Source organism: Canis lupus, chromosome 22 (assembly GCF_048164855.1).
Source record: "Canis lupus baileyi chromosome 22, mCanLup2.hap1, whole genome shotgun sequence".
Taxonomy (NCBI): Eukaryota; Metazoa; Chordata; class Mammalia; order Carnivora; family Canidae; genus Canis; species Canis lupus.
Genome location: NC_132859.1, coordinates 50,274,173 through 50,418,351, shown reverse-complemented (window position 1 = coordinate 50,418,351; position 144,179 = coordinate 50,274,173). Strand labels below are relative to the sequence as shown.

The following is a 144,179-nucleotide window of genomic DNA, read 5'->3' as shown; positions in this document are numbered from 1 at the left end:
CTTGAGCTTTCTCCAAACCTGACGAGGTCCATGGAACTCTACTTGCAGTCACCCAAAAGTGCAAGGGGGCTAATGCCTCTGGAGGACAGGGACTTAGGAACAATTGTGCAGCTTTTCACAGAAGGCAGATTCCATATGGTTCCCCAGAAGGTCCCAAGTAGGACTGAAACCACCCATCCACAGTAGTAACCTCCTCATTAATGCACTCTTTATTGCCAATTTCTGTTTCCTACTACTTCACTCCTGCTTCTTAGCACTCTACAAATAAACTATTCTCAAACAGACCTTGCCTCAGAGTTTGCTTCTTGAGGAGCTCAGAATACATCTGAAAAGCTGAGTGCTCTTGGTGGTCAGTACTTCTTGGGGATCAGAGTGAGAGCACCCTAAAATAGGGTGACACTCCAGGGTACAGGATTAAAATTCCTTTCAGGGTAAAACTCAGATGGTGCCAGATTTTTCATAAGAGAGGCTGGGTTGCTCAACACATTCTATTGTAAAGTCTCTCTCTCTCTCTTTTTAATCACAGGAAGCTCTCATTTATTCCCAGGTCTCTGGCCACATAGTGGTTAGCCTCTTGGCCTTACTCACACTGGCAGTGTTTTCCAACCTTTTAAAACTCCAAACTATTTATTAACCACCAAACTTCTCAGAATCTGCCACCTGTCCCAAGACTTTGTTACTTAAGAGTTATCAACTTGGGAATCACTGCTTTGTTTTCTGTGTATGGCAAACACATTTTCCTAAGTTTTTCTTTCTATACTCATATTCTAAAAAAGCAGTATGCTCTAGCTCCATGTGATATTATATCACAATGTTTCCATACCAGTTGTCTTCCCCCTGGAGATCATTCTTCCACTTCCTACACTTGAGAAATGCTACATTAGAAATATGGTGACAAGTGTGGATTTTTCCCCCTTCATCCCCTTCCTTCCTTCCCTTGGTCTTACTGCCAATAGAAAGCAGTCTTTGATAAAATAGTGAAGAGGCAAATAATTCTATTAGCCTAAGAATCCTGTAACTCTTTCTGTTAGTGTCCCAGGTCCCCCTGCTCTTACCACCCTGCCATCAGACTTCCAGCTTCCAGCATCTACATTTTGTCACCTGAGGACTTAGTCTGGTGGCAGAAGACATTTTCCTAACCATGGACTCACCAGAGGCTCCAGGGAATTAACAGACCCTGGGAGTAGGCTTCAAGTACAAATAACTCCAATTCTTTCAAGTGTTCGTTCTACACCAGCTCTGAGTATATTTGGGGGTGGCATTAAGCTCTGGTGGCCTCCAGGGGTAAACAAGCTCGATAAAGAACACTTCCATGTCCTACTTCTTCATTCTCCTAGCCACTGGAAACAGTGATGCAGTATTCCTGGACACATATCTCATGGAAACTGATGGAGACATAGTGGAAAACTTAAAGTACTGTATTCAAATCTTCTAATTATAAGAATGACTCCTTCCTGGAAGTGGACTGGACCTATGTCTAAAGAGAAGTTATCCCCCATGTCTATGTGTGGATTTATAGCTCCCTCCATATCTGTGACAGAGTTGGTTGATGACGACAGAAATGTATTGGAGATCTCTTTCTAACTGGAATTTCAGGGCTTCCTAATTTCCTTCCCTTTCTGTTAGTTAAATCTGCAACATAGTCGAAAACAAGCATAAGTTCTTGTTCCCTAAAGTCTCTCCTGAGATCTACTGCAAAGGAGCAAGCTTTTGCTTAGGTGCCTGTAGGGAATGAATAGATTAAATTTCTTTCATTATTAGCTATTTTGATGCTGGTATGTATATTTTTTATTTCCCTGAGTTTTGATCCAAATGGAGACAATTGTGTGTGAAACAAGAAGCCTAAGAAATGTGCAGGTGGAATATTTCTGAACAGAATTAACCAAGAATATTGGATGGAGGTGGAGATGTTCCCCTTCTGATGTCAAGAAACTCCAAAGGACTTCTCTCTGCAGGACATATCCATGCCAAACATCTCCAAGGGGCAGCTTGTGTGTTTTTTTTCCGTTACTATTTGATGTAATAAATTTCATCTTTAGGGACTGTGCATGATGGGTAGCTCATAGTCCTAGAATATTTATAAATAATCATGGATTTAAAAAATCAAATTTATGCAGTATGGTTCATTTGAGGGCTTTAATCCTTGAGGTACATCATTCTTTGTGAAGCATCAGATTTTCAAGCTGTTTTTTTGCCTTTGACAGGCAAAGAGGCAGCATTCTCTGATCCTCTGAATGTCTCTGGGAGCTTAGGGCAGAGGTAGGCAGAGGGGTGTCCTAGGGAAACCTCTCTTTGAGAAACTATGATTTAAAGGAACAAAGTGAGAGTCCAAATATGACCTTTATTGGAATGACCAGCGTCCCAGCTTAAAAAAGAATCTCAAAGCCTAAAATCAGCCTCCTGGAGTGGGACTAAGGAGCTGCATTTAAAAAGCTCCTCCCTTCCCCGTGGCTCTCATCTAAAGGAAAGTTTGAGGCTTACTGCTCTAAATAGGAGAGGGTGCTGTGGGTGGACGAGAAAACCTCTTTTTAATTTTCTGATTCAAATATCCTGTCACATGTGTTCTGATTTCTTCTTTTTTTTTTTTCTTTTCTGAAAACACAAAGCAGCCTGTGGAATTAGAGGACACAAAAGCCAACAGCTTAAATAAAATCAAGGGGTTTTATATTGGAGGTCAGGAAATGTGACTCCTATTCAACATGTTGGCAGGGGTGTGGCCTCAATTCTATTTTTCTAAGATATGGATACATTATGGAGTAGAATTAAAAAAGCATATGAAAGTTGCAGCTGAAAGCAGAGTATTCAAAAGAAACTTGAAGCCTGGTGCAAGTGTGAGGGGAAGGAACGACCCATTTCCAGCTTTCCACTGTACAGCCAGGGGTATGCCCACTCTGCTCCTCAATCTGAGGTGCCTGCTGCAATAAAGAACAACAGTACAGGTTTGTTCATGGTGCAGCTTTAGTTTTGGTAGCTGAGGCAGGTTAGATTGAGGAAGCATAGTGGCTCTCATGTATGTGGGCAGGTTTCTCTTTGGGCAGCAAGAAGACACCATGAGCCTGCAGGGTGACAGACGAGATCGCCAACTGCAGGTTTTGTTTGATGCCTTATCTACTCCATGCAACTTCTTTGGGTTTTAGGGGAATTTTATTAGAAAAACTAATATAGAAGATAGAATCTTAGTGATCCATGTGAGGATTAAGAATTTGGTGGATGATCACCATAGCCAAACTGAATCCCAGATTAGGGGCTTTCTAGTTTAGGGAATGTACAAGCCACAAAATGTACAAAACTAAACCCATAGCCAAACACCACTCCATTCCCAGATATGTATTATATGTAAAAAGATATTAGATGTCATTAAAGTATTCCCTTACTTGGAACTTGGCATGCATCCTCATTCAATACTCCCTGGACCATTTGAAGTTGTGTTTTACATCAGGTTCTCTCCAAAGCAGATACAGAAACAAAGACTCAGGTGTTTTACTTAGGAGGTAATCCCAGGAAGCATGATGATAGTGTGGGGAAGTGAGACAGAGAAGGGAGGACAATGGACATGGTGGACGTGAATGTGCAGGTTACATAGTCGGCACCTAGGGCTCTAGCCCTATGGGGACCCTTTGAAGGAATCTCTGCCAGCCCCATCTTCACTGCTTTTGAAGACTTAACTCTTGGGTGCTTGCGGCCCATCCCACGTGTTCAGTTGAGTTCACTGTTGTGGCTGGAGGACACTGCGCTGGACTTTGTGAAATCATCCCTACGCAGCCTCCTGAGGATGCCACATGGCTATGAGTGGGATACTTACAGCATCAGCCATACTTCCATTTAAAAGGTGAGAAAACAGAGACTTTAAGGAAGCCATGGGCCTGCTCTGGTCCTAAACCTTGCACCTCTGTGGCATTCCTGGTGGCAGCACCCACTAGCAGGGGCCATCCCACAATAGCTTGTGTCTGCCCCACAGAGCTGGAGCCTAGAAGGGAATTAACTTCAGCATCCCCACACTTTTGATCTAGGACAAATGTCTCACATGCCTCAAAATACAGCAGTACCTTTTCAACTGTACCTCCTGGGCCACTCCTCCCTCCTCTGGGTCTCAAAACAGAAATGGTAGACCACTGACAGTGTGGAGGGGTTGTTACGGCAGCCAAACCAGGCCTGGGCAGTGAAGAGATCATAACAAAAGTGGACAAAGAACTGAAACTACAGACACGTGGCCAGCACCTATCACCCTCCAGCTCTATCATCATCCACAAGGCAGAGCTGGCTCCTCCCTGCTTCCACGTATACTTCCATCTGCTCTTCTGCCTCCATCTTCCTGGGCAAGGCAGTCCTACATGGTTACTTTCACAGCATTATGTGGATAAAAAAGCACTTACTGAGGAGTCACACAGATCTGGGTTCAGGTTGAAGCTTCATGGCATAGCAGCTGCTTGGACAGTTACTTAAGCTCAGTGATGGGAAACTGGAGTTTATCATGTGTATGGTACAGTGGTGCCTCGCAGGTCACATGAGCCAGGCATTCTCATATATTGAGTGTTCAATCAGTGTGAGCTGTTGTTATTATTGTAATCACTATTGAATTGCCGGGGGAAGGGAAAGGCCTGGTGTCCTTTGTCCAGTTGGCACTCAAGGATGGCCCACATCCACCCCCCCATACTCATGTGAACAGTTATGAATTATGCTAATTACTACACTGAACCACCAATAGCTGCACGGCCTCTGACCAATCCCTAGCAGGTCCGGCCAGGACACCTGGGTCCTCCATGTCTCTGAGGGTCTCAGATGTTAACATTGCCAATCTGGGATTTATGCTAACCGGTAGGTAAAGAAACCTCTAAAGATGTGCAGAAGCTGAAATGCACCGGGGTCAGGGAGGCATGCAGGTGGAGGCTGCTGTAGTATGAGCTCTTCCTCTGGCTCTTAAAAGCCAACTCCTTTCCCATGGTTTCCTTTTCTCCTTGGAGGTACTCTCCAGGCGGCACAGTGGGCCCTGCCTTCCCAGCCCCCATTCTTCTGCCACAGGGCCTGTGTGTGGCCCTGTGACCTCCCTGCAGCCCAAGCAGACTCTGGAAAGCTGAATGGGGCTGGGCATCGGTCCCCGGGCCGGCATCCCCACCCTGTGCCCCGGGCCCATTCTGAGCACCCATCTTGAGGTGAAATAGGTCACTCCAGAGGAAACTTCTGACCTTCCAGGAGGAGCTATAGCAGGTTGGTAGATCGTGGCACTCCTCACACACCTTTAAACCTCTTCATTGACTGCAAAGTGAAAGTCCTGGAGGACTCGGGCAGGTGTAGGAGCAGGAGCTCAGACCATGAGCTGGGGTGGCCTTCTTTCCCAGGAGCTGCCGCTAGCTGCACTGCATTCTCACAGGGTTTCTCTCTCTCCCTTCCCAAGGGTATTTTCTGTGTGACTTAGAATAAGTATTGGGTCATGTGGACGTTACCATGGCAACCAGTGTTTTAAATAAAAATAGTTCTACACCCCCGGTAGTCTGTCAGTGTGAAATACGCCTATAGGCAGTGAAAGGCTGTTGGCATCTGCATCCCTTCTATTCCCAGAAGCAGCCTCCTGGTTCCCCCAGGCCCAGGGGCAGAACTGCAGCTCGGTACACAGAGGCGGGTCTCCTGGTGGTTGAGGGGAGAAAGCTGCAGCCTTCCCACTTGGATTTCCCCAGCTGGCCCGGGGCTCTGCCTGGTGCTTCCTTCCCACACCTCTGCCAGCAGCGGAGGGGTGCTGCTGTTCTCCAAGTCTTTCTGGAAAGAAACTAACAGATGCAAAGATGGGCTTTGTCTTGAGGTGTACTTCTAGGGGAAACACACTGAGACAAGGATTTATGTGCAAGTAACTTGGTGATCCATGGAATCATCAGTAGAATGGGGAAGTGAGGTAGGGAAGGAGAAGCAGCTGGGAAAGGTGTGGGTTCAGAAATGACTGCTACAAAGGGTTGTACCCTGAGGAACTTTGGAGACTGTGTTACCCTCCCAAGGGGCAAGGAGGATGGTGGATTTGTCTAGCAAAGCCTCCTCTGTCCTTGGGTGAGTGCTCCTCCCAGGGACATTAACATTCTCCGCTTGACCTCTAAACATTCAGAACAAAAACAAGCAAAACCCCACAAGTCCTTAGGCAGAGAATCACAGGTGTTGGCAGGCAGCAGCCTTGAGTGTTTGAAGGTGAATCCCTACCTAGAGGATATGAATCCCTAGGGTGCCACATCTCCTGCTGTGGGTCTCCTGGCCCAGCTGTCAGGCTCTTGCACGTTAATGGATTTCCTGAGCTCTCAAAAGTGTTCTAGGGTTGGGATAAGGAGCTTAATCTGAAAAGTTAGAACAATGTGAAATAGCCTTTAAAGATCTTAATAAATCTTGAGACCTTTGAAAGGTTGCCAAAATTCCAGAGAGGATGCAGTTGGTGCTACCAAGAATGTCTTTCATCAGGATGGAGAGTGGAGGAAAGAATTGCATGGGGAAAGGATGTTTTTTGTTTTGTGCCCAAGATTGCGAATCCAAGAAACCACCAAGGAGCTGAAACCACCAAGGAGCAGACACCGATTCAAGCGCACGAGGGTTTATTTGCAAGCTCCAGCTTGGGTCCAAGTACACCCGACACAGCGGAGCAGGGACTTGGACCCCGAGGTGGGTTTCAGCTGGATTTTTATGGGCTGGTCTAGGGGATTTTCAGAAGGGGTGGAGGAATTCCTCAAGTTCTGTTTACATTCTGATATGGGGCTTTCAAGGGCATTGAGCTCTGTTCTCATTCTGATATGGGGCTTCCTGCCACTGGCTGGGCTCTGTTCTCATTCTAATATGGGGCTTTCTAGGACGTTAAGCTGTAAGCTGGTTTTTTTTTTTTTCCTGTAACTGAAGTACTGTAAATTTCAGCTCTTATTCACAGGGGCCTGGGATGGCTGTACTTGTGCTAACGCTGAACTTAAGGTGGAATGGTCTTAATTTTCTCGGCCTCCACATTTTTCTTTTGGAGGCAACCAAAATATTTCTTTTGAAATAACACCTACTTGACTGCTTATCTGATACTTTGGGGAGATGAAAATGTTAAGATTAGGTGCAATAATATGAAACCAAGAACCTCAAAACACTTAGGGAAGGAATGGATAGTGGTTGGGCAGGAGTGAACAGGTGGAGATATATTAGCAACGCATTGCTTTTGAGCTCTTGGCATGATTTGGGACAGGATGGGCATTGCTTCTTCTATTTGGTTCTATCAAAACTGACAGCCATCTGGCAGACCCTAGTGACACCTTGATCTTACTTTGGATGCAGTGTCAGTGGTTCTGTCCATCAGTAAAAAAATAGTTGCTTTGCAAGGTACCCCATCACCTCCTGCACCAATTACAAACCCCTGGAGTTTGTACTCTAAGTAGGATGTTATAAGAACTAAAATTTGACTGGAGCTATTGATATCAATAATAGTGTCCTGAAAAAAAAAAAAAGCTCATAATTCTAGGAGATTGTGAGCTGTTGGGTCCCCATCCTTTTGGAGCATGGTTCTTTATAGCTTTTCCTTAAATAACTGAGTATTCCATAGCATTTCAATAAATTCTTGTTCTTTTTCCTATTAACTAAGGTTGTTTCTATGGCTTTCAATGGAAGAGCCTGAGTGATCCTAATTTTTTTGGAGGGATCCCACCGGGTTAAAAGACTTGAGACCCTCAGATGGAACCCTGTGAAAATGTGTCTCTGTTGCTATTTTGTGTAAATTCAGAAATAAGACAGGAAGGGAAAGATGCCTTAGCACCATCTTTTGGGAGGATTCACCTGAGAGGGAAGTAGGAATAAGAGAGGTTTTGGGGGTGTGGGTGGGGAATGGAGAGACAATGCCAGTGAAGGGTACAAAGGGGAGGAAGTAGAATTGGGCAGCAGAACTTCCAGCTGCCATGTGTGTCTGATGGAGTCTCAGCTGGTCTAGTGGGGGGCTCCTGAGCAAAGACTTCCCCTCAAAGAAGGTCCATGTTGCAAGTAAGGGGCTGGCCTTAGGACTCTGCTGTGCTCAGTCATAGGCTGGGGGCTGCCTGAGCAGAAGTCTGCTCAGAGACTCAGGCACAGCTAAACGTGCTGTCGACCCACTCTACTCCTTGCCACAGAGCAGCAAGTTCTTTCTGGAAGCCAGAGCTGAGGAGTACATCTCCACAGCTGCCTCAAAAAGAAAAGCCGGCTGCCTTCTGCTGAGTGCCCACTGTGGGCCAGGTGTTTTTCTCACCTGATCTTCCTCGGGCCTCTCACCAGTCTGTGAGGCTGGTGATATTTCTAGTCCCACAGTTGATGACATGGAGACCTAGCCAGTTATCTACCCTGAGATGGCCCTGCTAGGGAGAGGCAGACAGAACTGGGATCTGACCAGGTCCGTGTGGCTTGAACACTCCTGGTTCCATGTTCTGAGGGGGGGTGGCCATTGCTTCAGCTGCTGTCATCCCTGTGATAAGGACTCGGGCTCTGCAGCTTCAGGGACTGCTCATTGTCCCCAAAGAATACATTCTATTTGGTGTGTGTGTGTGTGTGTGTGTGTGTGTGTGTGTATACACACACACACACACACACACATATATATATGCACCTAAGTCTGTCTTGGGTTCAAAACACAGTTGTTTATCTTATGTGCCTAGTTTGAGTCCCCTCAAAGGCAGATGCTGAGATGAGCAGTTTCTTTGAGAGGAGATCCCAGGAAGCAGGAGCTGACAGGCGGTGTTACAGAGAGGAGGAGTATGAGCCAGTAAAGGGGCATCAGTGAGCCAGTCTACATGTGCTTGAACCTGCTGGGGACTATGCAGAGGAACTATGCAGAATACAGGGACCATTTTGACTTCTATTCCTCATTGGTGGAAGACAGCCCCGGGGTGCTGGCTCCCTGCCATGTGCTGGCAGATGTGGCCTGCATAGAGGCTGAGCAGGCTCTGGGGACACCAGAAAGAGCCTCAGGTACAGAACTTGAGAAGGAATGCAGGCCGGGAACTGCTGATTATGGCCAGGGAACCAGAGTCCACCTGGATAATGTGTGGGTGTCCACAGCATCTGCCACACCAAGTATTCAAGGCTTGGAAACAATCAGCCTCCGGTTGCAGGGTATCTGATACCTGTGGCTCAGAACGCCAGAGAAACAGCATCAATCCCCACACCTGTGGGAGCAGCACATTAGTAGGCTCGGGCTGCCACAGCCAAGTGGCACACACTGGGGGCCTTAGACCACACAATTGTATTTCTTGCAGTTCTGTAGCCTGGAAGGCCAAGATCAAGGGGATGATATGTTTGGTTTCTTCTGGGGCCCTTCTACTTGGCTTATAGGGGGCCAGCTTTTTGCTGTGTCCTCACATCACCTTTCTTCTAGTGCATACTCAGGGAGGGAGAGATCCAGTATCTCTTCCTCTTCTTGTAAGGAGACTAGTCATATCAGATCAAGGCTCCACCCTTATGACCTCATTTCACTGTAATTACCTCCTTAAAGGACCTATCTCCAAATATCATCCCATTCTAAGATACCGGAGGTTAGGACTTTAACATATAAACTTTCAGGGAGACAATTCAGTTCATACCAAGGCATGAACAGCTAGCAAGAGGACCTGGATCTGAGCCGTACTTCCCCATCTTACTGGTCCCAGAGACAAGGAAGTGAACAATTTATGGTCCTGCAGCTTGAGTGGCACTGCAGTGCTGAGTCAGAAGCAAATCTGTCTTGCCAGGGTGACTCCCTGACCCAGAACTCCCAATACCCATGACCTTCTAGGCATTGTGCCCTCAAGGCCTTCAGGCTTGGCCCTCTCTTCTTGAGAATGCTTGGCACCTCCTCCTGCCTCCCGAGGCCCCTCAGACTCCCACATCCTGGTGCTTCTCTCTACCCCAAGGGTGCTCCAGGATGTGGCCCAACGCAGTGTGGAAGCTCGGGCTCCAGGGCTGGCTGAGCTGAGACTCTCGTGCAAGTGCTGCCTCTGTCCCCTCATCTGAAGAAAGAGGGGAATGGGTCAGGCTACTGTCTCTGTTTCCCCAGTCTTTTTGTCAGTGTTGGTGAAAAACTGGGGGAGAAAAGGGCACTGGTATCTGCTGGGGGGATGGTACATTGGAATAATCCATCCAGGAAGGCTATTTGGTAGGCCATCTTGAAGCTCTCAATACTGTGCATGTCCAAGGTTATTCCCTTATGATACATTCTGAGAAAGGGGCATGTTGAGCAAAGTTTAGCTACGAGGAGAGTCACCGGTGTTGGTTTGTCACACTGTACCCTTATAAACCTCGAAAGGCCCAACATGAAGGGGCTGCATAAACCATGGTCTCTAATTCAATGGAACACAGAGACATAAAATGTGATTCTGTAAAGACTATTTAATAATTTGGAAAGATTTTTCACCATTTCAAGTGAAAAGGTCATTATAAAGCAACCTATAGTATGGTTTTATCCATGTCAAAAAGATGCAACCAACTGGAACACATTGCTTTTGTAGTAAGAAAGCAGTTCTATAAAAAATAACTTTCATAGTTTTGGCAGATGCTATTGGCTAACTCTACAGCTCTTAGACCCACTCCTCCCTCACTGCTGCATCTTGTCCGCTCTCAGTAGGTGAATCCTCACCTTTCTAGGGGCTCCAGGTGGCCATGTGATGGAGTTCTAGCCAGTGAGATGTAAGTGGGAGGTGGCTGTGTGGAGGTTTCTGGGAAAGCTATGTGTCCTGATAAATAGAGGGATATTTCTGGCCATTCTGCCTCTCCTTTTTTCTTCGAGGAATGTGGAGGTGATGCCTTGAACAGTAGCAGCCTTCTTGTGACCACAAGGTGGTAAAACAGAAAGGTGAAGCCTGGGTTTTCGATGGCATCCTTAAATCACAGCATCAGTCCTGGACTCCCTACCTCCAGGCTTCTTGTTATGGGTGATAATTCTGATAGAACAGTTCTGGTTAGACAAATTATGAATGCTTTTGGCTGCAAGTCACAGTTTAGGTCTGTCCTCTAGGTCCTAGGTCACTCCTACCACTCCATGGAGAGAAATAGGAGCATCTTTACCAGGTCACTCTCTTCCCAAGCTGGTAGTACCATCCATTTGGCAGTCGTCTCTGAATTTGTTTTGTGGCTCTGGGAATAAAGAGGCACTGAATGTCTTTTGCAGAATGGGGAAAGTGTCAAGTATCCCTGTGTGCCAGAACAGAGCAAGGCACTACAGGAGACAGAGTCCGTCAAAACACCTACTATGTGCCGGGTATCGTCAGGTCTTGGGGAGCCTTACTTCTCCACTTCTGAAGCTTGCTGCTTGGTGGAGAAAGGATACTGCAAAACCAGTTCTTTAAGAGTGTAAAGGGTTTTAAAGTACAGGGTGCCATGTGAGTAATGGGGGAACTTGACCTAGTCTGGAGCTCAGGGAAGCTGTATTCTGTGTCCTTAAACTTGGCAAGATGCATCCAAAATTCCTGGGCTTGTCTATGACAGCCTCTGGTCACAATGCCCCACGAAAGTCATTCTTGCCTTTGCCAAGAGCCCTCTCCTGTGGGCTTTATCATCCTTATCAATAAAATGAGGGCACTGGAAACTTGAGTTTCCCAGAGCTTAAATGCCATGTGAATGCAGCGGAGAGGGAGCCATTTATGGGAGGGGCTGGGATGGAGAAGCTGGGGGCCAGCAGGAGAAGGGCTGTTACTCCTCGGCCTTGGCAAAGATGGGTCCCACATTTGCTCATCCGACAGACATGCGCTGAACACCTAGCGTGTATCCTGCACCGCGCTGGAGCTGTTATCAATGAACAGAGCTGACAATAATCCCTGCCTTCAGGGGGTTACATCTAGTGGGAGGAGACCAGATCACAGGTGAATTATATCAGAGTCTAAAGGTGATACATACGCCTTGGAGACAAGGCGGAGCAAGGTAGGGAGATGGGAGGGAAGGGTTGTGCTGTGGCCAGTGGCACACATTCAAAGGAAAGTTCAGGGTGGCCCTCAGGGGAGGAAGGGAGTCAACCTGACACCTGGAGGAAAGAAGTCTCTGCAGGGAAAGGTGGGTGAGAAGGCCTTAGGGGCAGGGAGTCTGAGGACTAGCAGGAAGGTGGAGTGAGGTTGTGGGGGTGGTGGCGGATCCCAGGGGACCCTGGGCAGTGAAGGTCAGAACCTCAAGACTGAGTGTTTCAAAACCACTACAAGTCAGCCCTTGCCTATTCTATTTACTCTGGGTCAAAAATCAAGGGCTCAATGGTGGGGAGACCTGGTAACTCATGTGGCAAGCTGTACACATGGATGTGGTCCTGTGCCTGCCAAGGATGACTGAGCAATGAAGCATGTGTTTACATTTATTATTTTATTTATTTATTTATTTATTTATTTATTTATTTATTTATTTAAAAATATTTTCTTTATTTATTCATGAGAGAGACACACACACAGAGAGGCAGAGACACAGGCAGAGGGAGAAGCAGGCTCCACCCAGGGAGCCCGATGTGGGACTCGATCCTGGGTTTCCAGGATCACACCCTGCGCTGAAGGCAGGGGCCAAACCGCTGAGCCACCCGGGCTGCCCTGTATTTACCTTTAATTCATTTTGATGTATTGTTAAAAGGGTATGGCTTTGGTAATCATTATAAAAAACAAACAAACGAAACAAAAAACCATTAAAAACTAAGTGGTTTTCTCTGGGGATAGGATTATAAGGAACTTTCATATCCTATCCTATACATCTATAATACTTTTGATTTCGAATGGTTTGGTGCTGGAACAATGTTTTGTTTTTTGTTATTTGTTTTGTGCCTCTAAAACACTGAAGGGTATTCCTGCAGGCAATGCACAGAAAGAGACGGTACAGGCAAAGACAGAAGAGAATTAAGGTGAGTTTCACAGTCAAAAAGCCAATTACACACACACACTCTTGTCCACTTGAGTGAGGCCTGAGAAAATCTGCATACAGGAGGTTCGCTACAGGAGGGCAGTGCTTTCTCTCCCCAAGCTCCAGTGTTTTAAGCTGTCAGCTGGAACATTTTTAAAAAAGATTTTATTTATTTGATAGAGTACACGTGTGTGTGCATAGCGGCAGGGGCGGGAGGAGAGGGAGAAGCAGGCTCCCTGTTGAGCAAGGGTCCCAATGTGGGGATGGATCCCAGGACCCTGGGATCAGGACCTGAACCAAAGGCAGCGGCTTAACCAACTGAGCCACCTGGGTGCCCCCAGCTGGAACATTCTGAAAGCAAGCAGTCCCAGGGTAAGGTGCGGTCTGTTGGTGGGGCAGGGGGAGAGCTGCCCAGGAAGGAGAAGGATGAAGCCCATCAGCAGGGTCGGAAGAAGTCCGACAGTCTGACAGTCCATTCACCAGCTGGGAGACCTTGAGCAAATTTCTTCACTCTTCTGAGACTGTTCCTCACCGGAAGAATGGGATTGACAGCACTGCTTCCCTTCCCAAAGCTGTCCTGTACCTAAATGAGATGACACAGCCAGTGCCTGCAGGCAGTCAACACCAGCTGGGGAGCTGGGTCACTGTGTTTGTTCTGGAGCAGAAAGCTCTGGCCATCATGGTTCTGGAAAGAGAGGGTGAGGCTGTATAGCCTAATGCTGGTTACCTGACTTTCCTGAACCTCCACTTTTCCAACTAAAAAAAATGGAGCTGTGATGGTTAAAATGTTCCACTTCGACTCTGTTTGGGAGGCCTGTGGACTCTTCAATTCCAGCAAAGGGTCTGTGCACAGCTTTCCTACAGACCATCTCACTGTAGTATGTGGAAACTTTTATCTTGTTACACAATGAACAGAAACCCTCAAATTACCTTTTTTTAAGCCTCTTCTCTGGGGTCGGACCTACTGAGAGACTGATGCATGGAGCTGGAAGTGTCTTTGGCTGTGGTTGCACAAGGAAAACGTAAAAGCCCATCCACGGGGCCTAGTGAGAACCAACAGCAAAACAAAACAAGAGAATCTACTCATCAAAAACATCTACAAAAACCAAAAGCAAACCAACCAACCAAAAAAAACCCACCTCAAGGTAAAATAATTTACCTTCCATGATTGCCTGGTATGTTTTGTCTTTATGGCATTTAGAGTCAAGATTTCCCCAAGTAAGCTGCCAATCATAAATAGCTCTCACGTGCTCAGACTCAGGGTGCTCTGACCTGGCACCACTAGCTTTCCTGGTCCCCAGTTGTTCTGTATGCAGGTAGCAAATCAAAAGCAGGTCTCAGCGCAGGCCTGAGGACACCATGGGGCTCCAGTCTGCGCCCTTGCTCTGCTTGAGCATGTCCGCGGCTCTACCCTCCTGGGGGGTGGGGGTGGGGATGGCGGGACAGGCCACTTAACCTCTCTTGCTTCTAGTTTCACTTCTTAAAATGGGTGGTCGTGAGTGCAGGTTAAAGAAATATAAAGCCTTTAAAATATGCCAGATACTGTGTTAAGAATTCAATACATTTTCAGTAATTGTGAAAAACAAAACAAAGCAAAACTGAAGTCTGTAGATTGGTGGAAAATAATACACCTTCCAACGTCCTTGTTGTGAGAAAAAAATGTTCTGGGCATGTTTATTCAGGTGAAGAAGGGAAGGGTCAGGTTTCCATAGTTCAGAACACCTGAGGATTTACTTTTAAAAATCAAGTGAGTTTAAAAACGTTATTATTCAACATATAGTAGATCCCCTATTCCTCACACTGTTGCTGACCGCAGGCACGGGCATTCCCTTATTGTGCCCTTTTATCACATGGCACCGAGAGGGGTTTTTCCCCCATCTTTCACTCTACTTTAATCGTCCTCAAATTTGGGGCACTTCAGAATGCCTGGAGGGCTGGTTCACACACAGACTGCCAGGCCTCAGTCCGGAGTTTCTGATTCAGCAGGGCTGGAGGGTGACTCTCTGTATGGCATTGCTGACAGGATGCAGAAGGAGATCACAGCCCTGGCCCCCAGCACCATGAAGATCAAGATTATTGCTCTCCCCGAGTGGAAGTACTCAGTCTGGATTGGAGGCTCCATCCAGGCATGTCAAGTTCCCAGGCAGAGCTGATGCTGCTCACACTTAGAACCACTGCTTTTCTTGTTAAGTATTTACTCAACAAAAGTCCTTTGTAAACCTAGCTTCCCCCAAAAGCACTGACCAAGGGTCAGCAGATGGTGACCAGCTTGAAAGATAAGATGGTGGGTGGAAAAGTATGTCTTCGATAAGCTCCATGCACCACCAAGGCTTTCGGTTGTCTGCAGTGGGACCCCTTGAGAGAATCTTGTACTTGGAAATGTGGTAGCTGCAAATGCAGGATCCCCAAGGTTAGGTGTGTGGTACAGATCGCTAAGCCAGGGTTTCAGAAGAGGGTGGGGGGTAGACACTTGAATTTCTTTCTGCTCAGGTGACATCAAGTCTACCTAAGTGGAGGGTCTGGGGTGTCCTGAATGAGGGCAGGCCCTTCTCAGTGAGGCAGGATGCATTTTGGAAATCATTCTGTGGGCAGAGGAGGGTGGCCCAGGCATGGGGCATTGCCTGGGGTTAAGCACTGTGCAGAGAGGCCCAGGGTTGTGCCTCCGGGGCTCGCTCTCAAAAGCACGTGGTTCTCTGAGTGCACACACTTGCCTTTGCAACCTCCCACCTCTGACGGGAACTGTGCAAACCTCCGGATGACTTCACTGGCTTAACAACAAAATTATGTAGAGCTTCCTCTGCTTCTTAAACAGTTCTCTCTCTCTGGACTTGACCCCATTTTTTATTTTATTAGGTTTTTTAATCAGGTTTCCCTATGAAGTGCTTTTAACAAGGTTAGAAACTAACCTTTCAGGAAGGCACAAACAGAATAGTGCCTGGTCTATCTGGCTAAGGAAACCAGATTGGAAGCTTCCGAGAATGGAGGAGGCTTTGTTGGGTTCCTGGGAGCAAGCCCCGGGGGCCTCCCACGCCAGCCTTGTCCCCTGCACTTTAGCTCCTCGGGGTGTGCAGCAGCGGCTCACGGCGGGGACCCTGGGGCCAGGCTACCTGGGTTTGAGTAACAACAGTGTGGATGGCGCGACCTCAGTACTTAGCTGATAAGATGGTCACGTGACCTGCCCATTATGGGGAAACCGAGGCTATAAGTGGCTAAATGGATACCATGTGCCCAGAGCAGTGCCTGGCCTACCGTCTGCATGCTGTAAGTGCCCGCTCTTATTATCATGTCACTGAAAGGAAAATAAACCTGGGGCTCCAATGGGCAAGAGGACTAGAGCGTGACCCTGAAAGGCCCTCACAGTCCGGGCTGTCCTCTTTCGTGTCTTGAACGACATACTGAGCTACTACCCAAGGCCGGACGTGGAGCTGGGCTGGAAGGCGCACAGTGAATGCAGCTGAACGCCCCTGCCCTCAGGGAGCCTAGAAACGGCCAGGGGCAGACGCACCCTCAGGGAGAGGCCCGTGGCTGGATGCGCAGTGGCTAAATGGAAAGGCAGAGTCCAGCTTGCAGCGCTCACTGCGCCGGGCACCTCACCGGGCACCTCACCGGGCCTCCGGGGTGGGGAGCCTGGGCTCGGGAACCGGCTGGACAGCACGGGGAGGATGGCGAGGGCCGGGGGCGTGCAGGCCGCGGAGCCGCACGAGGGCCTGCACCTGCGGGCGCTGCGGAAGGCCCCAGCCTCGCCCGCCCCGGGCTGAGACCGCTGCACCGGGGTGTGCTGTGCGGCCGGATCCCCCCTCTGCCCCCGGCCGCCCTGGGGGCCACGCAAGCCGCACTGGCTTCACCGTGCTGTGGTCAGGGCGCTGCTAGGGCATGGATTCTCCGAGGCGGGCGGCGCAGGTGTTTCCAGGAAAAGGCAGCAGGAACTTCCGAGAAACTAGGACTCTCAACTCTAAGATACCTGTCCCAGGCATAACTTGGTACAAACGTCAGACATGCCGTGGTTTGGGGTGGGTGAGGGGCGGCAGACTCCCCTCCCGGAACCCCAAGGGGACAGGGACCCAGGGCTGTTCTGCTTCTCTCAGGCTCTGTGCAACCTTGCTCGGTGCGTTTCCACCAGGCTGTCTTCCTCCGTCCCGCTGCTTCCTATGGGACAGTGGCACAGCATGGAGGTGACACAGAGCCTGGCTAATCAGAGTGGCTCTGGGTGCTCTCTGTGCCCCACAGACAGCCAGAGGTAGGCCTCTTTCTTTTCCTTAGAGCCTCAGAAAGGACACTGGCCGGCACAGCCACTCCATCTCTCAACTCCCTGCTTGGCTCTGAAATACGATGGTGTCCTGTGTAAGATTTAAGTCAGGCATGAGCTCTGGGGACCTTTGTTAGATTTCAATGCTGCCGGGCCCCTGGCTGTGAGGTCCTGTAGAAGAAAGCCCACCTGTCAGCACAGGTGACATATTACCAGGATGGGCCTGCCAGAGAAGTCAACCCTCTAGGGAGGGTCCCTTTGTTGGCTCTCATCCAGCCACGCTGGGACACAGGCCTCCCGGAGAGCTGTGGCACTCTCACACTCAAAGAAAGGCCTTTACTCTCCAGGGAACCTGTCCCCTGTCTGTGTGGCTACCAAAGGCCTCCATCTCTCCAGGGGTGTCCCCTGAGGCCACCACCTGTAACTAGGGCTTCCCTTCCTGCCACCTTGCCCTTTCCAAAGCTACCACCGCCACATATCAAAACCAAGACCCAAGTCCACCCTTTGGGTTTCTGGCATCTGGGAGGAAACACTCAGTTTAGTGGCACTTAACCCTTACAGGGGTGAAAGCTCCGTTTCACAGTGGGAAGGCCATAGCCAGGAGTGGTTTTTCTTTTATGAGTAGAGCTGTTTGTGCAGGAGGAGCCACAGCTGCATGCATGCTGGGCTTCCAGAGGGCATGGCTGTGTCCCTGAGATGAGCCGCTGCGCAGCCTTGACGGCAGCCGGTGCCTGTGATGGGGTGTGACCCTGGTGTTGTGAAGTAGCCGTTCTCTGATTGGCAACGGCCTGATTCACAACACCAGCTGCCCCACCACACCATGCCTGGAGGTCTCGGGTGGCTGGCAGGCATGCGGTCACCACCTTGCTGCTGCTGGCCTGTGGAGGGGGGACAGAGACAGCTGTGGGTTAGAACGGAATGCAAGCAGAATCGACATGTCATCTCCCTATCTTTATCCCACACTTTTCTTGTTTGTCGTGTCCTTTGCCAGCCTTGCCATCCTCCAGACTCATGGGTGGTATTAGTAGCTCCAAGGAGCCCAGGCCCCGCGACACAAACCTACCTGTGTACTGGTGCCTTTCTGGGAAGGGGCTCTACTGCCTTCAACAAATCCTCAAAGGGAAACATACCCCCCCCCCCCAAGCTTGCACATCTCTGCCCTGGGAGGTGCAATGGTAACCAAATCTTTCTAAGAAAAAGTTTTTTCTTCACTGAAATTTACATGGCAGGGATGCGGGGACTCCCATCACTCCATTGCCACACACAGAAACCAGAGACCATTCTCACTTCATGTTCTGAGGAGTAACTGCCAAGAACCCCCCCCCCCCCCACCTCCTCTCTTTCCATCTGTCCTCAGACCCTGAAGGCTGCACGGAGAGGTTCCCACACCTACTGAGGACAGCCAGAGTCCGAGTGGAATCCTCCAGGGATGGAGAGTATTTCTGGACTCATCCTCCAGAGGGTGGAAACACATCCCAAGCACAAAATCAGGGCCATCACTGAGGATCTGGGGCTGTCATGCAAACCAACAGAAGCCGAGGATGCCTGAAAGGAAATCAGGGGGTCAGTGTGAAAACGAGTCATCACCATGCTCTGCCTTTCCATCAGCAGGTGACCTGATCCAGCACTCAGATTCAGCTGGCAGATATGTGAGATATATGAGAGATATGTGAGAGATGTGAGATATATGAGAACTTAGCAGTTCTCATTTCAGTATTTGCTTATGTTTTATCACCATTATGAAATTCTGTAACATAAACTGACATGAAAATAGCATTTGAAGTTGAATCCCCACTTCCAGGTGTCGATAAATACTTAAATGAATAGCTTCTTTGGCTAAAAGTGGCTCCTGCCTGGCCGTGTAGCTCTTAGCTACCCAATCAAGAGAAATATTTTCCACTTTCTGCCATCCATCTTAGAACCTGCTTTATTTTAAGGACACCAAGTTGGCAGGTTCCTAGCACTGGATGTGACACAGAAGTTCCACCAAAGTTCTTGCCAGAATTGGGGGAGGCAGAAAGTTTGAGTAACTGATCAACCATAGCTGTGCCATGTAAATCACCATTGCTTTTGAGTTCAGAAACAATTGGATTTTTATGCCTACAATCAAAGAATCCTGCTGGGACATCAGGCCATAATGTCTATACTGAGGCCTCTGTGGTCCACAGCGCTGCTAACCTGAGGTGTCTACAACATGTGTGTTGCCTATGTTGGGCCCCAGGTTGACCCTGTCTCTTCCTGTGTTCCTAGGGCCTGTTGTAGAACTCTCTAGACCTCAGTTCTAATATCTGCAGAACAGTGTAGTAAGATTAGAAAACCCTGCCTACAGCAAATGCTTGATACATGTGTGTATTCAGTAAGTACTGGTGCTGAGTTATGTGGCTAGCTTTCTGAGCTTTGGGTAGGGAGAGACCTCGAAATTTTTCTTTCCGTTGGTGCTGGACTGTCTGGTAGATTGTCTTGTGGACTAACAATCACCTACTCTGAGAATGAGCAAGTCCTAGAAAGTGAGCTTAGCTCCTTGTAAAAAAAAAAAAAAAAAAAAGCAAGGGGGGACTATTAACTGCTACTGTTGAGTGGCCAGAGCCTTTAGCAAAGTTAATGCATTTTGGCTAACACCATGCACTTGGGAAGGCTGTAGTGGTGCCAAGTGACACCTGTACAGACTCCTATGAAGCCACAACACCATACCTAGGGACTCACACTGTCCCACTCCTATATCCGAGGGCCAAAAGGGGACTTGGGAATAAGTGAGAAGCTGGGGCCATGGATAGAGCTATCTACAGCTACCTCTTCTTGGTTCTATCTAGAACCTATCAGTGCTCAGAGTGTCAAAGAGAAATGAAGAAATGATTGTCTCAAAAGCCACAAGTGACCATGGTTTAACCTCAAATGCTTGGAAGCAGTTGGCACTATGCAAGGGCAGCCTGGCCCTCTTTTTCTCCTTATTCTTCACATTCCTCTTCCTCTCTGTACTCTTCTAACTTCTCTTTCCTGCCACAGGGCCTTTGCATAAGCCTCTTCACCTGAAATCCTCCCTCCCCACTTTGCATAGTTTAGTACCAACTCCTCCTTCAGACTTCCACTCCAAAGTCACTTCCTGGACTGACTCCCATCGCCCAGACCAGATTGGACTCCTCCATGACATGCTCTCCAGGCATCTGGTACTCTTCCTTCAAGGCACTTGTTATACAGTGTCCATGACGTCTCTTCTGCTCAGTTCTAAGCTTGCCATTGGGTCACTGGCATTGAAGTACATTCTTCATCTCCATGGCCACCCTGCACCCCCAGGAGACTCTCACCCTCATATCAGGTAACACAATACACACCCAGTTTGTCCCTTTGTGAGTCATTCTTTACTCTGCAGCTTGAGTGATCCTTTTAAAACATAAAATCAGAGCATGTCACTCTGCTATGTTAGGCCCTTATTCCCTTCCCATCACACCCAGAATGCAATCCAAATTCCTTGTGAGATCCCACAGGTCCTGGGGGCTCAGCTCCCTATACTGTCCACCATCACCACCTCTCCCTGTGGACTTGGCTGCATGCCCTTTCTTTTGGATCTTGGAACACAGGTCTAGACCATTAATGTCCTCTGCAATGTCAATGATTGGGCCTTTCCTGTGGATGGAGCCTTCTGTGAGCTCAAGAAGCTACCCCTCTCCCTATAACAGGGTGTTTGACCTGGCTGGTGGCCTTGGGCTTGGCTAGAGCCCCCACCTGCCCCAGGGCTGGGGGCTCCTGTATTGTTCATCCCTGTGGAGTACCCTGTCCTCTCCCACTGTGGGGCCGGCCTTCTTAGCTGCTTCTGCCCTCCTGAGGACCTGAACCACACAGGGGCATTTTAAGAGAATGTAAGATTTCTGGTGTTCTAAACTTCTGCACCGATTTTAACCCAAGCCTTTTACCGCATGATTCTCTACTCTGGCCTTGCTGGTGTCATTCCTTCACTACACACTTGGTGGGGTCAAGGCCACTAATTCGGTTTTGTTTTGTTTTGAGGAACATGATGACCACTTACTTGCCTTGGCAATCCCAAGTACATGGCACTTATCTAAGCTTTATAACATCAGAGGTCTCAAGTCAACTGTTTTCCTGCCTGCTACTTCTGGAAAAAGATGGCAGTGACAGAAATGCATGGTGTTTCCTCATCAGCCACCCCCCCGCCCCAACATGTTGAACAAGGGTCACCACAGACACCAGCCCCAGTCTGGCTGGCTCAGGGTTCCACTCCCGCTCTAGATCCTGCTTCAGCTGGTTTGGAACTGAAGCTCAGGAATCCAGTCCCCATCCCAGGGACTCCAATCTGATAAACCAGGTTTAAATCTAGGACTCTCTGAAAAACTGACATTCCTAATAAGCCTCAGAGCAGGAGGAATTGGATACAGCTCCAGCATCTTCAGAAGCAAATTAAATCTTGCATGTGGCAGACACGGTTGGTGTCCAGCATCACCATTCCCACATACAGGATGTGGTAGGCCTGGGGGCTACTTGGATCAGGAAGGAGAGCCGGAGTGTGTCAGCAGGATGTCAGGGAGTTAACATCCTCAAGCAGCCCCCACCAGTGACACACTGGAGCTTATGGATGACGCCTGCACCTGCCCCTCGAGGAGCAGAGGTCTCCACCCTCTCATAGCAGTAACCTGGTGGACAACACAATCTTGTTGTGTCGGGTGGCCCCCTCCCTTTGCACCTCCCTAAACCCAGTGGTGCATTGGTGTCTCTGGTCAGTGGATTTAAGTGCACCCATGTTTTGAACAGGTGTAGCTTATGTTGTTTCTATGTGTGCTTTCAGCAGGGCAAGGCCTGGGTGAGGGTTGTGAGTCACTTGCTCTCAGATGCTGACTCCACTCGCAGGGGCAGGATGGTGAGCACCTCCTAAAATTTGTGTCATCGACGGTCTCGTTTGTTCACCTTGCTCCCATCCTGATGTTCAAGAGAATCAGAATACACAAATCAGGCAAAAGAATCCACTCCAAGGAGGTGTTTTCTAGAGTGTTTTTGTACTTACATTTCTTCCTTGCTTTTTCATAGACAATAACCCTCTAGATGGAGGACCCCTTGGCATCAAAACTCCGAGGTACCGCGATCACCCTGCACAGCCAGTAGTCACAAATAACTGTTTCAGGCATGTAAGACAGGATGTCTACTCTAGGATAATGGCAAAAATAAACTCAAATGCAAGCTGTGAATGCTGCTTTCTTTAGTGCATCTTGGCTGATGCCTTCCAGGTGGGCTTCAAAATAAAAACTCCTGGTTCAAGGAGGATGGCTTGGCCTGCCGAGCACAGCCCAGAGTTTATTAGCACAGTTAATATTGCATGCAAATAGATTTCCCCGCTTCCGTCATGCCAGTCTATTAATTCAGTCCCTTGTCTGCTACATCTTTATCCTTGGCAGGTTAATCCTGCCAAATGCCTTTGCTGTAGCACGTGTCATGCTGTGCCTATGTCCAACAATGCAATTTTGCTAATCCTGTTGTATCAGCTTTGTGGCCCTGTCTGGTCAATCCAATGGTGGAAAAAAAGTGCATAGGAAGTTTTTTGCCAAGATCTTTCTCCTATTCTGGCATCTACTCCTTCCTCTTCCTCTTTTTTTTTTTTTTTTTTTGTATTTTAAATATGGTTTCAATTAAATGGCTTAAAAGTCAACCACAGTGTTTGGACAGCTGCCACTGCCAATGTCATTCAGACAAGAATGTCAAGACTCTCAGCAGGCCTCCAGACTCTTTCCAAAATCTGCTAAGCATGTCTTTCTCCTAGGCTCTCAGAGGCCTGAAGATGGCAGAATGGAGTGAACATATATCACCCACTATTTTTGATGCCAACCTCCTTACGGCTTTGTGGGATCATTAATGTGAATTATTGGAAGAGGTGTACCCCTTCCTGTAAGCACCTTTATCTGGTATGCACCTGACAAGGGGGAAAGTACCTCCTGTCCATGACCCAGAGGAGTTAGGAACATGGGCCTTATGATTTGCCCAGGTTCAAATCCTAGGACTGTTTTCTACCTCTGTAACATCTAAGGCACATTGCTTTACCTCTCTGGACTCAGTTTCCTCATCTGTAAGAAGGGCATAGCCACAGCACCCAATGCATGGCATTGCTGTGAAGATTCAGTGAGTTAATACATGTTAATCACTCTGAATGAGGCAGGCACTGGGTAGAGACAAATTAATCTTAGCATAGATTGTAGAATTTGTCAAAACTCACGATCATTTACAGCTTACTGTAGTCCAGATGCAAAGTCTGTGGTACAATTCCCCACGGGCATGTCTTTTAAGGTCTTCAGACATATACTCCACTCTGTCACCTGCTAATTACAGAAATCTGGGTATAAGGAGACATTTCTAGCATCTCTACCACGGGCCTCTGTGTTGTCCCTGGTAGCTCTGGTGGGTGAGAAGAGGCATTCCAGGGTAGAAAACAAGTATCTGTGCTGAGATTCATGGGAACCGAGTCCTGGGTCTGCCACCTCCTGATCTTGGACAAGGTACTCAACCTCTTAGACTCCTACAGACCTGATGTTAGAAATGGGAGACTTGGGGGATCCCTGGGTGGCTCTGCAGTTTAGTGCCTACCTTTGGCCCAGGGCGTGATCCCGGGGTCCTAGGATCAAGTCCCACATCAGGTTCCCTGCATGGAGCCTGCTTCTCCCTCTGCCTGTGTCTCTGCCTCTCTCTCTCTCTGTCTCTCATGAATAAATAAAAATCTTAAAAAAAAAGAAAAAGAAAAAGAAAAAGAAATGGGGGACTTGATTCTACACTACAGGGTGATTGAGGGTTATGTGCAAAAGCTGGAGGAGGCAGCTGACATGCTGCTCAACAGGAGCTCAGGGCATGGAGCCCTACTCACTGCTGTTAAGTGATAGACCAGCCTGGCTTATCTCTTACCCCAAAGGACCCCTAGAGTACCTTTTGCAGAGTTCGCTTCGATCTTTAGTCTGAGACCGCTAGGTGGGTTTTCTTTAGTTTTTTATCTGATGAAAAAATGTTTTTATCACATATGTATGTACCCCCCTAAAGCAGTATGTTATTTAAGTTGGTTTGCTTTTGAGCTTGATACAAATTGTATCATACTGGACTTAATCTTCTGCAACTTGCTATTTTCACTCAGAGTTGTTTCCGAGATTCATCCATGTGGTTGCATTTAGTGGTGGTTCACCCATTTCCCTGCCACATGACAGTCCACTGTGGGAATATGGCAGTTTCCTCATCAATTTTCCTGAGGATGTACAGCTAGGTCAGTTTCTTAGCTTGGTGATTAGGGCTGTTGTGTGCATTCTTGGGTACTCTCAAGCTCTTATGCAAGTGTCTTTCCAACCTGTATGCTTAGTTCATAGACTTGTGACTGTTTAACTTTCTAAGATAGCACCAGGCTGTTATTCTAAGTAGCGCTGTTTGAATTTCTTACTGAGCTTTATGAAAAATATGTCAATGCAGCTATGATTCAAAAGAAAAGGCAGGCAGGCAAGTAGGAAATAAGGGAGGAAGGGAGAGAGAGCAAAAAAAAAAAAAGAATTCCCCTATTTAGTTCAAGGCCATTACAGGAAAATACATGAATTTCCTCAGGTGGTTCCCCCCCCCTCAGGTGTTTTGCCTTCTCTAATGATCCAAATTCAACTGCTCCAGGGTGTTCAAAATGCTATTGGAAGATCAAACATTTACTAAGTCCAGTCAGTGTGCATATGAGGAGACTGGCACTTTCACTTACTGTTTATAGAGTGTTAACTGTCCTCTTTCTTGAAAATAATTTAGCAAAATGAAACAAAAGTCCTTAAAACCAGTATAACCGGCTTGACACTTCCTTTCATAGGATTCTAAGAAAGAAATATGCCAAGAAGTTTGTTTAAGTATGTTAACTGCAGTTACTGATAGCAAAAGGAAAGGAGAAATAATCTAAATGTCCAGAATTTACTGGTTAAATAACTATGCAGTAATTTAAAATGACAAAAGGATGTGTATATCATAGTGAGCAGGGAAAAAGCAGTTATATATGTACAGACCATCCTGTATATAGGAAAGAGCGGTTTCTGAGTGATGGTGTACATGCGTAGGTTTCAGATGGCCCCTATGTGTGGGCAGAGCTGAATGTGCATTCTGATGTGAGCATTTAGACACTTGTAGGATAACCTTGAGGGCAGAGTATTAAACCTGCTTGGTACTAATATTTCAAGACAGGATTTTGCTCTTGATTCAAGGAGGGTATTTTGCTCCTGGGAAGAGCTATATGCCTCCCTTGGCAACCTGGGAAGCAACTACCACCTATTTCTTCCAGATCTTGCTAGGTCTTCTGATAAATTAATCCCAATCATTAGTGGAGGTCTATGTACTTATTATTTCCAGACTTGATGCTTCACATTATCTGGTTGAATTCTGAATGAGGTGAGATAGTACTGTTTTATCCATTTCCCACCTTAAGAAAATGGAGAAATAAAAGTACTAAATAATTAAAATAAAATAAAATGGAAACTTGGAAATTACAACCAACTTACCCAGAGTTGTAGCTAGAAAGTCGCCACACAGCTATGCTTTGAGCCCAGACCTACTGGCTCTCCAGGCCTCAAGGCTACAAAACACATTGGTGGCATGATAACATTTCTTTTGCTGGCATCTGAATCCAGATAGACCTCCTGAATTACTAACTCTCTTTAGCATTTATTTGTTCCCAGTTACAGTGATACCAAATGCAGTATTTTCCTTTTCATTTTGGTTGTTCATAAATCCTACACTTAAGTTTTAAGGGGTGTGGAGAAAGGAGAATGTGACAAAAATGTCTACAAAACCCCAAGACTCTTTTTTTCTGCAAAAATTAGGAAATTCCAGCATCTAGCACCCTCCAGCGATTAGAAAAATCCTATATACCTCAAGTCTACAGCAGGGATCTTAATCCATTTTTCACCTGCCAGTCTCTTGAATAGAATGGGTTTGTTACACTTCATGTAATTAAAACATGATGGAATCATGCTATTTGCAAAATGAGTTCTGAATCTCTGGCCTCCATGGCTCAGGCATGTCCACTGAGGCACAACTGTGTGTTACCTTGGCAAGAATTCCTGCTGAGTGGGCAGTCCATCTAACTTGGGTCTTGAGAGAGTCGTGCTTACCTAGCAGAATGCAAACGTCTCTGAACCTTGCTTACTGAATAAAAGGCAGCTTTAGCTTCCCATTGCATATCCTCTGGCAGGATCAATCACACATCCCAGCCAGACACTCGTGGCCCCTGCTGGTGATTAATCTCACAGAGAAGCTCCTCCTTGCACTGAATTGCTGTATCTGAATGCAGCCTTGGGGTGGTGTGGGGAATAAAGGCTGGGAGCAAAATAATAAGCACATGACATGTTTGAGAAGCTGCTCTGTGCCATGTGCTCCAGGAAGCTTTTTTTAGTGGTTGATTCACCGCCAGAAAATTCATTTTTGCCATGAATGCTACCTAGCATCATGGATTTCTTCTTTTCTACGGTGAATGTGGTGCCTTAGTTAGTTGTGTGTGTGTGTGTGTGTGTGTGTTGTGTGTGTGTGTGTTTTCCTGTTTTCTTTTCAGCTAAATGAAAGTTGGCTACCTCCTGTCCCTTTGGTTGTTCTAGGGATATACTCAGCATTCACATGCAGTCAGAGGGATAGAAAGTGCTTAGGTTTCTCTACTCTGAAAGATTTAACTGATAATCATATGATTGAAAGAGGCCTGTTTTTACTTTGCTCCTGAGACTCTGCTTTTGTAATTCTTCACTGAGTTCGAAACTGCTCAAAAGCTGTTGCAGTTTTCAAAAACTAGGGTCATCTCAGTGGGTGTGGGAGGGAATGATCCAGGGAGGCGGAAGTCCCACATGCATTTATCAGAGGTGGATTAGACTTAGTTGAGGTACTAAGAGCTTCCAAAAGGGCTGTCAGCTCCTTGGCTTTCCTAAATGATGCTGTTTATTACTATTTTAGGATCCAAGCAAAATACAGAAAAACCTTGCTTTAAAGAAACCCAACATACAGAAACCTCTATTGATACAAAAACCTCCTAAGGAGTGACTTCTTCAACAGATCTACAACGCTACTGAAAAGGAAGTTTCTTCCATATCTTAAGTATCATGTTTGAGACACATTTTATTTTAGGGCCATGCCCCATTGTATAAAGAGAAGCTCATCTGCATTTATCTCTGAAAAGAGATTTCTTTTGAAAAAGCACCTCCCTCCTCTGCAAGCCCTGGAAGACATATTGACAACCGGAGGATTAAGACATAATGACAATAGGGGGATTATTTCCTAACCTGGTGTGTGACAAACGCCTATTAATAAATGAACAAGCCAGTCCTGTCTCCATTTTCTCTCCAACACAAAGCCCCATCGCCCAACGACTGGAGCTGAGGCAGCCACGGGGTTGCTGTCCTCTCCTCTCCTCTTTCTCCTTTCCTCTGTTCTCCGCTCCTCTCCTCTCCTCTCCTGCTGCCTGCTTAGGACTGGGGAGAGGCCCTCCCAACTCGCCTGAGCATCCCCAGCCCAGATGGAGGTGGCTGTGCTGAGAGCAAGCCCCTCCACCCCAGTCAGGTGGGCTGCTCTCTGCTCCTGTGTGCCCCTCCTATCTTGACCCCTGGCACTTCCATTGCAGACAAAACATACATTGGAGAAGCTTGATCAAGCAGCTCCTCTCAGGGAAGAACAGAAGTTGTTGTTTGAAGACCTTGACTGGCATTGAGACTTCAAAAGCCTTGCTGGGCAGTTCTGGTTCTCAGCACAGATCTATTTTTTTTTTTTTTTTTTTTTGTACAGGGAAGTCCTGTTCCCTCTCACAATTCCTGGCCTCTATCACACCAGGTTTGCATTCTCTTCTTTCCAGGACTTCGCCCAAGAAATGATCTCTTACAAAATGCAGCAACTTGAAGAAAAAAAAATCTTTTAATGAAATGTGATTTAACACAGGAGCAAGGGGAGGTTCTGTTGAACAGAATGAACTACCTCTACAACAGCACAAAACACTCCAGAAAAGATAATGGGAACAGGCTTCTGAGAATGAGTCACCACCCCTCCTGCACTCACAGCCCTGAGTTGGGGGAAATACTGGTGCACACACTCACACCTGTGCTCACCCACCTGCGATGGCTCGCTGCAATGTCATGTTCACAGTCTGTTAGGAGATTACTCAGCCATTATTTAGAGATCACTAGCAAAAGTGAAGGACAAATCACAAGTCTAAATCTTTCTGACAGTTTCTGGTGGCTGGGAGTAGTTGTCTCCTGGAAGGTGCGCTCCCCAGACTCTAGACCTAGGCACACCATTGACATGACTTTTACAGAATGTCATTATTGGAGGAGCTCAAGGACCCACCTCTGTTAGCTCCTAAACAAGCCCAAGATCAACTGGAGCTAGTGAATTCCTCTGGGACTCTGGCCATTTGCAGCACACTTCAAAAAATGCCTCTGAGTCCTGGGGGCAGGAGCAGCTTTCCTGCAAATGAATGGGCTCACATGCTTGGGGTAGGGAGTTATTCAGAGGAACAGGAAGGTGGGATGGACCAAGGCAGAGGGGAGAATTCAGGGGGTCCATGCACCTTCCTTGGTAACACTGTTTAAAAAAATTCTATGTGTAATAACTTACGGATGAAATGGAATAAGTAATACTTAGACAAATATCCCTGACACTTCAGATAAAGCACTTTTAAGATCCTAGGTATCTTAACATAAGTATTTAAAGATGATATTATGAGAAGAGGTCCATCTAGGACATAGAAAGACCAAGGACCCCTTCCCCATATGAATGTCAATGTGGTGGAAGGTGGACATCAGCACGGATATGAAGATGTGGCTCCTGCATTCAACAGCCTTAGAATATGTCCACATGCTTCCATTCACCCCATGCCTCAGTTTCCTTACTGCTAATATGGGAGCCTCAAAATCAGACAATGTGTGTCTTTGTCCATAGCCAGGCTGCAACCAACTCAGAATACCTCGTCATAAGGCACAAAGCCCTACTGACCGGCAGGTACCACACTGAGCTTCTCCATCCATTTTCTGGACACAACACAGGATGTCCAGCCTCCTTCATTCTACAAAAAATTCCAGAAACTGGTCACTCTTCTAGTCACTCAACATCAGACTCAGCCAAAGCAACCTTGGAACTCAGCTGAATGTCATGGGGGCGTGCTTTCTCTTCACCAAAGGAAGCCCACCTAATCACTGACCTGCTGTTTTAAGTCTGGGCTGAAAAAACTTGGGATGGGTGGTGGGCATGATTGCTGGGGAATTCTCTCCTGCACTTGTGTATTTTTTAAAGACATACCGATAAGGCACAGCTGACGTCACAGAACCTGTAAGTACCTCTTAGCTCTCGTTTCACGCAATGCTTCTACAGACATGCTTTCATGGGTCTTTTAAGCACAGATGGCAAGAGGATGAAGAGTTTCCTGTTTCAGGGTCCAGGAGTTCTGTTCCTTCCATCCTCCTTCCATTCTTCATTCTTAGAAAGAAAACAAAACCCAGGCTGGCTGGCGATACAGTGCTCTTTAGACAAAGCAGCAAGCACACCACCTAGCTGATGTTATTGCTTTGTCCTCTCACTCTCAGGCAACAGCTGCAGATCTGCGGGCTCAGGAGAAGTGGGCAGGGCTTTCAAAGGAAGCTGAAGAGAAAGGGCTATAAGGAGAAGACTCTCTGCAAAGCTTGTCTTCTCAGCCGAAGATAGACCTGACTTCCATCCCCCTTGTCCTCAAGAGGCACCAAAAAAGATCATGGTGTTGTTCCCATTTTGTAGATGGGGAAAACCAAGGCAGTGGGTCTCACAGTAAACTTTTCTGAGAGCAGCCAATTTAATCTTTATAAAAATTTGTGAGGGGCTAGATGTACTTTGTAAACATTTTTAACTTTCCTTTGGAGCAAATTTTGCTTCATAGTTAATGCTTTTTATTTCCTTTACTCCACAATGGCTTCAGACCAGTCTGCAAGGAAATGGTAATGAAGAGTGAGGTAGCTTATCCACAACACTGACTCACACTGAACTGGTGGGAAGCTCAGGGGAGCAGGTTGACTGCCAGAAGGGCACGGGGAGACATTTCCAAACACCACTTCTATTGCCTCCTCCAGTTTGAACGATTTGTTGATAGGACCATGGGCGGCTTCTGGAGGTGTCTGAGATTATGACCTTGCTTCTTCTGGGGAAGCTCTGTAGTCAGAAAATGAGACTTACCATCACTTACCCCTGAATGACCCTGAGGCACTGACTCATCTATCTCAAGCCTCATCTGCATCATGTAGAACAGGGGATTGCATTATCATAATTGAACTAGACAACATGTCCACGTGAGGCTTTGCCATTTATGAAATCCACCTTCCCGGGGCTGATGCTTCAGCACATTTAACTGTAAAACACTGCCCACCTTTTGTGGTTGCTTCTGAGGGTCTGACCACCTAGTACTCATCAAGTAGAGGGCAGTGTGGCTGGAGTTCAGAGAAGACTCCCACAGAGCCTGGTACCTGGGGTGGAAAGGTAAAGGGTAAAGGTCAGTGAGACAGACTGCCAATGATGAGCTGACAGTTTCTTTATCTGTAAAATAAGGACTATAACAACACTTTTCCTCCTAGGCTGTCAGAGGGAATAAAAGAGATAATCCACAGGCTCAGTAAATACTCACAGCCACCACCACCATCACCACCATCATCATCATTGTCACCGGCAGCTCGTTACAGAAATAACCCAAATGTCACATTGGGGAGGTCTTAAAAAGCTCTGTGTTGGGGATCCCTGAGGAGTGGTACACACTTTGGAACATTCCTTCTAAATAATGCTCAGAGTTCTTTATGCCAAAGCGTAACATGTTGGTAGAACCTATTATGTTCTTGGAAGTGTTTCCCTCCAATATCAAATATTAGGAAGAAAAATTAAAAAGGATCAAAGTAGAGGGACTCAGATGATTCACAGCCAACGTGGGCTACAGAGTGTTCAGGTGTTTATATAATGAAATCACAGAAAAATAATGGAAAAAGGAAACATACAATTAATGTCAGTAGGAGAGCTGGCTAGCAATATTGAGAAAACATTTTGATGCCCATTTGGTAACTACAACCTTGTCTCTGGAGACTAAGTTCTATCATTGGTTTCTGCCACACGGTGACCCCATCATCCCCACCAGCCTGCCCAGCCTACAGAGCCCGACCACCACAGAGCTCGTCAAGGCAGTTGGTGCCACCTCACTACATTTCTCAGAGCCTTAGCAGAGCATCCTCTGAGCCCTCTCTGGGGACGGTGAGGAAGTAGGTGTGCAGACTGCAGGTGATAAACCTACTCCAACCTCCCAGCCATCCTAGGCTTTTGCGTCCTTCCTTCTGCATTATCCCAGGAAAGTTCTAGAACCTTGCTACTGAATGTAGAACCACTGAGTTTAACTTATAGCCAATCAGCAAAGCAATCTTTTAGAGCCACTTCCAACTGCTTGAGCTAACACATGAATTCAGAATCTCTCTATTCCATCTTCCTTAGTCAAACACCCTTAGAATCCATTCCTGAACATTTCTCAGGCTTTCACCAGTATAATTTAGCAAAACCTTGCAATCCTTTTGGAGGAATGTCCCTCCTGGGCTCACCCTGTTACACTGCCCTGGGGACCAGACGTTACTCTGGCCACCCCATGGGGGTCAGGCCTTGGTGGAGGCAGGGCTCCTGGGCCCCAACTCTTTCTGCTCCTAGTTACCATCAGTGTTTCCACTTGTGGAGACAGTTCCTTAGGAAGCAAAATTTGCTGACTGAGGTGCTCAGTTCTATTTTGGTGTTTTGCCAGAGATCATTTTTGTTTTTTTTTAAGATTTTATTTATTTATTCATGAGAGACACAGAAAGAGAGAGGCAGAGATACAGGTTAGAGGGAGAAGCAGGCTCCATGCAGAGAGCCTGACATGGGACTCGATCCTGGGTCTCCAGGATCACGCCCTGGCTGAAGGCGGTGCTAAACCACTGAGCCACCTGGGCTGCCCTTGCCAGAGATTTTGATTTTGAAATTAAAGAGTCCTTCTGATCATGAAAGGGTTCCAGAGGCATGAGCCTGAGGCAATGCCCTGGAGTTCTCTGACCTGATGGCATTGCTGTTCAGAATTGCCTCTCAAACAGTCTTTGCAGGCTGGGCCCCAGTATTTACCTCCCAGCATGAGACATTCCTCTCTCTCTATTCCCTCCAAATGTCAAAAGATCTTGAATGGTTATCAAAGACAGACGGATTTTAGGTTTGCCGAGAAGGGACAGTGATGTGTGGGACAAGGTGGCAGCTTCTGGAATTCCCAAGTGTGCTGTGTGGTCCAGGTGCCCTCCACACCTCTCCAAGGCTCCCAGAGAGGGAGATATAACATTGCCCCCACGTTATGTGTGATGAAATGGAGACATGGCCTCACCCCTGTGCTCCCCCCACCTCTATATGTGCCCCCAGTGACAAGAGAGTATTGTTTTCACTCCCCAAATGAGGAGAAAACAATGCATGCTCTGGAGCTCAGAGGGGAGGGAGGGAAGGAGGAAGGGACTCCCGGTCAGTCATGGGGGAGAACCTGGGTCCTGGCCACAGTCCTCCAGCCCCCTGGTGTTGTCAGGAGGTGTGGTCTTTCCTCTTCTCGAAGGTTGGCAGTATACCTACTCTCCGCTGTTTCCCAAATTCTCTGGATGCAGAAGGGAGACCAACTCAAGCCATTCCATTTATTCGTGCTTTAGACACACCTCCTTAAACTGGAGTTTTGGAAAGCCTGGAATTGGCAGTAAAATGGGCCTTTTGGATTATCTAAGAATGTAAACACTGATGCTGCACTTGGGAAGGCACAGATTTCCTACAGGCAAAACAATCCTCCGTCTAACAGTCAGCTTGCGGACACCGTGCTTGACATCGACCCAAAGGAAACAAGGTTAAAACTTTTAAAACAATTCAGCACCAATACATAAACAAATGAGAGCTACTTCTTTTCTCAACTTTTTTTTTTTTTTTTTTTTTTTTTAAGCAAGTAAGCTGAATTCTGAGTTATAGTGGAAAATTTTTTTAAAAATGAGGCTTTGGTGGGAGAGCTGGGACCTGGGGTCAGACAGACCCAGAGGCCCGACCCCTCTCTCTGGGGTCGGGGGAAGCCATGTGGGCTCAGCCTCCTCAGAGTAAAACGGGATGGTGGACCCTTGGAGGATTGCAGTGGGGACTGATCCAGTTGAGCACGGGGTGTAAATGCTATCAGCTCCCGGTGAGAACAGTGGAGCCGAACACATGTTTTTACTCTCCTGGCCCTTGGGATGCATTCAGGTCTCAGGAAGAGAGTGTTTCCATATGTCCCAAGCATTCCTTCGAGAGTTCCTTTCCAATTCTAAAAAGACTGGGTTGGACACTACCAGATTTGGTCACCAGTGATTCAAAGAATGAACACAGAACATGTAAGCACCAAAGTCAAGTTAATCAGCTGGCCTTTGCTAGCCTTTTCTCTTGAAGGGAAAACCAATTTAACCTACTAGACTTGGAACACAGAGACTTCCTTCAAAAAGAATGCAGGACTGACCGAAGTGCTAACAGTTACCTACACAACCGTAAAATTAGTCAGCAACCTCCAGCTAAAGCTCGTATTCTGAACAATAAGGGGGTAAGTGAAAACCAAATCCTCCCAATCCAGCTGAAGAACAGGATGAGAGAAATAAGCCCGCTGCATATGCCAGTCAGGAGGAAGGTGAGGTTTTATTTAAATCCTTGGGTGACAGGATTTTGCTGGCACTTGTTTTCCTCTTGCTCTTCAAGTTCACCCCACACTGGGGGATTCAGGATGCAAAGTTGCAAGGGCAGTGACATGTGGGGAAAGGAGGTAAATATGACTCAGCCTGTGGGTTTTGCAGTGTCTGGTTTCTGTCAAGATGTAACCAAGGAGGAAGGGGACAGACTCAGGTGCAACTGTTAAGATTTGTGGGGAAGATAGGAGCTGCCCCCTTTCTTCCCACAGAAATAGAATCCGCCTGACAAAACATCCTAAATGCACAGAACTCCTCTGAGCAGACTCAGCTCTTGGAAATCATCTTTGATGCTTTGAGCCTCATTAACAACAAAGGGTCACCTTATCTTGGCCTGATTTTGTTTTTGGTTCACTTTCAATTTGGGTTGTCGTGAACCAAAGTAGTCAGAAAGGGATTATGGAACGATCTTCCCTGTCCCTTCTCTCCACACCCAGATAGCCCCTACCCCATCCCCCAATTCTTAGTGCTTGCTGCTGTGACTAAATCTATAAGCGTACAAGTGCCATTAACTGACATTCATCAAAACACTCTTCATTGTTCACAGACACAAGCGACCAAGAGGTGGAAATTACTTGGCATTTCATTTTAATCTGTATTGAAGATTTGCCTGACAAAACATATTAAGTGTAAGCATTGCTGGCTGGGGAATGAAGCTATGTTTATGGCATACCCATATTTTTCTTTCCTAAAGGAAGGGAAATGACACTTCCCCTGTCCTTCCCAACCTTGTGCAGCTTGCCAGCCCCCACCACAGCCCCACCATCTGTGAAACCTTAACGTTTAATTTTCCTTTGTGAGTGAAGCTTTTGTTAGCAGTGTCTATAAAATTATAATAAACACTCTGCGCTGCTGTCTGAGATTAATAACAAAAAAACCCGCCACCACCACCAAAACCCAGGCAACCCTGCCTTTAATACGGCACTGTCGCATTGTTGGCAGCATCTCCCTTGGGGAGGTCCATCTAACTGCAGACCATGTGAGCTGTGTGCTGCTCTGGAGGGAGGCTGTCACCAAATGCTTCTGACAAAGAAAGGATGCTGTGCTAATGGATGCGCATAATTACCAAGGGACAATGATTCTCCCTGCCAGGTTCTGTGGTCCCAGTGCCACAACAGTGCATGCACAGTGCCTGCCGTGGCCAGACCACGGTCCATTTGCTTTGGAGCCTCAGGTTAACACTTTAATCTTTCAGGAGACTTACACATTGCATCAAAAAAATAAAAATAAAGCTCTCGGAGATGGAAGATTGTTTATTTCTTCTTCTTCTTCTTCTTCTTCTTCTTCTTCTTCTTCTTTTTTTTTTTTTTTTTTTTTGGTTTTTGGTCTCTCTCTGGATTAGCTAGGAGGCTGCTTTGGGGTGAGGCACAACGTGAGTGGTCCATATTCTCTGTGCTGCGGCTGGCCCAGGTGAGGCACTGGGGTCCAGGAGGAGAAACAAATAGGCGCAGACCTAGGAGATGGAGGTTTGGAGGCAGATCCAGGTCAGCAGGGAACCAGAGGGACACTTGGCTTTGCTGAGAAACCTGATGCTGCAAAGTGGGCTGAGTGTAGGCAGGGCAGAGAAGCCCTATCTGTGTATTCTGTTGTGTGCTCCTGTGACTCAGCTTGCACCCTGGGCAATTTCAGAGTTCTGCTTCTTGATGAACTTTGTTTCCACGCCTGACCATCTGGCTTGGCTTTGCTGACCCTGGTGAGGGTTAGGTGGACCACAGGCTTTCTAGGGAGGCCTCTGTTGTCTCCCACCTTGGCTGGTGTTCATTTCAGCCCTTCTATTGGCCTCTGGCATTTCCAGGACTTTGGAATCAGGAGTTGAGAGCAGAGGAAAGGAAAGGAGAGCACTTCACATCCCCCCTTGTATCTTCAGCTGCTGTTTCCCTGAGGGGAAATAAACTTAAAACTGAAAATCCAGGGGCTTCTAGCCACAGCTCTTATGAGAGGGCAAGGCCACAGAAATCCTGAGGTTCATGCTGGGGGGAATGGGGACGCCTCCACCTTTGGTGAAAGCATGTGGGTTGGTGGCCCGGCTGGCTCTGATTGTTTGGTCTCATCACGAGCATTAGACAGGCCTTGCTTTCTCACCTCCCCGCTGCGCCCCCCCCCCCCCCAAACAAATTACCAAATGAGTGGCTGAGGTCAAGCTTGATGGAAGCACAGATACCCAAGACATGCTTGTTGAATGAAAGGGTGAATGAATGAATGGGAAGTGACATCTTTGTTCCACAGAGCTGCTCACTCTCTGCTTGCTCTCTGAAATACCCCTGGCTTTGCACAGAACGTATGTGAGGAATGGTTCATGTGTTTTTCCTTAATACACACCCCAGCACCGCTCACAGCTACATTTGTGACATGACCATCTCAGGCTGACACCAGAGGAGAAGAACCCATCAAGCTGGCCTGGAGGCTTATTACCAATCAAGCCTTGAACAGATGCAGCTCTTCCTGCTCCTCATTGCCGATACAGGCTACCCTACTTTAAAAATTCACACCTTAGTAGCCCAAAGGCATGACCTTTTTCACAAGATCTGAAAAAAATATCACCTACCTGGTTTCCAGTTGTAATTTCAGTCTGTAACCTTTTGATTTGCAAGATAAATACTATAAGAGAGACTTGCAATATGGCCCAATTTTCGGGGCAGCTGTGAACTGAATGGTAATTACTTGCTAAGAGTTGCAGAACATCATTTGAATGAACTCCGAGGTACAGTCACATCATGGCTAGAAAGCATAAGCAAGACAAATACCTATTCTAAATTTGTTGTATGTAGTTCTGATTCTTTTCCATATAAAAATTAGGTTAAACAAATAATAATGCCCTATTAGCTTCCCCTTGAACAAACTAAAATAAATTTTTTTTTCAGGAAATAATTGGTCAGATTATCAAATGAACTCTTTCTCAGTTCCTTGACCTAGTTCTGTGTAAGATGTACACAACTCTGTTTTGTTTCCTAGAAACTCCAAATGACTTAGCATCTCCTATAGATCATCAGCCAGGAGCTCTTGGGGCCCTGCTGGCATCTCCCCACATACTCATCTTGGATCTAGCCCAAGGGAAAAGATGGAGTAGGAAGGCAGTCTGGGCAGACAAGCACTAGGGTACAACCCACAGTCAGAGAGGACATTCCACAGGAGGAGCTGGGTGAGTGCCCTAACCATTTCCCACTCTTTCACATTAGCCTGTTTGATGAGCATTACAGCACTTGTCACCAGCTGTAATGATGTTCTCCTGGCTTTATTTACTAAGATGATGTGATGCATGGCTCTTCACTGGACACAAGCTCTGTGAGTAGGGACTCAGGTCTGAGCTGTTCACCTCTATGTGTCTAGCTCCAAGAACAGTGCCTGACAGATAATAGATACTCAAGACTTGATGTTGAATAAATGAGTGAATGGGAAGCAACAATCTACAGAGCTGCCCAATCTCCCCTTCACCTCTGTAGTATTCCTGGCTTTGCACAGAGTAGGTGTGAGGAAGCAGTTTAGGAGATTCTCATTAAAGCTGAAAAAGAACAGGTGAGAACCTAAGCTCAGAAGTGGGGCTAAGAGTTATAAAATCAGAAGGATGCACCAAGGTTCATGGTTAGAAACCCCAAGAACCTGGCATTACAGCCTAGAGACAACTGCCATGATGGTGTCGCAGGTCTTTATTTTTTAAGACCGGAAATAACTATAGAAAGACAGGAAGGAGAGGAAAAGAAGAAAGGAGAGGCAGAAAGGAGGGAAGTCAGGCACTAAGCAAAGAGCTCACAGAAAGAGGCTGAGAACAACTGTATGATCCTGTTCAGAATTTATAATGTGTCTGTGGGCCTGGGTGAAAATGGCCCATGGCAGCAGACATGGGGCAGCTGTGGAAGACAGACACAAACCTCTTTGGTTCCAAGGACGAGAAGCAGTGCTTTGACTGTCTCTTCTTCCAGATCCATCCGTGTGTAGACATAAACTCTGACACACATGTGCCACAGTTCCCACAAAGGCCTTTTTTCCTGACCTAACCTACCAGCAACAACCTGAGTGCGCAAGTGTCGACCTGAAGGCGGGCAGCCAACATGCTGAATTCAACGGGGCCTGAAGGGGGACGTTTCTTTTAACCTTGTTTACAAATTTCTTCACACTACCAGGGATGTTCACTCCTAATTCTCAGACCTTTAATTTTTCAGCCACCCTTTCTGTTTAAAATGTAACTTGCTAACTACCAGCAACGGAAGAACATTTGGGATAGCCTCAATGTTTTTCACGAATGTATGTGGCCTTTTGTTTTTATATCTCTGAAACACTTATAAAGGGGAGGGAAAATATAGGTTTCAGCTGAAATGGCTACTTCCTATTTTGGAATGAGACCCTGGATACTGTTAGCAAATGCCTACTGTGTGTTGAGCAGTGACACGAGATAGCGGAGGCCAGAGCCCTTGGCATGTGCTGTCTGGGCAGCCAAGGCTGTGAGGTCTGCTAGCCATCAGCTACTGGACAATCGCCTTAAGGACTTAGATTACTAAAAGAAGATTGCAATTATTGATTGAAAAATGTGTCTTCATTTTAATCAGGACAAAACCTCAAATGGGGAATCTTCTCTGTTCTCTTAAAACTGCCAATGCCAGGGAAGACAACCAGACTGAGGAACTCTTTCAGAATACAGAAGATCAAAGAGATGTAACAGCCAGACACAACAAGGACTACTGGACTGGATCCTGGATGGAGGGGAGAGACACTACTTCAAGGGTATCGTATCACTGAGGCAGATGGCACAATTTGAGTATGGACTATGACCCTGTATCAATACAATAGTTGTATTGACACAATGTTAAATCTCCTGAATTGGAGAACTGTATTTGGTTATGTTTTCAGGCAGAGGGAGAAGCGGGCTCCACGCAGGGAGCCTGACGTGGTACTCGATCCGGGTCTCCAGGATCATGCCCCGGGCCGCAGGCGGCACCAAACCACTGTGCCACTGGGGCTGCCCACAAATTAAAATATTTAAAGATAAACTAACTCTCAAATGGTTTGGGAGAACGTATGCAAGCATATATGTATATATGGGAGAGAAGAAGGGGGAGAGAAGTGGTAAAGCAATCAGTCTGGGTTCAGAGTACAGAGGACTTCATTGAACCATTCTTACAACTCTGCTTTAAATTTTAAATTATTTTGGAAGGAAGACATTTTTATTTATTTATTTTCACTTGTGATGTGTTTTCGTTTTTGTTTTTTTGAAGAGGCAGTAAAAAGTCGTATTTAAAGGAACTGACATCTTATTCAGTGTCAATTTATCTGTCATCGTATGTCTTTAAGTTCCACCATTATATGATCCCAATAATTACTTCATGTACAACATAAGCTTAAATTGTTTCTTAATTTGCTGTGTCTTGCTCAAAAGCTGCTTTGGGAGGAAAAATGAAATTTTTGTTTTTTATGGAAATGGGTAAAACAGATGGTTTATACTTTTCTTCTAATAGTATAATGTGGCTTAAATCACATCATGCCCTTTGGCTTTTCATCTAAGTCAGAACAAATAAATTCCTAGTAGTTGATCAGACCTTCTTTCTGTCCCGGCCCCTCCTTAGCCAGTGTGGCTAGAGGTCCTTGGGAAGCCTCATCTCTCATACATGTTTAGTCATTAAAGGGTACTCATTTTTAGCAAGCAAGGCCAACAAAAATGTGGCTTATTTGACACTAAAATATTCTTCCTTCCATTCAAATGGCAGATGATCAAAAGGATACAAGCAAGAATATTTTGCTTGGCACGTGGCCTAAAAGTTCTAAATTTATCTATTCTATTTTTGCTTCATATTCAGATTGGATTAGTTACTAGGCAACTGAAGTATTTAATTTCATTTGCTAATAGTTACATTTTAATAGAGGCAGCTAGTGTACATGACCAATGCTGCCAATACAAACACAGCCCAACACCCAATCTCTGCTGAGCAGTAGGGTTTACTACTACTTCATTCTTGTTGCAGACAAACACTGTTCATACTCTTATATTTTGTTTATTTGACTTTCACATACAGGGAAAGGGGATGTCTCTTTTGGAATTATTTATATTAAAGTATTTTGGTTATTTGTTTTCCTCACTTCAAAAGCTACCGGTTTGTGGCATGCTAAACTGTCTTTAAACTTGTGGTTCACAATGGCAGACCAAGCACTTAGGTCTTCCCACCACCAAGAAGGAAAATAAATCCTTAATAGCACTCAAAGGGCACCATCAGTGCCCCAGATATATTGATAGGTGGGGCAGGTCAATAGAAAAAATGAAAATAGTGAAAGCTGCTACCCAAAACAAATGTAGCAGTAGGCTTGGCAGAGGTAAGAGAATCTTCCCAGGGGTGCCCAGGTCGTCCAGTCAGTTAAGTGTCTGCCTTTGGCTCAGGGTCCTGGGATAGAGCCTCATGTCTAGCTTCCTGCTCAGTGGGGAGCCTGCTTCTTCCTCTGCACCTCTCCCTGCTTTTGCTCACTCGCTCTGTCAAATAAATAAATGACATCTTAAAAAAACAGAAAGACAAGAGAGTCTTCCCAATGACAAGCTGGAAAAAATCTGAGTTTGGAGAGAGGGCAGACTGTTGGGAGCACTTATGAGGGAAATTATTTACAAGATAGTCTCCACATACTCAGACCAATCTTACCCCTGTATGTAGAAGGCTGGATATGGTTTGCTATGGGAATGCCTCCGAAAGACTGCTGGAAGTTGGTCTAAGATGGGGTGAGGAGCTGTTTTCTTGGCTACTGAGTCTGGAACATTAGCCAGAGGACAGCACAGGTATCTCAACAGCCAAGAGCTGTGGGAAAGGAGGGGAAAAGAGAAACACAACTCTGCCCAGATGTGGGCTATGGGAAGCTGTTCCATCTCAGGGCAAAACTTCTCGGTGTGGCCCCCATGTGGGTCCCCAGCTGGCCTGGCTGCCTTCTTCCCCAGGCACCCCGAAGGTAAATATATTGTCACACCATTAATGGACATGTGCTTCTTAGCCATCTTTTCCTTCAGAGGAGAGATCTACAGTAGAAACCAAGCATATGATTGCTGAGGAAACACCAATCCACATATTTCTGCATTTAAAATGTGAGCAGACAAGTAAGAATTATGAGACCTTTGAGGAAACAGAGAAAGATGAAAATAACCTGAACTGGACTCCAATGCAGAGAATGGAATGTACAGAGAAACACACACACACACACACACACACACACATGCACGCGCTCTGGCTACCAGAGACATTGCAATGATGACACAAGAATAGGGTACTGTGAAAACAGGGCTATCAGAGAGCAAGAGAGAGTCCTTGGAAGTTAAACAGAGGTAAAAATGTGCTACAGATTTTGTCCTGTGAGGAGAGGAGGTTACAAATTCAGATTAAAATTATATTTCCCTGTCAATGATGAGAATTAAATGCTCTGCTTTAAACACCCAACAAGAATAGGATTTAGAACTTTCAAAGCACAAAAGGGAAAAAAGAAAATGTTATAACAATAAAGAAAATGGGGCAGCCCGGGGGGGGGGGGGGGGGCTCAGCGGTTTAGCGCCGCCTTCAGCCCAGGGCATGATCCTGGAGACCTGGGATTGAGTCCCACGTCGGGCTCCAGGCATGGAGCCTGCTTCTCCCTCTGCCTGTGTCTCTGCCTCTCTCTCTCTCTCTCTCATGTCTCTCATGAATAAATAAATAAAATCTTAAAAGAAAAAAACAATAAAGAAAAAGGAGATAGGGAGAGAAATGACGAGAAGCATGTGAAGTACACAATGAAAATAAATGACAGGAATGAGCCTAAATGTATAGATAATTATAATAAATATGAGCAGTTTAATTCTTTTAAAAGATAAACTTTCAGATGGGAAATATATAGAACTGAGCTGTATGTTAGTTAAAAAATATCTTGAAAGGCACAAAAGAGAATGGAGATAAACGTAGTAAATGTTACCAGAAAGAAAGCAAGAAGAAATGCAAACCAAAACCACAATGAGCTATCACTTCACACTTGTCAGAATGGCTACTATCAAAAAGACAAGAAAAGACAAGTGTTGGCGAAGATGTAGAGAAAAGGGAACCTTTATGGTGGGGATGTAAACTGGTGCAGCCACTCTGGAAAACAAGATGGAGGTTCTTCAAAAAGTTAAAAATAGAACTACCATATGATCCAGTAATTCTTTTTTTTTTTTTTTTTGATCCAGTAATTCTACTACGTAGTATTTACCCAAAGAAAATGAAAACGCTAATTCGAACAGATATATGCACCTCTATGTTTACTGCAGCATTATTTACAATAGCCAAGATATGGAAGCACCTAGGTGTCCACTGATAGGTAATGGATAAAGATGTGGTGTGTGTGTGTGTGTGTTTGCGTGCATGTGTGTATTTATAATGGAACGTTATTAAGCCAGAAAAAAGGGGATCTTTCCATTTGTGACAACACGGGTGGACCCACAAAGTACTATGCTAACTGAAATAAGTCAAACAGAGAAAAGCAAATACCATATGGCTTCACTCATATGTGGAATCCAAAAAGACAAAACAAATAAACAACCAAATAACAAAGTGCACACTGGTGACTGCCAGAGGCGAGGATGATGTGGGAGCAGGTGACACAGGTGAAGGAATTAAGAAGTACAAGCTTCCTGTTATAAGTCACAGGGATGAAAAGTATGACATAGGGAATATAGTCAATATATAATGCAATTATGTTGTGTGGTGATAGATCGTGACTACACTACTCATGGTGAGCACTGAGTAATGTATAGAATTACTGAATCAGTATGTTGTACATCTCCAACTAATACAACATTGTGTGTCAATTATTCTTTAATAATAAAAAAGCAAAAAATTCTGTATTAATATCAGACAAAAATAGAATACAAGGCCAAAAGCAAGGAATATTTTATATGCATTAAGGATACAAACCAGAGGATTATAATAGTCATAAACCTTTTTTACTGAACAACACAGCACGGATCTATGTAGTAAGTGTTAGAAATGCAAGCTAGAAACTATTAAATTCATGGTCATAGTGGGAAACTTTCACACCTCTTTCTCAAAAATTAACAGGTTGAGTAGACAAAAATATAGGTAAGGGTATAGACGATTTGAATACACAATCATCAAACTAATGAATTTCATATTAAACTCCATTCTCAACCAACAGAATACATGTTTAAATTTCCAGGGAACACTTAAAAAATCTGACCAAGTATCTGACCACAAATAAAATCTCAATAAAACCTTTAAAAGATAAATACTACAGGTCTCTTGGAACTCTGACCAAAGAGTAATTTATAAAAGAAAATCAAAGCTGAAATTAGCCTATAGCAATGAATCATAATGAGAGCACTCAGCTCAAAATCTACAAGGTGCATCAAAGAGGGACTCCAAGTTTAAAATGCATTTGGAAATCAAAGATTGAAAATGCATCAAATAATCATCTCAGTAATTTTTTTTTTAAAAGAGCTAAACAAAGAATACAGAGAATCAATAAAGACAAAAACAAGAACTGATGAAATAGAAAACAAGCAAGTCAGGTTTATTATTAAAACCAAAAGATGGGGATCCCTGGGTGGCGCAGCGGTTTGGCGCCTGCCTTTGGCCCAGGGTGGGATCCTGGAGACCCGGGATCGAATCCCACATCAGGCTCCCGGTGCATGGAGCCTGCTTCTCCCTCTGCCTATGTCTCTGCCTGCCTCTCTCTCTCTTTCTCTCTGTATGACTATCATAAATAAATAAAAATTAAAAAAAAAACCGAAAGATGTTTAAAGACCAAAGAAGAGAGATAAGTCTGATAAAAAAAGGTAAGCAGAACAAAATTAGGAATAATAGGGGATATAACTATAGACATAGATTTTATTTCAAAATTATTAGAGTATACATGAATTCCAATAAATTTGAAAACATTTTGAAACAAAATTGAAAGTAGAAATAATTTTCTAGGAACATATAAACTATTAGAATGACTCAACAAAAGGCAAAAAATCTGAAAAGACTAACTACTGGAAAAGAAAAATGGAAAATGTAGTCAAAGCCTCCACCTCTAACTCCTAGCAACCAGGTCCCAGGCCCAGATGTTTTTGCTACTTTTTTTTTTTAACTTTTAACAACCTTTAAAACTTAAAGTACATACTAATTCCTGTGCTAGATTTCTATAGAACATAGAAAATATGTAATGATTCTCAATTTATCCTATAAAGTTAGTATAACCTAAATACTGAAAGATGGGTAAGATGATGCTAAAATAGCAAAGTGCAGATCAGAGTTCAATAACTAAAAATGCCTATTAAAGCCAAGATATTTAATAGTACGAAATTTAATATTTACTAGGAAATCTGATAGAGTGACCATACGGAGTGGTCCATGGCAGTGTGGAGAACATATGTGCTATATAAAAGAGATCATCAGTTTGGTGTACGGCAGGGATTAGAAGTACAATTTTATTAATGCACACATAAGCAGAAATTCTAAATATAATAACAAATCAAAATTAGTAGTTTCTTAAAAGAATAATACACCATAACCAGGAGGAGTGTTCTGACCAATGCAAGGTGGACTCAATGCTAGAAAAATCTATCATTATACTTCAACTTGTTAATATATCAGAGGAGAAAAAACACATGATTGTCTTGATAAACTCAGTAAAGGCATTTAATAAAATTGCATATCCATTCCTAATAAAAATTCTTAATAAGCTAAGTTCAGAGAAAATATTGATAAAGGATATAAACAGAAGCCTACAAAACCATCTATTAACACTAAACAATTAGAAGCAAGAGAGGGATGCTTGCACATCATCATCATTGCTACTCCATATTACACCTTGGGCAAGGCAGTGATGTGAAAATAAAGTGAGGCATAAATATCAGGAAGGAAGAGCAAATATAGTTCTTTTCAAAGTACATGGCTGTTGTCATCCAAAATCCAAAATCATCAGCTTAAAAATGGCTAAAACTACTAAAATTGGTAAGGTGCCTTAATTAAAAAATATATCTTTTTATCTGTTCTATACCTCCACATCATAAAGATACAGATATGAAAAGCAGAGAGAAGAAAGATGACCAAGTTAATACAATATATAGCCCCTCTGGAGTTCTTGAATTTTCTAAATTATGTTTAATGGTTGAAACAAAATTCTAACACTGTCTGATGTAGTTGTAAGTTTGGTAGAGGAAATATTTAAGACAGGGAAGGAGAAAAGGTTGCAAAAGTAAGGTTTTTTATGCATCAAGCTGGTGCAATACTGATACCAACAGACCATGATAAATGATACATGCTTACATGTACACACATACACACATGCATACCTGTAATATCTAGACAAACACTTCAAAAACATACAGATTAAAAAAATGGAATTCTAAGAAATGTTTATGTAACCCAGAGGTAGACAGGAAAAAGAAAACAGGGAAATGAAAAAGAGAGAGAGTGCAAACAGAAAAGAAAAATAAAATGACTAAGTTAAGCCCTGGCATACCAATACTTAAATTAAATATACCAATTAAAATAAGTTGGCTGAGTAAATAAAGAAGCATGACCCAGCTATATACTGTCTATAGGAAATTCACTTCAAATATAATAATACAGATAGATTAAAAGTACAAGGATAGAAAAAGATATATCATACAATCAATCAAAAGCTAGTGGGAATGACTATATTGATATCAGATGAAGTAAGCTTCTTAGCAAAGAAAATTACCAGAGACAGAGATGGATATTACATAATGATAGGAGAGTCAATATATCAAGAAAACACAGCAAATCCTGAATGGGTATATACCAAACAATAGAGCTGCAAATATGAGAATCAAAAACTGATAGAACTAAAAGGAGAAACAGAGAAATCCATAATTATAGTTGGAGACTTAAACATCTCTTACTCAAAAGTTGATAGAGAAAACAGGCAGAAAAGCAGCAAGGAGAGAGGGACCTCAGCATCATCCCCCAACAGGTCTGAATCAACATTTATAGTACACTCTACCCGACAATAGCAGAATATACACTATTTTCAAATGTCTGTGGAACATATTCAAGGAAAAACAATACGCAGAGCCAAACCATACAACACATGCACACACACACGCGCGCGCGCACACACACACACACACACACACACACAGAGGAAACCAGATATAAATAACAGAAGGATAACTCTAAACACCTGTAACTAAACAAAAGGCTCCCGAGTGATACATGGTTGAAAGAGGAAGTCTCAAGGGAAATAAAACATGCTGTACTGAATTAAGATGAAAAAAACATGGGGATCCCTGGATGGCTCAGCGGTTGAGCATCTGCCTTTGGCCCAGGGCATGGTCCTGTGGAGTCCCAGGATCAAGTACCACATCGGGCTCTCTGCACGGAGCGTGCTTCTCTTTCTGCTTGTGTCTCTGCCTCTCTCTCTCTCTGTCTCTCATGAATAAATAAATAAAATCTTAAAAAAGAAAAAACAGCTAATGCAGGGCCAGGAGGGAAATTTATAGCACTAAAATGCTTATTTTAGAAAGGAGAAGTCCTAAATAATAATCACCTAAGCTTCTACCCCAAGAATTGAGAGGGACAAAATAAACGCAAAACAAGCAGAAGAAAGGCTATAATAAATAAGAGAAACCAGTGAAATTGAAAACAGAAAAATAAAAGAAGTAAGAAACAAAAATCTGGTTCTTTAAAAACAGCAGGAAAAAAAACAAACACAGCAGGAAAACGGATAAGTCTCTTAGGAAGGCCGACAAAGCAAAAAAAACAAAAACAAAAACAAAAAAAACACAAATTACCAGTATCATGAATTAAAACAGAGAATATTACTATATAATCTGAAAACTTCAAAGGGATAATAAGGTATTACTACAAATAACTATATACACATAAATATGACAACTCAGACAAAATGGACCAATTCCTCAAGAAACACCTACTACCACAAACTCACCCAATATGAAAGAGACAATTTATATAGTCCTATAAATGTTAAGTAAATTGAATTTGTAATTTTAAATTTATCAAAAAAGGAATTTCCTGGCCCACGCAACTTCTTAGAAGAAGTCTGCTAAACAAGAATTAATACCAATTGTATACTTTCTCTTCCAGCAAGCAGAAGAGGAGGAAACATTTCTTAATTTATCTTATGAAGCCAACATTATCCTAATAACAAAACCAGGCAGGGAGAGTATAAGAAAGAAAACTAGAAAATATCATCCTTCATAAAAATAGATGCAAAACTCCTTAACGAATATTAGCAAACAGAACTCAGCAATACATAAAAGGAATTACACACCATGACCAAGTGGGGTTTATTCTAGGGGTCTAGCTGGTAAATATTCAATTATCAGTCAATGTAATTCACCATATTAACAGGCTAAAGAAGAAAATTACATGACCATATCAATGCATAAAAAGTCTCTGACAACCTTCAATACCCATCATGATATAAACACTCAGAAAAATAAGGGAACTTCCTTAACTTGATGAAAAGCATCTATAAACTATTATACAGATAATATACTTCATGGTGAAAGACTGAATGCTTTCCCCCATAAAATGGGAAAGGCAAGGATGGCTGCTTTAACCACTCCTGTTCAACATAGTGCTGGAAGTTCTAGCCAGAGAAATAAGGCAAGAAAAAAATTTTTTAAAGAACAAAAAGGAAGAAATAAAACTGCCTCTATTTCTAGATATCATGAGATTGCATAGAAAATCCCAACAAATCTAAAAACAGAAACAAAAATGAACAAACAACTAAAACCTGTAAGAAAGCTCAGCAAGGTCACTGAATATTAGATAAACAAACATTCAAAAATCAATTGTATTTGTTGGTATGCTAGCAACGAACATTAGTGAATGCTAAATTTAAAATACAATACCATTTACAACTACTTGAAAATCTAATAAAACTTGTACAGAACTTGGATGCTGAAAAGCACAAAATGCTAATAAAAGAAATCAAAGATCTAAATAAATAAGAGACATACTTGTGTTCATGGATTTGAAAACTCAACACAGTGAAGATGTCAATTCTGCCCAAGTATATACTAGTTTAATGCAATTCTTTAAAAAAAATCCCTGAATTTTGTAGGTATAGACAAAGTTATTCTAAAATTCTTCTGTAAAGGCAAAGGTATTAAAATAGCCAAAACAATTCTCAAAATGAATCAAATGAGAAAAATCAATCTACCTGTTTCAAGATTTGGTATAGCCACAGTAATCCAACACTGTGTGGTACTGGTGGAGGAACAGATCATTGGAAAGAATAGAGAACTCAACTAATTCCATATTATTGCCCAGCTGATTTTTGACAAAGGTGCAACAGTTAATCAGTGGAGGAAGGACAGCCTTTTCAGCAAATGGTGCTGGAGTTATTGGACACCAATAGACAAAACCAAAATAAGCCTTAACTTAAACCTCATACCTTGTACAAAAATTAACTCAAAATGGATGATGGGCCTAATTACAAAACGTAAAGCCATAAAACTTAGGAAAAAAACCTAAGAGAAAACCTTTGAGATGTGGGGCTAGGCAAAGAATCCTTAGATGTGGCATGACACCATAAAAGAAAACAAGTTAATAATTGCACTTTAACAAAATAAAATCCTTCTATTATACAGGCTGGGAGAAAATACTTGGAAGCCACACATCCTACAAAGGATTATTATCCAGACTATACAAGGAACTCTCTAAGCTCAATATTAAAACAACAAGCAATCCAGGAAAAAAAAAATGGGCAAAAAGAATGAACAGACATTTCACTGAAGAAGATATATGGAGAGCAAATAAGCACATGAAAAAATGTTCAACGCAACTATTCATTGGGGAAATTCACATTGAGACCATGACAAGATATCACCCTATTAGTGCAGATAAAATAGGAATAGTGACAGCACAAAATGCTAGAGAGGATGTGGAGAAATCTTTCATACATTGCCTATGAGAATGTACAAATGGTGCAGCCACTCTGGAACACAGTCTGGCAGTTTCTTCAAAAAATAAACACATATTTGCTATACAGCTTAGCAATTGTACTCCCAGGCATCTGTCCCAGAAAAATTATTAAAAATTATGTTCACGCAAAAACCTGCACATAAATTGTTATAGCAATCTTCCTTGTAATAGCCTCAACTGGAAACAACCAAAATATCCCTCTAAAAGCACATGGTGAAACAAACTGTGGCACATTTATCCCATGGAATACTACTCAGCAATAAAAAGGAACAAGCTTTTGAAGCAACAATGTGGATGGATCTCAAGGGCATTATACTGAGTAAAAAAGCAATTAGAAAGTTCACATAATGAATGATACCATTTATATAACATTCTCAAAGTGACAAAATTACAGAGGTGGAGAACAGACTAGTAGTTGCCAGGGGTTAAAGATGGTTAAGGGGACCTGGGGTGTGTGTGACTACAGAGGAAGAGTACGGAGATCCTTGGGGTGACACATAGCTCCTGATCTTGACTGGTGATGGTTACACAAATCCACTATATGTGATTTTGTATGGCTGCTCTTGATAATGTACTATGGTTATGCAAGATGCAACCACAGGAGGGAGACTGAGGAAAGGATGCACAGGACCTCTCTGTATTATCTTTGCAGCTCTAAGTTAGTTTATAATTATTCCTAAATAAAAAGTTGTTTTTTTTTTTTTAAGTTACTAAAGGTTAGAATACAAACTATCTGAGACCAGGGACCTTACTGATTCCTGGGTGTTTTATCCTTAGCACCGAAAAAGTGACTTACCCATAGTAGGTGCTCAATTAACATTTGGCAGCTAGATGAATACTTCTGTAATAGAGTCCCATTTCTGTTTTCTAAGGACCATGATTATAAATGGTGAACATCTGGAAACATAAACACCACATGGTAAATGGTAGTTACTTCCAGAGATGCGACAAGATGGGAAGAGACAAAGTTGGGAGGTGGTGACAAAAGGGAGATCTTATGAACACTGCAGAAATACAGAGTAAAGGGTGAAAATTTTCATTCATTTCCCTCTCCATCATTCCAAAGGAGGATTTTCCTCATCTTAATGATTTTTAAAAACTGTAATACGTGCTTAGTCATGAGAAAAGAGCAAATATACATGTAGATAAGGGAATCCGCCTGTGTCTTGATTCTGCTGTACTGGAAGACAGCGAGTGGAGGAGGCTCGTAGCATAAATACCCGACGACAGTGAGTAAGTAAGCTGGCGACCACTGCACAGTTGTGCCACACACTCCCCAGGTTGTCTCTGCACAGACCTGCTGATCAACCACAGGATGGAAAATGCATGTTATGTAGGAAATAAGTCCAAGGGGCTTTCACAATTCTTCAGTTCTTAAAATAACTTATAAAAATTATATTATGTCAGTAATTCCTACCTATTTAAGAATCCTTTTCCCAACTTCTATTCCCTTTCTGTCATGAAGCACAGTGTAAGACATGTTTAAAACATCATCATGAACAACAGTGGTGTTTCAACCAATTAATTGCCCTCTGCAGGCGATGCCATCACAGGGAAGAAGCACTGCAAAGTTATCCATTTTATTATTAACTTCTCTTTAAACTTCTGATCTTTTGCTAGATCATGGCTTGAATGTGCCTATTTTAGTGCAGCCATCATACCCATGTACAAAAAGTCCACAGCAGATAGTGAAACCTTAATAACACTTTAGTCTTACATTATATCATATAGTGCTTTGGCCTTCTCAGGGTACCTCCACCTAGATCTCTTTAAAAGCATGTAATAGCCCTGTGAGGTAGGCAGCATTAAAAAATTCTCAAGAAATGAAATATTATACCTAACATTTCATGTTTAGACAGTAGATGAGTCAGAATTTAGACCAGAGATTTCTGCCTCCCATTATACCATACTTTTATGTGTTCTGGAAGGCATACTGGTGGAGAAATAAACACACTATTTGTTATAGTTTTATAAAAAGAATGCCTATTTGCAATGATGGCTATTTCACTTCGTTCTTCCTGCTTCACATAATTCCTCAACTCTACACATGTTCTCCTTAAATGTAAATTTAAAACATTGGCATATATTAATTAAGACCTGAGGGATCCCTGGGTGGCGCAGCGGTTTGGCGCCTGCCTTTGGCCCAGGGCGCGATCCTGGAGACCCGGGATCGAATCCCACGTCGGGCTCCCGGTGCATGGAGCCTGCTTCTCCCTCTGCCTGTGTCTCTGCGCCTCTCTCTCTCTCTCTGTGACTATCATAAATAAATAACAATTAAAAAAAATATTTAAAAAAAAAAAAAAAAAGACCTGAAGAGCTGAACTAACTTTCTAAAGAAATTCTGCTGGGAGAATTCTAGAATAAAGGAATCTTCTGGTCCCAAAGGCATCCTTAAAAGCCAGCAGATTTATGAAGTTGGAAGGGTGTAAGGTCATACAGTGCTTAAAGCTTTAAGCCATTTTCTTGGCAAGAAACAAGACTATCAAAGATCATATCAGCTGTGGAGGGGAAATGCAGCTGCAAAACGAAACGTGTCAAAAAAAAATCAATGGGAAAAGTATGGAAAACCTGGAGAGTCTACTAAATAAGTGGGGACTAGGATGGGGGCAGGTATCATTCTGAATGAAACCTTCCCCAAAGCTGTCTTGGGGAAGTTCTCTGAGATTGGTGCTTCTCAAACTTGACTGCACAACGGATTCTTGTGCACTGTTTAGGGAAAAGCACCAATGTCAGTGTCTCTCCCCCAGAGACACAATTTAACTGATGTGGGGCTCATTGGAGAAGAGGGGCTCTAAAAGCTCCCCCACCATGTAATTCTAACTGGCAGTGAGGTGTGAGCTCTCCCTGAGCTTGAGATCCTGTGGCTCCAGGGCTGTTCACACACCTTTCCTCCTGTGCCTGGTGACTGCAGGGATGTGAGGCCACGGGAGCTCGAGGGCCAGCTTTCCTGGGACGACTGAGACGTGCCATGCAGTACTGTGGGGCACCCTGCGCACCTGCTGCGCCCCAGGGGTTCAGGGTCCTCTTGTGCCTCTCGGTTCTATCTCAGCAGGCCTGAGGAAGAGGGAGCAGGAGCTTTTCTCTGTGTCTTAAGGGGGCCAACTGTGCCAAAAATGGGAGCCTTTTGGTCTCTTTGTGATTTTTTGATGGCCCCGTTCATGTTCTTTATCAAGAAAAAAAGAAAGAAAATTATAGTTGATAAGTATTAGCAACTTATCACTACCCAATCTGGATTTGGGGAAATCAGCCTTTATAGTTAATTGGCCAAGAATTACATTTTCCCATGGTGGCCTGGAGAGAACATCTCCAATATCACAGCTTAGACACCTTTCTTTTCAAAACCAAGTAAATTTGGATGAAGGGAGGAAATCTTTCTTCCCTCCTATCACCACATGGTAAGGGAATTCAGACACTTTTGGTTAAAGAAGCCAAAAGCTACACACCTTGAAAACTAAATGAAGAGGGCAGAAAGGGACGAGATGTGGAAGAAGGTGGTAAAAGCATCACAGCTCTCCACTGTGGCTGCTGGAAAAGGCTGCCTCTGGGTGCAGATAACCGTCAAACTTTTCAGGCCTCGCCCAAGGGGAGCAGATGAAGGTCAGGGAGAGACACAGGCACAAGCTCAGGAGTCACCTGAGATTGGCTCCACCTGACTTATTACCTAAGAGGGAGAATTAAACTGTTGACAAGGACCTTAGATACAGAGGCAGAAATCTCTCACACTTTTCTCCCTCCTGTCTTCTCTGGGGGTCATTAAAAAAACAGACAACTTGAGAATTGGTGGCAGCCAGAGATCCTAGCCATCCCCATTCTGGCTGGTGGGTGATTTGGGAGCAGCCCTCACGTTTGATCAGTTTGAGACACATAGAGCCCTTCACAACTTGCTTTGCGTCTGGAAGGTGACTTGTTGCACTTCACCACAGTTGGTTTTACCTCTTCCAATTAAGTATTTCTGTTGTAGTTCTTTCTGTGATACATTATTCATTGAGCATTAATCCCCTTAAAATTGGTCTTTGCAGGGAAACTTTGCTTTTTAAAAATCAGTAAGTGTTTAATAGAGGGAGCTGGTCTGGGCTCTGCTGATGGGCAAGCAGCTTCATAAAGGCAAAGCCCTGGCCTCCCTGCTCCTCTGTGCACACTCCCAGCCTCTGTCCCTGCCACTTGCTGAAATGCATTTTCTGCCTCTCTCTCAGCTAATAGACTCTCTTCAAAAATGGAAGTTAATCCTTGGGCAATGCGATGTTAAACCGCCTGAGGAAGAATTAAATATTTCAGAAGAGAACATGGTAAAAAATGGCAACTGCTATTTTAGATTCTTTGAAAATTTAAGTAGGAGAGCAAAAAATAGAAAGCAGCTTGTACTTGGTACAATGGATCTAAGTTCACTTTTGTGAGATTCTTGAGAATATGCAGGGAGACAGAGAAACAGCAAAATGCTTGGACACTGAGGTGACCTGGCCACTCTGGTCAGAGTTGCAGAGGCCCAGAGATGGTTCCAATCCCTCAGAAGTGAAAAGAACATGCAGTCTGAAAAAAGAAAATTGACCTATTTCCCTTCCCCTTGTCATAAGGTAGCGGGTAAGTAAAACTTGCACCTTTGCGAGGAGCAGGCTCTGGAGATGGGCACTTGGGTGGCAGGCCTGAGTCCCTGGGGACCGGCCCTTCGGCTTGGGAAACACTTGGCCTCGGTGCCCACAGGCCACTCCTCTGAAAAGCAGAAGTGCCAAGAGAGCCTGTGGGCAGGGCAGGTGTGAGTCTTGGTGAGTGGTGAGCAATCAATACACGCTGGACTATGAGGATATAATAATGAAACAGACTTAGGCTGGATACATTTTTACCACAGAAGTACAAAGAGAAAGCACTCTTTCCTCTATAGACAGAGGCAAACCAGGTAATTGTAAAAATGCTGCAATCATTTTTCTATCCTGTGCTTTTACGATCCAATTTATCGCCCTGCTCCTCACAGCTGCTTTCCAGAGCCCACAGACTGTGGTTAAAACATATTAACTGGAGTCAGAATAGCAGGTTCAAGTATTTATGTATTTATGGCTTGCCTCAAAGAGGCACAAGTGATGTGACTTCAATTGTTTTAATTTGCTATGCCTTGTCTCCCTCTGCCTCAAGGGGCTCTGCACATTCACACAGGCAGCCAGCAGGGAGAGACACCCCCTTGGGGGTCTGTGCCACTCAGACAAGGGTGTGTAGGTCCAAAGGCACCTCTAGTTCCAAAACCAAACCACCTGGGATGCGATGTGCGCTCGGAGCCTGATCCGGCCTGAAGACATCTCAATCACACATTATTAGGGGCAGCTCTTTGGCTATTCAGCCTTTGGTTTTGAGAGTTTTGAGACCAGTTTTGATTCCCCATGATGGGGGTCAACCATCATGAGGACCTACTCTGCTGCTGAGGGCACTGGGGAAGGATTGCATAACCCAGAATCCCTCAGCATGCCTGAAAATGCCAGAGGTGGCACTTGTCATTGAAGGAAAATGCCTTGACCCAAATCCTGGATCTGGGTGTTGTGAAGCACACAGGGGAGGGCACACAGTACCTCGTCCTACACTGGCACACTGACATTGTTAGTCTGTAGTGTTTTAATGTAGGGACGGCTTGAATTGGGGTCCTCTGAACTGCTCCTGAGCAGTTCTGGTTAGGGTGGAAACAGCTTGAGCTGGTGCTCACACTAGATGGCACAGTTAGGAATTAGGTGCTTAGCTGGATGGGTCTGACGCCACCATTTTCATCTGAGTGCCCCTCATCAAGAGTAACTGATCTGTATATGTGCCAGTCTCCTTTCTGAAGTGGGAATTGACCAACCCCCCACTTCACAGGCATCCAGCATGGCAGTGAGCTGCCGCATGTAGTCTGGTCCAGTCCTTGGAATACAGTATGTGCTCAGTAATGCTCATTCTCACTGGAATGCGCTGCGGATAGATACATTTGGACCTCTCTGAGGTGAGCCTGTCATCTCATAAGGAGTGAATCAAGTCTCCATAGTGAGCCAGGGATTATGGATGAAACTGTACTGCTTGGTGAGCTTGAGTGGAGAGAAAACAATCCAGAAAGAGAAAAGAAGATGACTAGAACCAGGGATATTCAGACCGTGTATGCTGATAAATGCCTCACTCTGCTTCTGAAAAATCCAGTTCAAGAAGAGGCAGTGGAATGGGGTGGGGCTGGAGTAGGTTGATTGGGTTTTTCCACCTCAGTGACCTTAATTTTCAGAGTAAACTGTCTCATGACAACTACATCCCTAGGTCTCAGCTCACCACCCAAAGATTACAGGTACATAACAGGTAACAAGGGAAAGGCAGGTCCCAGCTGAGAACCTTTGGAGGTGGAGAAGCCAGGACACTGCTTGGCTCACTCTTAGCCAGGGAGAGGCCTAAGTGGGGGTCTGAGAAGTCCCCCTCCTCAAACAGTCTGTGCTTTTCAGATCCAGAAGAACTCTGACAGCCCTCTTCAGGCAATGAGTGAAAAAGACACTGGGGGACTGCCTTTCTGACATGTACCAGGACAGCCAGAGTGACAGGGAGGCCAGCCTTGCAGGCAGCAAGGTTAAGGGGGCCTTTAAAGGGGCTTGTGAACTATCAGCCTTCATCTATGACTCAAATCACCCCAAGAAGTTGAGGGAGCCCACTTTTAGGGTGCACAGGGGGGCAGGAAGAGGGGAGTGGTGGTGAAACACCTCTAGCATACCATAGCATAGGAGCATAGGAGAACCATCTCAGGAAGATCAGCAAGCCCAGGGCTAATCTGTGGCACACTGATTACTAAGTTAACTTAAAATGTGCATGACAGGTTTTGTGTCCAGAAGCATCTGTTTTTGAACAGCACACTCTGTCTACCAGCAGAGAACATCTGAAGACATATTCAGAGAGTGATGCACTAAGAGGAGCAAGTGATCTCACTGCTTTGAGCTGCATTTCCTTTTTCTTTCTTTCCTTTTTTTTTTTGGGAAGGGGAGGGGGGTTTGTATAGATGTTTCTCACCCAGTTCTTATACTTGTGATCACCTAACTGCTGCTTCTTCCCCTGAATCCCCACTCAGGTCATTAGAAGAGGCCTTCCGTGGCCTGGCTGTGCCCAGTGGCTCCAGAGACCGCCAGCACCTGGCTGGGGAGCTGGTGGGAATGCAGACCCTCGGGCCCACCCTGGACCTACTGGATGGGGAGCCTGTGCTGAACAAGCTGAAGAAACCTGCTCTCAAGCAGATTTTGCTAACATGTCGATTCTGGTGAATTGAAAAGGAAGGGGAAGGGCTGATTCTTACCAGGCTACTAGTTCGAGAATATTATTCTCAAGCACCATGTAGGTCAGATTTTCTGAGGACAAAAATTAAGGGGAAGTAGAATTTGGAAATTCTGGTTTCTGCTAGTTTTGTAAAAACAAATCATAGGATACAAAGGCTCATCAATTGGTGGGTGTTCACTCTGTAATCATCATCATCATTACTCAGTTTTCATGGATTACTAAAATATTTTTTCTTTTTTACTATCATGCTTTTTCTGGAGGGAGGACTGACCAGAGATGTATACCTATGCCTGGTTATTGGACTCAAACCTGCCCCTTCCCATCGGGTTCCTCCCCATAATCTTCCATGCCCTCCCCTGCATAAGCACAGCCACCTGTCACCACTCAGGCTGCCCAGCGCCCACCTCCCTGCACCATCTCCGTCAGTCTGTTGTGGTGTCTGCATCATTTCTTGTCTCCCTCACCCTGCAGTGGGGGAGGTTGGCCTTCAGCAGACACTTTGGCAATGGTACCCATCTCTCTGGTGGGGAGAGGCAAGTGAGGCTGGGATGCGGCTGTCCCTGGGTTCACCTTTGGCTAGTCCCTCTCCATGTGGCCTCTCAGGTTACAACCCTCCTCCAGTCCCCTGTAGGCTGGCTGCCACAGCTCCCAGTCCCTAGACTGCACCTCTCCGTGTCTCCCCACCCCCTGCCCATATTTCTGTACTCTGCCCCTTAGTCAAACTCTCCTCAAATGACCCAACCTGAGTGGCCATCTGTCTCCTCCTCACCCCTGGCCACTGACACATGGCTCTACTATCCCGTATACCTCACATTCCTGAACATCCCCACAGCCTTATGAAAAATAAGCCCAAGGGTGGTTTCTTTCACCTTCAGCCTCTTTGCACTACGTCTGATAGTTCCCCAAACACCTCATGTTCAGAATGTCTACAGTAACTCCTTTCACTCTCCAAATTTCTCCCCCACCCTCTTCCAAGGACATCACCACTGCCCCCTCCATCCAGGCTTCTATCCTGCTTTCACTTCCAGAGTGGGGGATGAGGGATGGCCTCCCAGACTGCACAGGCCCCGTGCCCCTGCATACAATCTGGTGTCTCACCACCTCTCCACCTGAGGACACCCTGCAGCCTACTCTCGCCTGTGGAAATGAATCCTCTAGCAGAGCTCCAGTGCGATGCACACTGCCACTCAGACACCACGCCCTTTCTACCCCTTGCTCTTATTCATGCTGCTCTCATGTTGAGGATCAGTCCCAACCCCAGGCATCATTCTAGTTCAGATCTGGCTCAGGAAACCCTAAGGGGCTCTCCTTTTCTCTCATTTCCTACAGTCCCTTATTTTCTGTCCCATTTATCATTAAACAATTAATCACGTCCTACTTCTGGCTGCCTTGATCTGCTACAAAAGACACATGTTTAACTCTTCAGCTGCACCTGCCTAACTGCTCCAACCAGACCTGAAGCACTCTGGAGATGTGACTACTTATTTTGTGTATCTTGATGTCTCAGCATCTAGCAAAATGCGATGCGAACAGAAGGTGCTGGAAAGACAGAGTACAACCCTCCATTTTATGGCAAGGGATATCTGAAAAGATGGTAGAGGCTGTTTTGGGTTCTCCGAGTGCCCTGTGAAGCAGTGAAAGTGCAGGGACAATCACTTTAATCATGGTTGTGCTCCAAGCCACCTAAAATGAGGTTTCCAATTTCTGGTTTCTGTCTTCTATGTATGTCTGTTCTCATTACAACTGATTAAATATATCACAGAATTCTATTTTAATTTAAGTTATGACTTACAGATGTTTTTCCCCAAAGGTGCTGAGATGTTTCTGCATCCTGACCCTCATGTGAGACCCTCGTGTGACTGCTGACCCCACCCCTACTCAGGTACAAACCGCAGCTCCTGACCCTCACCCTGTCTAATCCATTCTTCCCACAGCAGCAAGAGAATGAAACAAAGCTGATCATGTCATTCTCTACCACCTCGACCTTCCAGTTCCCCAAGGCCGTCCCTGCCTGCTGTCCCTGCTGCCCATCAGGATACCTTGCCCTTCCCCCAGCTTCTGCGCAGCCCCCTCCCCCTGGCAGCTTCGTTAACCCATCCTTCGGCTTTGTGCCTAATGTCACTTAATATCTGTTCGCTCTCCCTCCTGCCCCTAAGACATAAACTAACAGGCAGCAAGTCTGGTCTGATGCCCTCTGCCTCCTGAGCACAGTAGGTCATCAAAATGTCAGTTTCACTTTCTGCAAGATGAAACTGTAACAGCGTGGGATTCAGGGATGCCAGTCATCCCAAGGAGTTACTCCTTGGATAGCCCAAAAAGTGTCATTCTTGTCTCAAATTAATCTGGGCTATAATACTCAGAGAGGCTTGTTCCATCCTTGCTGTGGAGTCCTCAGGTGGTATGGAGGTGACAGGCTGAGTGAGGTCCCCTGTGCCTGCAGTAGCAACAGATGCGTCTCCTACTCTCCACTGGCCTCACTGGAGACAGCTAACCACTGAGTGGTCTTGGAGAAGTTACTCAGGTGTTGGTGCTTGGTTTTCCTTCTTTATTTTTTATTGTAGTAAAATATACATAAAATTTACTAATCATTTTTAAGCGCATAGTTCTGTGGCATTAAGGACATTCATATTGCTGGGCAACCAGCACCACCATCTATCCCCAGAACATTTTCATCTTCCCAAAGTATAAACACTAACTCCTCCTTCTAGTACCCCTGGCAACCACCATATGATTTCTATGATTTTGGCTACTCTATGAATTGAATAGAAGAGGAACCATACAGTATTTGTCTTTCTGTCATTGGCTTATTCACTTAGCATAGTATCCTCAAAGTTCATACATATTGTAGCATGTGTCAGAATGTCCTACCTTTTTTAAGGCTGAATAATAATCCATTGTGTGGATAGACCACATTTTGCTTGTCTGCCCATCCTTCCATCTGTCCACGGACAGTTGGGTTGCTTCTACCTTTTGGTCTTCCTTCCTGTAAAAGTACAATTATAGTTTTGGTCTGCCTGAAAAGACAAAGCCAAGCACCCCTTCTCTAGACAACTGTAGCATGGGTGCTGATGCCCCGCCCATATTCCTGGGTACCAGCTGGTGCCACCCAAGGTTTCTTGCTCCAAGCTTGGATTCTCTCTGCCTGAAGCTACAGAGGGAAGGCTAGAAGTGCTGGTACATTAACAGCCCAGGAGCAGCCCTCAACCAGTAACCATGAGAGGTGGTGGGTGAATGTTTCACTGAGCTCCTTCACCCCTCGGTGGCTGTAGTCACGAACTTTTGAATGAATGCCTGCTATCCTGCCTTCCCCTCTGGCCTAACTATTGTTGCCTGGGCTCACCTTCCAGATACATTATTTGCACCTGAATCCTCTCAGTGCGGGCTTCTGGAGGAATCCAAATTAATGCCCACACCAAGCTCACCCCTGCACAGAGGCATTGATGGAGGAGGAGCAGACAGGCACATAATGTGTACTCTGCTGACTGAGAAGCCCATTATTCACTCACAGGGGCAATGGTCCCCATCTGTAGTCCAGGGGTACCCAGGGAAGATGGGTAGATCAGCTGGGGGATCCTGCCCTAAATTGTCCTGGAAAGACTCTTGGAAAATGAATGAGGAGGATCTTTTCTGACTGCTCCAGGCTTACGATGGCAGCTATATGCTCCTGCTAAAACAGGCCAAGTCACCCATCTGGATTGTGGCGGCCTCCCCTGCCCACTGTACCAAGTAGTATCTCCCCATACATGGTGATGCCACAACTATTCCAAGGCTAATGTCCCAGGCAGAGACCTCAGGGACAGTCAGGTCCCATGCAAATCTCACTCCTACAGACATAACACCTGCCTACTTTTGGTGGCTCAGTCAGCCCCTCAGTGCAAATGCAAGGGTGTATCATGTCTCATCATGCTTAGGCAGCCAGGGTAGAGGCACACCTTGAAGAGTTATGCATTCAGACTAAATACCCAGGCCACATGGGCACCCGCCTCCCCTACCATGGGAGCAGAGCACCAAGTGTTTCTTGGAGTCACCAGAGCCTCCCGGCTGCCTTCCCATCTCTTTTCTGTTGTGACACTTGTTCTGCCAAAATGACCCTTTCCTGCAAATTGTAGAAGATTTCATAACTTAGCCACACGGCTCTGGTAACATCAGAAAGGTGAGAGCCAGAGTGTGAGACGTTACTGGAGCAGGCATCCTCCACACCATCTGCTGTCACTGTGTCATCTAAGTGGACTTCATGTGGTTAATGAGGTCACAGGTCATCTTACCCTCCACCCTGATTCAGTGCCAGGTGACCAGAGGATGACTGCTTTTCAGCAATGCAGTTGGAAGTCCTCAGCTGGATTGGACCTGCTGTGGATGCAGGGCTCTGAAGTGTTAAGAAAGAGCTGTTGATTATAAAATGGAGCTCTCCAATTCCACTAGGCCAACTTCTTCTTCCTCTGCTCAGAGCGTGTTCTGATCTGCCCACCAAGGCTGGGAGTAATACCTGTATGTTCAACAAGTAGAGACTGATTGTTCCCCTCTCCCTGACCTGTGGCACTGGGGTCTGTGGCAACACAGAGAGCCCTGAGCCAGGGAGGGGCTGCCCTCTGGGTGCGTCCAGGCTAGCCAAGCCCCAACAGTGAGCGCTGTCTGCAACTATTTCAAGTGCCTTGTGTCCATTAACTTTTCAATCTTGCGGCAGCCCTTTGAGGAAGGTATTATCATCTGCATGTCACGGAATGAGGAAACAATAGAACTTCCCTGCCTCAATTCACCCAAAGTCACCAGGCTATCAAGCAGCAAGCCAGGATAGCAGGCCCCAGCACCCACATTTATTTTTTAAAAGATTCTATTTATTTGAGAGAGTGAGAGAAAGAGAGAGAGAGAGAGAACAAACAAACATGAGCAGGGAAAGGGAGAGGGAGCAGCAGGGAGCCTGATGTGGGGCTCAATCCCAGGACCCCAGGATCATGACCTGAGCTGAAGGCAGATGCTCAACCGGCCAAGCCACGCAGGCGCCCCAGCTCCCACACTCTTAACCACTGTGCCACATCAACTCCCCAGAAGCACAAACGAGGGTGATCTTTACATTTCCCATAATCACTACATCAGCTGTCACCCTTTCTGAGCCTCAGAGCAGTTGTCTCACTGTCACAGGGAATCCACAAGGAAAAACAAGTATCAATTCACCTTTCTGAACATGCCAAGCTCTGCTGACCCTTGTGCAGAGCAGTTTTGCATGAATAATAGCTAAAGTCAGGGTTTTGATGGAGAGAAACAAACCACGATGTCTTATGAAATGTTAATCAGGGTGGTGAGGGCTCTGAGTTGTGACAGAGGTTTCCCCTACTGCAGAGGGCAGCCTCTCATGAGGCTTTGCCATCCTGCTCCCAGGAGTCACTGAAACCACCTTAGCCCCGTCTGCTCTGCTGTGGTACAGATACTCCAAGGTGCGACGATCTCAACAGAATACGGCATGTACGCAGAGACATTTTTGCATGCAGACATGCAGACACACACGCTTTCCATCTGGGTTGTTTTAACACAGAGTCTGCACATCCCTATGGTGGTAAAGACAGGGACATTCGTGCCTAGCACTGTGCTGGGAACGACTCAAGGCTCTCGGAGTCTAATGAGAAAAACAGACCTGAAGAGCTTGCTTCAAGACACTATGATAACAGCACTGGTTACACAGACTCTGCCAGGAGTGGTGTGGGGCACCTGGGAGCCAGGGAAGGCTTCTCAGGAGAGGCGACGTATGGCTGAATCTCAAATACAAAGTAAGAATCACTTACAGTTCTACAAAAAACTAAGCAAGGCAATGGTGTGATGAGGAAGAGACACTTCCTGGTCAGAACTGTGGAGACAGGCTTTGGGTATGAGCTGGAGAGGCAGAAAGCCTAGATTTAGACCCTTGCCTTCTTGCTGGGCCTGAGACCTTGAGCCATTTATTGCTTCACATGTCTCCTTGCCTGTTGAATGGGGACTGCACTGTCTCATGTAAACCTCAATACCAAGAGCTTAGCCTACTCAGCATCTGTTCAACCAACTGCTTATTAAAATGGTTCATGGATAGAGTCAATACTTGGCTTGTTTTCTACTATGACCATGTCACTTTGGTCTCAAGATGGGGAAGTGCCCCCAATCCAGTGTCTCAGAGTTCTGCAGGGTCCTTGGCTCCTGGATTAGACCTTGAAACATGAATAAAAGAGGGTCTTTTGGTTTTTATTTATGAACTGCCCACGCTTCCTCACAGAATAATGTTGGAAAATACAGAATTGCCAATATGCTACCCTGAAGAGGCAGGGGATTGTCAACAGGCTCCAGGAGGGAACAGGAAAATATATCTTCTGTTTAGTACCTTTAGGGGCCTGCCATTTAAACGGTCATACCCTTTGCAGAAGGTATGGTGGGGTGGAGTGGGGTATGGAGGCTTGGCTTAGGGTAAAGGGAATTTTCCCCAAACTGACAGTTAACTGTGGTAAATTGCAGAGAACCGAGAAGCAAAGTCCCCCTTTCAGAAAACAACTCACAAATAAATTGCCAATCAATACAGCCCTAAGTCCACCACAAATTCCCCTTCAAGATAGCAAAGGAAAGGGGCCAGGGAAATTTATAATCTCTTTTCCTAGGCATGCATCAGCCTATATTTTTGACAGGCAGTAACAGAAAGCAGATTTCCTGCATGCTTCTATTCTCCTTGCTCTTGGTTCTTGAACTTGATTTCTGCTCCTCTCTGCTCTGGTAACATTAAATTTATTTTGTGATCCCGACAAGTCTAGTGACCCAGACTTGTATGAGCCTTGCACAGAATTTTAACTACAGTTCTCTTCTGGACTTTTCATGGTTTATATGTTTCTTCAATTTTCCTGGCCCTTGGTCCTTGGCAAGAGAGAACCTAGAACACAGCACTATGAGTGAGCTGCCATATTGACTATGGCAGGACCAGGGACCAGAACCATCTTCAAGACAGGCTTCACAAAAGGAACTGGGGGAGAATAACAGAGAAGGTACAGTAGAATAAGAATCGTTTTAAAGGGACAAAATTAGAGGCTTCTAGAAGCTACCTTAATAAAATCTACAGAAAATGGTGATGTGATGGGACACCAGCCTCTCTGTCCCCCAACAAAGATCACCAATCAGGCTGCTATCCACAAACAAGACCACTCTGGGAGAGCTCTAGAGTCTACTTGAGAAATTTTAGCAACACAGTGGAAAAAACCTGAGAAAACCTGCATAAGAGAGAAGGAAGTTTCATTTTGCATGCATTAGCCCATCCCTCAAGACAGCATTGATCATCACCAAGAGAGAACTTCCAAGCTACAAAGAGCTCCCCTCTCTAGGAAAGGAAGAGCAGATTGAACTAGCTTCTCCAGCTTTTTGGGGTAAGTGAAGGTCCTGCTTCGGCTTTGCCCTAGTTCCTTCTCAAAATTTAATGTGTACGTGAATTACCTGCAGGTCTGGGGGGTGGAGTCTCAAATTCTGTTTATAACAAGCCCCCATGGAACACAGTTTGCATGGCAAGATTCCAGATAACCTAATTCAACCATCTCATTTTCAGATGAAGACACGGGTCCAGAGTGAATGAGTAACTTGGGGAAGGAACTCAGAGTGAGAAATGAGTCTAAAATCTATGTCTGTGATTCCTGGCCAATAGTTCCCAAAGGAGCCTTCCCACCAGCTCTGCCCTTAGTCATCCAAGCCCACCAGGAATCTGAGATAGGAGCTCCACTTCCCCAGCTGATTCTAATGCTCAACCAGTTTTATTTATTTTTATTTATTTTTATTTTTAATTTTTATTTTTTTGCTCAACCAGTTTTAGAGGTCAACAGATGAGCTGACCTCTCAAACTACCTTTCAGCCTGGGATGGTGTCACCACTTGAGACAAGGCTGGAGACCAGGTTGCTCGTTGTACCACCTGGTAGCAAGGGGGATTACGGGTACGTTGCAGGAGGGTGAAACCAGGGCCGCTTCCCAGAGTTAACAAAGGGGTTATGAGAGTAGCAGGGGATCCCCACCCTCCATCTCTCTTTGAAGAGAATCAAAGCCACCATGATGAGGAAGGGACACCAATGAGCTACTGTCATTGTGAGGAGGATGATCTGGATGTCTCAGTATCTATCAGAGAAAGTAAGGAAAACTGAGGCTGTGGTCTCACTGTGAAGGGAGACACGTCTAGAAAAAAATATCCCTTTGAAGAGCTTTTGAGAATCAAATGAAAAATATCTGATGTGGGACAGTTTTTCTCTGAAATTGTGAGTGGCCTGCTGGGTGGCTTCTGTGCTGTGCAAGAGCATGGTTATGAGGATGGTGGATTTGGGGGTGGGGTGGGGTTTGGGGTTTAGGGTTTCCTCCTGCTTATAAGGAAGGAAGGACACAGAAAGAAGGTTCCACTAAATGAGCCTCCAGGGAGTGTGGGGCTGTGGTGCGGGCACTACTGAGCCAGATTCTGACCCTCCTTCCCCTTTGTTTGCCACACGGATTTGCAATTCTTCCCACTAAGGAGGGGAGGGGAGCCTGCCCCTTGACTTCGGGTTGGCTGCATAACTCAGTTTGGCCAGATCACCAGGGACCTGATGCATTTTTACTTGCTCCATCGCCCCTCCGCCATCACCCTGAACAGACTGACTACTGTGTTACTGGTTGGCGGTGTGAAGAGTGCAGCCACCAGTGGCCACCACCTGAAGCACAGAGGCGTCACCAAGCCGACCTTGGGCCAGCAGAAGCCCAGTGGCCCTGCAGACGTGGGCAACACAGAACTGTTGAAGTCCTGAGGCCGGGGCACTCCATGATATAGCTGCACCTTTGGCACAGGAGCGAGGAGACCAGCACTGGGCAGGAGTGCACTCCCAGGGCCCAGTCAGCGCTCTGCTCGGGGCCACCAGCTGTTCCAGAAGACTAACAGCTGAGCCGCTAATTGAGAGGACAGGACAACTTTAGTAACCGGTCATCACGGACTCCCAATTTCGTGATCCCTTCTGCATTTCAGACCTTTGCTCTCATTCCTACACATAATGAAAAGAAAAACCAGACTTTTAATCACGGTGGTTGGCTGCAAAAAGTGACACTTTTGCTAATAATAAACATGCGATCGTTAACGCTTTACCACATCACATGCCTTTGGCTCAGGTCTCCTGGTACTTCATAAACACGTCCTCATTCATCATTTGGAGGCCTGAGGTTTCTGCTCACTCCCATGGCGAAGAGAGGTAGCTAACTCCTGGCCTGGGGGACCTTTCCTGGGGTCCTGAGTTAATAGGATTCTCCGAGGGACGGAGGACAAGGAATTACCTATGGTCTTGTTGGAGAACACTGACTCTAAATAATTTCCTATCCATGCAACTGCTCACCATCTCAGTGCCTGACTTGGATTTTAATCTGGTTCAGCTTCTTCCTGACTGTTGTGACCTTAGGGAAATGAACTTTTCTGACCCTCTGCTCCCTCAACATAAAACCTTAAGAGTTGCTGTCAGGGTTCTAGATAATAACTACATAAGAAAAAAACTTCTGGTCTTATGCTTACATGTGTAGGTTCTTAAGGCTAGCTGTTTTCTTTATCAGAGCACACAGGAAGGAGGGTTGTCGTGTGTGAATGTATACGTTGTTAACTGCAAAAGACGCCTAGCCAAGGAGGCAAACAGGGCTGAAGTCCAATCCTTGTCTCCTCTGTGGCTTGTAGCTGTCCAGAAAAAAGGGTCCCTGTTCCTAACTTGCACTTGCACACAGGGTATAAGGCAGACCTGATGGCCCAGCACCCTGAGAGTCAAAATCACTTTTGTGTTGAAATGTCTCTGAAAGAAAGTGAAAACCCATCACTTGAGTAGCCTGCAAATAGTCATTCAGCTTTTTTTTTGATTGAGCACATCTGGGGAGACACCTTGGAATCTGTACTCAAACTCAATGTCTGGGAATGTCTGTCCACACCGAGCCTCATGAACCACTGTGATGTTTCTGGTCTCCTTGGCTCAGGCCTGGGCTCTTGAGAGATAACAGCAGGTCGAACAAACAAACAGGAAATAATCTACACCAGTTCAAGTTTAAATCCCAGGGTTAAAAATCCAGAAATACCCGCTGTGTCTTGTTAACAAGAGCTTCAGTCAGCAGGGCCTCCCAGAGCGCTTGGGGCAGGGAGAGGCCAGGCACAGAGGGGGCACGTGGCAGAGGGGCAGTTGGAAGGTGGCCGGGTCTCTGACAAGTAGCCTCTGATGTACACTAATGATAGGAAAGAGCTTGGCCACCGAAGGCAATTACAGAGGATGAGACACTGCGCACGCCAGCGAGTCAGGGGAGTGCAGGGGGATCTTATTATCTCTCTGTCTTGCTTAATAGGAGTTAATAGTTGGAAGGGAATAAAAGAATGGTGTGTGAAGTTTAGTGCCAATACGGTCTAATATACATGCTATGTTTTTATTTCAAAGAGGATAAAGGCCCAAATTTTATACTGAAAACAAATGTTAAAAATTAATTATAAAGAAGACACCAGAGGGCCTCGAGCATGTTCCCTGGGTGACTGATTAAATGCCTGCCTCATTTAGACTGGTATAAACCCAATCTCTTGGAGGAAGGCCAAAACTATTTGCCAACGTCCACAGAGACTCTCCAAGAAAATGATCCTGGTGCCAGGAAAGAGAAAAACATACTCACCACTGCTGCCTGGAGCCAGCCACAGCCATGGGGTGGGATCCAGTCACGGGCAGGAAAGGGAATGCTTCTGCTAGGTCAGTGTGGGTCAAGCGCATCCTTTACCACCTGAAACTGATCACTGAGGACCCAAACAAGTGACACTGCACAAATCTGTGATGAAGGTGTCCTTGAAGCTTGGGGGGGATGGGGGCTTTATTTTTTTAACCCCTAGATTTTGTTTGCTTTTAGAGAATATCTTCCCAATTCTCAGAGTGTGCAAACTCTAACTGAAAATTTAAGAAGTAGGAAATAAGCCAATGGCTCTGTTACCTTTTGAATTTTAAAATTATATTTTAATGGCAAGATAACATGTTCCTTGTTAAAACTAAAAGATTATCAAAAAAGCTGCCTTCGACACTCTGCATAGCCTCAAACCCTAATTTCTTTCTTTCCTCCTTCCTTCCTTCCTTTTGCCTCAAGTCTGGTGTGGGCTCTCTCTGACCCTCAGAGAGCACAAACACACAGAATCGTTCTGTGTAGTATCCTTCTACTGGTGTCATCACACAGGACATATTTTTCCACACCTCACATTTTCCATTCAATGACAGGGTTTGGAATTTAATTCACATTGGTACATATGCTAACCATGGCATAATATTCCAAAATATGGATACAATTACTTCACATTCAACATTTTGAAAAAAGGTCCAAGTTTCTTAGGTTGATATTTAGGGCTGTTCACAGTAAGATCCCAACCTTCTCTGATATTTAGGGCTGCTCACAGTATGACCCCAATATTCTCTATTTTCCACAGGTCCCCCTCTCCACTTCAAAGGAAACCAACCAAACCAGAGGAACCATTTGCAGTTTCTCACAAGGGAAGGGCAGCATTTCAATGGAGAGCTCTCCGTACCATCAGCTCTCCCCATCCTTGAAGGGCAGGCCCTGGAACCTTCCTCAGGAGGGCCAGTGTCCTTCACATGCCCCCTGTGTGGGGCCCTTACCACTCGTGCTGAGCATTCAAGTGACTAATGGACTATTCTCACTGTCCCTTTTCAGCAGCAAGCCCCTGAAGGGTAAGAGCATGGACCGGGATGTAGTAGCAGGTGCTCAACAAGTTTTTGTTGAATTAAGAAAAAAAAAGTAACAATGTCTTACCGATTCTTTATACTGCTATGGGAGGAGCAAAGGCCAAGCTAGAAGTTGGACTGTGGACACATTTTCCTCCCTGCCATCCATCCACTTATCCACCCATCTTTCTTTTTTATTCCTCCTTCTACCCCACCCTTCATTCTTTCTCTTTGGTGGCAGCCATGAAAACATGCCTTCAGATTTCTGACAGCACTGTAAAGCTGGGGTAGGATAACTAATGAGAAGCATGAGCCAGTGCTGGATATGTGGCCCCTCTTGTCACCATGGGGGTGTGGCAGGACTGACAACAGTGGCTCACACTGGCTGGGCTCCTTTGAGCTGCACCCCCAGGCTGCACTGATTCCTGGAGTCCCCATGCATTGGCAAGGGCCTCCCGTGTTTCACGGTGCATTCACTTTATCCTACTGCTACCGGGGATTTGACAACCCCTATTTTATTTTATTCATGAGAGACTCAGAGAGAGGGGCAGAGACACAGGCAGAGGGGAGCCCGATGTGGGACTTGATCCCAGGATCCCGGGACCATGACCTGAGCTGAAGGAAGACGCTCAACCACTGAGCCACCCAATGGCCCTGGGCAGCCCTTCTATTTTAGAGTGAGAGGAAGGGACTGCCAGAGAAACTAGTGGCTTGCCTGAGGGGCCACGCCCGGGCCCCCTTGAGCCAAGTCGGATGCTCAGACGCCAGGGGCAACTGCAGCCCGAGGCAGCGGGGGCTGAACAGTCAGGGCCCAAGAGGTGCTAGAACAAAACGAGTTCCATGATTCCTCTCACTTCCATCGGCTGTCTCTTGGTGAGGGAAGGTCTGATATGCCTAGGACACGCTAAAATGCTGACATTTGTTTCTTTAAAGCAGACTATGTCATTCAGGAGCCATGGGCTCTTCCTCACTTCTGATTTTCTAAATCCTGAGCTTCTGCAGCGAGTCTTCCAGTTCTCAACAAGCATGACGGCGGGGTCTGTGGGGTCAGCACAGGGCTTCCGCGGCAGCTCCCTGCTCCCCTGGGCCTGGAGGCTGCTGGCGGCCCCCACTCTGCCCCCCTGCGGCCCTGAGGCAGCTGTCCCTTCCAGTGGGCCCCTGGCAGCCGTGGCGCCCTCATGTCGGGGGCCCAAGGCGAGGTGCAGGGTAAGCCCTCACAAGACGGGCTGCCAGTGCCATATGGGGGCCTGGCTGAGCCCCCTCGGAGCCATCAGCTCTGCTGCCTCCTAGAACAGATGACAGGGACTGCCTTGTGTGTGTCCGCCAACCTCTCCTGACCTCTGGTAGCCCTTGTCTGGTAGCCCTACCTCTCCTTCCTCTCGGCTCGGGTTTGGGAAAACAGGCTTCTAAAAGCATTCCTGCTTGTCAGCATCCTATCAACCATTTTCTTGGCTGATTGATTCCTGTTTTCTACAATTCCAAAATTCATGTCCTGTGTGTCCTCACGGCTCACATTTCCTGGTGTCCTTCCTCTGTTCCTTCCCATCCTCTTACTGCCTCCTCCACACACCTGCCCCGCCTCAGACCTCTGGGCTTGTTTTGTCCAGACAGACAGGACTCCATGAGCAGCGCTCAGGTGCCACCATCCAGGTGGCAGCCCGCTGAGACGGGGACTGTGAGGATATGGCCCCAGGCACGGCAGAGCCCCTTGGCAGTTCTTAACACACCATCAGTTTTCAGAGATGCACTCAGCCTGTTTGGGCCAACAAGCAACCTGAGAGCCAGCGTGGGAGTTACTGGGCAGGAACCAGCAATCTGAAAGAGAAACAAATAAGGGCCACCCAGAGTGCTGAAGTGGACGGAACCAGCGGGTAGAGATAGTAGGTCTGGGTATGGAGAGCAATACTCATTTTCAATGTTGCTTCCTACGCCACCATCAGTGGGCAATGGATGCTGGCAGTGATGATGATGACAATACAAAAGAAAAAAGGTTACATCAGTGAATTTAACTTTCAAAAATCAGATGACTATATCTATATTCCTGTTTTAACGGTTAGAAGATAAACTAGAATCTAGGTCAGTGTCAAACTAAATACCTGTTTGAGGTGCCTTCCAAAGAGGAGGGTAAAGAAAGCACTTTTTTAAAAAAATAATTAAAATTCTCCCAAATAGGATTAATTTCTTACTATTCTAATTTTTATTTCAAGCGTACAAAACCTGGATCCTGATGTGGAGAAGATGACCAATCGTTTCCAAGTCTGGTTTGGTTCTGGTTGTTACATTAGCCCCTACATCATATGTGGGTTCCACATGCCCCCACACAGCTGGGAAAGTCTCGCCCTCGCCTTTGCTTTTATCCTTCTTGGAGGAGACTAAGACATCACATATTCCCCAGAGGAGGAGAAGAGGACAGCTGCATTTTGCCCTTAGCCCCTCCATCATTATCATTCCAAAATGCTGCATCTTAAGTTTGGCTTTCTCTGTCTGCTAAGAACTCAGATTCTTCCCACTGAGAGATAAGGCTCCCCAAAACGTCACCAAAATGTGTTCCAGAAGCGGTTAGCAGTCCTTGTCCTGGCCTGGGTGAGCGGGATCTAGTAGGAACCAGCCCCTTCACCTCACAAAACCAGCCATCCTTCCCAAAATGTCAAATAGGGGATAATTGGTTCAGGTAAGTGTCAGCTCCCCAGCCCCCAGGCCACCAGTTTTTGGTATTCTTTCTTTTCTTTCTAGTAATTCATTTCACAATGACCTTCCTCCAAAAGGCTGGCATTTTTACAAGTGTTTCTTGGGGAAGGTGTCCCGCTTTGCTAAAGCAGCATCCTATGAAACTACAGCAAAGTCTTGCTGGTGTTGCTTGTTACTGCTGGGGAAGTCGAGATTCTGGGTGAGCGCAGACCTCCACCTCCAGTGGGTGTGCACTCACCTCCTTCAATTGGCACATGTGTGCCACTTCCAGGAGGGTAGAATTTAACCTGAGCACTTTCCCCCCGAAGTGTGAACTACGTTCTCACACACTCTGTCACCTTCCTTTGTGTTTCTAAATTAGAAAACCTAAACCCAAATGTCACTTTTCTCAGACATGAAACCCTCTCATGGTCAATGTAAAAGGAGGAGGCAATTAACTTCCTGGGTAAATTCAACCACGCTGAAAAAAGTGGTTAAAAAAGAAAACCTATTCCACAAACGACATCCCTTGTTTAAAGCCAAAATGATGAATGCAGCTCCTGAGGCTCCTGTCAAATGAGCAAGGTGGAGGAGAGCGCTTGCCTTCCCTCTGTTGCCAGCTGGCTACGAGAATGCACTGTTTCTATGCTGCTGGATACACTGATTGGCTGTTTGATGAGGCCGATTTGTGGCTAGTTTCTTTGCTTTTTTTCCTTTTCCTTTTTGATACTGTCCTTCAAGTTTTCTAATAAAACAAGCTCCATTTCTGAGTTTCCAGTGGGGCTATTACGGCCTAGCACACAATGGGCCCGGCAGGCCCTGACTGAACGCACTGCATTCTGCTAGTGAGTCCAGTAATTATAGAGGAATAGACCTATGCAGAAACAAAAAGACAGAGGCAAGGCTCCAACTAGTTGTTCAAGTCTCAACAGTTTTCTTCCAGGTTTGATTAAAATTGTGCTTGAAAATTTGTCGTCTCCCACCTCTGCATAAGTGAAAATGAAAACACATTTTTATTTGCACAGTTCTTTAGATGGTCATGTTGTGACTCAGAGGGTGAAGGGACCTGCTTAACCATATTTGAATGAATTTCTAAGCCACAGACTGATTCCTGCCAGGATGGCTTAGAGCCCTGGAGTTCCCGTAACCACAGGAGGTCAACCATTTCCCCATGACGAAATTTCCTCAACCCCGCCCAAAGGCATCAGTTGCTTCTCTAGATGAGCTTGACCTCAGGATACAAAATAGCATGTGGAGCATGGTTGCACCTGGCACCTCAAAAACAGCTTCTTATTAAGGCACCAGCAGGTCCTAGCATCTTAGCTCAATGACTATGGCTTCAGTAACAGAAGTGGGGTATGCTGAGTGGAAGGTCTGGAAGTTTCTGTCCTACTCAAGCCAAGCGCCATCTTCCCAGAGCTACTGATGGCCACAGGTATGTCTGTGATCACGGGTTCTCATCAGCCTCTGGGGAAAGGCAAGCCTTTGGCTCAGAATCCCTTTCCAGGTTAGGCCCTCGAAGAACTGGCCATGGGTTCTAAAAAGACACGGAGGCACAGACAATAGGCCTGGACAGCAGCTCCCCCAGGTACCTCTTGGGGGTTCCAAGAACTCTTTCCAGCTGCTCCACCCCCAGGGTCCCCGTCAAGTCACTCGTTTTCATTACCCTCCAACATACCTCCACCCAATGTCTAAGCACTCTCCCCTCCCACAGCTGACATTCCCCCTTTTCATTCCAATCTCACTGCCAAATCCCATATTTCCTAAATCAGCTCTAAGCATTACTGAAAGACCTCAAAAAGCGGCAAGCCCTGCAAAATACCTTTGCTTTTGCCACCGTGATGCCCCCTGTGACCCCTGGTTCCACAAAGGACTGCACAGGAGTCCCCTCATCACTCTCCCAGGTGCAGGGAGACATCCAACACTGACAATGAGGGAGGTGTGGCAGGATGGGGTGCTGCCTGGCCCCAGGGACCAGACAGGGCTGCATGTGTCCAATAATGATCATCGGTGCTGCCTGCAGGCTGGCACTGTAAGCCCCCTTTCCCTGTCATCTTCAGTTGCAAATGTTCTCGGCCATTTTCCAGGCACTTTTTTAATCTCTCCAGCCTTGCCAGGCAGGGCCATATCCTCCCGCTGCTTCCCTGTGCTGCCATGATGCACAAAGTGGCGGCAGTCACTTGACTCGGGTCTCTGTGTCTGGGGCAAAAGCAGCCCCAGGCTGGATCCTGCAGCCCCCCTGGCAAACAGACCCTTCAGGACTGAGAGGAGCCCAGCGGGGCATGCAGTGGGCTGGGCATCCTGCCTGTGCTCAGAGGCGCATGGGAAGCCGTGGGGCTGAGGGAAGGGGATGATAACACCCACCCACGAGTCCCTGCTTCGCACGAGGTGTGAGCAAATGAGGAACCGGGAGGGGAGCTTTGCAACCCGCTGCTCTCAAAGGCTGGCAAGCTCGCTCTCTCCGTGACTCATCCAGTTTCACTCTCAGGACTTCTTAATGCCTTTTATCTGCCACAAATGTTCCTGTCAGGGAGCTGGTAGGTGTTAGATGTTCAAGCAGACTCAGGGGTGTGAGCACACACACACAGTCTTTTGAAAAGCACATTTGTCTCGCTTAGAAACAAACACAACAACATACCTGCCTGCCTTAAAGTACTTCTCTGGGAATGAATGGCCTGCCTCTGACTTCTGAGCTCCCTGTTCACTATAGCTCTAAGTGGATGAGGGGCTTCTGCTGGAAGGGAGAGCAGCCCCTCGGACCCGGACCTGTGTCCTGCTGGGGTGGTGTGCGGAGAAATCAGGCCGGGGCAGTAGGCAAGCTGGAGTTGCCACTGCGGGCCACCCCAGCCCAGGCTCGGGGATGAACAGGACCACAGGCAGGAGGTGGGAGGGATGGCAACAGGCACTCTTCCGAGATGGCAAAGTTAAAGGGACAGAATGGTAAGGGAAACGAAGTGTAACAGTCAACAGCACTCTTTTCTCTACCTTTCCGTTAACGGCTGCTGACGTAAGGTTGTTTCCTAAATCTTCACGTCCCAGTTCAAATACTCCGTGAAGTCATCCATCTTCCCACAAAGGTGGGGCTCCAACCCCTAAAAAGGGATTCAACTCCATGCCACAAACAGCCAGGGAAGAAGGAATGGCACTGCCCCCCAAGTAGCTGATGGCTCCGGGAAACAGGCAGACAGATAAAGTGTATGATGCTGCAGAAGCAGGTGACCCAAATGTGAGCGGGGCCCAGCAAATGCTGTGGAACGCAGAGGAGAAGCTGGCAGGGGGGCAGTCTGCAGGGCAGTGGGGGCACAGGCAGGGCGTGGGCTGTGGTGAAGGGTAGCTGGGCACCATCGGAGGCCCACACAGGCCTGAGGCTGGGAAGGGAGCTGTTGGCACAGTGTGGAGGGGCCGGCAGCCTCCCCGTCCCCCGGGAACCCCCTCGGAGAAGACTGTCATCGGTGCTTCCTGTGGGGAGGTGACTGGCTCTAGTGTGGGGGGCTGGCTGGGGGTGGTCAGGGGACGACTAGGGTGAGAGCAAGTAGAAGGGAATGGCCAGAGCAGAGAACACTGAAGACAGAATTCACGAGACGGGCTCACATGAAGGAGGCACAAAGATGTGTCTGCCAAGCAAGAGGTCAAGGGTAGGTAGCTGGAATCCAGGGTACCACAGATTAGGGTGGTGGGCAGGGGTGGAAACAGGGCAGGAGCTGCATCTTGATGCAGGGCTGTGTCTTCCTGTTTCTGGGCCCCCAGGAGCAGGCACTGGCCTCTTCCCAGGGCCCTGCACACCTCAGCACCGATGTGCAGGTCAGGTAAGGGCTAAGGGAGAAGCTGCCATCCAGCCCGGACAAGCGACGCAGCATCACCCTGACTCCAAAGGCTGACATTTCGCCACCGCAGGTGGAAGGACAGCTGGGAAGTCCAGCAGGGCCGTGCTCTGGTCAGCTTCAGCAAGAAGAGCTGCCGTGCTGTTCTGCCTTGGAGAAAGCAGGGAGGATGAGGGGAACAGGGTCTGTCTGCAGGAAGTATCAAGCACTTTCCCAGCCTTATTTTTAGATTAATGTGCTGATGCTATTACTAGCACTGGATTCCCAGCAGGAAGGGGCTAGGGAAGCAGGCGTGTTCGCCGTCTGTTCCATCACTTCAGCCACAAAACTTTCACCCTTGCTACCCCTCACAGATGGTCCTCACTCCTCCATTTTATTTTATTAAAAATTTTTTAATATTTTTTTTCAAAATTTATTTTTTTAATTCAAGTATAATGAACATACAGTGTTACATTAGTTTCAGGCCACAGAATCATTTTTCTAGATCTCCTGAGGCAAAGAAAACAAAAGCAAGATTAAACTATTGGTACTACACCAAAATAAAATGATTCTGTACAGCAAAGGGAGCCATCATGAAAGAAAAAGGCAACTCACCGAATGGGAAAAGATTTGCAAATGACATATCCAATAAAGGGTTAGTATCCAAAATAAATAAAGAGCTTGCTTATACAACTCAACACACAAAAAATAATCCAATTAAGAAATGGGCAGACGACCTGTATAGACATTTTTCCAAAGAAGACATCCAGATGGCCAACTCACTCCTCCATCTTAAAGCCTCGGCTCCGGGAGGTATCCTGCAGGGGTTCTGGCTGGCTGCCCTAGGCTGGCCCCCTACCTGCCACGACACCTAGGAACCCCCAGGGTGTGCCCTAAGGCACACACCTTCTTAAAGGAACCTCATGGCCATGCATTAGGTGATGAGACAAAATAAAATGACCAGCCTATTTACCTTACATTACAAACTGCACTTCAAAAGGGGAAAAATACAAGAAATATTCCAAACATGCTCTTCCTGGCATGGCTGAGCTTTGGCCTGACTCATTCTGCTTATCTTCTTTTCCACAGAGGGCAAGGGAGGAAAAGTGAGGAAAGATCACAATTTCACTTCATAAAGGGACTTGGTTTTCTCACATAAACACGTATTTTTTTTTTTAAGATTTTTAATTTATTTATTCATGAGGGACACAGAGGGAGAGAGAGGCAGAGACACAGGCAGAGGGAGAAGCAGGCTCCATGCAGGGAGCCCGACGTGGGACTCGATCCAGGGTCTCTAGGACCACACCCTGGGCTGAAGGCGGTGCTAAACCGCTGAGCCACCAGGGCTGCCCTCTCACATAAACACATACTTTTCATGGAAACCTGAACCCATCTCATCAACCACACAACCACACAACCACACGGTGTTCTGTCTTAGGTTACTGCAATTAGCTAAATACGATCTCTGTTCAGGCAAGAAACGAACAGCACAGGGTGCTGAGATTCTTCCCCCAAAGTTATAGTTTACAGAGCACTGGTATCTCAGAACAATCCTGCAGTTTCAGGAAAGAACAGCCCCATATTCTCTGGGTCTACTGGAAGCCTTCGCCAAAGGTCTACAGACTTAACTTGGTGACCCATCAAGGACTTTTGTCTACATTCCTCCTTCACCAAAACAGTTACTTTTGTGGTTTTTGAAGAAGTCTCACCGCTTACAAAACAAAATGCAAAAGGAAACAACACTCAGAGTGCTCATGAGGCACTGAACAAGTTATCTCCAACACAGAGAATCTCAGGCCCTGCTTGTTTTATTTTGTCTGGTATTATAATTAGGGACGACTTGCATTCTCACCAATTATGTCTCGTAGTCTATCTCTGGGATTAGAAAGTTAGGTATCTGAAGCAGCAAATGAGTGATTCTTTCTAGTATTCTCCAACATATCTGCCTGATGCCTTTGTATATGCAATACCTTTTTCAATGAACAAGAAACAATTGAATGAATGACCATCACTTTACTGTAGCTTTGGTAGGATCAGCTATGCTGTCCTTTTTTTACATTAACGAAAATCTTCTCCAGTTGGGGGGGTTGAAGGCAGTTGATAAGAGGATTTGGAAAGGACTGGTCAGGGAAGGTGGCAAATCCACAACACCCAAACCAGACCTCCTTTGTGTGCCCTTGGCAGACATTAATAATCACTTATGGGACTCTTGTTGAATGGTGATTAGGTCTCAGATTTCATCTTAGATACCAAGCCCAATCAATTGGCAGTAGCCAAGTGTAGAGAAAGCTCTATTTGCCTTCTTTGTGTTAGGTCCAGATTTTTAAAAGCAACACTTTACTAAAAATTAAAAAACAAAAACAAAAACAAACAGATTACAGGGTTATTTCTCTAGTTTATTAAAAAGTTTTTCATTTTTATTTTTAAACCCCTTCTTTCCTGTGCTGATTTGTGTGTGTGCATTCTGCCTCAATCTATTTAAACAGAACTTTGTCTGATAATCCAGTTGACTTTCTTTATGGTTGCTCTTTGCTCTTGCCTGGTGCCTAGGACCCTCCTCCAAGTGGATTTCACTACATCATCACACACCTGCCTGCACCCCTAACAGTAGGGAACTAGAGGTTACAGTGAGGAACACTGGGTCATTTTCTTCCACTTACAAATATTCCAATTTGTTCTTAAAATTCTCCTTAGAGAACACCACCTCAAGTTTGATCCTCAGCACAGAGGATCTGCTTTACGTACTAGGGTTTGGGGGAGCGACATGGCTCCCACTGGACCCTTGGGCCATCACTATTTCTGAGGTCACCCCCTGCCTGCTCCAACTGTCTGCCTTTCTCCGGAGGGGTGGGAGGACTCAACAAGCAATTGGGAATGGTTCTTACAGGGACACACCTGAAGGTTCCTGCGCATGAGAGGGATGCAGACACAGAAGCTGTCAATGATGAAGTGAGGCCTGTTAGGAGGTGTGTTCAGTTAATATGAAAGAAAGAAAATAAGATCTTGTCCTTGCCCTCGGGAGGCTCATGATCCCATGGAGCAGATGAGACCCATGTAGCAGACCAGGCTAAAACACAAACACGGCCACTTTGTCTTGCCAGCTGAAAGATCACAAAAGCACGAGAGGGGTGGGTTTCCTATTCCCCTCTCACAGGAGAAAGCTGGAAAGCAGAAGGTCTGAGGCTTCTTTGGCATCTGGAGAAAGAGGTTTTGATTACTAGTTTTTTGAAATCAAATGGGGAAAAGCTAGATGGAGAGAGCAGTAAGTCCCTCCAAGACCTGAACAGGCCCAGTGGAGCCTGAGGGGGAAGGGCTCTGCAATTGGAAGGGCTGTGGGCTCTGTTTCCACACTGAGGGAGGAACCTGGGAGCTGGAGACAGAGTTCTGGGGGGCTACCCTCCCCAGGGCTGCAGGGTGCTTCCCTTAACCATGACTTACCAGCTTTGTATGCTTTTGCTCACATAAAAATACAGATTAAGTTGAATGAAAATATTCTGACAAGTCCTCTAAGAAGGATGTGATGAGGAAGAGTCCCAAGCCCAGCTCTAGAACAAGGTCATAATGAAAAAGTCTAAAGAAAAGCTACGGGAATCAGGAGTATTTGCATCTATGTAATTAAGATAATAGCCTATCACCACAGCTGGCTGTAGTTGACTTAAGATCCGTATTGTAAGTGGAGTTGTGTTTCTGTTTTGTGTCCTAAAGGTGTGTCTTCTTGTTCAGACAGTTGTTCTGAGCTGTGAACCCTGGGAAGGGCCCCTGGAAGGAAAGTGAACCAAGGCCTGCACTGGCTGAGGCTCCTCCCAGGAGGCCTGGACTCCTGGCAGCACATCTATTGCTCTCCTAGACCAAACGAACTGGACTGGGGGAATTTGCTGGCTGCCTGAGAGCCAAGTCATCCTGAGCAGCGGAGGATGTGACAGTCGATGAGGTCGGTGGGAGCATCATTGTGCTACAAGGTCCTTAGCATAGCAATAGGCAGAGTGTTGGCAGCACTGTCCTGGGCAGGGCAAGAGGACGAGGCCAGCCTGGTAGAGTTAGCGGGGTGTTCCTTGGAGGGGACTGTAACTTCTTACTGCCAGAATGGGACGCCAAAAATGAAGTGCAGGGAGAGTGGGCCCTTGGGGCAGGGAGGCTTGCGTCTCCAGAGGCCAGTCATCTCTGCAGATGCAGGTGGGGGGAAGGCAGACACATCCTCCACCTCTCGGTAGCACAGGGGCTGGGAGAAGTGCTCAGTGGGGATGCTTGCGGAAAGACAGGCCTTTCTGGTGGGCACTTCTCCTTTTCTCTATTACACGTTGCTGACTGCTGGGCTAGGTTTAAATGTGGCAGGTGAACTTCTACTGGGCTCGGGGAATGGTGCCTGAGTGGAAGGAGATCCCTGTACCCCTGGGCCACGTGGTGGCAGCAACCCCAGTGCTAGGGAGGCCGGTAGTCCTGGCCCTCCAGGGAGATGAGCTGGGGATAGGCAGGGAGCCTTGGCAGGTGGGAGTCAGGGCAGAGAATCAGTACCAGGCCCAGGATGGGTCTGCAAAATGTCTAAATACACCCCAGAGCCTCACCCCTGGGGAAGCTGCTCAGGCAGGCCAGGGGGCCAGTGTGAGAGGAAATGTGGTGTGGGTTTCCCCTAGGCTGACGCTGGGCAGAGCCGCTTCTCCTGTGGTCTCAGGACCCCTGGGCAGGGACAATATGCTTTCTGGCCCAGCAGACACTGCTCTGGACACGTGAATGGTGGCTCGAGGGGTGAGCAGGAGGAAGGGCAACTGTGTGGACGCCACCCAATACAGGGAGCACTCCCTGGACCCCAGGCCTCCCGAGCCACAAATACAAACGTCTTGGCCCGTGAGTACTTCATCACAGATAAAGCTCATTTGGATAAACAGAGATCTCCAATTTCTCTGTCTGTGGGTGTTCTGTGGTCACCGTTTCCTCTGCTGTCCCTGGGGGATTAGGAATCCGGTGACGGGGATCCCTGGGTGGCTCAGCGGTTTAGCGCCTGCCTTTGGCCCAGGGCGCGATCCTGGAGTCCCGGGATCGAGTCCTGCGTCAGGCTCCCGGCATGGAGCCTGCTTCTCACTCGCTTGCGTCTCTGTCTCTCTCTCTCTATCATGAATAATAAATAAATAAAATCTTTTTTAAAAAAAAGGAATCTGGTGACAAATGAGCCCCCAGAATTCCTATCAGGGGAGCTCAGAGCTGAGTCCAGGGTGAGGGGAGGGTGTACCATTTTCCTGTGTGGGCTTCTCTCCTGCTTCTGCCTCTCCTGCTGTCTTCACCCACGAGGACTCTTCTGACCCGACACACGCAGTTTCCTGCATGCAGCCTGGCATCTCCCCAGAACCCAAAGGCTGCCCCTCTTCCTCCTGAAGCCCCAGTGCAAGGAAGAGCCCAATAAACAGTTCCCGAGGGAGCGTGTTACTGAGGACACCAGGCTACGTCTGTGTGGTTCCCCTGAAATTCAGAAATCACCTCTTTACCCTTTAAAAGAATCTAATCTCATTTAGAATCATGCTTCTGTTTGCTTCCCTATAAAGTAAGATCCAGGCAAGTCTCTAAGATGCCCTGTGATTCTAAATCTGATTTCATACAGCATACGGTACAGAGGCTTGTGGAAGGATATATACGAAAGCAACCTTAAGCTTGGGGTGCCAGCAGCGCCACACCGACAGTGGGGGTTTGTTGGGGTCAGTTATATGAGACTCAGCCAGGCCCCTGCCCCCTGCCTGGCTCTGTCCTTTGTGCCAGTGACAGTGCAGATGTGCTGACCAGCAAGGGGCGGGGTGAGCAGCCTCATCGATGCTCTGAGACTGAGGACATGCTAAGGACTGATTCAGAGCAGTGGCAACGGCTCCATGGAAAGCCCTTTGTGATGGGCCCAGCCCCAGGGGGAAGGACATAAGGATCAGCCATGAAGGACCCATTTCAAGTCAACAAGGATGTATTGAGGTCCCACCAGGTGCAAGGCACTGGGCTCAGCCCCGGAGAGGCCAGCAGAGAGGGACAGCAGACAGATAGTGGTGTCAGGCCTGCAGCTCACCAGTGTCTGTCAGCCGAGCCCCTGGCATCATGCTGCACCAATGAACAGTGGGAATCTTTGCTCCCATTGTCCTTGCATAATTCACCCTGAGTTGGGAGAGCTGTGCACACACTGAGCATGACCCAGAAACAAGGGAACACACTCTGGCTTTCTCCTTCAGATGGACTATTCTATGGACTATTCTGCAGCATCATAAGGTGACTAACTGCCAATCTGCAGGTGGCAGCGTGGACATCACAGAGATACAAAGACACCCAGAGGGTGCCGATGTCTCCACCAAATGGCTTTCTCCTCCACACTCCTGGGTCTCCACCTAGTAGGGGTTACAGTATACGCCGTGTGGCACCCTTTCATCTGCCCTCACGCTGTCACACGTGCATCTCAGCAGTTTAACATGTTGATGTCAACGGAACTAAAGTTGATTTTTGAAATTGGATTAAGCATTCTGACACTTGAGCGTTAAATCGCTCTTGAAATGTGAAGACTGCAAAATGGTATCTAATGAGTCTGTAGATAAAATTCCTTTAAAAGTAGGAAAAATCTTTCTGCCATGAGCCAAAAGGGCTTTTATACAATGATATATAAGAATATCCACAGCAAAGAAAATAAAAATCTGTACTTATTTACTCTAGTGTTTTTTCAAAATTTTAATGCAAAGGCATGAGTGGGCCAAAATCATAAATGAAATTTTATCCCCAAATGAAATCTTCTTATTAATAAACTTGATTACCAGAAGATCTCTGTTTAACACTGCTAAGCCCCAGTCAGTATTTATATGCCATCATGTTCTAGTATAAGCACCAAACCCAGACAGTCTTCTGGCGTTTGGTGCTATGGGGTTTAAGCTGTATTAGTTGTTGTTATATCTGATAGAGAGGTTTGTGGAGGAAGCCCTGATCAAACTAGACAGTCCTGCCTATAGAAAAACAATCAATTCACATCTGTATCTGGAAGATACTCTGCAGAACCAGAGTCCTTGCACTGCTGGAAAGACCTTAAAAACAGATGAACAGACTCCACAGTGGAACAGTCACTTTCCATGTAGGTGAGAAGAAATGCTCTGGTCAGACAAAGCTCAGAGTTTGGAGGCTGACTCCTGGTGATCCCAGGTAAGTCCTTCACAAATAAGACCCCTTACACAGGTGTAGTAAAACCCCCAGCGGCTGGCTTTAAGTGTTGGCAGGGAGGGATCTCAGGCTGCTGGGTAGCTCTGGGGTGACAGTTTGCCAGCTGGTTATCACTCTCTGCCGCTGTCCGTGGGAGACATTATTAATTAGTCACATGCAACTTCATACCTTCTAACACTGACTGCAGTCCCCAGTACCCTCCCCCCAGCTATAACAAGGAAATCCCCTCTTCCAAACGCAGATAGCATTTCCTCATCTATAGTTTTCAGACCACAAGCCTAGGGACATTACTAAGGAAATGGATTATAAGAGCTTTGTGCTTAAAGATAGCATTCAGATGTCTACCACAGTCATGTTTAGAATTCCAAGAATGGACTGGTATGAAGAAGGCTGGCTCAACTAACTTGGTCGAAATACCAACAAAACCCAATACACTGGGCCCTTTGTTTATCTGGGCTGTTCACAGAGAAATGTCCCAATTCAAAAGTATTTACAAAGAGCTGAAATGACCATTCACCAAAGACCTCAGGGTTGCTCTGAACTGACTAGCAATGGAGGGCAGGCCTCTAGAGAGGACATGAATTATCTGGAAGCCAGAACCTTCCTGTCAAACTTCATTCCCAAGATAACAAAGGAAGTCACACAGGCTGTCAAACTGCTTCTGTATTGGATGGATCACCTGCTTGACCTCCATCACCAGACCTCCAGACTCTGCTGGTTCATAAAGGTAGAACCCAGAGACCACTCTGAGGATTGCAGAAAACCCTCCTGCCCCTTCATCCTGGGAACATGATGTTTAACAGAGGGATAGGAATCAAGGGCCTTCTACAAACACGCTTGTGCCATTAACTTAATGGTGTACAAGAAATGTGGATGCCAGGGACATGTGGGATTGTGTCCTACATCGGGCTCCCTGCATGGAGCCTGCTTCTCTCTCTGCTGTGTCTCTGCCTCTCTATGTCTCTCATGAAAGAAAGGAAGGAAAGAAAGGAAGGAAAGGAAGGAAGGAAGGAAGGAAGGAGAGGAGAGGAGAGGAGAGGAGAGGAGAGGAGAGGAGAGGAGAGGAGAGGAGAGGAGAGGAGATAGGAGGGAGGAAAGAAAAGAAAAGACAAGAAAAGAGAAAAAAGAAAAGAAAAGAAGAAAAGAAAAAAAGAAAAAAGAAGAAAAGAAAAGAAAAGAAAAGAAAAGAAAAGAAAAGAAAAGAAAAGAAAAGAAAAGAAAAGAAAAGAAAAGAAAAGAAAAGAAAAGAAAAGAAAAGGATGCCAAAGACATTTTGGGACCCTGACTGGGTTACATAAATCCAAGGAGGTTCCTGAATTTCTGTGCCCTCCCTGTGGAGGGGGAGGTCTTGCTGCTTCAAGATAATCAGAAGCAGGGCCTGGTGACCTGGAAGGGACGACCATAGGCAAATGTCTGAGGCCTGGTACTGTCCTGTGCAGTAACTCAAAACTAAGAGTTAATCAAACGTTAAAAATTTAAGAATAAGATCTGCTTTTAAAAATAGCATTGTCAGGTCTATCCATATAATCACATCCCTTGCATTCAGATGAGCTGCTGGAATGGGAGAAGGTAGTGACTTTAGGCAACTACCAGGGAACTGCTTATAGGTGTCAGCCTGCTTTGTCTGGGCCACTGGCCTCAGTGAGGACCCATTAATCTCATCCTGTCTAGGGTGATGGCAATTACTAAGTACCTTTGTGCTTTGCTCCCCTGCCTGAGATTGGGTGGCTGTTAGTTTTGTTGGAATCTAAGGACACCCCTTGAAGTATATTTCATGTGTCACTATTACCTAATGCCCATGTTTCGGGTGGGGAGAGGGACAAGATTTTCTCAGAAGCAGTGGGAAATCTTTTTTTTTTTTTTTTAAAGATTTTATTTATTTATTCATGAGAGATACACAGAGAGAGAGAGAGAGAAAGGCAGAGACACAGGCAGAGGGAGAAGCAGGCTCCACACAGGAAGCCTGATGTGGGACTCGATCCCGGGACTCCAGGATCATGCCCTGGGCCGAAGGCAGATGCTCAACCACTGAGCCACCCAGGCATCCCAAGTGGGAAATCTTATGATGGAGAACCGAGAATGGGGCAAAGGAGGCAGCTGCTTGGAGCAGCTGGTTACTGCTCAGACAGGGGAGTCTCAGGTCCCACCTTGCTGGGAGGAATTCCAGGTTTAGGTCAAGACTATGCATCTTCCAAAGGCTTCTCACTGCAATATGGTTCTCAAACGTATGTTCAGTGCTGAGAAGAGAAGGCACTCACCGCTCTACCTGAATCATGGTGTGCATGGAGATGTACTTCTCACTGGAAAGCCCTTGATGAGTTCTTGGATTTACAAAGAAAGTGTAAGCAACAAGGATAGATCTTCCAAGGTCTGAATCTTAGAACCAAGAAGCCAAATTGACACAAATGACCTTCATGATCATGACCCTGTCTCTGTGATCTATTCTCACCTTTTTTTTTATTCTCACCTTTTGACAAGAAAAAATACATATTACATGAAAAAATTGGGGTTATGAAACACTGTTCAACATAATCATACTTTGGTTAACCAAAAATGCAAATATTTAGAGAAAAGATGCTAAAATATACAGCAAAATATCAGTAGTGGTCCCCTCTACCATCCACTTCTGCAGTTTTTCTATCATACAGAATGACAGCATTGACTGTGCTGTAGGCCCTTTAGAAAGCTCTTCATTCTGTTATGCACATACAGAGGCTAACAATGTATGTAAAATACGACATCTCACACTTTAAGGTTTCTGCAGGAAATAACCCAATGCTATTAAGTGCACACCAACATACCATATGATGCTGTGAGGAAAATTATCAGACTTGATCTACACAATTGACGCTTAGTTTGAAGTCTGTTAGCATTTTCATCTATTCAACTGAAAATTGACTCTCTCTGTTCTAGATTAATGGCAATCATCTAACACAGTAGCCTCCAAACTTTTCTGAGCACAGGACCCCATTAGTGAAAGACAAATTATGGTTCTGCCTGCTGTTATATGCATATTTATTTACAAATTAGGTGTATACATCACTATACTAACATATTAGGTCCATTTTCAAATGCAAGAGGATAAACTTTTCTAGTCTAATGTGCATTTTTTCCCACACCACAGTGGGTTCTCTGGTGGTACACCACTTAGGAGATCTCAAGTTTGGACAACTGAGAGAAGAAAGTGGTCATGGCTGATGTTAATTTCCTGCCCCCAGCACAGGAGCTCCAGACCCTCCTACCATTCACCCTGTGCACATGCACTGGGGACTTGCCAGGCACACCCTGGAAACCCCCAACTAGATGAGCAGAGTGGCCTCAACCAACTGCACCTGGCTGGTCACAGCAGGAACTTACTTTTCCCTGAGCTGAAAGTCCCTTCCCACAGTGAAGTTCATAGCAGCTCTGACTGGGGACCTGGGCATAGCTGGCTGAGGTCCAGGGAACCTCTGAGAATGAAGCACTTCCCTATTTTTTTTTCAGATGGCTTTCTAGAAGATGATTAAATTAGAAAAGCTTTAGTGATTCTTTTTCTGCTTGGAAATCTATAAATACAGTCAGCTGTCAGAATAATAATATCAGAGGCTTTTGAAATTTTTATAAAAATCTGATGTCAATTAGGACATTAAGAAAAGTTAAGACAGGGGATCCCTGGGTGGCACAGCGGTTTAGCGCCTGCCTTTGGCCCAGGGCGCGATCCTGGAGACCCGGGATCAAATCCCACGTCGGGGTCCTGGTGCATGGAGCCTGCTTCTCCCTCTGCCTATGTCTCTGCCTCTCTCTCTCTCTCTATCATAAATAAATAAATAATTAAAAAAAAAAAAAGAAAAGTTAAGACACCTTGGTACAACACTGCATTCAGATCTGTCCCTAAAATAGTTGGTAAGAAATGCTGAGAATCTGCATGGTTTTCTATTTCCTCTAAACAAGTTCTGAATGCCATGGGACAACTCTTTCAAATTCAAAATCTGGGGAGTGATGGGGATTAAAAGTTAAAAAAAAAAAAACAACTAACCCTGGTTGCCTTGGTGGCAAAGCTCACATTGGTATCACTGAATGAGAGATGGTAGTGGCATTTGTGGAATGCAGTGTGGTGCCTCTATACGTGGCTGAGAAGCCACCTTGGCAAGGCCAGAAGATCACTGCACCCCATTCTTTGCTCACCAGAGGAACACTCCGGTACTGGAGGCAGGCAGGAAGGACACATAGCCCAGCCCCTCTTCGTTGCATGCATCTTGGGGCCACCCTCCCCCACACTGAAGTCCTGAGGCAGACTTGTAACTATATGGCTTGGATCACTAACACTGTCATTGATGCTGCCATGTCTGCGTTCACTGGTAAAAGGTGATCTGTAGGTAAACAATTTTGGTCTGAATGAGCAGAGAGACCCATGACTGAGAACAAGCTCTTAACTCCTTCCTGTTTGACATCTTCTGGCCTTCTTCACCTCACCTGCTTATGATATGTGTAACTGGTGCCTAGCTGTTATACAGCAAACACTGGCGCTGAGGTCAGGCTTTGCTTTTATAGGGCTGCTTTGGAAAGAAATAAAGTCTGATCGATCTCCAGAACTGGATGCTCACACCCGTGTCCCATATGGAGCAACTCAGAGCAGCAAGGGAAGGGTGAAAGAGCAAAGGCTCTGTCTCCCAGCTGAGGAATCCAGGAAGGGGAACTGAAGATCCTGATCTGCCCAGAGAGGTAGACTCTAGCCCCAGAGATCGTCTTGTCTGGTGAGGGGCAGCACAGGGTAGGGGTGGAGACTTGGGACCTCTGGAGAGTCAAAGGCAGACCAACCTTCTCCAGCTCTGTCCATAAGAGCAGCACAAAGTACTATAACTGGGAAGCTCCTCATAAACAACCATGCAACTCTTGCATTTTATATACAAATTACATTGCCTCCTTCTCTGGGCCTCACTGTCCCTAATGTGGTACCACAAACACACAACTGGGGTAGAGTAATGGGGACAAGAGTCTTGGGTATCCTGCTTGTTGTGTAATTCCTATTACCAACCCATCAAGCTGCTTCTAGAAATGTATATCACTTCTTTTCTCCTCTGAGCCCAGAAAATGTTTTTAAAACATATTCGAATCTTATGCAGTCTAAAAGCTTGATGACAAGAACTCTTATTTTGGCGAGCAGTATGAATAGACGGTTCATAGAAGAGCACGTTCAAATGGCCAATACACAAAGGGAAGATGCCCAACCTGAGGAGTTGTCAGGGAACCGCAATCACAGCAACAATTAGCTATCACTTATCACTTCTTAATTTTTATCAATCTGAAAGGTGAGAAATCCCACTGCTGAGGGGTCAGGCTCAACATCACCAGTGGAAATGTAAATTAATTCAATCTTTTTAGAAAGCAATCTGACAACATAGATTCCAACTTAAAGGGCACATTCCCTCATACTTAAATCTTACTCCTGGCAATCTTTTCTATGGTAGACACTATTGGGTTGGTTTTCTACTTTGCATTATTTCCCCTTCCTCTTTGTAACGGAAGGCTAAGTTTCCTCAGGTACCCACCTTTGCCCTGGTATAACTCACCTGATCTTCACCCACAGCTTCTTTCAAAGACTTAGTATGTCTAAGAGTGATCTCACCTCCCTTGCCCATGATTGGCTCAGGGATACAGGTCTAATAAGCCAATTAACTGCTGGCCTTTTCCTGGCTTCAAGGTTTGGTTCAAGACTAGACATGTGACCTGTTCTAGACCAATGAGACTGAAGCAGAAGTTCCCAGGGGCTTCTGAGAAAGATGGTTCCTCACTCTAAGGAGAGACAGCAGAAGTCTCGCTCTTCCTCTGGCTGTTGTTGAATGCAGTGGCCAGGCCACAGATGACAGCAGCCATCATTGCTTTCAGTCTAGGAATAAAGCACAAACACAGATGAGGACCAGGGCCTACTAGAACCACATCTGCCACTGACCTTTCTTGCCAAGGAAAGGTTTTCTTTCTAATTTGTGAAGTACTTTAAACACAGAGAAAGGTACAGAGAAGAAGGTAGAAAATATCTAAGTACCCATAACTCAGGTTTCACAAATGTTCACATTATGCCCTATGCATGTTCTGCATGTTAAAACAAACTTTATAGACACATCTGAAGCTCTCTTGTAGGTTTTCCTAACTCAGTAACTCTTTCACCCTCCCCAAAAACAATCACTATCTTGGAGTTGGCAAGTGTCTTTCTTTTCACCTTTTAATATTTTATATTATATGTATATTAGAAAGGACTATATGAATTGGTCAATATCAGCCATTTTTTTACCTATATTTTACCTCTATTATCCATTTTATATATACATATGTATATATTTTTTGTATAGTCCATCTGATATAGATACATGAGTGTGTGTATATATATGTATATATATATGCCAATAGTTTCATAAATGGCATCACTATATATACAATTTAATGAGTCTGGTCACCAATATACCTTTGAGTTTTATCCACGTTGATCCTTGTCATTTTTGCTGCCACTTAGAACTGCACTGACTATGTGTGCCAAAAAAGTACTTTTTCATCTCCCACAGATGGGTGTTTAACTTGTTTTCCATTCTGTCATAGGTCTGCATCTCCTAGAGCACATGGAGGAGGTCACTAGGATAGACCAACAAAGTGCAGTTGCTGGGGAGAGGCTGGATCTTGAAATTTACTAGTTGTTGTCTGCATTTATAATCCCACCATGCAGTATGACAAGTTCTTCTTCAATGCTTCCTCTCCTACCTGGCTCATTTTTGTCAGACTTCAACACTTGAACTAATCTGCTGGCTGTGGAATGGTTGCCTTTTGAGGTTTTAATGTGCATTTCCCTCATTATTAATTGAGCATCTTTCCATATATTTATGAACTATCAACTTTCCCCTTCTGCAAACAGCTTCTTCTCCACTATACTTTGACCATCTCTCTAATGCTTGTTTGTGGTTTTCTCATTGAATGCTAGTAAATCTCTAGGTAGTCTGAATTAGTTCTTTGTTACATGTTTCAAACATCTCCTGGTGAGGGTCTTATTCATCCACATTTAAAAAACGGTTTCTATTGTCATTCATAAGCTTGAATTTTTATGTTCCAAAATTTATAAATTTTTCCTTTTATTGTTTTTTTGTGTCTTAAGAAATCCTTCCCTTCAGGAAGAGAGAAGAAATGGGTAGGAAATATCAGAAAGGGAGACAGAACATAAAGACTCCTAACTCTGGGAAACGAACTAGGGGTGGTGAAAGGGGAGGAGGGCAGGGGGTGGGGGTGAATGGGTGACGGGCACTGAGGGGGGCACTTGACGGGATGAGCACTGGGTGTTATTCTGTATGTTGGCAACTTGAACACCAATAAAAAATAAGTTTATTATTTTAAAAAATGTAACTAAAAAAAAAAAAAGAAATCCTTCCCTTCAACATAATAAAGGCCATATATGACAAGATCATAGCTAACATCATACTCGATGGTGAAAAGCTGAAAGCTTTTCCCCTAAGATCAGAAATGAGACAAGGATTTCCACTCTCACCACTTCTATTCAACACGGTATTGGAAGTCCTAGCCAGAGCAATTAGGCAAGAATAAACAAAAGGCATCCAAACTGGAAAAGAAGTAAAGCTGTCACTATTTGCAGATGACAGTTATGACATTATATATATAAAAAAGCCTAGAATTTCACCAAAAAACTGTTAGAATAAACAAATTTATTAAAGTTGTAGGTTACAAGCCCAATATGCAAAACACTCTTGCCTTCCTATACATTAATAATGAACCAGCAGAGATACAAATTAAGAAAACAATTTCATTTACAAATGCATCAAAAAGAGTAAGTTTAACCAAGGAGGTGAAAGACCTGCACTGAAAACTGTAAGACATTCATGAAAGAAATAGAGTAAGGCAAATAAATGGAAAGGTATTCTGTGCTCATGGACTGGGAGACTTAATATTGTGGAAATGTCCATACTACCCAAAGCAATCTAAAGATTCAAGCAATTCCTATCAAAGTTCCAGTGGTTCCCAAATACAGAAGCCCAGGACCAGACAGCTTCACTGGCAAATTCTACCAAACATTTAAAGAAGAGTTAATACTTGTTCTTCTCAAACTATTCCAAAAAATTGAAGAGAAAGGAAAATTTCCAAATTCATTCTATGAGGCCAATATCACTGATTCCCAAATCAGATAAAGGAAGAAGAAGAAAGAAGAAAGAAGAAAGAAGAAAGAAGAAAGAAGAAAGAAGAAAGAAGAAAGAAGAAAGAAGAAAGAAGAAAGAAGAAAGAAAGAAAGAAAGAAAGAAAGAAAGAAAGAAAGAAAAAAGAAAAGAAAAGAAAAGAAAAGAAAAGAAGAAGAAGAAGAAGAAGGAGGAGGAGGAGGAGGAGGAGGAGAAGAAGAAGAAGAAGAAACAACAACTACTACTACAGGCCAATATCTCTCAGGAATATAGATGCATAAATCCTTAGCAAACCAAATCCAAGAATACATTTGAAAAATCATATACACAATCAAGTGGGATTTATTCCCAGGATGCAAGGGTTGTTCAATATTCACAAAATAATCAACGTGATATATCACATCAAATAAGCTATTGGGACTACATTAGTATAAATCTTCTGCACAGTGAAGGAAACAATCAACAAAACTAAAAGGCAACCTACCGAATGGGAGAAGGTATTAGCAAATAACATAACTAATAAAGGGTTAGTATCCAAAATATACAGGTAACTTATAGAATTCAACACCGAAAAAAAATCCAATTTAAAAATGAGAAGACATGAAGACATTTCTCCAAAGAAGACATGCAGGTGGCCAACAGACACATGAAAAGATGCTCAACATTACTCATCAGGGAAATGCAAATCAAAACTACAATGAGATAGTGCCTCACTGTTAGAAGTTTAAAATCAAAAACGCTAGAAACAATAAAGGTTGGCAAAGATGTGGAGAAAAAGGAACCTTCTTGTACTATTGGTGGGAATGCAAACTGGTGTAGCCACTGAAAAAAACAGTATGGAGGTACTCAAAAACTTAAAAATAGAACTAACCTACAGTCCAGCAATTGCACTACTGGGTATTTACCCCCCAAATGCAAAAACACTAATTCAAAGGGATACATGCACCCCTATGTTTATAGCAGCATCATTTATAATAGCCAAGATATGAAAGCACCACACATGAACATCAACTGATGAATGGAACAAGAAGATGGGAAAGCTTATGCACAAAGGAAGATGGGAAGAAGATGGGATCTTCTTTAACAAGAAGATGGGAATATATATATATAATATATGTATTATTATATATATATTATGGAATATTATTCATCCATAAAGAGGAATGAAATCTTGTCATTTCCAACAACATGGATGGAGCTAGAGAGTATTAAGCTAAGGGAAGTAAGTCCAAGGAAGACAAATAACATATGACCTTGCTCTTATGCGGAATTTAAAAAATAAATGAGCAAAAGTAAGAAAAATAGAGGGAGACAAACCAAGAACAAGAACAAACTCTTAACTATAGAGAACAAACTGGTGATTACCAGATGGGAGTTGGGAAGGGAGCTGGATGAAATAGATGATGGGATTAAACAGTACACTTATCATGATGAAAAAAAAAATTCCACCAACATTTTTCACAGAAGTGGAGCAAACAGTCCTAAAATTTCATGTAACCAAAAAAGATATGAAGTAATCTTGAGAAACCACAGGAAAACTGGACATGTGCTGATTTCAAGCTACATTACAAAACTATAGTAAATAACACAATGCAGTATTGCCATAACAACAGAAATGTAGATCAATGAAACAAAATAGAGAATCTAGAAATAAACCCAAGGATATAAGGTCAATTAATTTACAACAAAAGGAGCCAAGAAAGGAGAGTGTTTAAGATCAGAGATTTGAATAAGACCTGAAGTCATAAAACTCCTAGAAGAAAATATAGGCAGTACATTCTTTAATATTGGTATGGCAATGATTATTTTGGATCATCAAAAGCAAAGGCAACAAAAGTAAAGACAAATAAGTGGGAGTACCTCAAACTAAAAAGCTTATGCACAAAGGAAAACATCAACAAAAGGAAAAGACAACCTACAAAACAGGAAAAAATAACTGCTAATCATATATCTTACAAAGGATTAATATCCAATACTTATAAAGGATTAATATCCAATAAACATAAAGAACTCAATTCAATAGCAAAAAAATAAAAAATAAAAAATAAAAACAAAAAACAAAGAGAAACAAAAGTTTCAGTTAAAAATAGGTGGAGGATCTAAACAGATATTTTTCCAAAAAAGACATACAGATGCCCAACAGGTACATGAAAAGGTACTCAACATCACTAATCATCAGCAAAATGCAAATCGAAACCACAATTAGAGATCATCTCACAACTGTTGGATGGATTATTATAGAAATAACAAGTGTTGGTGAGATTGTGGAAAAAGAGAACTCTTGTGCATTGTTGGTACAACCACTATGGAAAACAGTATGGCGGTTCCTCAAAAAATTAAAAACATAACTACTGTATGGTCTAGTGATTCCACTTTTGGGTGTTTACCTTAAGAGAGTGAAAACACTAACCTGAAAAAAATTTCTGCACTCCCATGTTCACTGCAACATTATTTACAATAGCCAAGACATAGAAACAACCTAGGCGTCCATGACAGATGAGTAGATTTTTTAAAAAAGTGGTCTATACATTTACATATACAACACGTATGGTATTGAGAACATTATGCTAAGTGAAATAAGTCAGGAAGAGAGAGACAAATATTGTATGATTTCTTTTGTATGTAGAATCTAAAAAAACAAAAACAAAAACAAATTGAATTCATAGATACAGAGGACAGACTGGTTGTTGCCAGAGGCAGGAGTGGGGGTTGGGAGAAATGGGTGCCAAAAGGTACAAATTTCTAATAGTAAAATAAATAAATCATGTGGATATACTGTACAGCATGGTGACTACAGTTAATAATACTGTACTGCATATTTGAAAGCTGATGAGAAAGTAGATCTTAAAGGTCCTTCTCATAAGAAAAAGAAAGTGTGTAACTAGGTATGATGGCTGATGTTAGACTTACTGTGGCAATCATTTCACAATATATACAACACATGCTAAATCCTTAAATTGTACACCTAAAACTAATATAATGTGGTACATCAATTAGATCTCAATTAAAAAAAAGAATGTGGAATGAGGTTGACTTTAAGATTCATTCAGCTTTCAAGGCTCATGGGTTCATGCCTTTAAGGATAATACTTCAATACATTTTACTAGAGTTGGTTCTCAGTCATTATTGAGGAAACTGGAAAAAAAAAAAAGAAAAGAAATCCTCCCCTTCCTGAGGTCATAAAGATATTTGCTTGTTTTTCTTCTAAACATTTAAAAACTTTGTCTTTCACATTTAGGTCTTAGAACCATCTGGAATTTATTTTTGTGTGAGATGTGAGAAAGCTATCTAAGTTTATATTTCCTTGTATGAAAAAATCAGTCATGCTAGCACAGTATATTGACTTGGCTCCCTTCTTCCACTGATTAATAACACCACTTGTGAAGTATAACTCCGATAAACACTTAGACCAAACGGACTAGAGAACCCAAATATTACATCTCTGCAAATACCACATTATTTTAATAACTATGTCTTTATGAAAAATTTCTCTCATGGTGAAGGTTATATCCTTTCTTATCTTGGGTTTTCTTGGACCTTTACTCCTCCACATGAATTTTAGGATCAGCTCATTAAATTTTGTGGAAATTTTTATTGAAGCTCTTATTGAAATTGTACTGAACTAATATATTAATTTGGGGAAACTACTGGCTTATGTCTCCATGTATTCTCTTGTCCTTCAATAATAAGGCTTTAAAATTACTTCCATATACACCTCACGCTGCTGTTACAAGAATTATTTCTGAGTTTCCTATAGTTAACAGAATCTCTTAAATTTCACCTCCTTCTTAGAAGTTGCAAACTTCTTATCCAGCAAACTTTCTGGATTCACTGAACAGTGGTCTTTTTTAAAAAAAAAGATTTGATTTATTTATTCATGAGAGAGACTCAGAGAGAGGCAGAAACACAGGCAGAGGGAGATGAAGGCTCCCTGTGAGGGAGTTGGATGCAGGACTCAATACTGGGACCTTGGGTTCACAACTTGAGCCAAAGGCACTCAACCACTGAACCACCCAGGTGCCCCTTCACCAAACAGTTCTGATCATATAGATTCTTTTGAATTTTCTATGCAGATTACAATATGAGGTTCAGAAAATGATAAATTTCTTCTCTTTTCAATCATTATACCCCTCAGGACTGCCAGTAAAATGTTAAAGTGGTGGAATGAGGCATTTCTGCGGCATCTCCGCATGTAACAATTGGCCAGTAAAGCTGAGTGTTTACTGTAGGTTTGGTAGGTGCTCTTAATCTGCCCTTGACCCATAGTGGTCAAACACATTTAAAATTTGGGAATGAAAATAAAATTTTTATCAAGAACTACTCATGCATGTATTGCAACGACTGAACACGTTTTCTCCTTTAATCTGTGATTATGATCAATTCTACTAATAGATTTTCAGATGTAAAGTCATCCTTGCATTTCCTTGTATTGATGTATTCTTCACTAACAAGTTGCTGGATTCATTTTAGTTATGTGGTTGCACAGTGGTACATCCATCCTGCTGCCATCCTGCTTCATCCTGGATGAATTAGGGCTAACTCCAAAAACTGACTGTAGGGATTGGCCCAGTTTCTTAAGTGACAAAAGTGAAATGCAGAGAAGCACACAGACTATGATTATACTTGTACAAAATAATGACCACATCACACTTATGTTATACGTATGTGAAACTCACTGGCTATTAATATTGACCACCTTAGTGTGAATGGTGGAGATGCGGGGAGAAGAGTTGATTTAAAAAATTATGTCCCCTGAAAAATAACTATATATATATATATATATATATATATATATATATATATGAAGAGGGGAGTATATATATGTGTGTGTGTGTGTGTGTGTGTGTGTGTGTATACTCCCTCTTCATGTAAATTACCTTAAAGTCTTCAGCAGAGCCAGAGATTTTTATGGCAAATATTACTTACACAAAGAGAAAAAGTTTAGAAAAACTCTCACTGTACATTTTTACAAGAGAGACCCCGGGGAAAATGCCTTTACTTGATTTTGTCTGAAAATGACACTTGCACATCAGAACCTATGCTCACTAAACCTCCGAGCCCCAGACAGGAAACAGAAAACAGATGTCCTCAATGGAGTGCTTTGCTCCTGGCAACTTCTCTTCTTGCTTTTACAGCAGAGGAACAGAGGGGATGGAAGAACAAAATAAAAGAATATTATCTGCCCCAACAGAAAGCCAGTTGTTCTAAGACAAGAACTTTGGAAGTAAGGCAAAACAGGAAAAAGATGGCAGGGGTGGCTGCTTTGACTAAGAATATGATGCTGCCAACAGATGTCTCCGTGGATTACCTGAGGCCATACATCAGCCACCAACGACCTTCTCTATGGCTTCTTTGTAAGGAAAATCAGTGACTCAGCAAAAATTTGTCAGCACATGCTCTGCGCCAGAATCTTGGCTAAGCACTGGGGATCTGACTGTCCCGGCCTTCCAGGAGCAGAGTCTGCCTGAGATACTCCAATATTTAAACCAAGGGTTAAAGGCCTATACTAGAAAATGTAGAGTGTCATAGAAGACCACACACACAAAAGAGCTTATCTTTAAAAGAAATCAGTACAACATTCACAGAACAACACAGCTGAAGTCTTCTGTCAAGAACATGGGCATAGAAGTCTAATACTGTGGAAAATGTCAGAGAGAAAGAAAGAAGGAATAAATGGAATATAGAAGAATTACGGGTTTGAAACAGGAAGAGGAAAATAATATGCAATAGATGATAACTATTGATATCGATAGTGGGTTGGGCACCAGTGTAAATGCTTTGCATCCACTCACTTATGTAGTTCTTAACCTCTCTGAGGTGGTGTTATTGTTTTCCCATAAGCCCCCCCAAAAAGACAGGAATTAGCTGAGAGGCACAAGGGGTTTGGTGACCAGCCTCTTAACCCCCAAGGTCTACTTCCCCAAAATGAACCTTAAGAAAACGACATCTTCCTGGAGACACATGGGGCCCTGGGCTGGGCTGAGGGACCTGGTCTATCAAGAGACATAGGAAGGGGTGTCTAAACATCCAAGGGGTAGACTAAGGAGGGGCCATGGACAAGTTGATAATTTGCCACTTGTTTAAATACTCTCCAGCATTTCTTCCAGGCAAGGATTCCTATTGCCCCAAGGGAACTGTGCAGAGGGTAGTGGTGCCAGAGATCACAGTGTCTTCCAGGGTGCCAAGGGGCAGGGAGTCCACACCTTCCACTTCATCAGCAGTACCAGCAGGAGTGGCAGCAATCCTTGTCCTGGCAGTGTTTCCATCACGTCAAGTGCTGTTCTAAGCATTTCACATTTGTCTGCTTATCGACCTTGGATGCCAGTACTTTTATCATTCCCATTCTGCTCATGAGGCCTGAAAGGTAAAGGCAACTCACCCAGCTACTGTGCCTGAACTACTAGGTGTAGATGCTCCCATCCCCATGCAGGTCTGGCCCCAAACCTCCACACCCCACACAGCGAACCAGAGCCCTGGCATTAACTGGGCTCACACACTTTGGGTGGCAGCTTGCTCTCAGGGGGAGTTGGGGGGTCCTCACCCATCTTACCCAAGTAGCTTATCCTGGCATTCCTTTTAACCACATACACTGAGGAACTTGGGAAAGACAATTTTCTCCATTGTGTTGGATTTCTCTAAGGTGGGATGCACTTGGGCGGTGTCCAACCTGACTGCCTGCAATCTGACTGCATCCTCCAGAGGAAGTAGTAGCTCAGCTCCAGGCCATCCACTGACTTGATGAGACACACCCTGTGCTTGAGGCAGATGTCCTAGGTAGTGTCTTAGGCCTACCCCCAATAGGCTGTCTCCCCAGGCAGATGATGCTGGGCTCAGTGTCACCTTTGTAAACTGGGAAGGCTGGACCAGACAGCCTGAAGTTTCTCTCATGTCCCAAATCTAAATTGTGCACCTTAACTAAGGGCTCCTCTCTACATGCTTTGCTGACCAGAGACAACTTGTTAACTGGTTTTCAAAAGCTGCCATCCTCAGAACTGCTCCTTTCCTTGGGAACATAAATGGGGAAAGCCTGAGTCTGTGGGAGGGGCATGAGTGGGTGACTTGTAACTCAATGACAGCCGATACTGCTTTCTAGTCCTGAGCAATACCGGTGAGCAAAATACTATCCAAATGAGAAAGTAGCAATGACAGTTCTCTACTGATTTTAAATGCAAGCTATGAGCAGGTGAGTCAGTGCAGCCTGTTTGAAAGGGAAAAAACAAAACCTAATGGTTTCCTATTCTATCAAGGACTGTTGGTAGCTTTTACTTTTAATTATTGGGGAGAGAACATCACGTAGAGCTAAAGCTCTGGGTGCCAGTGAGCCAGGGATCCGAGTCTATCTCCACCCTTACTCACTGTATGACTAGGGCATCTACTTAGCGAGTGGAGACTCCATTTCTTCAACTCGAAAGTCAAAATAGCAGCCTCTCTACCACGGGGTGCCCAACAGCATTATATAAAATTCTACAAGAAAAGTCCATGGTGGGGATCCCTGGGTGGCTCAGTGGTTTATCCCCTGCCTTCAGCCCAGGGCGTGATCCTGGAGTCCCGGGGTCGAGTCCCACGTCAGGCTCCCTGCATGGAGCCTGCTTCTCCTTCTGCCTATGTCTCTGCCTCTGTCTCTGTCTCTCTCTCTCTCTGTGTCTCTCATGAATGAATAAATAAAATCTTAAAAAAAAAAAAAAGTCCATGGTAACTGCTGGTGTTTGAAGACTTGAAACAACCCACAGCAAACAATTTTGAGGAAATATAAAAAGGAGCCTTTAAAGGTGGCATAACACACAGGTGTTTACAAATGTAAAAATGTATGCTAACAGTCTGTTTTATTTTATGTATGATATACCTCAGTTTAAAAAGTTACAGAAGCCCAGGGCCAGAGACACCAGTGAAGGTTTATTAACAATGACATCTCCAGAAACACTATTCATTCTAGCAAAAAAAGAGAAACAATATGAACATTCAGCAGTAGGTGAACAGCGAATACATTCAGGTACTTCCACGTGGTAGATAATTGTCTATTAAAATTATGTTTTCAGAGAATGTTTAATGCCAGGAGAACATGCTCAAAAGAAAATGAAAGGTGGGGAGAGAACAGGATATGAAACTGTGTGTAGAGCAGAGTTCCAATTTATGGCTCATATCTGCACAGAGAAAGACGAGAGGAATCAGAAGATGGTCTAATCAGTTGTTATCCCTGGGGGTATGACTGTGGGTGGCGTTAATGTTTTCTTTATACTTTCCTGTATTTTCTAAATTGTCTCAAATGAACATATATTATTTCTAGAGTCAGAGAAAAAAAAACATAGTAAGAAATAAGTGCATGCCACATAGTACTTATAAGACAGGATGAAATTACGGAAATAAGGCATATGCTAAGGTACTAACACCCCCAAACAGGCATGTGGGTTGTTGTAGAACAGAAAAACATCTTGCCTCTCATCACCAGAGAAAATAGAGCCTTTGCCCAACCCCAAGACAGAGAATCTGGGAACTGAGTTTTAAGACTATAGAAATCATTGGCTAAAAATCCAAGGGATCACTTAAGCACTCTGGGAAATGAGGAACAACAGTGAAAGAGACAAAAGCCTTCTGAATTATTTGAGAATTTTGATCCTAGAGAGACAAGAGAAGTTTCTCAGTAAGAAAGACCTTGCTCGTAAACAATTATTTTTCGGTGACATACAGCTAAGGACTAGTTCAGGGATCATCTTACTGTTGCTCTATTGTCATTATCACTATTATCATAACACCATTTTGTAAAACAGTGAGTTATCTGAGATGTGAGGATCGCCCTAGATTTCTGAATTTAAATGAGAAATTGGAGTTTATCACCAAAGAAAGAGAATATTAAATTGCTGCAGCAATGAGTATTTTTACTGTGTGGGATTTTACACTCACATCTTTTTTTTTTTTTTTTTAAAAAGATCTGAAACAGAATATCATCTTTGATTTTTGGTCTTTATCTCAAAATGTCTAATGTTCTGGAAGGGATAACATTAAAAAGGCCAGAAAGAGAATTTCCTCTTAACCCAGCAGCTGTGCCATAGGGACATAGCCACGGAGAAGCACTGTTTAATTACGGAGGGCAGAGCAGTTTTAGGTGAGAGTGGGTTGAGATTAGAACCACAGCTGCCACCAGGAAGGCACCACAGAGCCCCCAAGCCCCCTAGGCCTGGGGGACAAGGCTTACCCGCAGCCTGCAGCTGCCCAGTGTCCACCAGCTCTCTTCAGAGGGCACCGCCAAGGCCATGCTGGCCCTGCCTGCACTCAGGCACCAGATCAGCCCGCAGCAGACTCCATACCTGCCCAAGAACAAGGGCAGGGATCTCAAGATAAGGGTGGGAAAGTGAGAACAATTTGGCAAAAGATAAGAGGGGCACCATGAAAGTCCATGGATGGGGTGACAAAGGGGCACCAGGTAGAAAGGGCCAGCTGTGTGAGATTTCCCAGGAAGCAGCTGCACAGATAACAGAATATGAGTTTCAGCCAAAGGCTTTTGATCTTCCCATAACTAACAATCTGGACTGTGGTAGTTAAGTTTATATTCATGAGGAGTTCTTCAGGATGGGACTATACTGGGCCCCTGTCTTTCAAAAAACTACAAATGTTTTCATTTGTTCATCTTATGAAATCCAGGCACACTTCCATCTATCCACCATCCTTCTGTTCATCTGTCTATCCATCCATCCACCCATCTAGCCATCATCCATCCATTCGCCATCTATCCATCTGTCCGTTTGTCTACCCACCTGGTCGTTACTTAGTGTACCACTCATTGTGCTGGGTGCTAAGGACACAAAGAAAGTTGGATCTGCCAGGATTCCTGTCTATAAGGACATGAGATTTGAGGTGGGGAAGACAGGGATGTGGAACAGAAGTGACCCACGACACTAGACACCCCATGATGAAGAGCTGCAAGGCTTGGTGACACCCAGGGAAAGAAGTTACGGATAATGAAGAGGATCTTGGTCCAAAGGTTAGAGATGGGAAGGCCAGCAGATTTATCTCAGCAAAATCCTTCCCACCCCTGACAAACCCCATCTTCAATGAAATCCTCTTTAAGAGGGGTAAGCATTCTGGAGAGGCTGAAGGTCTTCGAGTGGAGGGAAATTTGACAACAAAGACAGAGTAGGGGCCCACTGACTTCAGCTAGGAGCACCATGCTGCAGAGCTAGGCTGCCATGCCCTGGAACACTGGAGGGCAGTATTTTGGCTTTGCTGACAACTGGAGAATGGGCCTCCAAGGTGCATGCCCAATGGTACTAGCTGGCTCCTGGGGTGCCACCAAAGTACGCTGGTCTAGAGGTATGAGGGCTGTGCCACACAGATTTTCCTTCTCCTGGGAGTGACAAACCCTTGCAGGGGCAACAGAGAATCATTAATGTGGCATTGTTCAGCCATTTTTCATTCATACCCCTTTGAGTAACAAAAAATAAATTCACACTCCACCCCCCTGAAAGATTCTGAAATGTCCCTTCTACCCCCATACACCCCAGTGGAGTTGGGGAGGTGTCCTTGGGCATATGTTGCACAAGCCCATAAGCCAAAATTTGTCTTGCCACCTCCTCTATGTTCTTCTCCCATTTCCACATATAAAAAGGCAATATTAAAAATTCTACTTCAAACTAAACCCCCCTGGGTCATTTATAATTTTCAAAAACCAGGTTTCCCCCTCCCCCACCTCTGAGAATTACATTGGAAGGACACAACGTAGGGTGAAGATCATCAGATCTGAGGCTGCAGGTAAGACCAGGCAAGAGATGAGGGATGAGATGACAGGCTGACCCCGGGCAGGGCTGGGCATGGCTTGAGTGGGAGATGCTAGAGAAGGGAAACAGAATGGATGGGCCTTGGGCAAAAATGCCAAGAGTTATGACTTGGATAGCCTGATGACTAGTTGTACCATTAACAGAGATAGAGAAGCCAGGAGGACTGGACCTGGCAAGAAAGTTAACGAGTTCAGTGCCAGAATGGCAAAAGCTTTGATGGGAAACACAAAATGAAATACACGGTCCAGCCTCCCTGGTCCCTTATTTGGGGATTATTGATAAATCACATAAGAGACATTTGAATCTTGTTAGGGCTCCTAACTGTGTTTACTCTTCCTTCCACACTTTTACCCATCTTTCTTCTCCTTCCTTCTATCTGTCCATCCATCTACCTACCCATGCATGCATGCATCCATGCATCCATCCATTCTATATTGTGCATGTGGTGCACATTCATGTGTGCCAAGCATGGTCAGGGTGATGGGGATCCAAGAGTGAAGAGACAACATCTTGACCTTCATGGAACTTTTACTCTCTCACTGGACTTTTTAAAATAATCATACAAAGAAGGCTCCCTTGAGGAAGTGCCTTTCTTTTTTTAACTACCAAAAAGATAAGAGCAAGTATTCATAAGGATGTAAAGAAAAGGGAACACCTGTATACCGTTGGTGGGAATATAAACTGGTATAACCAGTATGGAAAACAGTATGGAAGTTCCTCAAAAAATAAAAAACAGAGCTACCATAAGATCCAGCAATCCCACCGGTAATGAAATCACCAACTCAAAGAGATATCTGTACCTCCATTTCATTGTGGTACTATGCACAATTGCCAAGATATGGAAACAATCTACATGTCCACTGATGGATGAATGGATAGAGAAGATGTGGTATATATACATAGTGGAATATTATCCAGCCATAAAAAGGAAGGAAATCTTGGCATTTGTGACAACACGGAGAGACTTGAGGGGACGATGGTAAGCAAAATATGTCAGACAAAAAAAAAGACAAACAGTTTATGTTCTCACTTACACGTGGAATATAAAAAAGCTGAACTCATAGAAACAGAGAATAGGATGCTGGTTGCCAGGGATGGGGGTGACGGGGAAAAGGGGAAATGTTGGTCAAGGGTACAAACTTCCAGTTAGATGCTGGATAAGTTCTGGGGAATCTAATGTACAGTGTGGTGACTATAATTAAAAATACTGTATTATGTACTTGAAAGTTGTTAAGACAGTAGATCTTAAATATTATCACCACATCGATTTTGTGAAGGAATGGAGGTGTTAACTTAAAACACTGATAATTTTTTTCACAATATATATGTGTATGGGGATCCCTGGGTGGCGCAGTGGTTTGGCGCCTGCCTTTGGCCCAGGGCTCGATCCTGGAGACCCGGGATCGAATCCCACATCGGGCTCCCAGTGCATGGAGCCTGCTTCTCCCTCTCCCTCTGCCTGTGTCTCTGCCTCTCTCTCTCTCTCTCTCTCTCTCTCTCTCTCTCTCTGTGACTATCATAAATAAATTAAAAAAATTATATATGTGTATGGAATCATCACATTGTACATCATAAACTTACATATGTCATATGTCAATAATATATCTTAATGAAGTTGGAAGAACAAAAGAAGAAAAGTGTCTTTTAAGTTGTGATCTGATGAATGAAAACAGAGAAAGGAAGATTTCAGCTCCAAGCTGGGAGAAAGCATGGTGCATTTAAAGGAAATGAAATAAAGTGGGCAGGGGCCCAATGGTGCAAGGCCCTAAGAGCAGCGTAAGGGACTCTGGTCTTCCTTTTAAAGGTAATGGAGAGCTTTGAAGAGACTGTTTTCCCAAGTCTCCCAAAGATAGTTCATAACTGGTATCCTCCTAGATATGCCACAGAATAGTTAATTCTTTACATGATAGATGCCTTAGGGCTTAATACTTTCAAGAAACTAAGAACTACTGACTGTATTTCAACAAACTCTTTTTGTTATTTCAGTAATTATATTCCTCATTCAAGGGATCTCAGGGTGAATCTGCTTTATACAAAGCTCGACCATCAATCTTGGGGGAGGTAGAACAGCCTAGTGGTCATATACACTCAGGTTAAAATCCCAAATCTATCATCCACAAGCTGTACTACCTCAGGCAAGCTACTTAGCCTCTATGTTTCAGCTCCTTCAACACTTATTTCCATAACTTCTTCCAACAAACTAAATGAGATAACTCCTAAAAGGAGTCTGGCATACATTTTTTTCCATTGACTACTATATTGACTACTACTATATATCAGTGTATTTAATAATAATGGCATGTGAGAGCTGGAACCAGATTATCTTCCACAATGGCTGACAAGTGACTTCATTAAAACATATCTTTAAGGGGCACCTGGGTGGCTCAGTCTATTAAGTTTCTGCCTTCAGCTCAGGTCATGATCCCAGAATCCTGGGATCAGGTCCCACGTTGGGCTCCCTGCTCTGAGGGAAGTCGGCTTCTCCTTCCATCCCTCCTTCGCTCATGCTTTCTCAATCTCTCTCTCTCTCTCTCTCTCTCAATCTCTCTCCCCCCCTCACTCTCTCTCCAATAAAAAAATCTTTAAAAATTTTTTTTAAAAAACCTTATCTTTAGTTCAAAGTCCTTGTTCTCCTATTCTAGCTAACAAACAAAACAGAATTGTTACCTTATCCTAATTAACTCTAGGAAGTGAAGATAATTTGGGATTTTTTTCTAGGGACTGCTGTTGGTCTTGAAGTTTTCTGGGCACTCTGGACAAGGAAGGTATGGGGAAATCTCCACCTCTGGGCTCAGTTATGGGCAGCACAGGACAGGAGCATCTCTTGCAGCTGTATGAAAGCCAGCAGAGGCCAGTGCTACATGACATGACCACGAAAGACCCATCCTTGCTACTGGCTGGAATAGATGGGCTCAGAGCTACCAGTTATCTCTTAGGAAGTGTTTACAGGAGTAACTGTAGACATTTCTGACCAATACCATCTTGAGGGTTATCTGAAAAGTGGGAGAACTCACATAGACACTACTTTCTCAGTGGAGCAAACCACAGTGTGTTCCTACACGTCCAGATGAAGAAAGATGGGAAACCCGGTCTCAGGTGTATTCCAAGCACCTAGAACAATGGGTGCTCAGTATAGGGAAGAAAGAGTTAAGGTACTAGACAGCTTTTCTCGGCATCTGGATGTGGGAAGATGAAGACTGAAGATAGGCTCCTACCTGGAACACAGTACTTTTCTGAATCCCGAGACCTGCGGGCAGGGCCAACCTCAATCTGGAGCAGAGAGCAGAAACTCCTTTAGGAGGAGGCTGGGAGATAAACCCACTAACTCAGTAGGTCCTCGTCTGTCTCATTTCACAGTTCCCAGGGCCCTTTCCACACATTCTTTCAGTTCCTGCCAACAACTCTGTGAAACAGATATTATCCTCTTTTAGGGATATAGAAACCAAAGCTAAGAGAAGTGCCCAAGCTAAGCTGCTCATCACAGATACCAGAGTGGTTGTTCAAACGACAGCATCCCAAGCCTCAGCTTCAGACCTACTGGATCAGAACTCAGGTTTGGGGAGGGGGTTTCCTGGGAATTATTTTTTTAATCATCCCCAAGTGATTGTTTTCAATAATCACCTTCACTTAGGAGCCACTAGATCCCTGGGTGATCACAATGCTGGCAGCCCCACCTGATTACCTCCCCTTGTGTCCCTCCCCCTGCCTCGCAGTGCTCTGTCCCTTGATTGGCCATAAACTACTCTCATCTGGTAACTTACTTGGGCAGGCTAGATTTAAACCACCATCCTGGGAACCAAGCCAGCAGGTATATTCATGGAGTCTATAAGAGGCAACCCAAGCCAGCCTACTTCATATCTTCCCATTGTAATGCAAATGTGTAAGGTATTCCATTTGCATTAAACTGATATCAGTATGAATTTTAAAATCATAACGAGAGCAAGTGATGGATTTTAGAACAGTACTATGCATGGATAAAGAGTCAACCAAAAGAAGGGCAAGGAAATCAGCCGTTTGACATGCAAAGTGCCTCTCAACAGTTCACAGGGCCAATCCACCTCCTTCTGTTGAAAGTGAACAGGAAACACTGAAGAAAGCATCTGAATAAATTATGTATGGTGGTGACAGTTCCATATATTTGCACTTATGTGTTGTTATTGTTGATGACCAGGTAATGGTTTCACCTCTCCACATTCCTGTTCCTCCTCACACATTTTTAGAAACATGAAAATATGGTTCAAAAAGCAAAGCAAAAGATTAAAACGTTTAACAGAATTCTCTTGTGGGATGTGAAAACAGAGGGACATTTCCTCAAGTAAGATGGAGGATGGAATCACAAACTGGAGGTACTAAGTCCAGAAAAGATAAGGAGTTGGTCTGATCTGCAAAGGCCTTTAGACTACGTGCAGACTTTTCCTTTGATGATGTTGATCACCTTGCCCTGTGTTGTCGGCAGAAACACAGGACTGTAAAGGATGTACACACTTGAGAAGAAAGAGGAAGATGAAGACTTGCCTTTGACATCATGTGTCAACTATACGTCAATTAAAAGAAAGCTTGACTTTGAAAAACATGACTGGATGTGCCAATAAGCGAGAGAATAACATACTCATGAGCAAGAACTTAAAGATGGTATTGTGCATTAAAAAAAAAAAAACCCTCATAAAAGAGTCAACAAATTCCTCTATGAAATGGGCTATTCAGATCCATAGGATTTAAGGAGGCCACAATGGCAAAACAGAATGTTATCTTACATTATCTGTTATCTCTTTTCTGGGCATGGTGGTATACCTAGAAGAGCAAAAATGACTGTTCTCGCCACTTACGGTCAATAAGACCCTGGTACGTTCCAACAGAGTTAAAGATCAACACTGGAAGACTAGCTTCTCAGAGTGTGACTCTGTTTTGCATCAGAAATACCAAGTAGGGGGACCCTGGGTGGCGCAGCGGTTTAGCGCCTGCCTTTGGCCCAGGGCGCGATCCTGGAGACCCGGGATCGAATCCCACGTCGGGTTCCCGGTGCATGGAGCCTGCCTCTCCCTCTGCCTGTCGCTCTCTCTCTCTCTCTCTCTCTCTCTGTGTGTGTGTGTGTAAAATAAAAAAAAAAATTAAAAAAAAAAAAAAGAAATACCAAGTAATAAGAGATACCAAAGTGTTTTGATCCCTTGCTGATTCAAGGGTTCTACCTTTTCCATAGGAAGGGTCTTCCTGGCCAGAAAAGATTATTTCTTTTCGGTATCAGCTGTTTTGCCTGATGTTTTATTCTTTGGATTTGTAAATACCATCAATGACCTACAATTTAAAGCTGTACCTGAAATGTTCTTTGCTCAGATGCATGTGGGCCTTGTGTGGACAGGAAAAGCACTATCAAGTTGAGAGTCTTCTGCACTGAACAACCCTGCCAGTCCCCATACATGAATGCTGAAACAGGAAGTACGAGGTGTGCCAATCCATCATGACCACTGGCCTCTAGGTTGCTCGCCTACTACTCAGAGGGCCTAGGGTAAGAGTAGCCACTTAAACATTTCTCAAAGTTAACGTGTACCCTCTGGTTCCTAATATGTCCCTGGGTGGGCAACACCCTCAGCTAAAAACCAATTAAAAAGTCTAATACTGGGATCCCTGGGTGGCGCAGCGGTTTAGCGCCTGTCTTTGGCCCAGGGCGCGATCCTGGAGACCCGGGATCGAATCCCACATCAGGCTCCCGGTGCATGGAGCCTGCTTCTCCCTCTGCCTGTGTCTCTGCATCTCTCTCTCTCTATCATAAATAAATAAAAATTAAAAAAAAAAGTCTAATACTGGGGCACCTAGGTGGCTTAGTTGATTAAGTACCTGCCTTCAGCTCAGGTTATGATCCCAGGGTTCTGGAATTGAGCTCCACATCAGGCTTCCTGCTCAGTGAGGAGTCTGCTTATCTCTCTCTCTTTCTCTCTCTCTCTCTCTCACGCTCTCTAACTCAAATAAAATCTTTAAACAAAAGCAACCTCTAAGACTGTGTCACTTCTGATTAGGAAGTGTGCAGGAAACATTCCAACTGCACCCACATGCACTGGGAAGGAGACAGGTAAGTGCACTGATATTCATACCTTCACAGACAGGGGAGGTGGTGGGTGGCAGTCCCTGCAGAAGAATCCAGTGTCTTGGAGATGGTGAATCTGACCCCAACCTACCTCTTCCCTTCCTCTGGGTAGCTAAAGAATGTGCCCTGGAACTGCTTCTGAGACTCTGCCTTTAGGGACGTGAAATGATGCCCTGGCCACCCAAGCGGGCTTCATGACAGACAGCTTCTCCGTCCATGCTTCTCCCCACCCTCAAGACAACCTGTTCTGCCGATGTACAGTAAGTGGGCTCATGTCCAGGGTTCTAGATACCCAGGACAAAAGGACACGTGTCCACAGCACTCTTGGTCTCACTCCTTCCTGTGCGCCCATCTTCTCTGACTTGATAGAGGCAAAAAGAAGACAAAACTGTGTTCTCCTCTGTTCCAATGTACAGCAGAGAAGGTGGGCCCTCCCCAGGATTTGCCTCTCCTCAGGTCCCATCCTTATCTCCCAACGACCTCTATTGTAGTTTTTATAGTGCTTACTGGGAGTTGGGTATTCTCAGCACTTTATAGATGCCATGTCATTTAATCCTTAGAATAACCTGGCAGGTGGGCACTGTGGTAAAGAAGAAATAGGGTTGGAGAGGCATAGTGGTGTTGGGCCAACTCCAAGGGCTGGATGGGGGGTGGAAGAGGTACAGGAGGTCCAGCTACCATGCACTGAACCACAGGTGTGGAATCCCCAGGACAGAAGCAAGCCCACAGAGCAGGTGTAAATGCTAGGGCCGGTTTGGGGTGGGCTCCTGCTCACCCCTGCACAAGTTCACACCTGTGGTCAACCAGGCAAATGAACTGCTAACACCTGATCATGGTCTCCTAGTGCCCTTGGGCACCCAGGCCACTTTGGGAGAAGAATTCACAGAGAGGAACAACAGGGATAGAGGGACTCGGAAGGAAGGTCTGAGGCTATTGACAAAGGCCTGAGTCAAAAGCCAGGAGATGGTGGTCATAAGGGAGAGGCTGAGAGAGCCAGTCCAGGATGTGGCTCTTAGCCCTGCAGCTGATGGCATGTGACCTTGAGCCACTGAATCAATGTCACTGTACCTCCATTTCCTCATCGATTCAGTGGGGAGAATACCTCCTAGGGCTCCTGGGAGGATTAAATGTTTAGACTTAAAACTGTACATCCTCATTAACCATTAGCTATTACCAAATCAACTGGGTAGTATAGAAACTTACTGGGTTATTATTATTTTTTAGAACAAGATCATAAAACATACTGCACCTTTATTAGGCTGAGTGCAGGCAGATAGTTTAGCAGGAGTGGGGACAGGCAGATGAGATGGAGGAGGTCATCAAGGAAGTAGGGGCTGCCATGCTGGGTTGGCTGGCCGTGGTACCACCACAGGTGCTCCACCCCTGGAGGAGGCACTATGAGGGTGATGGCCAGCAGAGGGTGGAAGCGGAGGCAGACAGCTCTGGGCAGAGCACCCCTGGTGGTACCTATAGAAAGCTGCCCCACACTGCTTGTAATCAGGCTCTGCAGTGGCTACAAGCTGAGAGGAGTCCCAGCGGTGCACAAGGCGTCCAATACGTTCACTAAACAAATCTGCGCCAAGCACCTGCTATGCACCAGGCAATGAGGCCACAGCAGAGAACAAGACAGGCAAGGTGCTTGCTTCCTCTTCCACTGTTGTGAAGGAGAGGGCAATTGAGAAGTAAAAGTGGAAATATCAGATAAGGATAAAGTACTCAGAAGAAAATGGAGTCAGGAGGAAGAGCTCCTTCAGACAGAAGCACCAGGAATGGCCCATCTGAGGTTACATTGGAGTTGAGACATGAATTACAAGAAGGAGCCAGACATAGGATTCGAGGGACAAATGCAAAGACCTTGAGGTGAGCTCTGGAGCAGCAGGGAGGCCAGCTCAGGAGAACCAGAGTGAGCTGCAGGAGAGCAGGGAAACGGGGAGAGGCAGGCAGGGGCCAGGTCCTGAAGGAACTGGGAGGAGGCCAAGGTGAAGAGCCTGGATTTTCTTGAGTGCACTGAGAAGCCAGTGGAACATTTTTAGTCAGGGGAATTACGTGATCTGGTTGCTGTGAGAAGTAGAGCAAGATTAGAAATAGGGAATGAGGAACTGCTGTTTTTGTAGGTCAGAAATAGCCGAATTCCTGTGGTTCAACCTGATTCCCTGCCCTATTAGATGGTCACTGGGAACAAGAACAATGCTTTAATAAGGCTGTGGTGCCTGCAACCACCGGAGCATATTCCAGGAGACTGCTGCTGAACAAGGAGGAGCCTCTCAGGTGGCTGCTGGTGGAAGCAGAGCAATGGGGTCTCACCGTGTCTCTGCAGCCCACACAGCACACAGGAAAGGACTTCTCAGAGCTTCCCTTCCACCGTCCTCCTGGGTGCTAGGTTACACACACTCTGCTAACATACAGCCAACTCCCCGCCAGTGCCCCCGACTACATACACTTAATCTGCTTTATCACAGACCCATGCAGTGAAAGGAGGACCTCTGGGACTGCTTTGCTCTCTTGCTCCTGTTTCTTCTATTGCCACTCACCTCCTTAGTAGAAGGGAAATTCTTCAGAGGGGAGAGAGGGGTCTGTGTAAGAGGTGCCACAACGTTTGATCAGCATTATAGGTTCCATGCAGTGACAAGCCTCCATCTGCACCCTGACAGGTTCCTGTCTTAAGCATTTTGTGGTTAAGCACAACATTGATTGGTGAGTCACCAAGCCTGGATTAGCACTCGGAGCAGATAAGCACACATTCCTATTTTTCTACCCATCCACATTTTTCTTAGGCGCATATGACACTCAGTTCCACAGTGGTGTGAAGGTTATGCTTTTAAAAATGTGAGTGCAGCACAAAAATTCATCTTCCATATTCAATTCCATATCCAGTATCTGCCCTGCACTTTTAGATATTTTATGAGACTAATATTACCATCTTTAATTTCAAAAACTATAAGTTATCTAATAATTAAACAATACCTTGATGCTATTGTACACTTTGATTTTCATGTTGTTAATCCTTGAAGCAAAGGGGAAGTGCCTGTTTAGCACCTAGGCCACCTGGAGACTGTTACAGAGAAATCCTGTGGGGCAAAAGACAACAAAATTTCATTGGAAGTCAAACCCCACATGAATCATTATTGATTATCAGCCAGTGGAGCACTGTATTTGGGATAAAGTTTGAAGAAAGGGCAAGAGCTTTTCTCTTTGAATCTATTACAAACTAGTTATGGAGGGCCGTTGGGGCTGCTCAGTCATTCCTAATTTACTTTTTCTAGGATATGTTGGATATGTTAATGCTGGTCAATCATCTAAAGTAGAAAAATAGGCCACTGACCTGAAATAAAGAGCTTAAAATATGTTAATTACATAAAGATGAAACCACTAAGGTATTTTACTATCTCCCTGGAACTGAGTTCTGTAAAACTACACCAAAATCAACTCTTTTTCAAGTACACAGAAGATGCAGTTTTTTGGGTGGGGAAAATATCCTGATCCCCAAATGACAGACAGTATTAAAGTGAGCCTAGAAACAGTTTTGCCTAAAAGGTGGCCAGAAGTCAAAGGCTACCAAGGTAGGCCAGTATGAGTGGGGTTTTGGATGCTACCTAATTTCTCAGGGTAATTTAAGACATCCTAGTGGGGTAACTGGAATGCCCTCAGCCCCTATACTGCTACAGACCTATGCCCACAGCCACTCAAAGAACTCCATCCTACTCTGAGTTGCACTCAGAATACATTTTTTTAAAAAAAGATTTTACTTATTTATTCATGAGAGACACACACACAGAGAGAGAGAGAGAGAGAGAGAGAGAGAGAGGCAGAGACACAGGCAGAGGGAGAAGCAGGCTCCCTGCAGGGAGCCCGACTCAGGACTCAATCCCGAAACTCCAGGATCACGCCCTGGGCCAATGGCAGGCGCTAAACTGCTGAGCCACCCAGGGATCCCTCAGAATACATTTCTGCATCAGTAAACATCTATACAAATAGTCTCTAATACTTCCCAGTAATTTCATTCTCAACACCAGCCTTGATAAACAAGGGATGATCGATAACATCTGCAAAGTGGAAATGACTTTCCCCTTGCTTCTGGATTCAGCCACAAAAGACCATGATACCATATCATGTTGCCTTGGTATAGGCTTTTACATTAAACTGTTCCCTTTCACTTATTTATCAAAATGAAGAAAATACATATTTTTTTGTGAATCCTTGAACCAAATAGGATATTTCTCCCCAATTTTTCTGATACTGAAAACAGTCCACAGTTGCTATTCTTTCTTAGAACAGAAGCCTAACAAACACCCCCCCCCTCCTTTTTTTAATGATCAAGAGTCTCCAGTAGAGAAAAGGTTGCTTTCTAGGTTAAAAAAAAAATGCACAAGTAGTAATCTGTAGGGCAATGATCTGGGGTAGAGTTTTTAAAAATTCCCTTATACTCTTTTAAATAGATTTAAAGAAGCCTGCACAAGCACATGTTCACATTGGTTGCTTTCTAATAACTGTGTGTTTGTACGAGTGCAATAGAATTCAGACCATCAGTAAAAGATTTTTTATATATATATATATATATATATATATATACACCATAAGCCTCCCCAGGGATTTAGTGCCAACTCCACCTACAATAAACAAAAGGCCACGCAGAGACAGTGCCACTAAAGAGGGTAGGGGGAGTTGTACCGTCTGCTTACTCAAACAACCACATTTCAAGGCATAATATCTCTTTGCTCAGGGGGAATCAGCCCTGCTCACTGTAATTCTTTCCATCATTACGTCCGCTGTGGTAAGTTTCTGCTATACCCGAGACTTTAGAAAGATCTATGTACTGCTTACCGCACTAAATGTATTATTGCTGTGTTAAGTCCCTACATTCATTCTGTGTGTACGTAGTGCTGTGGTTCACAGACAATGCTAATGTGCCTCCTATAAAACAGGCACAAAGACACACCAAACACACTGCATGTCTATATGCCAGATTCTTTCCCACAAGCTTAATCACATCCCAACTCATATCTGCTGTTACTCTTAAACATCTATTTCTCATGCCATCTTGAGAATATCAATCCTATGATTACCTTTCAGTAGACGATAAGGGCATTTCAAAAATGTTTGTAGTAAATATATAAAATAAAAACAACATATTGCCTGGTAAATGTCCTGTTTTCTTCTTTTTGCTTAACCACTCCAATATGAATATGATGCCACCAGAAAAAGGCTTATTTAAGAATTGAAGCAAAAGAAAAGCTTCGGGCCCCTTTCTGTGCTAGTTACTTATGAGTTATTGATCTAGGATGGTTTTCTCTCTTGCTCTTTCTCATAGAGGCAGACGCTTCTTTATTCCCACACTAGTGGCTGTCGTTTCTACCCGTGGGTTAAATCATATACATACATACATGTAGCATGTTCATCTACCTTACATACAATATAAATTGGCAGTATATTGAAAATTTAGATCACTTTTATTTTTATTTATTTTTTAAATCACTTTTAAAAAGGAAAAGAGGCATGCCAGATAGAATATACAAGTTCACAAAAAATATAAACCCAAACAAATGTAACTGTACTTTAGTTATTCATGCTTACATGGCTCCTTCCTCGTCCCATATAAGAAATGCGTACTTTTTTCTTGAGTTTAAAATCAGAGTAATAGTTTAGGTGGTGAAATTTCTATCGCCATTAGATCAGCTATTTCCATAAAGGAAATGTATAATGACTTAATCATTAACAAAATAAACATCTTTTGTTAGAAGCACATTTTACATTGATTAGAACTGAGAACTGGTTGGGTTGAACAGGTTTTTAAAGTACTGAATCTAAAAATAGGTCTATCAAGATCTGTAAAGACATTTTTACTAAGTGTTCACTGGCCTAAAAATATCCTTTAAAAACAATTTAGCTAATTTGGCTGAGGGGTTCATATGGACATATCGACTCATAGGCTGTGATTTCCTGCATGACAGGATAACCTACCAAATTAGTAACACAATCCAGGTCAAGTTTATAGGCATAATAGAGTTCCTGAAAAATATAAGCATGCCTGGGCAGACAATTTTTTTTTTAACAATGGGGACGTGGATGGACGACGGGTGAATCAAGGGGTGGGAACATAGAAAGATGAAAGTCAAAGTTGAGAATAAAACAAGGATACTAGAAAACACAGTTGAAGTGAGGTCTCCCTTTTCACTGCACCATCTTTGTAATGAAAGGCAACATTTATTTTCATGTGCCTTGATAGGAAGGTATGTGCCAGTGACGGTTTCACAGAAGTAACATCAATCCTACAATCATTCTCAAACTGAAACATGCCACCCAGTCCAAGCTGCATGACACCCCCCAGGAGTTACTTGTCAAATGCTGGGCTTGCCAAGATAACTGTGTCCTTTCTTTGTAAACACTAATATTTAATCCACTGATGCCTCCGGGGGAGAAAAAGCCATTCCTAACTAGCTTTCCATAAAACAACGAAGTCTGTGGTCACTAGGTAGGAAATGGGGGGGGGGGGGGGGGGGGGCGGTGCCGCGACAACCTTTGTCTCTCAATCCTCGCAGTGAACATGCCTGGGAAGTGCAGACGGCTCCATGAACTGAGGACTGCCTAATTACTAAAATAAAACACACTTTATACATAAATCAATAAATCAGCCTGCAATGGCAAGACGGGCAGCCAGTTACTAGACAAAATGAATATGCATAAGCACCACCTCCTAGGAGAGCTGCTGTGCCGGGGCAGGATCACGAAATCTGAAAGGACGGTTCCGGGAAGGCGGCAGGCAGTGCCCGTGAGAAACGACACGCGGTACCGGGCAGGAGCAGTCAGGGTCGGGGGCGAGCGTGCGGAGGGCCGGGCACCTGGAGCGGGGGCCGGGGCCGGGGCCGGGGCCGGGGCCGGGGCCGGGGCTGGGGGGCGGGCGGGCGGGGCGGGCGCAGACCGCAGCGCAGGGTGCGTGGTGCACGGGCCGCGGCCGGCCGGGGCGGGGGGGGGGCGGGGGGGGGGGCGCCCGGCCCGGCCCGGCCCAGCCCAGCCCAGCCCAGCCCAGCCCAGCCCGGGACCGCGGGACCGTGCAGCCCGCCCGCGCACTGCCGCGCCGCTACTTACCCCGGCCGCCTTATTAATAGATGTTAATGGTTCCGCTACATCCAGGAGAAGCCTCTTGCCTTTTTGTCAAATGGAAATTCCAAGTTAAAAAAAATCGTGGAGCGGCACTGGGCTCCCTGGTGCAGTGGATGCGAGTTCACACTCCGCCCCCAGCCGCCCCCACACTCCGCGCCAGCCCCCAACTTGATGCGGCAGAGGCCAAAAATCAATCCGGAGCTGGGAGATCCTGCGCAGGCAGACAAAGACTTCACCGGGGCAGGGCCCGAGTCTGGCTCTGCTTTGAAGGCGGCAACCTGCAAAGAGCATTACTGAGAGGGGTCCTGCACGTTGTTTTCCCCCAGAAGATTCTTTCATGACACCCTAAAATGCCAAAGTCCTGACACTTCCCCCATGAAGGAGGGACCATCATGTCCCAAGATTCTCCAAAGGACATTCCTGATCCCCCTCATGCAAGGCCAGAAAACACCCGACACACTGACCCTGCTGGGGTCCAGTCCCAAAAACCTCCCTCAGTCTTGCCAGGGAGCAAGCCCTCAAAGCCGCCTTGGGTTTGGGGTGGAAGGAAGGGAGGGAGAGCTTACTCTAATCTATTAAGAGATACCATGGTTAATAGTAGTCAACTATTGATGCTCTGAACTCCAAGACAAACTGGTTTATTTAAATGGGTGGAAAACTTTAAAAAATAAATTAAAACCTTGGGTCTGGAGATTTAGTCTGAATGCATTCTGGCAGAAGAGAAACAAAGTAGGTCCTTTGGCTGGTACTTAACCCTTTAGATAGGCCAGACCATCTTAGTTTGTCACATGCCAGCAAGGCCTGACATGTTGGTGACTGAATGTCACAATTCAGCCAGCGTTTGCTGGAAAATTATGTAGTTCAACTCTATTAAGAACTCAGTAATTGTGAAATTTGCAATAAATAAATCTGTGGAGGTGAGCCCTGAGTGGGGGAATAGCTGACTTCCAACTTCCTTGATATTCAGGATCTTCCACACTGTGTATGTGTTGGGGGGGGGGGGGTCATCTAACAGCCTGTTTCTTCACTGTGTCTTCCAGTTCTTGGTCCAGAAATTGTTTAAGGAAACTCTGTAGTTAACACAGCACATTATACATAACTGTTGTGAATTTTAACTATTTTAATTAAGTTACCTTTTTCTATTTCTTAGTATTCATTCATAACTATCTTCCCAAAAGTAATAAAAACTCCATTAGTACAATTACTATTTTTCAATAAATCAGACTGGCCTTACCACGATTCTCCATGAACAAGAATTAACAGTACAATAATTATAGATGTTGCAACTGAAGTCACAGAGAAAAATTGGGAATTTCATTACGACCTTATTATCATCTTTCCAATTCCTAACTCTAGAAGGACAGGACAAAATGTGACAAAGTTTCAGGGTACTGGATATTTGTTGAGAGCCACACTGTGCTTTACAACAGCCAGTGTTTCTTTTGTTAAGTTGGCTTTTAATGAGCAGCTGCAAAAGTTCAACGACAAGCTATTAACCACTTCAGGGTCTGCTTTATGAGAAATGTGATCCTCCGGCACAACCCAGAGCCCTGCAAATTCCAGTAAACTAGGGGCAATACCATTTTTAAAAATAAATCAATGTGCTGAAGTAATTGAACTGGGCATGCATATCCTGGTAGGTGAGGGTGTTGGGGAGACGAAGGCACACTGAGCGTTACCTTCTTATGAGCAGATAAAGAGCTGCAGCTGTTTTCTTGGTTCCGCGGAAAGAATGAGAAATGTCATTAATTCTTTTAAGACAAACGCAAGCAACTGGCTTTGTTGCCTTTCCTCCCTCCCTCCCTCTATCCTTCCCTCCCCTCCCTCCCTCCCTCCCTCCTTCTCTCTCTCTCTCTGTGCAGCTTTAGAGAAAAGCAGCCATAAGATTGTTGCAGTGATGGAATCACAGGGTCTGGCTATATTAGCAGAATCACAGACAGCACTAGGGTGATGTGTTCGCTCTCTAGCTCTCTAATTATTTACCCAGATCAAGCCTGACTGCTGGAAAATCAGCTCTCTCTAGGAGGTAACCGAGCTGAAAGGTTCTTTTCACTGAGAAGTGATGGGCTGGTGGCTGGCATCCAGCCTACAGGCCAGTGCGCCCTTGTGGGCAGTGTCACAAAATAAATACCCAGCACACACCATCTTCCTCATTTCTTCCCATGAAAGTATTGGTCAGTTTAAGAAAATTAGGTACAAAGAGCATATCTGTGGTGCTGAAATGCACAAAGATTGAGCCCCTAGAAGACACTGTTCCTAAAATTAATTTTGTGAGATGAGGAAAGGGGGCATGCTGAGATTGTTTAGTATTTTATAGCTGGAGCGTCCATTCAAAGTCCCTATATGCAGACAAAGCAGATTGCGGCATTGTTCCCACTTACGGGTGCTGTTTTCTCTTGCAGGTCTGAAAACAGAAAATGTTCAGGCAACATTTATGTCCTAATTTGCTCAGGCTCTTATAAAAACAGAAAGCCACTAGCACTCTGTCAGCTCACGCGCTCCTGCAAAGCTTTGGGTCACTCTCCCTTGACTCTCCAGAATAAAAGATAAAAAGAAAAAAAATCAATTTAAATCAATCAATATCATTTATATTTGTCTATTTCTAAAAGCTTTGTTAGAAGCAACATTTAATTTTAATGGTTTTCACTTTCTTCTTCGCTTTCCTAGGACTATACAACTCTTGTCATACACACACAAATTTTTAATTTATCAGGCCCACGATGGGACGAATCACCTTCAGATTTCCTTTATTTTTCACCACTCACAGACGAACATGGCTGCCAGCGAGGAGCTGTCGTGAACATGAACGTGTGGGCCTGGCACACACATTACCACTACTCATTTACCTACACCCTTCGGAAGGCGCAATGACAGGGTTCATCCAACAACGTAGGACAGCTTAGGGGAGACAATGCACGTGTTCTGATTGGCATTTCAAATTTATGCTGTGTTTATTCTAACATTAAAATCCACTTGTATTCTCTACATACACAGCCATCTCTTAATAGTACATTTGAGGATTCTTTTTCCTGCTTCCTGGTCAGGACTGGAATTCAAAATCTGCTGTGGTCCATTAGCTTGCTGATTTTTAAAAACAGATTTCTCTTTGCAAAAATCACTCTTTTGGGGGGCAACTGACATTCTAACTTGAGCTTGAGAAGCAGTGGAATTTTATTCCTGTGTTCAATACTAACCAAACCAGAGCTGACCTTGGAACGATGTGAGGGTTAAGAGCATGACTCCCGTGCAGTCCAAAATCCCACATAACTCTTTACTCCCCCAGAATTTGACTACTAACAGTCTACTGTTGACTGGAAGTCTTACCAATAACATAAACAGTCTTATTAACACGTATTTTGTATTTTACATGCACTACATACTGTATTTTTACAATAATGCCTTTTTCTAATTTTTTCAGTATTCCTGTTATGCAGTTCATCTGTTTTCCTCAAACTGTTGTAAATCTCCAAAACATTTACCCATAAATTTATTTTAAAAGGAGACATGCGTCATTTAAGCCTATGCTGTTCAAGGGCCAACGTACTTCTTTTTACTGAAAGTATTTGTAATACATTCATCCCATTTCTGTAATGAAACACTTGCATCCATATTGTAGCATCTCATTTAAAAGAAGGGACCCAATACATTCATTATTTAGAAAGGAACTAGTTTGGGTTTGTTAAGTCTATCTTGAGCTTCTTCTGAGACACCATAGAAGCACCTCAAGTATTCCACAGAATGAAGTATCAATAGAAGAAATAATAGAGTTTTGAACAAGGTATAAATTCAACAAGAGGGAGACAATGGGGCACTCCTTTCCAGTAGAAAAAGCCACTGCCCAACTATCTTCTAAAGCCATTTAAAACAGGAGCAAAGAGAGAAAAACTTCATCACATCTCATGTTAACAAATCATTTTAGAAGAAAAAAAGAGGAATTTATATTAAATTATTTTTCATTTGGAGAACACATATTGATTATAAACAATTTTCTCTCTGGTATTGAAAAAAAATTTTTTTAATTTATTTTTACTGGAATGTCAAGCAATTTCCCCGCAATTCTAAATGGAAATAAACTCCTTATTCTTACAGCCATCACAGACTACAGACTACAGTGTTCAATTTAAAATTTTTTTATCTTCCGTATAAAAATGTTTATTGTAGTGATTAGAGTTCTTTAAAAACAAAGACAAAAAACCCTCTTAGGATGTTGAGGACACTTCCAGTGCTCATAGGATTTACAGCTGTTTAAACTTTGAGCTTTTTTGTCTTAACTGCATTGGGCTCAACTCAGACTGAAATCACTGTTTTGTTCACCTGATTACAAAACAAGCTCCATTTTCCTTTTGGGGCCTATTAATGGTCTCTGAGCCTGAGTTCCCCTTTGTATTTTTAACCCAATACTTTCAGGTGTCAAGTTATTGGAGCACTGGTCCATACCCCTAAAACAAATGGACTAAAGTAGGACCACCCCAGCCCACAGAAGAGCCAGCTGCTTTGCTTTATGGCTAAGTTATGTCAGAATTAAGAGCCAGGGCAGTTGATACTATTGGGGGAGGCCTGTGACTGCCTATCACTGGGGGCATCCCTAGGGAAGTGTGGACAACCACTTGGGACAGCTCCTCTTAACCACCAGTGCCCTGTGCTCTCCTCCTGGTCTAGTTTTCCATGGTCTACTTTCCTGGCCTTGGCACAAAACATTATTGGCTGTGTGCAATCATCCTCTTTCCATAGAGGTGGTCTACCTGGACCACAAGTGAATTACTCATGTGGATCACAAGACAGTTTAAAAACCAACATTACCGGATAAAGTTACAGGGTCAGTGTGGCTTAAGCCATTAAAGTATCAGTGTTTGAAAGGAAAATACTGTAGACCTGAATCTAGTTTGCATTTATACAAACCTGACATGTGCAGTACTACAGCATGCAATGGCACTGCCCTTTTGTAGAAGAGGGAAAGGGACAGGAATGAGGTGACATGGGAAGCTAAGTCCCGGGCCAGGAGTGTGCCTACTGATTTCAGGGTATTCTCCCTTGGGAATCTGGATCTCTGAATGTTTAGCTAATAAGGGGATGGGATTGCCTTGTGGCTCCTTTCGGAAGGCAAGGCTGTGCCCTCTTGTTATTTCTCAACATCTTTTAAACCTGATCTCTACCTACCCTCACCCTAAAGGCTACCACCATTCCTTGCTTGGGCTAGCACTGTCAACATGAGGGGTGCTATAGCTGAAGACTCTTTTACATAAGAGCAGATTAAGGGGACTCTGTGTGATGCTGTCTACTCCCTAGGAGTCCATCTGTGTGGAGAGCAGGAGCTTGGGTCTGTCTGACCAACACCAGCATCTAGAAGTGGGGCCTGCTCATGAGCAAGAGTGGAGCCATGAGGGTGTGACTGTGTCCTCTGCCGAGAAAAAGGTCAGGAACCACCACTAAGTGTTGTATTCGGAGTCCTTTGATCTTTCTCCTTTGCCTATAACTCGCCTCCTACCACCATCACACGATCTTTCTATCATGGCTTGGTTACCAAAGCCTATTTTACACATTTATTGTCTGTCATCTGTGACAGCTCTGTGAAGCTCTCATCTCACAACCCTCAGCTGCTGACAGAGACGCAGGCAGAGCCATACCCAGAGGGGGAGATTTGGTCCTGCTTTCCCACCCACCTCCGCTGTTACTTGTTTTCCTGGCCGGTCAGTGCTTCATCTGGAGAATGCCAACACCTGACCTTATCATCAGACCTCAAGAGCTCCAGATGAGGGGAGTCAAGCCAGTTACACAGTGCTGAAGCTAAGCAACACTTTCCTGGACAGGTTCAGACAGTTGCCAGATTCTTCAGGTAAAAACTGTCCACCAAAAAAATAAAAAATAAAAAATAAAAACTGTCCACCTTGCTTAACAGACCATCATCATATCTGAACGTTCCTCACTGTGAGAGCTTGAGCCCTTGCTGCTTTGTGGTAGATTTGTTTAGTTCAGGATTGGCTCTGAGACCAAGAGTGAAGAGGAGAGGCCGGCATGGAGCTTCTCTGAATCTCCGTTTTCTTTTTTTTCTTTTTTTTTTTTTTTTAATTTTTATTTATTTATGATAGTCACAGAGAGAGAGAGAGAGGCAGAGACACAGGCAGAGGGAGAAGCAGACTCCATGCACCGGGAGCCTGACGTGGGATTCGATCCCGGGTCTCCAGGATCGCGCCCTGGGCCAAAGGCAGGCGCTAAACCACTGCGCCACCCAGGGATCCCTGAATCTCCGTTTTCTAATCAGGTACCTGGGAACCACATGACTAAGCCCAAAAAGTTTTGGTGGAGCTGAACTGAGATGATGTGTGAGAAAGACGGCACCAAAGGTACTCAACAAATCTTTACCACTCCTCTCTAACCCACCCAGTATTGCATTCCCCAAGAGCTAGCCACCTTTATCCTGGTGAGAGAAGGACCTGTTTTCCCAGCCCCCCATGAGCATGTGCACTTCCTAGACCTGAAAGCCCTGCCTGGCTCTCAGAGGCAGAGATGGCAGGTGGGTGCGGTGCTGGGGCTTTCTTCTCCCCACCTCGTCTGTACCAGCCCAGTGACCTCCAATGGGTCCTCCTAGCTTCTTAGCAGGTAGACTTCCAGACATTTCTATCTTTAGCTGCTCTCAGACTTCTTTCTCTCTCTTTCTGCCCCCAAGCAATGACCATGAGGCCATTGGTGCTGGGGTACAGAGGTGACCAATACAGACACAGTCCTGTGCTTGTGGCCCTTACCAGCTAATGTGGGCCAAAGGAACAAAGCAGACCCCACCAAGTACAAAGTGAAACTGCAGAGTATTATGAAGAAACATAGAAGAAGCTACAGCCCATGGCAGGGAGAGGGGAATGAGAAGCATAAAGTGATCAGATTTGTGTTTCTTTTCTTTTTTTTCTTCTTTTTTTTTTTTTTTTTTTTTTTTTCAGATTTGTGTTTCTAAAGACCACCGTGGATGCTGTATGGCCAGGGACAAGGGGTAGAGGGGGGAAGAGGAGAGCAGAGGCTGGAGATGGGTAGAGCAGATGTAAGTGGGTCAGATAGAGGCCAAGGGTATGGGCTCAAAGGTGGTGATGGTGGCCTTTGCTTGGGTGATGACTCTGGGGTGGGGACATGTGGGCACGAGGGAGATGAGGGTACTCCAGATGACAATACAGTCTAGTCACCAAGAAGCAACAGCACATGGAGAGAAAGCAGACGGGATATAGCTCAGACACTGTGTGGAACTCAGCATGGCCTAAATAAATTAAACAAACAATAAATCACATAATCTCCCTGAATCCTGTAATGTGGCCAGCAGGGCCTCTTCTGATTTTAAGTGGGTACCTCCCTAGAGCTGTCAACCATTTCTGCCCATAGAAAACAGGAATTATTACTGGTTTTTGTGGGTGACAATATCCACAGCCATCATTCTGCATAGTCATTTGTGGGCATGAGTCTCTTCTTATTGCTAACACGAAGCACTATTATGTGCGAGGCACTTTCTCTGGGTGCTTACACACACACACACACACACACACACACACACACACTCATTGGTCCTAATAACCACGCTTGGAGGGAGGGCTGTTATCATACATATTTAGAAACTGATACACAGAGAGATTAAGGAACTTGGTCAAAGGCAACCAGCAGTTGAATGCTGGAATGGCCAGAATGGCCAGAATATGAACCCAGGCCGTCTGAATCCAAGCCAGTGCTTGGTCACTCTCATGAACTTGGGTGCCTGGCCCTGTGTTGAGGGTTTTTCATCCTGCTTTCTCCCTCTGCCCCTGAAGTTGGTTGCATCTGCCTTGATTTCTCTTCCTGCTAATGTGGGTAGATGGGGGAATCAGGAATGATAGGTACCATGTGTCACTGAGCATGAACCCATTCCCCCTTCTCTTAGCATTTCTCCAACCGAGGTTTAGATTGCCATGAGACAGAATGTTTCATTGGTATCTGGAATAAGAAAAATTTCAGAGTAGACACTCCACTGAAGCCAACATCCAGAATGGATAGCATATGGTCAGGTACCTTGCAGAGACAGAAATCTAATGGTGAAACAAAAAGTAGTTCTGAAGTCTTTGGAACACTTCAACCAATGATCTCCAGAGGCAGACATAAATCAATATGAAGAAAACTTTTCTTCTAATAGGAATAAAACTCTAAGAAAACAAAGTTGAGGATGGTATGCATGGAGGCGAGGGAAAGTGGGTCCTGGGGAATCACATGGATGGACTGCAGAGGCTTGAGGCCTGGCTGGGAAGAGGAGGCTGGGAAATGAGGCCCCTGAGGCACATTGGAGCTTCTGGTTTGTTCCTTCTTTTTTTGTTTTGCCAGGCTCTTGATTCCTGGGGTAGGTGGTGAGCTGGTCTAAAAGCCTTGCCTGAGGGAACTCGGTGTCTGGGCCTTGAAGGGGAAGGACAAGATGTGGCTGGCCTCTACCTCTTCTAGTTGCGTGATCTAGAAGATCTAGAGCCACTAGCCTACCCTCTCTAAGCCAATGTCTTCACTTGCAAATTGGTGATCACAGTACCTACTACCCGGGTGGTTGTGAAAATAAAATGAAAATATCCACATCAAGTGCTGAGGAAACACTACAGACTGATAGTTAACAACAGCGGTAATAATACGTCATGAGGGTGAGGAGGCAACTTCCTTAGGCCGTAGGTCCTGCTGCTTGGGCCCAGGCAGCGAATTCAGGTCCAAACTTGGGGGAGAAAGAGCACACGCCTGGGTATCCCCAATTCAATTGATGCCCTCAGAGCTTGAGCCAATTGAAGCGTATGATCCTGACTCTCCCCAGCCCCTCGAGGCATAGTGGGTGCTGGGAGACAAAGAAGAGGCATCACACTGGGAAGACAGGTGGTGATGGAACCAGGGAAGTCTTCCTCAAGCACTCCAGACCATCTCCAAATGTGCACTCAGCTTCTGTCAAGACAACTGCTTCGGGTCAACCTATCTGTGAGAGGAGGGTAGAGGAGTCTGTGGGGACATCCTTACTAGTTAGTGGCGCATTGGTGCCGACAATTGGGAGTTAGAAATAACCATCGTCCTTTCCACACGAGATTAGTTCCCAATACTGTAACTTTAAATTATTATTATTATTTAAAGATTTTATTCATTTGTTTGTTTATTTATTTATTTATTTATTTATTTATTTGAGACACAAAGAGAGAGAGAGAAGCAGAGACACAGGCAGAGGGAGAAGCAGGCTCCACGCAGGGAGTCTGACGTGGGACTGGATCCCGGGTCTCCAGGATCAGGCCCTGAGCTGAAGGCGGCGCTAAACCATTGAGCCACCCAGGCTGCCCTGTAACTTTAAATTATTGATGAACCCAAGCGTCTCTCAATTTGTGGGAGTCCGAGAGAACAGCTCCCCTCCCTGCCCACACGAGCTGCTGTGTCATTCTGCAGAGGGCCTGTCACAGGCCTACATTCCCTCCTCCCCTAGCTCACAGACCCCATGACAAAGGCTCTGCCAATGCGACCCTTGACTCTGTGTCAGCATGCACTCTGCCACCTACTCAGCAAACTCTGATCAAATCTCTGCTGTTGGCCTGGGCTACAGCTCGGACTGTGGACAATGAACCCTCTCTGTGTACTTTAAATCCAATGACCAAACAACCTTCTTGAAGCAATGCTGTTTGATCATTCTCAAGTACAGTAACGCCTATAAATAAAGATATAAATGGTGCTAATCTGGAGGATTGAGCCATTCTTGTGCCTAGAAGGACTTTTCTGTGTAGGCTTGTTGTGATTTGTCCTTTATCTTTGGTTTAATTGTCAGCCAGAGATGGACAGCAGAGGAGAGGTGATGGTGGGAGGTGCTCATGGAGGGGACCACCCAGAGCCATCCACACATTTCAGGCTGTGGAGCTCTGGGGTGGCCAAGGGATGGGGCTTTTATATGAGGCATGCCACAGTCTAGAGCCCGGCTGGCTTCTGGCACTAGGTGGGGCTGCGGCAGAAAGACCTAAGAAGGGCACAGGAGACTGACCAGGCTTTTCCCCAGAAGTTGCCAAAGGGCCTCTTAGCTGAGGGACAAGTTTGGAATGTAATGCCATCTTCAGGGCCACAGTCCACTGGGGGTTTGCGGCCATTTCTCCTCTAGGATTAGTTCTCTTCCACATGAGGTTATTGGTAGGTCAGCTACTATCTACAGCAGGTGGAGACAGTGCCCACATCAGCCCTCCCACCTGACTATGGTCACTGCAGTAAAGGCTCTCCACATGCTGGGCAGCATGGCTCAGGCATGGGATGATGGGACGATGACACAGCCCAGGGTGGACATGCCCCAGTTCAACCTGCCTAGCAGCAGTGTGGCAGCACTAAGATGGGAAAATTCACGACAGCGTTGGAATGAGGAAAGCAGATGGCGGCCGGTGGCCCTCCTAGGCATTTGCAATACCCCCAACTGATCAGTCTAGGCAGGCAAGGCAGGTACTTACCTCTGCCCCTCCCTCTTCTCCTCCTACCCCACGCTAACATACCCTCCACAAGTGCAGTTCCTCCAGCCAGTCTTGCTCCCTCAGCCCGTCTGCCTCCTCACAGGTCCACAGAGAGTCCCTCAGAGTCTCATACCTTCTTCCTCCTCCACTAAGACTGGGTTCTGGAAGCTTCTTCAGCCTCCCCACCACCAACACCCATGGGCAAGGTCCTCTGTGCCCTGGACCAGCTCCCTCTCACAATTTCTCTCTTCCTTGATGTGCCCTTCTCCCTATGGGAATGGGTGCAGAGCCAGCATCCTTCATCAACATGCACTTGTCCAGAGGAGGGGCCTGGTTGTCCCCACAGTCTCTGAGGGATCTCCAGGAAAGGAAGGCTCAGTGCCCCTTGAGGCTACCCCCAAAGCAGCAGCCCCAGAAAGGGGCTTACTAGGTACAGCCAGGAGTTGCACAAAACAGAGCTGCTGTGCATGCTGAACCATACTTCACAACTTGTTCCGGCAGGTCAACAAAGCTGGGGACTGGGGCACACAGTGAGAGAGGGCAAGAGCAGGAGGGTTACTGGCATCCTTCCACCCCACGCTACAAAGACTTGCCAGCTATGCCTCAACATTCTTGTTCTTTCAAAGAAGAAGGACGTGGAAGAATTTCCAAAAGTATCAGCAAAGTGCTAGGAGGCTGCTCGGAGAAGGCAAGTATGGGTGAGCAGCTTGATGGGGAGGGAGGGAAGGATGAGGGACTGGCAGGAAGGAACACAGTTCACCAGGGGGAAAACAGCGCACATGTGCATCTGTGTGCATGTGTGCACACATGTGTGCGTGTGTGTGCAGCATGTTGGGTGGAAGCAGTGAGAAGAGCAGAGGCTGCAGGCTAGGAGGCCTAAGATGAACGCCCAGCACATCCACAGTCAGGGGAAAAGCAAAAGCCTGGGTCACTGCCAAGAGCATCCAGTCAAGGGCACTAAAAATGTCACAGGCACCTCAGTAGGGGTGTGTGATACAGAGAGAGCCCTTGCAAAGGCCTTGTCCTGGGAGCTGAGGGACAGGTAGTGACGGACTGTGGCTCCTGCCTACAGGATGGAGCTACAGGGTGGAAGCAGGCCCTGGGGGCACTCAAATATGAGCCAGGGCAGATGAGGAAACAGAGCTAAGGACTAGAGAGGTGGGAGAAGATGCGGGGTGGCGATCTTAGGAATGAGCAGTTTAGCCACAGGCGTCAAGAGAAGCTTGCGGGCACCCAGTGAAGCAGGCCTTGAGGGTCATCAGATCAGCAAACACAGAGGGGAGGGCAGAAGAGCAGATGATGTACAGGGGCTGCCAGGTACAGAAGCCCTGTCAGTGGCCCAGAAGGACAGGGGGCAGTGAAGGCAGGGCTGGGCAGATGATGGAGACACAACCGGCCTGTCCCCAAGCCTGGAAGGATGACTGGAGGGAAGAGCAATCCAAGGAGCCCTTTAACTCAGCCTGGGCAGGAGATAGGCCTGAATGACGTCAGCATCAGAGTGGCTGGAGAGACAGAACACTGCAAGGGACCATGGCAGTGGAGGTGGCAGGGCTCAGGGACCACACTGGACCCTGGGAGGAGGAGCTGCTGAGATTATACACGACCCCAAATTCCTGGAGAGCAGGGTGGGAAGGGCACACCACTTCACCTACACCCAAGGACACGTCCCACAGGTGCTAGAAGACTGTCTAGAGCAGTCATTGCCTAGACATAGGCCCAGGGCTCATTCGGCAGAGCAGAAGTGAGGAGGCTGCCAAGAGGCAGCCAAGAGGATGAGGCCAAGGACACTGGCCTAGGAGGGCCTGACTCACAGCAGGTACCCAACAAGTGTGCACAAGCTAAGTGGGGAAATGGGGTGGCGGCCTCCCAGAGCAAACTCCTATTGACGTAGCCAGATGCAGGCTGTCGCAGATGCAGCGTCCAAACCCCACCCCAAGAGATTCTGATTCAGTCTGAGTCGGGGCCTGGCATAAGCAGGTTTTGAAAATCCCCTAACCACGAAGACAGAATTGAGAGAACTGAAAGAAATGTTCTAATTCAGTATTTTTGTAAACAATCTCCTAGATGATTGTGAGGTAGGGCCAATTTGGAAGATCTTGGACCAAGGGGGAGATGATGAGCTCTAGGCTGTGAACTTCTGAGGACATTGCTGCCTTACCCACCTGCCCCCACCCTGGTGTCTGTCTCTCCCCATAAAAGCTTCCCGTGGTACTGGGCTGCACAGAGTCACCCTGGGCAGACACAAAGGGAATGGTCACAACTGCAAAGCAGCCTTTACCCCTCTCTCATCCCCCACATATCTATTGGTAAAGTCTTAGGATGGTGGGAGTTGAAGACCCCAAGCTCCATCAAGAAAAAGTCTACTAGCCCAGTGACTCTTACATCCTGGAACAGACTCTGAAAATGTCAAAGTCAATTCAGTCAGAACACCCTCTACATTGATGGCGGAAGCTTTAGCTGGTTTCAGTAAGAGGCCTGTGCCTGTGGGATCAACGAGTTGTCCTCATTTCTCAGTCAGTCCTGCCTTGATGGAAGGGGTCTAAGCTTCCTTTTTAAGCACACTTGAGGTAAGTTCTTCAGACCCAGGAGTCCACATGTCAGTCAGATGGTGAAGCCCTAACCATGTGCAGCAGGGTAGAGTGACCACAAAGAAGTGACAGAAGGACCTTGTGAAAGGGCAAATCCAGACTTTTGTCCCTAAGCCCCTTCTTTCAAAGCCAGAATTCTCCCTGAGAGCCCCTCAGGTGGACGCCCAAACCCAAACAAATGAGCCAGGATCTGGGTAGGTTCTGACAACTGAAGCTAAGTGCCCAGTTGGGGACTGAGTCTCGGAGCAGCAACAATAGTCAAACTCATGGAAGCAAAGAATAGAATGGTGGTTGCCAGGGGCTGGGGGAGGGGGTATAGAGAGTTGCTAATCAACGGGTATAAAATTTCAGTTATGCAAGACGAATACATTCTATAGATGTGCTGTATAACATTATGCCTATAGATAACAAGACTGGATTGTATACTTAAAAATCTTTTAAGAGGGTAGGCCTCATTCTAAGTGTTCCTACCACATTAAAATTTAAAGAGAGAGAGAGAGCAATGACAATATCATACACTGTGTCCTGATTGAAAGCATTTGGTTCTATTTAAAACTGTAAAAACAAGAATGCACCAGGAGCCACCATGAGTTGCAGGGCCCACCATGCAGAGAACACCATGGTTGGTGCCGACCCATCTCTGGTTTCTGTAGCGTGTGCTGCCTTTCTTTAGCTCACGTTATCCATGAAGGGGACTTCATGGCAAGCCTGACTCACTTCCCTGATGCTTTGAGGCAATGCCATCTCGCACATAGTCACCAGCTTCATGTGGCTTTTTAAACTCTTAGTTAAAATTAAATAAGATTTCAGAAATTCAGTTTTTCAGTCACACTAGCTACATTTCAAGTGCTCGGCTGCTGCACGTGGCTAGCGGTGCTATATTGGACAGCGCAGATACAGAGCATTTCTGTCATTGCAGAGCTAGGTGCCACTGGACAATGCTGCTCAAGATGTAGGCTCTAGGAGAAACCTGGTCAGCCTCATGTTTGGATCTAGGAAAACTAAGATTGTTTAGTCATCGTGGCCACCACTAGCAGCATCCCTAGACTACTACACAAGAAAAAAAAAAAAAGGAAGAAAACCTGGAATCTGGCCAGTTTTCCTACATTTACTAACATATCCAAAGAAACAGCAGAAATTGTTATCTCTCTAAATGTTCACCTTGTGCTGTTTTAGCTTTTATCTAAAATTTTCAATTTAAGTCCTTGCCTAGAAAATGTTTGTCTGCCTGCTATAACCAGCACCCCAGTTCTGCAAACACTTGGCTAAGACACATCTCCTAAAGGGTGTTCATGAAGGCCTGAGTTAGAACTTTGTCTAGGCTGAAAATTCATGCTCCCCCAAATCACTTTTAGAGCTTAACAATATGGGTCTATCACAGGTTTCATATTTTAAAGTTTTACCTTGAATGTTAGCTTTTATTTTAACAAGGGAGAAAAATGATCTTGAAGAACTTATGGGAAGATCTGGGTGTTTGCAGGGATTTACGGAAGAGCACAGCAACAAAATGAAGATTCTGAAAGGGTATGGTTACCTTGCTGGAGAATAACACTGCTAGGACACTGGGTTTTCAAATTCTTGATGTAGGTACATAATTCACAGACTGGGGTATGCCCTCTGCTTGGCTGAGACAAAGTCAAGTCCATCGGACAATGGATCTGCATGTTCACAGTTGTCTGTGTGAGCAAAGCATGGTCACCAGGGGAACAAAGTGCAGCAAGATGAAGAGATTTAACCTGAAAATAGGCTAACTGGTTTCACTTGATTTTTTTATTTTTAAAAATGAGACTTAAAGCTCCTATCCCCAACACACACACAGACGCTCTCCAAAACCAGAACAAACCAAAAAGTCTACCACATAGTATTTTCACCAAACTTCTATATGACCATGGTGGGTCTGCCTATCAATAGATGATTTCTCTCACCACGTTGTATTTCAAACAAAAACTAAGCTTGGAAATCGTCAAGCCTATTTCCTTTAATGTTAGGACATTTGCTTATGCCTATTTCTCAGTATTAGGTTTGAATTAAACTGGAATGGTTTAGGCTCCTTGAAATGGCATAAGCACTTAACTATTAATAAATATAACAATATGCATATGTTATAAATTCATACAATGTACATATATTATTAATATATCAATAAGCACAAAAAGTCATTGGCTGACTGTGACCCCAGCTAATCCCCTTAAGAATACAAATTCTTAAGAGGCACATGGGAGTTTAATAAAGGTTTGCTCTGTGTCACAGAGTTTCTTTTAGTGACACTAACTTACATAGAGCTTGGAAGGTACATGCCCTAAGCAAACTGCCTGTTGATTTTCTGTTGGCATGAGCAGTTACACCTGAAAATAAACTTTTTATTAAATGTGAAGCTAGATCTACTAAAAGTAGTATATGTCAAACTATTTCACCGATAACTGAATTAGTACATGGTAATTTTTCTTTATTTTGCCTGAATGTGTTTTTATTAAAGTGAAAAAAATCAATTTTTTTTTTTTTAAATTATTTATTTATGATAGTCACACAGAGAGAGAGAGAGAGAGGCAGAGACATAGGCAGAGGGAGAAGCAGGCTCCATGCACCGGGAGCCCGATGTGGGATTCGATCCCGGGTCTCCAGGATCGCACCCTAGGCCAAAGGCAGGGGCTAAACCGCTGCGCCACCCAGGGATCCCGAAAAAAATCAATTTTTAAAAAGCATATTATTACCCTTAATCCATTACCTATTACTGAAATCATTGTTGGAAGAAAAAATAGTCCCACTGCTGTTCTTCTATTAAATGAATGTAACTTTATGCTGCATCAAAGGGAAAAGAGCTTAGACTCCGGTTTCTGAAAATATAGCAGTTACAAGAAAAAAAAAAAAAAATACAGGAGTTAAAGCTACTTCCAAATTTCCATTTAGCATATATAAAATATTAAACCTCAGAAATCATAATGTCCATTTCTGCAAAACAGCTGCAAATGTGACTGTGTTTTGGAAATTTATAGTAAATAAAGATTTGAAACAATTCAAAAGCTTTACTGAGAACCAGGTGAGTATACTGAAGTTATTTTTAATTCTACTGAAGAGATCTATATGTGCTTACATTTGTTCTGCCTTTAAATATTCTCACTGTAGGATGTTAAGGACTGGTTAGAAAGCAATCTATTGAAACTAGATATTTATATCACCAAACTGAGTATTATATTACCAACATATAATCTTTAGTGTCTCTTCACCAGAAAATAGTTCATAGAACTTCTACCTTAGGTCCTATTAATTTTTCTCCCTTCATTTAATTAAAATAAATTTGTAAAACTGTCCAAACTTAAGACAACAGCAAGGCCTGTAAATGCAGTTTTCAGACTCAAATTTCTCTGGGAAATGTTTTCTTTCCAGTTTTCTTCTCCCCAGGATTTAATTTGGTGACATCCAATAAGTCCCAGTTTTGACATTTGCAGACATACATTTCTCTGTAGGTTAAAAGTAATGAAGTTTATGCAAATAGTTAATTCCCGAGTTTAAGGTTCTCATATAACCTCAATTTTGCTAAAGTCTCAATGCATAATTCCCCAAGCTTAAACTATCAAATTTGATTGCCTCTTTTTGTGCAAAAAAACACGTATGACAAATAGTTCCGAATCGTTACAAAACTAGTATATACATAAGGGAATATATAGATAAAAGATTTTACTTCTAAAAAAATAGAACTAAAATGCATAGGTCTCCTATATTCACATACTATTAAGCCTCTGCAACTGGCTAGGTCTCAGATAACCCCATTTTCTCAGCAAACTTTGCATTGTCTTAACTGCTAACTGGAAACCTTAAAAAATAAATCAAAAGCACTTTAATGAAATAGATAAGACCAAGCAAAAGTTCTTGAAACACTACGGAAGAGTAGACATGATCAGGGCCTGATGTCATGTCTTTTATGCTTTGATAGCCTCACTTGTCCTGTTTCACCCATTTTTTGTGATAAGTAGTAGATTCTTCTGGTTATCTGATATGACCTGAGATTTTTTTTTAAAACTCTGTCACAGCACACTTTTAAAATTCTTGAAAACTGCTCAGGACTGGAAGAGACATTTGTGTAGAGAGTGATTTGATTTTTGCCATAAAAAAAAAAAAAAATTAAAAAAAAAAACCACCCAATAATTAAAACCCGATAAGCAAAGAGCCCATTGACTTTATTCACTTATAGGAGACAAAGAACTCCTGATGGAAGCTAGGTTCACCCCACCCAGTGGAAGAGTATAATGGATCCCACTATCCTGGGATAAAGCAGGATTACAGCAGCTACAAGACTCCGCGTTCCCTCTGTGGCCAGATTCCACCCAGACAGCAAGCAGTCAGGAAGTTAGCTCTATGTCAACTACAGAAAGTAACCAAAAATATCACTTTCTCGGAACTACATACCATCATAATCACTGCTCTATCATGAAATAGATTTTAGTGAATTGCACATAAAACAATAAAATTGAGATTTCTTTACTTATCATTATTCACTGGAAAATTTTAAAGGGAAAAAAAAGATTTAGTTTTCCTAACGCACGGGTAACTTCTCTGCTTGGTTGTTCTTAAGAATAATTTATGTAAAGCAGGCTTTTCTCTAAATATACTGTGCTCTCCCATATACACATTGAAAATGATATTTGCATACAGTAAGTGTATGCACTGATACACACATGGTAAAAACTTAAAAAATATGGACTGCATAAATCAGTTGCTGATTTTAAATATACACCAACTTAAACAGATTTGTTTGCAATTTCTGAATTCCTCAGGTAGAAAAGATCTTTCTTGCTGGCTGTGGTTCTAGAAGATGTTTATACTCTATAGAGTGTACAAAAATGCTTCCCCATATAAACAAAGAAAGAAAGCTTCCAAGATCTTGGTATTCTAACCTTGCCTCTGCTATTAAAAATCTACCCGTTGAATGTGATGGAGAACGGTATAGTCTGTCATGCTACAGTAAACATGATATTTCGTGTGCTGCCCAAGACATTTTTTCTCATGAATATAAGTCGCCTGCCATTTATTATAAGATTTTTTTCCCCAATTGACACCCCATTATGTATATTCAGTCAAGCTCAAACAAGATTTCAAGTGATCAATATACTATTTGTGCTGAAAGTCTATTAGCAGCTCTAGCAATAAACTCTGCAGTGAAACAAAAATGGAGAGATATTTAGTGAATGGAATTACATGGAAATCCATGTTCTGGGCAAAGGGACAGAGACAGGAAGGCAAAAAAGCAAGGGGAAGAAAAGGTAGGGCAGATGGGTTTCCTAATAAAAATTAGCTTTCTAGGGCCTGAAAAAATATCTTAAATTTCATGTTGAGGTCTCTAAGAAAGCAGGGAAGGGTCTAACCCAGCACGGAGTCCTTTTCTGAGAACATATAGCTCCCTCTGTAAAGAGCTGTACTTGGAAGTACTTGATATCCGCAAAGTGGAAAAGGTAGACTGACCCTGGGAAATCTGCAAAATCCTGCACCATCCAGTGTCTCTGTGTGAAACAGCAATGGCCTCCTACAGATTTTGACTCTTCCTGTTTTATAAATGAAATTTACCAAATTCCTATAGTATGACCTTACCAGCAGAGCTAAAGAAGTGTATATGAGTCAATGTATATGGTAGGAAAGGGAGCTTGACAGTAGCCATAGAATTTCATCTGGCCACAAAAGAACTCTAGTCCTGAGGCTAGATGCGTGTCCATACTGGAATCCGTCTGCTTGAGCTGGGAGATTAGAATAGGCAGGGCCACCCAGAAAGATGTGACATCTGGGGAAGTGTCAATTCAAGCATCATCCAGACACCAAAGATTCATATTCTATTACCAGAAAAATTATAAGGTTGGGGAGGGTAGGAGAGAATGGCATTCCATGGCTGTGATGGCAATGTGGTAACTAACGTCGCTACCTTGCTGCATGGTGAACAACCGGTCTAAGCTAGGCACCCCTTCCCCCAACCCAAGGAAGTGGTATCTTACTTACGAGGCTAATGTCTTGGGCAGAAGGGACAAAAATAAGAAACTGTTTTGCATGGAGCTCCAGAATTACTGATATTTCATTATTGGGTTGTTTAACTTACATTTTGAACCACTCTCAGGCAGAAGAGCCGAGTCACCATCCACTATTTCAAAGGAAGACCTGTAAGATGAAAATATTTAGATCAATAGCAGTCTGGATAGTTTCCAAATTCCATAAGTAGCAAAGAAGATTTATAGAAATTTGACCAAAAGAGATGTATCCTGAGCTACACTGGGACAAAAGTTATTTCTCATGGTATTTTTAGTTCTAAAACCTAGAGCATGAATACTTTTAAATCAGCAACCTAAAAGACACATTGCAAAAAATATACTTTACATATAATATAAACTACTGCATTTGTTCACTGCCTCTTCTTGAGGCTTGTAAGTACGAAGATACCCAACAGAAGGATTAAACACAGAAGGATCAAAACCCAACATCCACCAGAAAAGAAATAAAGACGCTCCCCACTACCCCAAGTCTACTCAAAATAAATAACTGAATGATCCTAAATAGCAATTCTAATTTGTGTAGGATGCATGCATAGGTGGCAAAATGTGTGTTCTTTAATTTTGCAGAGATATATGGTGCAAGTATGTAATGTCACATGATTTTTAAGAAGTAGCAATTTCCAAATGATTTATTTTACTTTTTTAAAAAAGATTTTTATTTATTTATTTGAGAAAGCATGAGAGAGATCACAGAGGGAGAGGGAGAAGCAGACTCTCTGCTGAGCAGAAAGCCTGACCCTGGGCTCCATTCCAGGACCCCAAGATCATGAGCTGAACCAAAGGCAGATGCTTAACCAACTGAGCCACCCCAGGTGCTCCTCAAATGGTTTTTAATTTTTTTTTTAAGATTTTATTTATTTATTCATGAGAGACACACAGACACACACACACAGAGAGAGAGAGAGAGAGAGAGAGGCAGAGACACAGGCAGAAGGAGAAGCAGGCTCCGTGCCGGGAGCCTGACATGGGACTCGATCCCAGGTCTCCAGGATCACACCCTGGGCTGAAGGCGGTGCTAAACCTCTGAGCTACCTGGGCTGTTCCCAAATGGTTTTTAAAAGGCAACTTCCTACTAACACTTAACCCAACCCAATACTCCCACACTGAGAAATATATCAATATATTAATTAACTTTAAAATACATAAATCTGCTGATATTACTGATATTACTAATCTTACAACTCACTATAATAAGATTAGCATTGTGAGTTTTCTTCAATTTCCTTGCAAATATGTGTAACCTGACATTGTCAAATGGAAAATAGGTAGATTCCTGTAGGCCAACTCTAAAGGAAGTCAGACATCAGATGTTCTTCTTCATCCTGCAAAGCTCTCTAGGGTCCGACAAAAGCTTAGATGAAATACCATCTCCTACAGTAAAAAATGAGATTTGTTGGCAGGCTAAAGCAGCCCAGGTGTTTATTCAGCCAGCGCATTCACTTCACTGGGAGGTGGGTGTTCTGGAATGCTCTTCATGCAATGCTGTGTACATATTTACTGTCAGAACTCAAGGAAATACTGTTCTGGAACCTTCTCACAATGCAATTAACTGTGCAAGTGGGCAGAGTTAACTTCCACAAAATAATCACTGCAAATCTTAGGAAAAGACCCTTTTTGATTTTTTTTTTTAATTTTTATTTATTTATGATAGTTACAGAGAGAAAGAGAGGCAGAGACACAGGCAGAGGGAGAAGCAGGCTCCATGCACCGGGAGCCCGACGTGGGACTCGATCCCGGGTCTCCAGGATCGTGCCCTGGGCCAAAGGCAGGCGCCAAACCGCTGCGCCACCCAGGGATCCCGGAAAAGACCCTTTTTGAAAACAGGATGCCAGGATACTGGTGTCTAAGCAAAGCTCTGGAGGCATCCTACCAATTTGATTCTTGAGGCTGAAGCTGAGATCTATTTTGATTTCAGAATGACCCACAATCATAGGCAGTTTATCTGATTGTGTGTTCCAAGTGAAACCCCAAAGCCTTCTAGGTGCTAGGATTTGTAGGTGTGGTTTGTGGATTTTAAAGACAGCAGAGATAGTATAAGAAAAAAGGAAAAATAAAAAACAGGAGGTAGTTTTAGCAGATTTGAACCTATATTGGTTCTCAAGAGAACATACAATTTTTACCTAGAGTCTCACTTCGTTCTGGAATAACTGTTAAAATACTGTTAACTGGTTACTGCTTCTACACTAGTAGTACATTACTTCACTCTAGCCATCAGGGGAAAAGTATTATTTTCTATTTTTTAAATAATTTATTTGTCTTAAAAAATGAATGGTAACATCAAGTAGGCATCCTTTTGAGTTGTTTTTAAAAAAAGGAAAGAAAAAAGTCTTGGTATCTCTCTTCGTCATGGTCAGACCCACTATCTGCAATAGACAATGCAGATAAGCATGGCTATAATAATAATGATGATTTGTGAATTTATACAGATTGTCTCTTTCTTCAGAGCAACTCAAAACATTTTCTTTCCCATAGTATTTAAAATAAGATTTGAAATCTCCTTGTCTTGTTGCAGAAATGCCTTGCCTTCTCCTAATCTGACGTGACATGACTGGGTTCTGATTGAAGGACCAAGCAGTAGAAGGTAAGCTCATTCACATCTTTCTTGCTCCACTTATGCATGTCTGTTGTGAGATGCCAGGTGTTTGTCTATTCTGCAAGCAGGTTTATTGCCTGAAAATGAGCTCCCTCTTTCTGAAAAACTTACTTTTGTAAATAAATCGTATTAAAAATATCAGAGCAAAAAAAAATAAAAAAAATAACTTTTTGGCTTTACCAAATGCTTTGACATTTGTCCTTCCAATCATGTCTTTTAGCTCCAGGATCTTAAAATTTGGAAGCAGCTCCCACCTCATATCGCTTTTCTATCAAAATCAACCCCTGAAAGTTAAATGGATATTTAACAAGCTGTCAGGTGAAACAGAATAACACTGTGCTTTTCAAGACCCACCTACGGATTAAAGGCTACCCTTCACAATTTTAGTAATCATTTAAGTAAATGTAACACCCAAGCCTAGAAACTGCCTCTCTCTGCACCACTGCAATTCTTGAAATCCTTTCCTGGCCTTTCATGCAGATGCTCAGAAACAGGGTGGGGCTCCTAGTCTTGCATGCAATGTTAAGGGAGTCTATGCTGCAAAGAAAACTCAATTAATCGTTCATATTCCCGTTTTTCAGTATCTTTCACAAATATCTTGGAAATAATCATATTTAGGAGTGCCATTATTTCTCATGTTAAGATTTAGATTAAAATATTTATATCAAACTAAATGTTATCTGCATGAGCATGGATGACAGGTATTGAAATGAAGGTGACAAGTCAAGGAATCGGGAAAAACCTCCCTGAAGAAAAGAAGGGAAGAGGAAATGGACTTCTGTTTATGGATGGCTGCAGGAGCTTTCTCTTTCTTTTATTACTATTATTGTTTTTTTATTGAGGGGGGGCCAGCAGGTACAGTTCTTTCAGAGTCTACAAGTAAAATCCAACCCTGTAAGCCATTCTGGTTCCCTTATGAGTCAGCAGGCCACTGAGCAGTTCAGACAGTGCAGCCCAGAGTAAATGGACAAGAGCTGTCTTTGGACACACCCATTTTACTAATCCTGACGCTGATTTTTTTTTTTTAATTATCTTTATGTTACTTGGTGTCTGACCTCAGAACTTGCATCAAAAACTGCAGCCGTTCACCTCCACCAAAGACTCAGGCCCCAATGTGGAAGCACTCTCCTTCAGCTCTTTTACTGACTAGCACAATTGGATTAGGGCTTATCCCTCCATGGGCAACTCCTGTTTCTTTTTCTCTCTAGTCTGCATGTTATCAGCTTGACATTCCCTTCAGTGGCATATGACAAATCAAATTGCCCATCATTGCACTCATCAAAGGAGGATGTTTTCTATTTCCGAGGACTGTTTCCTCCACTCCATTCACAATCATGGACACATCAAAAAAAAAAAAAAAAAGGCTTGGGTTTTCTTTTCTTCCCCCCCCCCCCGGGGGGGTGGTGGTAGGAGATAATGAATGGATGCAACTCACACTAAAGAAAGAAAAGCAGCTGATACTCATAAAGCCAAGGGCAGAGTCTAAAAATGTGCATTTTAAACACCCAGTGCCTATACCTTAAATTTAAAGCATTCATCCAGAAAGGCAGATATTAGTAGCTTTGAAAAACTTTACCAAAAAAATAAAGTACATTATTTTTCACATCTTTTTGCATGATTCAGCACTTTTAATATTAATTTCTGCCAAGAAGTTAAAATGTAAAAGGAATATTTTCTGGGTGCCTGAAAATCTCACACATTCTTCATAAGCACCTGCACTTCTGCTATTATAAGGGCATATCAGAAATCCAGTGTGGGGTGGGAGGAAGTCAATGGTTTGCTGCCATATCATCTATCCAGTGACCACCTCAGAGCAGCGCAATTTCCCTCTCTGGCATCTAAGTGGCTTCTGGGGATGGAATGACCCACCGCAGAGACTTCGCCCTATCTTGGGCTCATCCTTCTAGCCAAGAGTCAGTCTCTCTCTCTCTCTCAAACACACACACACACAGGCACACTCGAATGCACCTGTCTAACCCTTCAGTTGCAGCTCCACGCTCCACCTGATAGGTCTTTTCAACCTTTGTCAAGTATCTCAAGACAAGAATTTCCCAAAGCCCTTCCCCCAAACCCAGGCTTTCCCGGGAGACCCCAGCCCGCTGGAGCAGCAAGAGGAGGCCGAGAGGGAGAGAAACCTCGGGCTCCCTCTGCAAACTTAACCTGCGCATCGCCCGGATCCGCGTCTGCGTCCGAGGACCCGTAAGTGCCCCCGCACCGTGCCCGCAGCATCCCACGCCCGTCCTGCACACTCACCTGCGGGGGGAGAGCGGCGCGCCGCCGGGGTCTAGCCCCCCGCAGCGACCTCCGCCGGCGAGCCTCCGCGCCGGGTGCCGGCGGCGCCCTCCAGGGTGGCGGGGCCCGCGGGCCCGCTCCGGGCTGGGCGGCGGGACGCCGGGAGCCGCGGGAGGAGCGCGCCCGGGCGGGTCCGCGCCGAGCTCGAGCGAGCGGGCGAGCGGGGCGGGAGGGGCCATTTGTAACCGAGCAGACGCTACCACCGCCCCTTACTCGCGGGGGGCGGGGGCGGGCGGTCAGGTGACGGCGGCCCACCCTGCGCCGCCGAGCCGGGTGGTTCCTGCCCAGGAGGAGCCCCCTGGCGCGCTCTGATTGGAACTCCCGCAGCAGTGGCGGGGGAAGGGGGCACGTGACAGCCCGGCCCCGCGGCCCCGAGCGCCCCACCCCCGCTGGGCACCCCATCTTCCTGCTGGAAAAGCCGGGGGACACAGGGAGGGCGGGGGAGCTGGCGGGGTGCGGGAGAGCCTCCAGCCCCTTCAGCCCGGTCTCTGGGCGCTCCCGACCGCTGAACCCGGAGAGCGCGCGGGCCTTCGCGGTCCCCCTGCCCTGCGCTCGGCCGCGGTTCCCTCCCCCACGGCTCCGGGCGCGGGCACTCGGTGTAGACCACCACCGCCACAAATGCCAGTGGCACTTCAGGAGTGTGTTTCTGGGTTTGGTTTGGTTTGGTTTGGTTTGGTTCGGTTCGGTTTTTCTCTCTGCACACCGGCACCTTGTGCCAGAGGGAACCCAAAGCGAAGCATTGCAGACCCCGCCCAATTCCGAGGCCCTGGAGGGCCCGGACCACGCCCGGGGAGGTCTGACGGCTCCGGGATCCCGGGGGACAGGGGGGCGCCTCGGGAGCTGCAAGGTTCCGACCCTCCCCTGGAAGCACGCCGCCGGGTGGAGGAGGGAGAGGCAGCCCTCGGGGTGCGCGTCCTGTTCCCCGTCTCCGGGAGCGTGTTACTGACGACAAAGGTCAAATAAAAACTATTAAGCTAGTGGTGCGGGCAGGGACGTCCCTCTGGTCGTGGAAAGCCCGGCTATGAATCAACCGTAGCGAGCACTGCTTCCCTCACGTGGGAGAGCGGAGCCGTACGAGACCCCCGTCCCCGAGCTCTGGTCCTGCAGTACGGACGGATTCCGCAGCCTCTTCCCCCACCCCCGGGGCCCTGCACCACCCCGGAAGGCAGGAATTCGGAGAAAATGCGGTGTCACGTTCGCCACTGTGCCCGCGGACGCGTCTGCGCCAGCTCCAGCTCCAGCAACACGTGGGGACCGCGAATCTGGGCATCTGCTCTCCACTTGGGTGGCTATGTGGATACACTTAGATGACTATTTATTATAACCAAATTGAAAGGAAAACTCTTGTTTCTACACTAGATTCTCTCAAACTTTTGTGCAAGGTACTTTTGTACTCGGTTTGGGCGAGGACGCGGGTGAGGTCGCCGCGGAACTCTGCTGAGCCAAGGGGACCTCGGGGAGGAAGACGGGTCCCTGGGTGCCCCGGCCCGTCCCCCACTCCATCAGCTGGGCCACACGGCTGCCGCCCCCGAGAGCCTTTCCGACTAGACTGTGACTCAGTATGGAAGTCAGGGGCCCCTGACCCATAGGTACTAGGTTTCGCTGGGCGCGGGACAAGCACCGAGCAGGTTTACCCGAAAAGGGGGTCTAGCCACAAAGCTTCTGGCACAAACGCTGCATAGGGAACCTCTGAGGAAGCTGAGAATCTGACCAATGTAAACTGGGGGTGGGGGTGGGGGTGGGGGGGGTGGAGAGAAACATCAGATGTAAAAAGAAACGTGTTCTCCCTAAGTCCCCGCCTCCAATTCCTCCAGCCGCAAAGGTTGAGGAAGTCTTATCAATAAAGTGTTAAATCCATCGGAAAGAAAAATGCTCGGTTATAAAAACAGCACCTCTTTAATAGGAAGGTGGTTAAGTTTTCCATTTCCAGGTGTTAATCTTGATGATGCCGCCGCTTTAAAAATAGGGGTTGATTGTGACAAGAGAATACCAGCACACAGAGCTCAGAATTTTCACAATTAAAAACAGTCTCCCCCTCCCGCCCCTGCACACACCCCAGTCGCCTCCCCCAGCAAGGACTGGGGACCGGGGGGCTGTAGTCCGGGGTGGCGGCGGGGCCCCTTGATGCGGCACTGCCAGAGGAGATAACTGCCAAGCGGATCTGGAGGAGATTCAGAGTTAAAATCCCTTCTCCGCCATGCAGATGCCACAGAAGCAGAGGCAGGCGACAAGCACTTTCTCAGAGCCTCGAGGAGATTTTTTTCTTTTTTTTTAACTTGAACTCTGGACCATCTTTGTACAGACCAATGCTTTGTCTTCCGGGAATTACTATGTGGCACATGCGTCTCTCTCTCTCTCTCTCTCTCTCTCACACACACACACACACCACCCCGAGAGGTCGCCCCAAACGGTGGGTTTGGGGGGAAGGTGAGTGCACAGGTGCCTGGAACTTTCATGGGCTCTGCCCTTGACAACCAGAAAAGGGGGATGGCCACCGCGTAGCTGCTGCCTTGAGACAGGAAACTCGGAAAAGCCCCCTCTGGGCTGCTGGGAAGTAGGCAGTGGGGAGCTGCGGACCGAGCCCGGGGGGGGGGCGGGGGGCAGGAGCACGGGGGGGGGGGGGCAGGAGCAGCGGCGCCGGCCGCAGCCGAGTGCAGGGTGTCCGGAGGAGGACGCTGCCCGCGGGCGAGAGGGTTCTCGGGATTCCGAGTCCATCGTCTACCGGGTCAGCTCTGTTGAGGAAATGAACGCTGCCCGACCGGGAGACAGACGCGCACAGCAAGTGTCGGTGCAGGGCCGAGCCGCCCGCCTCGGGAGCGACGCGAGCTTGTCTGCACTGCGCTCGGCGGCGGCGTCAAGGGCGCCGGCGGCCGCCGCGACTTCGCCTTCAGCGTCCCCCGGTGGCACCGTCCGGGTTTGCGGAGCGAAAGCCGGGCGCAGAGCAACTTGATGTGGGTTTGGAGTTACCACGTCTTCGGACTGTGAAAAGCTGCCTCACGGGGGACTTGGGGACGGAGAGGTGAACAAAGCGACAATCTTGTCTTTTTTTTTTTTTTTTTTTAAACATAACATGAAGCTGGTAGAACCGACTTAGACTACTAGGAATTTGGAGGTGTTGGGGGTAGGATTTGGGAAGGGGTTAATGCTGGGTTTAGGACCACTGTGGGAAATGCCCAGTTCAAAGGATCGCCCGCTCTCCCGCTGCGCTCCCGGGAGGTCAGCCCGGCGGAGGCGCCTGCGCTCGCGGTCGCCTTCCCGCATTATGACACCTGCCCTCGCCCTGCAACTCCCACGGCCCCGCGGCCACAGCCCTCGCACGGGTTGGAGCCAGCAAAAGTCTCTGCGCGCCCGGTCCCTTTAAATGGTCCTCCCTTCCCTTTCAGCCCGAGGACACTGACGCGGGCGAGGACCGCAGTGCGGCCAGCGGCGGGGACCTCGCCGCCCCCCGCGCCTCCTCCGCGCGGGGCGCCACTGCGGGGCTGCGGCGGCCGCGGGCCAGGACCTCGCGGCTCCCCCCGCCCCCGCCCCCGCCCCCGCGCCCAGCCCCGCCTCAGCCGCGCGCCACCCCACCTTCCCCGCGGGGCCGCCTCCTCCGCGCCGCGCGCTCCCGGCGCCAACCGCGCCCGCGGCGGGGGAGGGCCGGCTCCGTGGGCCCGCGTGGGCGCGCGGGGGAAGGCAGCGCACACGACGGCCGCCTGCGACCGCACCGAGGCCCGCGGCTCGGGCCCGCCCACGTGGAGCCGCCGGTCCCGCCGGCCCCCGGCGCCAGCCTCCGGAGCTCGGCTGCGGACGCGGCTCCCTCGAAGCCCGCGGCGCGCCCGCCGGTCTCTGTCTATCCGTGTCTTTGCCCCGCGCCGGCTTTGGAAGCCCCTTGGCCCTCCGCCCTCACCCTCGGCCATCCCTGGACAAAGCCGCGGGGTTTCCCGCACCGGAGCCGGGGCGGTGGGGGTGGGGGTGGGGGTGGGGGGTGGGGGGCGCCCCGCCCCGGCGGCGGGAGGAGACCCGCGCGGAGAGCGCCTCCAGGCGCAGGGCCCGGTGCTCTCCCCGCCCCGGCCCGCCTGCGGGGGCCGCGGGGGCCGCGGGGGCGCTGCAGCCTCCCCGCCCGCCGCTCCTCGGCGGCGGCGGCTCCCCCACACCCACACCCACACCCACGTGCCCCTCGTGTGCGCGCCCCCGGCCTGCGCCGCCGGGATTTCCGGGCGGCCCCGCCCTCCCCGGCCTCTACGCCGAGCTCCTGGCGTCCGAGTCTCCTCGGCGTGTCCGCTGCAGCGTCCGGGCCGGGCTGCTCCGCCAGCCTGCGGCCGCTTCCGAGACCGCGCCCCCCGCCGCCGTCCCGCGCTCACCTTTCCCTGCGGACGGCGGTTCGGTCCCTGCGCCCCGGCTGTTGGGCCGCCGCCCACCGCCTCCCCGGGATGCAGCGGGAGGGCGTTCCCGAGGCGCCAGCACCCTTCGGAAACCTTCAGCAGCCGGCCACCTTCCTTGACAGTAACAGCAGCTCCCCCTCTCCGTTCTTTCTCACGTTCGTACCAGCGCCCACCTACACACACAGACGCGCACGCACACCTGAATACCGCGAGGCCACGGCCGGATCTCCCTCCGGAGCTCCCGATTCCAACCCCATGCTGCGCACACCACCGAGCTGACAGCAAGGTGCGGGAGTGTCGCTTGCGAGCTAGGTGCTTTCTTAAAATTTACGAAATAGCTTTCTGGCCTTGGACAATGCATTTTAAAAGGACTGTACATTTTTAATATAAAAATAAAGAACCCTAATAGTGGATGCTGCAGCAGGAACGCACGTTTAATATAATATTAAAGTATGTTAAGATGACTCACGTGCAGCTGTTCAGAAACAGTGCACAGAGATCCTGTCCACCCTTTACCCAGTTTTCCATTCATGGTAACAGTTCCCAAAACTACAGTACAATATCACAACCAGGGTATTGGCCTTGACCCATCAATATTATTTAGATTTCCCCAGTTTTACCTCTATGCACATATATTTAGTTCCATAGAATTTCATCAAATGTGTAGGTATTCACCACCACCCTCAAGATACAGAACTGCTCCATTACCACACAATTCCTCCTGTTGCCTTTTATAAACCACCATGCTTGGAGGGAAGGGACAAGCTGACAAGCCATTAACTTGTTTTGCTATAATTTTGTCATTTCAAGAACATTATATGAATGGAATTATAAAGTAATGTAGTCTCCTTAGATTAGCTTTATTTTATTTTTTTAAGAGTTCATTTATTTGAGAGAGAGAGAGCAAGAGTAGGAGGAGGGGTAGAAGCAGAGGGAGGGGGAGAGCACACTCCTGGCCGAGCTAGGAGCCCTACCTGGGACTCAATCCCAGGACTTTAAGATGGTGATCTGAGCTGAAGTCAGTCCCTAAACCCACTGAGCCACCCAGGCACCCCTGAACTGGCTTTATTCACTCAGCAAAATTCCTTTGAAATTCATCCATGTCCTTAGGTGTATCAATAGTTTATTCCTTTTATTGCTGGATACTATGCCATGCTATGAAGGTTCCACAAGTGTATACAGTTTGTTTCACCATTCACTGTGGAAGGACATTTGGGCTGTCTTCAGATTTTGGCTGTTACAAATAAAGCTGCCATGAACATTTGTGTGCAAGTTTTTGTGTAAATGTAACTCTTCATTTCTCTGGAATAAGTGCCTAAGAGGGCAATTGCAGAGTCATGTGGTAAGCACGTTTTTAGTTATCTGCCATACTCTGTCCCAGAGTGCTTGTGCAATTTTACATCCAGCTTCTCTCCTCCACAGCATTTGGTATTGTCACTGCTTTTTATTTTAGTGATTTTGATAGGTGCAGCAATATATTATTGTGGTTTTAATTTGTATTTCCGTGATAGCTAATGATACTGAACATCTTTCCATATGCTGATTTGCCATCTTTATAACCTTTTAATGAAATGTTTCTTTACATATTTTGCCTATTTTCTAATTAGAGGTTGTTGTTTCGAATTTTACTTTTAGCTTTGAGAGCTCTTTTTTAAAAGCCCCTTATTGAGGTATGATTGATATATAAGACACAGTACGTATTTAATGTACACAACTTAATAAGTTGGAGATAAGTATACATTTGTGAAACTATCATCACAAGCTGTGCCATAAATACATCCATCACCTCCAAAAGTTTCCTCCTACTCTATTGTTTTTATTATGTACAATGAAAACACAACATAAGATTGACCCTCTTGGCACAATTTTAAGTATAAAATGCAATATTGTTAACTACAGGTGATATGCTATAGGGTAGGTCTCCAGGACTTATCCATCTTGCAGAAGTGAGACTTCATACCCTTTGACTAATATTTCCCTGTTTCCTTCTCCCTCCAGACCTTAACAACTACCATTATACTCTCCATGTCTATGAGTTTGACTCAGTAAGTGGTGTCAAGTTGTATTTGTCATTCTGTGTCTGGCTTATTTCATTCAGCATAATGGTCTTCAGGTTCATCCATGTTGTCACAAATACCAGAGTTTTCTTCTTTAAGGCTGAATAATATTCCATTATGTGTGTAATGGAATATATTCCACACATATATTCATCTGTCTATGTATACACACAAATATAATCTACATACATACATATACATATGTATACCATATATACTATAAATTATATATATATTTACATACACATGTGTATATACCTCATATTTTTATCAACTCATCCATCTGTGGACATTTAAGTTGCTTCAGTATGTAGGGTATTTTGAAAAATGCTGCAATGAATATAGGATTGTAGGTAACTCTTCAAGACCCTGATTTCAGTTCCTTTGGGTATATACCCAAAAGTGGGATGTTTGGTTCAATGCGGTAGTTCTATTTTTAGGGTTTTTTAATACCCCACTGTACTGTTTTCCACAGTGGCTGCTCCAGTTTATATTCCCATGAATAGTGCACAAGGGTTCCGTTTTCTCCACATC

The 144,179-nt window shown here is 45.3% G+C and overlaps 1 long non-coding RNA gene across 3 annotated transcripts; it reads right to left on the bottom strand.

The window, feature by feature from the left end:
* Positions 1-28,054: 28,054 nt before the first annotated feature.
* Positions 28,055-141,865, bottom strand: LOC140614332 (uncharacterized). Of its 3 annotated transcripts, XR_012015233.1 has the most exons (5): positions 137,186-137,285; positions 132,390-132,448; positions 58,761-58,875; positions 30,399-30,495; positions 28,055-30,184 (listed from the first exon to the last, which is right to left on the bottom strand). It is a non-coding gene; the product is annotated as an uncharacterized lncRNA (long non-coding RNA). The 3 variants fall into 3 exon arrangements; XR_012015234.1 differs by lacking the exon at positions 137,186-137,285 and adding an exon at positions 141,568-141,865 and having other exon boundaries at positions 28,055-30,495; XR_012015232.1 differs by having other exon boundaries at positions 28,055-30,495.
* Positions 141,866-144,179: the final 2,314 nt, after the last annotated feature.